This window comes from Neofelis nebulosa, chromosome 6, assembly GCF_028018385.1.
Source record: "Neofelis nebulosa isolate mNeoNeb1 chromosome 6, mNeoNeb1.pri, whole genome shotgun sequence".
NCBI lineage: Eukaryota > Metazoa > Chordata > Mammalia > Carnivora > Felidae > Neofelis > Neofelis nebulosa.
Window position 1 is genome coordinate 108,063,190 of NC_080787.1, and position 121,896 is coordinate 108,185,085.

Genomic DNA, 121,896 nt, shown 5'->3' on the forward strand with positions numbered 1-121,896 from the left:
ATTTTGGTTGTGGAGGTTTGGGTTATCCCATTCTTTTATTTATTCGTGCACACAATATATACTGATTACCTACTAAGTATCAGCACTATGCTAACATTAGGCATTTGCAATGTAGAAGCCAGCTCCCTTGAGACAAGGAAATCCTTGTCAACTGCAGGATGGGGGATGGGCTCTGTTCATGAGCATGAACTAGATGCAGCTTGGATTGTTCAGAATATGCTGTGTGCTGGCCATTTCCATACTCATTATTCCATGTGATACCCATATTTTAGAAAAATTTTAAAATGAGTTAGAGTCATTAATTAGTCAGTTCAAGGTCACAGAGTTAAGGAACAGGCCTCCTCCTCCACATACAGAGTTCTCTGTACCAAACCTGATTATGCGCTGCAGTTACTACCCTAGAACCAGCTCTCCTAAACCAGTGCTTTCTCTTCTATAATATATGCCAGACTTGAAGAAAAATCTGGGGCAAATAAACACATTTTGTAAGGGCCAAGAAATTCCAAAATTGTCCAAAGAAAGAGACTAAATTGTAAGATAGGGATGAAATGCAAAGAATTAGTAGTAATTTGAGAAATATGGCTAATGAAGGTAGATAAAAATAGTTTAAACATAAAACTAATTTTTAAATTTTTGGTGAGATAAAGGCCCCCATAAGAACTAAGCCAAATCTCTGATGGATGAAAAGGGTCAAACGCTAAAGATGTAAAACTAAGTTCTTTCATGTCTTAAGAGAGGGGTTAGAGGTTGAAAACCCTAATTAGAGTTTCTTGGACAAAGATCTCCTGAGCTTGAAGCTCAGACTAGAAGTCTATATGCTGTATACTGTTATGCCCAGAATTCGTGATCTCCAAAGACCGCCAGGGAGCCGAGTCCGATGCAAAAGCAAAAGAGCCTTTATTCGAGCTAGCTCGAGCTCAGTCCCCTACCTGCACCTACGCAGAGGTGAGATACCGGGGAGAGAGAGTGAGTTTCAAAAGGACAAAGGTTTTATTGGGGCTTAGGGGCAGTTGGTGAGGTAATGGCTGTGGCCTCAGCCGATTGGCTGGGAAAGGGTCTGAGTCCTGTTAGGCAGGTGAGGGGGGGGGTTACTCAAGGGGAGGAGGTGTGGTCAAGGTGAAGGACACAGAACAAGATGGAGTCGGCTGGCATAGGCCCGCCCTTTCATATACCAATATTTTTTCAGACTACAGTATAGGTCCTTGGCATGCAATTCCCTTCAAAACCTGGTGTTAACATCCTTTTCCAACTTAGACCAACCATTCAGTCTGATTTTTCTGCATCTCTTGAGGCCTCATAAAGGCCTATGCAAGTCTGGGTTACCACACTATGTTCTAGTGATTCATTACTTACCCATATTCCCCCTCAGATGACTGTTTTAGAGGACAGAGACTGGATCTTCATAGATTACATGTAGCGAGTACATAACCATGTGCCAGATACTGTTCAAATTGCTCTCTTCACTTAATTTTCAAAACAAGTTTGTGACCTGGGTAATATCGCCATTTTGCAGATAAGAAAGGAGATAAGAGAGGTTAAATAACATGCTCAAGGCTTACAACTCTTAACCCAAATTTAGAATTCAAACCCAGTAAGTCTAGCTCCAAAGACTTATCACGTAACAACACGAGGTTTCCTCTATCACTCATATTTTTATTCCCAAACCCTCATGTGGTCCCTAGCTGGAGCAGATGCCCATTAAGTGTTGAAATAATGATTGAATGAAAGCCCAAAGCAGTTCCTCCTCCACTACTCCCCCACCTTTCATAGCGCAAACTTTCATAGCACAAGATTTACTGCCAATACGGAAATTAAATTAGATGGCTTTCCTTAACTACATAGTGACTAACTTGTAAAAGGAGACAAGCTCAGAAATATGTTATGTGGAAAGAAGATATCAGTCCAGAACTAAGTTCTCCACACATAACCCACTAAGTGGTTTCTGAGAGTTGGCTGTATTTGGTAACTATACTCAGATCTAAAAATCTCAAGATCTTCATGAAATATTCATAGCTTTATGTTTATGAAACCCTCTTTGCAATTCATTAATACTAACAATAATACCTTTAAATGAGAAAAAAAAAAGGGTGGGGGCTTATAAAATTAAGTGATTTGATTTGGCAAAGATCTGTCCATAAATCTCTGGCTAAGACCGAAATGGGTACTATAAATCTGACTATATAGTCTCAAGAGGGAAGAGTTAGTTTTCTCCCACTAGCTCACCATCTCAATGCTTCACTACATTATTCCTTCTTTCTAATGCCCTTTTTTCTCCTTTCCCTCTTATCTCATTCCCACCCTCTGCCAAACACAGAGTATGAAGTAGGGAAAGATAGGACAACCCCTGTGAGATGCATAGAGAAGAAAATTCCTAAATTTCTTTGAGAACATCCACCCTTTTCCTTTCTGCTACCCTTGTCTTTTCCCGAAACTAGTTAGTATTTATAAAGGTGTTACTGAACTTGCTCTGTAGGTAAATCAGGTGTTCTCTTAAATGGTCCCAGAGGCAGATTTTCTCTTAGCACAGCAGTCTGTCAGAACCGTACTGGGATTCTAACATTCTATATTTTTTTTCATACATCTTACCCCAGAAACAATAAGACCAACAAGATATGAAGTCAACCTTCCACTGGAGTTTTTGCAGCATTAATAGAGTAATGCTTTCCTTTCCTAAAACCTTCTCACCACATAAGAGACCACCAGAGTTTAACTAAGTAATGTCAAAATGAAAAAGAAGGGGTTCCTGAGTGGCTCAGTCAGTTGAGCATCTGACTTCAGCTCAGGTCATGATGTCACCATTCAGTTCATGAGTTCCGAGTCCCGCATCGGGCTCTGTGCTGACAGCTCAGAGCCTGGAGCCTGTTTCAGATTTTGTGTCTCCCTTTTTCTCTGCCCCTGCTCCCCTCTCAAAAATAAATAAACATTAAAAAAAAAAAAGAATCTTGTTTAAAAAAATTAAAAAGAAAATATAATTGTATCATTTATGCAGAAAAAGTACATGATTCTTTCTAAGTCTTCTTGACAGTATTAGAAATCTGATTATCATAATAGAATGAACCTGAAAGATATAATTCTTCTTTAGTCAACAAATTAACTTAAAATCATAATATTGAGCAGATAATAAAGTACACATCAACTGGCTTTCAGATCCACCAAAAAATGTCAATGTGATTTATGTAGCCTTAAAATGTTAACACAAAATCAATATTTGACATAGTAATATATTTAAATGTTATGCTGAAAGTGCATTAAAGATTTAATGGAAGAAATAAAATTATTCTAAGTTTCCAAATTAAGTGGAGTTAATGCCACAAACAACATATCATTTTCACTGTTTCCTAAACTAAAAGTTCTAAAACACAGTGGGGGGAAAATGTGCAATTTTTCACTTGCATAATAATCACTTAACTCTCCTATGATTGAACAAAAAATGAACTATGATTCGTTGTCAGTTTTGCAAGGTAGTATTGAAAATGTTTTACTTTTCGTATTAGTAACAATATGCCTATAATTTTTTAAAATTAATTTCACAGAAGTCTATTCATACTTCTTTGTCACAAGAGTGAATAAGCAAAGAAAGCAAGCAATGACATGTAAAGAGTATGTCAATGCTTTTGGAATATAGTTGGGCATGTGGGAAGATATTCAGGGTATACCATAAAAATACATATAAAAATAAGAACTGAAATATCAAAATCTATATATCAAAAAAGGAACATTCATGAGGGCTCTTTACTTTGCTATTAAGTCTACTTTGGTGAGCAGTCAAAGTTATTTTGATAATTAGCAGTTTGGGGAGGAGTGAACTGCATAATTGTGCAGTTCTCTGAAACTGTGGGGCACTGTGTTATAATCCACAGTCAATGTCTTCATTGCAGGTCTGAGCCTAGGTACCTATGATCAAGTGAGCTACCTCTACTATTTTTTTCATACAAATTAAATATTAGATGAGAATTTAGACTATTTTTAAGGTTCTTTTCTTTTCTTCCCCTTCCTCCCCAATCATAGCTCTTCGGCAGCAAGCTGGGCCCCCATCTGCTGGTCAGCTTGAGAACTTGTGTACTTCATTTATCCTGTTGCTTTCATTTCTGCTATTACTTGATGTTGGCACCCATTCCCATTTGTGCAACATTGCACATCTTGCAAGCTTTAAAATATTTTTAATATGCAGCCACAAAATCAGATCTTGAATTTTATCTTTGGTTTTTCTCTAAATTAAGAGCTATAAGTTTCTCTAAAATACAGGGGAAAGGCAATTAACTTGAGGCAATTTTATTTATGCCAAGTCTTTTCTTGAAGATTTGCAAATAATTCTGCAAGGATTTAAAGAGTCTAAGAAGCAGTTTCATTTGAAGAAAACTATCTCTCGAATGATTAAATACCCCTTGCTTTTTATTATTTTTGCTTCTGAGTTTTCATTTCAAAAGAAGGAAAGAACTCCTGCGAGACCAGCTATATGATCTCCAAGGTGCCTACCAGCTCTAAAATTCTGCAGTTTTATGAAAATAGGTTGATGAAGATAATGCCTAAAAAAGATTTTATTGCAAAATCACGTCTGTCTGACTCAAGTCCCAAAACTTAGGGTTTGAACTAAGGATATTTTAAAGCCAAATAAGTACATTTCTGCATTATTCATAAGCTGATTAGCAAGATAAATGAAGAAACATTTCTCTTAAGATTTTGATGGCATGTTTTCTTAAAACAGCCTTGGCTTCCTTTATTTTATTTTTCTTTCACTTTTCCTTTTATTCTTTCTTATGATTATATTCTTTGGGGTGGTTCAAATGTCCTCCCCCTGAATATTAAAACTCCAGCTTCTTATCACCTCCTTGACATTATTGTACCGTGCTCTGAAATGGATTTCATAATTCATTTGCAATGAGCCATAGTGTTTCATTTTGAACAATTAGACCAAACATTCATATTCAAGGAAAATGAATAGATATTTTCTTGGGATTACTTGAATTTTTCTTTCTTTCTTTCTTTCTTTTTTGTTTATTTGTTTCTCTAATCCAGTTAAAACTTATGTTTCCAAAGAAAAGCCTTCTATCTACTCACAGAATATTAGCAAACTAAATCAATCTTGGGGAAACAAGTAAGAAAATTTCATCATGAAATCTTCATGAAAACAAAGTTAAGTGGTTCTGGCATAAGAGATGTATCCATTCAAAAATATTTTTACTACATTCCAGAACTTAATTCCCTTAAGGTAAAGATATTTAGCTTAACAACTAAATATCCATATTATATAATGCACACAAATTCAGTGAGCAAGGCCAGAGTTATTCTTTCAGAATTATTTGAGTTGCAACATGTTCCCACACTACGTACTACCCTACTCCTGCTCTTACATACTCCTACTCCTAAAATAACCTCCAAAAACCATCCTAACAGCATTCAAATAAATTAGCCTCTAGAGCTGACTTTTGGAATTGCACACACCCACCTCTGGATTCCACATTCACTTCTCCTGTATGCACACTCCCCTATGGAGAAAAACCATCCAGGCCCTAAATGTCCTCACCCATCTCATGCTTGTGCCTCAGCCCACTACAGTCTCACTTTTGATACCACTTCTCCAGTGAAACTACACTTTCTAAGGACAACTGTGTTTCTAAAACCTAATGGAGGGGCGCCTGGGTGGCGCAGTCGGTTAAGCGTCCGACTTCAGCCAGGTCACGATCTCGCGGTCCGTGAGTTCGAGCCCCGCGTCAGGCTCTGGGCTGATGCCTCGGAGCCTGGAGCCTGTTTCCGATTCTGTGTCTCCCTCTCTCTCTGCCCCTCCCCCGTTCATGCTCTGTCTCTCTCTGTCCCAAAAATAAATAAAAAACGTTGAAAAAAAAAAAAAATTTAAAAAAATAAATAAATAAATAAAATAAAACCTAATGGAAACTTTCACTTTCCCTCTTCTCCGAGCTCTCATAAACATTCAGTAGATTGGCACTCCTTAATTCTTGACTTTCTGTGATAAAACACTCCTGATTTCCCATCCACTTCTCTGGTTCCTTTTTCTTTGCCCAAAAATTTTTTTTATGTTTATTTATTTATTTTTAGAGAGGGGAGGCACAGAGAGAGAGAGGGAGAGAGAGAATCCCAAGCAGGCCTTGTGCTGTCAGTGCAGAGCCCCACACAGCACTCGATACCACGAATCTCGAGATCATGACCTGAGCAGAAATCAAGAGTCGGTCGCCCAACCGCCTGAGCCACCCAGGTGCCCTCCACCCAAATTCAAATGCCCCATCTCCTCTGAACTAGTCCTCTTTTTCTCTCATGCTCTGCTCTCTTCCTGAGTGGGTCCCTACCTTTGCATGGATTCCTTGTAACAAGTCGTCTTCAACTTACGTTTGGCTTCATACGTCACTTCTGAGCTCCAGGTACAAATATTCAACTCTTCAATTAATATCTCAAGTTGGGTGTTTCATGACAACTCATCAGCTCACCAGCTTCTATGATCATTGTTCCCCTAAACTGCTTCTTTTCCACTGTTCCATATATAATTGCTCCTAGAGGACACATGAGGTCATCCTTGAGACCCAGTTATTCTTCACCCGCATAACCAGTTATAAGGAACTGTTGGTTCAACCTCCAAATGTCTCCCATGTGTTCAGTTTTCTAGATCTCCTGCCATCCGCTCATCTGACTCACTATCGTCTCTCTCCTGTACAATCGGACCTCCTAAATTGTCCCTTCATATCCATTCTCCATATGCTGGTGAAAAGAATATTTTAAAAATCAGAATTAGGTCATGCTGTCAATTTAAAAGTTTCAACGTCTGCCCATTAGGATTAATAATAATATTATTAACTTGGACTACACAGCCCCCATTATTGGAACTGAACTTTCCAGGCCAGCCGTAAATTGCATCTTTCCCCCTCATTCCACATACTCCAGGCAAACTTGATTTGTTTTAGTTCTTCAGTTGTCCTGTGCTCTTTGTCTTTGCTGTGCCTACCTTTCCCCTGGAGCTAGCAAACACCTTCTTGTCTTTGAGAGCACAGTAAAACATCATGTTCTGCATTCCCCTCCCCCCCCCAGACCTAGTGATGGGGATCTGTTTTATTCACTGCCACAGCACCCCACATTTCTCCTTAATGATACTCAGCACAACCACAGTTAAGTAATTACTTGTGTAATTTTTGTTGAATTTCCATGTGTGGCAGGATACTACTTTAAGATATTAATTGATGTTTTCCCCAGGTATTTTCTTTTATTTATATACTTTTTTAATGTTTATTTATTTTTGAGAGAGAGACAGACAGAGTATGAGGGAAGAAGGGGCAGAGAGAGAGGAAGACACAAAATCTGAAGCAGTCTACAGGCTCTGAGCTGTCAGCAGAGCCCGAGGCGGGGCCTGAACCCGCAAACCACGAGATCATGACCTGAGCCAAAGTCGGACGCTCAACCGACTGAGCCACCCAGGCGCCCCTTTCTATTATATTTTGGTCCTCCCATATCAGGCAACTAGACCATGAGGCACTTATTATCTAAGAAAAAGATTATTACAGTGGAAAACAAGGTCAAATTCTTTTCTTTTAAAATCCAAGGCTTTTGAAAGCAATCGGCCTTCTGGTCCACCCCATCCAACTCTACTACCTTAAAAGACAAAAGATTCCAAGGACAGGGGAAAAATGGAGCCAAAGGGATGTAAGATATACGTGAGGTTTGTAGGACCCTATTCTGATATGTGAGGAGGGGGAATCCGGGAGAAGTATTCCCAAGTAGAGCCCAGAAAGGAGGAAAGCGGAGTACTTCCTGACACATGTCTTGGCTCAAGAGAGAACAGCTCCCGGAGGTGGAAGCAAATGGAAAGATGGGTCAAATGCTTCTTTTGGACCCAGGAAGAACATGAAAATAGATGAGAAAGAGCTAAGACCAAGACATCACTTCAGATGAAAGACATTACAGGGGATGGCCACGTAGACAAGAGATAACCTGATACCAGCACTAGACAATTCCAACTCCTCCAAAACCTTAACATATCATAAGCACCCAGTACTTAGGAAAAACTCCTAGAAATAGCAGGATGGGCACATGGATGGCTCAGTTGGTTAAGCATCTGACTCTTGATTTTGGCTAGGTCATGATCTCACAGTTTGTGGGATCGAGCCCCTCCTCGGGCTCTGCACTGACAGTGCAGAGCCTGCTTGGGATTCTCTCTTTCCCTCTTTATCTGCCCCTTCCCTACTTGCACTCTCTCTCTCTCCCCCACCCCCTAAAATAAATAAACTGAAAGAAAGAAAGAAAGAAAGAAAGAAAGAAAGAAAGAAAGAAAGGACTAAGAAGTTATTTTCCTTGGGACGCCAGGGTGGCCCAGTCAGTTGAGCATCCGACTGCAGCTAAGGTCATGATCTCGTGGTCTGTAAGTTTGAGTCCCACATCGGGCTCTGTGCTGACAGCTCAGAGCCTGGAGCCTGCTTTAGATTCTGTGTCTCCCTCTCTCTCTGCTCCTCCCCCACTCATGCTCACTCTCTTTCTCTCTGTGTCAAAAATAAATAAAACAGTAAAATTTTTTTTTTAAGTTATTTTCCTGGTAGAATACCTGGTAGAATGGAGGTTTTCAGTAGACAATGTGCCATTCAGAAATTGGCTGTCTCAATATCTAGAAAGAGAAATTGGAAATAAGAATTGCTTAAACAGCATAATGTTGGCTTATTTTTCTCTCCTATAGTAGAATTTCTGAGGTCAGCCATCCAAGGCAGGTATGGCAGCTGCACTCTTATCAAGAACCCAGACCCTACTCAGACCCAACTATAAGGTTTCTTCATGATCTAAGATGGTTACTGAATTTTAGGCCTAAAGTGGTCAAAAGAGGGAAAGACAAGAAAGAGCTCATGGCAGTTGTCTCTCCACTTCTTATGGACTCTTCCTAGAAGTCCTTCTTGAGCAATCTTCTCTTACAGCTCTTGGTAACCCTTAGCTACAGAAAAGTCTAAGAAATGTAATCTTTTAGCTGGCCTCCAAGAAAACAGGTTCTTCTATTAAGGAGCAGTGAGAGAATGGATATGGGATAGGAGCTTTCAGACAATAAGTTTATTCTCAGGGAGAAAATAGGAAGGTAAATTGTGCACATAGATTTGTGAGCTGAGAGTCACATACTCCAATCTGTCTCCCCTGATAGATTGTAACCTTAGAGAAAGCAGGGTCTATTTCTCTCTTGTTCACAGTTTTATTCAGTTATGTGGCCCAATGTCTGTTACTCATTGGCAATCTACATTTGCTTATTGAATGAATAAAATAATTAAGGGAATGGGTAAATAAGAATACATGGCCTTTTACCACTCAGTACCATGTAAAATTTGCTTGATGTTCTTTTGTGGTATGACAGTGATTAGTGCTGCTTACTGAGTATTTCTGGTGTTCTGTCTCTGGATACATGGTAGGATGACACATCCAATATGCCCTGTGTCTCGGTGAAGCCATGTGATTATGGTCAATGAGTTAGTTGTGAACAGAAGTGACAAGTGTATCTTCTGGGTACAAGGATTCGATTGCCAACATGAGACCCACCAGGGCTCTCGTTTCCACTGCCAGTACAGCTGACAGCATCAGAGCTGGGGGCCTCTCCGTCAGCCTGAGTCTCTGACAAAGGTCACATGAAGCAGCTGACCTGCAGTGAGTATGTGGCATAAGCAAGGTCTATTTCCTAGATTCATAGACTTACTTTCCCCATCATATAAACATAAGCTCTTTTAATGCAGCCGACTGAGGAAACATTTTAAATACTATAAAACACATTAAATTTATGTCATGGGTCCACAACCAGCTTGACCTCTGAAACAGTGAAGTCAATTTTTAAAAGTCAAGTTAAAAATAATCAGTTACAGGGGTGCATGGGTGGTTCAGTCGGTAAGCTTCCCACTCTCCATTTTGGCTCAGGTCTTGATCTCACAGTTGGTGAGTTCAAGCCCCACGTGAGGCTCTGCACTGACAGCCTAGAGCCTGCTTGGGATTCTCTCTCACCCTCTCTCTCTGTCCTTTCCCGCTCACACTCTCTCTCTCTCTCAAAAGAAATAAAATAAACATTTTAAAAAAAATAATAGTCATTTCCAGTGTAAATAAAGATAGAACACTTAGATTAAAATATATTTTCAAGAAAAGCCTTTGCCTTAATATTTTAAAGAACACAGAAATAGAAATTTAAAAAAAAGTAGTTGCATTTGAATCAAGATAAGTAACGGCATTGTAACAAGTGGCACAATTAAAAGAAGGGTTTTTTTTTAATTTTTCTTTTCTTTTTAAATAGGTTCCATGCCCAATGTGGGGCTTGAACTCATGACCCTGAGGTCAAGAGTTGCATGCTCTACTGACTCAACCAGTCAGGCACTGCTAAAAGAAGTCTTTTTTATCCTTCTTGTTGCATACATAAATGAATCATGTATAAATACACTCACATGTAATTGTGCAATATAAGTATTATTAAAGGGTATAATATAGAAATACTCATTTCTTTAGAGACAAATACCTCACAGTGGCACCTTCAAAGTATAGAATCGGGCTAATCGGCTTTGTTTCCCACTTTCTGAATCTATTATTAAATGCAGATTTTGAAAAACAATTAAAAGCCATAATATCCTTTGCTCTGAAATTGTGTGGACCATAAAAGTTAAATGCGATTTGGTTAATATCAAACAACTTTACCTTTTACATATAGTACAACATAAGCTCTGTTCTAAAATCTCAGAGAATTATTACAAGACAACGTTTAGCTTCTTCCAAGCCAAGCAATTTTAGTTGCTTTTAACCATTTTTCCCTAACATATGATTTCAGGGCTATTATGTTATATGACTTGAATCCCCTGCACAGAAATATACATAACTAGATCCTTAACGTATGTTTGAGATTTGTTACCCTTTTCTGGAGGAGCCAATTATTTTCCATGAGGATGAAAAAGATGTTACATTGAAGCCTGTTACTTCAGATGACTAACAGATAAACTACCCAGGCAAGAAGAGAAAATGGAAATAATTGGGTGTTTCTTTCCTTATAACTTAATCTTATAACTCCTGTGTAGACAGTACCATCTGAGTGCAGACTGAAGTTAAACTTGTAACAGGCTCTGATATTCAGAATTTGTGTGCTATTTCTATTCTTCAATTTATGACTAAATATAATAAATAATTTAGGAGATTTACCACCACTTCCTTAATATAAAAAAGGAAGAATCTTAAGGAGTTTAATGGGGCAGTGTAGGCAGTAAAAAGATGACACTATGAAAATTAAAATATTGCTGGAGCCACGGATTTAAAAGATTTATAAGTATTCTCTCTTCACCAAGCTTCCCACCAGCTTTTTTTTTTTTTTAATCCTACAACACTACAATTTTGGATCATGTTGGAGACTATAGACCGGAACTTCTCCATAATGATGCCAAGGAAATACAAAAACATCTCCAGATGAGCCCACAGCCAATTCCAATATCCAGGTATAAACCTCACTTATTATTTTTTTTAAGAGTGGACTTTTCCAATGGGAGAACACAATAACACAATTTGAGTAAGTACCTACATTATCACCATTCCAGTTCACATAATGTGTCTTTGCAAAGAGTCCCAAAAAGTCACCACAAACACACTATAAGACAGGCTTTTGGTCCAGAAACCATATGCTCAACCAGACTATGAGAAACCTTATTGCAGATAGGGCATATGCTTGACAAAGCCATGGATCACCATCTGGGCCCTGCTTCCTCAAGGAAGCTCTAGCTGTGTGACATTATGGCATCCTTCCAAGGGCAAGGGTTCCCTCTGGGCCATCAGAGAATCAAAAGAGTGTAGGCCCCTTGTGGTTGAGTTGACCCATGTAGTCCCATGCAGACATGTGTTGTGAGTACATGTTGTGAGTTGGCCTAGCCTGATAACTTCCCCACACTTGTTCTTCAGTGTCCTTTAAGACTCCCCCACAGCCCAGTTTGTAGATTGCTGGTCACTTTGATTTTACTTTTTTTTGATGATACAATATTCAGGTTCCACAACTATTAGGAATCCATTCTGTGCCTCTTTTGACCTAAGGTAATGTAAACCTATTTCCTTTCTAACCTTCTTAAAAGACGTTTAATGGAATTTTGAATTTTTCCTATTGCAAAAATTCTTAGGCTTTTGTCAAAGGAGATTTGAAATACCACATGAAATGATGTACTCACATCCCTCACCACCACCTCCAAATAACTGAATTACATAAATAAAACATTACATAGAAAGTGCTTTGCTACAATTTATGGGAGGTAAATTTAACAAGAACTGGCTCATTGTAGGAAAATTCAACTTATCTTTTCCTGATCTTTTTATTCTATACAGGAAAAGAAATTTATGTCAGCTTAAAAAAAATCTATTACTGCTTCTCATAACTGAATCCATTATTTTTCTCTATGATCCATCAGGCAAAAACAAGAATAATAGATTGCTTTGACAGAACCTTGAACATAAATGTCTCTAAGAATCAAATGTAGTAAGTAAAATGGGTTTCAGGTGTTATTAAAACAAGAGAGGATAACCTTCTTTATATGTTTCAAAATCAGATCTAACTTAGAAATTTATATAAGACAAATTATATAGTAGTTGAATTTTCACAATTAGACTCTGACTTTAAATAAAGTTGTCTTATACATAGTCAATTGATTTAAATAATTAGTGCTGACCTTAGCTTACAACTATTTTCTATTTATAAAAAAGTCAAAAGTCTCTATTATTGTTAGCTCTAAATGACCCATTTTAGTCAGAGAAGTTTGAATGTCTGTATATACACCTACTTAAATCTCAGGGGATTTTCTCCTTAATGGATACCTACCCAGCATCTAATTTTATTCAGATAAGTCAACCTCCCAACTTGTCTCCAGAAAAAATGGTCACATTCCCAGCTTGAGTGGCACAACTTCTGCCAAGCCAATCAGCACATAACATTTACGTTAAGTCTATCATTCATCCAGGGAAGGGCATATGACCCCGATTTGCCTGAACATAAAAAGAATGGTTTTTATGCACGCTAAAAATGCATAGAGAGATATTTCCCATTTTCTGGATGAGGAGAAAAGAGCAGGGAGCCCCAGCTGCTACCAAGCCATCTGTGACTATGAGAATGAGGACAACGCTGGTGACACAGGAGAGGATGGGAATAACATGAGTCCTGTCAACATCGCTAAAGTGCTAGCGGTCAGGTACCTAGAGCCCTCTCTACCTCCAGTCTTCCAGTCGGAGCTCACACATAGTGCTTCATCCACTTTGAATGTGGGTTTCTGTGATGGTTTAAATATGCTCCTCTTCTGCTTTAAAGATGAGAAAATATACTCAAAATCTTCTGTTTCCTCATGGCTTGTTTCATTCATATTACTTTATGGCAGAAGATCTTTGTATATCTCCTTGATTTTGAAACTACCTTTGAGAACCCTCCCTCATCATCTAATGAAGCACAAAATTTGATACACCCATTGCTTAAGAAGACAGTAACATTCTTACAAAGGTTAATGCCATTTAAGATGAGTAAAAACCCTTTTGTCTTACCAGACAAAAATACAGTTTCATAACCAAGGTCAGACATTATTTCTAGCCTCTAGATCTAAAACCAAGCTTGACCTATATTGTAGTCAATTTAAAACTCCAGCCTATATGTCATAGGCCCATTTTTAAAAAATTATTCAGAAACCCAAGCTATAGCAATCCTACTACTCTCTTCTCATTTTCCTAAACTATTTTATACTCATTTCTCGATTTCGCGGGCTATTAGATGTTTCTCACCTATTTCCAGAGATAATAACTCATCTGCCTTGCAATCTGATTCTTAACATTAGGAGATTAAAACTAACGTAGATGATTCTCAGATGACACATACTGAGGTAAAGAAAAATCCCATGATTTCCTTCTACAAAATGTGAGAAATTTTAATTCTTTTTCTCAACAGCTGCTTCATTATTTTATGCATAGGAAAAAAAAATATGTGCAACTACTCCAAGTACAATCAAGTCATCTAACATGGCTTTACCATCATTGTAGTTACAGGATATTTTAAAAGAGAAAAAAAAAAATCTCAAAGCACAGGTCCTGCTGTGCAGCAAAGCAATCAGATTCCTTCATAATAACATCCTGATGGGATTCAGCAAACCGAGGAATAATGAATAACCACTTTAATCAGTAAACAGGAAAATGCTACAACAGTCACTGAGTAAAAATTGACTATCATCTGTTGATCCTCTTGATAGGTGATTCAAACAATAAATACAAATGTAAGTATTTTTAAAAAAGAAAAATAACTGGATTTAGTGTGCTTGATTTTGCCAGACAGTGATAAAATATCATCATAGACTGTCCAGCAGTGTGGGCCAGTCGATAAAATGAACATATAATCTTTTTCATAATACATGGCCAAGTTGACCCTATCACTTGAATGTGTCAAGGTAAGCTCTTTTCACAGTTGATTAATAAGCTTTATTTCTGGACTGATTATTGAACTTTTTTGCTACTTCATTATTTAATGTTCCTTTCCGTGTTCATCTTACGAAGTTATTTGCCTCTGAATATGAAAATTCTGTTTCATAATAGTCTTCAAGTTTCCAGTGCAGTGTCTCAAAGGTTGGCCGTTCTTTAGGCTCTGCATTCCAGCATTCCAACATGATGTTGTAGAATTCTTGTGGACAGTTAGGTGGTTGAGGGAGTCTGTAGTTTTGACCCAACAACTGGATTACCTGAGCACCTGTCATGCCTAAATAATACAGAATGGGACCAACAAAAGACAAGTTAAAGATCAGGGTCTTAAATTCAGAGATAATTATACTCCAGATTACAAAGCAAACTGACTTCCTTGGTGAGACTATGAGGTCTACCATCCCCTTCCCAGACTGCAGAGATTAAACTAAATCTTGCAGCAAATAATGTCTATAAGACTGCAATTTAAGAGCAAAGGATACAGAGGCAATAAACCACCTCATTAATGCAAATCATCATCATCAAATTTTATCTATTATGCTCCCACAGGCACACGGTGTGGTCAGCCTCATAACTCTGCCCGCTAAGCCTGGCCAAAGCAGTTAAAGTCACACCTAAGTAAGTGACCTGCAGCAGAAAGGCCCATTTCAGGATTAATTACTCACCACTATAAGGTATTTTGCCATAAGTAATGATTTCATAAAGAAGGATTCCAAATGACCACACATCGGACTTAATGCTGAATTTATTAGCACGAATGGCTTCAGGTGCAGTCCACTTCACTGGCAGCTTTACTTCGTGTTTGGATTCATAGATGTCTTCATTATCTACCTGTTAATGCATTAAGGAATCAAGCCACATTCCAGTGATATATATATATATATTTTTTTTTTTTTCTACCCTCATTGATCTGTAACCTGCTTCACATTAAAATTTAGCGGGAAAAGATTCAAAATGAGCTTAGGTCAATTGATGATTACAGTAGCAAATTCCAAATCTGGCTTATAAGACTGAGGAATCTATGAGAAGTTATTGATGCAATTTCATATAAGGGCCTACTATGTGCTAAAAATAGCATTGGCAGGAGCACTCTACTACACTTGAGAGAATTCATGTGTGATGGTATTTAGCAACTGGTCTTCAGCAAATAAAAAAAGAACAACAAAAAAATAATGAAAGCAAAGCCTGTCTGTTTTCAAACTTACTGCTGGTATTGAAGAGCCAAGTTTAATAATTACCACATTACCACTTTCTAATACTGAAAAGTAGGATCCAGATGATTTAAATTAATATATCAACTCACTGGGGTTCTAATTAATTTATCAAGAAAAGAGATGATGAATTCATGAAGATCAAAAAAGAATCACTTATATGTTGTGTTTCATGTTCCACATCCATATTTTTAGGGCACAATGTAGAAATTGAAAATGAGGAGAAAAACACCTAATACTATATCTCTTATATAAGTTTCTTTTGGCCTGATGTCATGAAATGAGGGGAGGGGCGGAATTAAAAAGCCAATGATTACTGAAGAATTCTGGCAGCATGAAATTTTAGTTGGCATAAAGTAAGCAAAGGGGGATGGGGTAACTATAGAAAATGTGATGCCTTTTGTAAGGAAAACAGAGAAAGACAACCAGAGGCTTACTGGTACTGAAAAATGGATCATTAATTCAGCCACAAACTTAATCACTTACTTTCCCATCTGGGTGGGCATCATTTTCTCTGTTTTTTTCTCCTTGGTGAAGAAATAGAAACAGCAGGTAGTTTATCTGTAAGGCTTTAGGCTACCACACAACTGTGGACAAAGATTGTGGACCACACAACTTGCACAACGATTATTTTGAAGAATAACAGCAAATCTATTAGACTACTAGTATGTTGTTAGTCTTTTAACCCATGACAAAACCTAAATAGAACAAAACAAAATTCACCTTAAAAACCCTTGCAAGTCCAAAATCTGCAACTTTGTAGATATTATGTTCACCAACAAGGACATTTCTGGCAGCCAGATCTCTATGGATGTAGTTCTGGGACTCCAAATAAGCCATTCCAGAGGCAACCTGTGCTGCCATGTCTACCTGCTGGGTCAGGTGGATTTTTGTTCCAGCATCATCTGAGCAATAAGAGAAAGTCAAAGGTTTACTTTGGAGAACATTTGAATTATTAAAGTGAATTCTGAGAATGACGATGAATGAGCTACCAGTGGGCTTAAGTGCCATAGCACCGATCTGTTGAGCAAGAAACATAACACAAACTATTCATTTCCTGTGAAGGGCAACAATTTTCAAAGTCCAAACACATTCCAAGGCTGTGGCCCTCCCTCCCCTAAAGGAACACTACACTGAGAAAGAAACAGCAGTATCACATGATTCAAACACAGCTATAAATACCTGAAAGAGTCCAGGTATTGTCATTTTCCATAGCACGCACCACTGACTCATCTCTTCATGGAAATTATTTACTTGGTTGCCTCTAAATTTCCTTCAAACATTGCACAGTTTGTTTTAGTCCTTGACGCTATAAAATAATACTAATTTGCATGGCTGAGCCAATGAAAATTTCTCATTCTTCCATCATATTGTTCTTAGAAATCAGTTCAGTAACAAAAATGAAGACTCTATCAGTAGTTATAAAATGTGTGTGTTACATTTGTACTTCATTAAGCTTGATGCACTTTTTTCGTTTCCCTTTTTAAGCCTGTTAATCCTAGAGATGGTTTGCTCATCTCTCCAGGCATGGACACGCCTTTGTTAGACACAGTTTCTCCCACTACTCATAATCAGAAAATTATGCAGGAGAGTCAGTTTGGCCATTAGTAGAGAGGTTAGTTTTACTAGGTGGGGACTTTGTGCAATGCGGTCAGCCATCCTGGATACTGTTTAGCTGCTCTACTGGTTAGTAGATGTCTTCAGATTTCTGGAGAATTAAAAGGTCTCATATAAATCCAAACTATCATCATCCCTGACCGAATAAGCCAAATATTACCAAAAGTGTGTTGGATTCATGGTCAAGAGTCTTAGGCACAACTTCTGACTTGAGAGGCAACTATAGCTCAGGTGTTGGAAAACTGGCTTGAAGTTAGAGTACCAGAATCTGGATCAGGGCTTTCACAGGGCTCACATTTCTTCCTAACCTTAGGCAAGCCGCTTAACACTCCTGTGCCTCAGTGTTTCCATCTATGTTGTGGTAATTGTAATTACCTTGTGGTATTGGTTGTTAAAATGAGTTAATACATGTAAGGCACTTAAAGCAGAGCCTGGCACCTAGAAAGAACCAGGTAAACCCTACCTGTTTTTATTCTCATTGCTGCTGCCTAACTGGAATTAAACAGTTTAAGCTTTGTCACGGTAGAGATACATATGGATTACTCAAACGGAAATGTCTAAATGAAGACATGCACAAGGGTCTGGAGCTCAGGAGAGAGCACGCAGCTAAAGATGTCAACTTAACAATCACAGTTGATGAGTAGGAGTTAAACATTAAAAGTGGGCGAGACTGCTGGGAAGTGACAGAATCATGAGAAACATCAACATTTAGGGTGGGCAGAGGAAGATAAATCTGCACGAAAACTGAGAGGAATCAGTTAAAAGAATGAAAGAAGAACCAGAAGAGAACACCCTAACAGTCAAAGGTTTTGAGAAGGTCACCACCGTTGCCAAATTCCACAAGTAAGTCCAGCAAGGTAAGAACTGAATGCCTTAGTGACAGGATGAACAACTTCACTGGAGATGGGGGACAAGGGGTTGAGGGCAGAACGGAAGCTGAGGACATGGAGACAGCAGGAGGAGATGTCAATTTCCAAACCCTAGTCAAGAAAGGAAGACAACAAAAGAGTTGGCAGTTGGCAGAGGAAAGTGTGAATCATGGGAAAGTGATTATCAAGAAATTCATGACTGTGAACGGCTGTCAATGATATGGGACTTAGGGAGTTTCTGGAGTGCTAGCCATGTTCTCACTCTTGATTTGTGCAGTGGCTATACCATTATTTACTTGCTCACTCTTAAGTAATGATAAATTATGCCCTATGATGTGTGCTCTTTCCATAATGTATGCTATCTTTTCAATAAAAAATGAAATAAACAGAGTTGAGATTTTTTTTAACGGTGAAGACCTAAGCACAGTGTGTGTATGCGTATGTGTCGGTAAATACATGTTTTTTTTTAATGCAAGAGCATATTTTTTATTTATTTTTATTTTATTTTATTTTTTAGAGAGAGAGAGAGAGAGCACGCGCAAATGAGAGAGAGGGGCAGAGGAAGACAGAGAGAGAATCTTAAGCAGGCTCCACACTCAGCATGGAGCCCAACGTGGGGCTCAATTCCACAACCATGAGATCACGACCTGGGCTGAAATCAAGAGTCAGATGCTTAAATAAATAAGCCACCCAGGCACCCCTGCAAGCAGTATATTTAAATAGGATATGCGGTGAAACTAACTTCTCACTGATCCATTTGTCCTCTTCTTCCTGGGCAAACACAGAGGACTATATTCCCCATCTTCCCTAGCAGTTAAATTGGATCATGCCACTAGTTCCGTGCACTGCAATGCGTGCAAGAGAGGATGTCCGTCACTTACAGGCCTAATCCTTAAAATCTCCCGCAGTTTTGTAGCTAGAAGCAATACATTTTGAAATGGCAGAGCCACATGATGAAAGGAGTCTAAATCCCTACGTCACCATCTAAGGAGTGCCACTCAGAAGAGCAGTGTGATGCATATCAAAAATGCATATTTTTACGGCAATGTGCAGAATGAACCTGGACCACTTTCTTACACCACACACACAAATAAACTCAAAATGGATGAAAGACCTAACCATAAGACAGGAAGCCATCAAAACCCTACAGGAGGCAGGCGCCTGGGTGGCTCCATCAGTTTAGTGTCCGACTTTAGTTCAGGTCATGATCTCATGGTTCATGGGCTCAGGCCCTGTGTCAGGTTCTGTGCTGACAGCTCAGAGCCTGGAGCCTGCTTCAGATTCTGTGTCTCCCTCTCTCTCTGCCCCTCCCCCCATGTATGCTCTGTCACTTTCTGTCTCTCTCAAAAAAAGAAAAATTTTTTTTTTAATTTTTTAAATCCTAGAGGACAAAACAGGCAACAACTTCCTTCATCTCGGCCACAGCAACTTCTTACTTGACGTGTCTCCAGAGGCAAGGGAAACAAAAGCAAAAATGAACCATTGGGACCTCATCAAGATAAAAAAAATTCTACACAGCAAAGGAAACAATCAGCAAAACTAAAAGGCAACAACGGAATGGGAGAAGATATTTGCAAATGACATATCAGATTAAGGGCTAGTATCCGAAATCTATAAAGAACTTATCAAGCTCAACACCCAAAAAACAAATGGTGCAGTGAAAAAATGGACAAAAGAGATGAATAGACACTTTTCCAAAGAAGACATCCAGATGGCCAACTGACACATGAAAAAATGCTCAACATCACTCATCATCAGGGAAATACAAATCTAAACCACAATGAGATACCATCTCACACCTGTCAGGATGGCTAAAATTAACAACTCAAGAAACAACAGATGCTGGTGAGGATGCAGAGAAAGAGGAACCCTTTTGCACTGCTGGTGAGAATGTAAACTGGTGCAGCCACTCTGGAAAACAGTATGGACGTTCCTCAAAAAATTAAGAATAGAACTACCCTATGACCCAGCAATTGCACTACTAGGCATTTATCCAAGGGATACAGGTGTGCTGTTTCGAAGGGGCACATGCACCCCCATGTTTATAGCAGCACTATCAACAATAGCCAAATTACAGGGAGAGCCCAAATGTCCATTGACTGATGAATGGATAAAGAAGATGTGGCAGGGGCGCCTGGGTGACGCATTCAGTTAAGCGTCCCACTTCAGCCAGGTCACGATCTCGCGGTCCGTGAGTTCGAGCCCCGCGTCAGGCTATGGGCTGACGGCTCGGAGCCTGGAGCCTGTTTCCGATTCTGTGTCTCCCTCTCTCTCTGCCCCTCCCCCGTTCATGCTCTGTCTCTCTCTGTCCCAAAAATAAATAAAAAACGTTGAAGAAAAAAAAAAAAAAGAAGATGTGGCATATATGCAATGAAATATTAGTTGGTGATCAAAAAGAATGAAATCTTGCCATTTGCAATGACATGGATGGAACTAGAGGGTATTACGCTAAGCAAGTCAGAGCAAGACAAATATAGGATTTCACTCATGTGGAATTTAAGAAACAAAACAGATGAACACAGGGGAAAGGAAGCAAAAACAAGATACAAACAGAGAGGGAGACAAACCATAAGAGAACAAACAGGGTTGCTGGCGGGGTGTTGGGTAGGAGGATGGGCTAAATGGGTAATGGGCATTAAAGATGCCACTTGTTGGGATGAACGCTGGGTGTTATATGTAAATAATGGATCCCTGAATTCTATTCCTGAAACCATTATTATACTATATGTTTACCAACTTGGATTTAAATTTTTTTAAATGCATATCTTTGTCACATCACTAAATTTTTTGAATTGTATGTTATAGCAGCTAACATTGATTCTTCAGTGTAAAATGAGATGTAAGCAAAACAACAAAACATAACTTAGTGTGCAGCATAATGGCAAAGCATTGCTGCCATGACAGCCAAAATAGCTATGCCTTTTGATATCAAATTAACTCGATACGAAAAGAAATGTGAAAAAGCCAAGATAAACTGGTGACTAGTCCTAGGCCAAGTGGTAGACAGTTTCTAAAATGGCCCCTAATATTCTCTGCCTCCTGGTATTTGGGCTTCTGTGACATTCCCTTCCGTTTAATGTGGTCTGGACTACTGAGTCACTTTTAACCAATAAAATATGACCAAAATGATGGGGTATCGCTTCCAAGATAAGTTATAAAAGACTATGGCTTCATCTTGCAAGAACTCTCCTCTCTCTTGCTCTCTCACTTGCTCAGTCTGATGAAGCCAACTGTCATGGCGAAAGTTGCCCTATGGAGAGGTCCATGTACCAAGGAACATAGGGTAGCTTCCTGCCAACAACCAGCAAGGAACTGACTTCCTCAATCCAACAGCCCTGGAGAAGCCAACTCCTGCCAACAATCACCTGAGTGAGCCTGGAAATAGATCAACTTCCCCTAGAGCCTTCAGATAACTGAAGCACCTGCCAAGACCTTGACTGCAGCCTTGTAAGAAACCCCGAGGTAGAAGACCCAGCTCAGCTGCACCTGGATTCCTGACCACAGAAAATGTAAGATAATAAATGCTTGCTGACTTAAGCCACTGAGTTTTGGGTAATTTTTTGTGCACGATAGATAACGAATACAGGTTCATGTTAAGAAAATAATGTCAGTGCTATGCACACGGTTAAAAGCATGGACTACGGAGCCAGATTTCCTGGGTTTGAATTCTGGTTCAACCACCTTGGATAAGTTATAAACTTGTCCATCCTTCAGTTTCTTCCACTATCAAATAGAAATGATAATAATAATAATACTCATTTCATCAGGTCGTTAGAGGAAAGAACTAAGTTAATATTTGTACAACATTTACAAAAATGCCTGGCATATAGTAAGTACTATACAGTGTGGGTTTTTTTTAGAAAAATAAATTGTAAATATATGCACCTCTCCTACCACTGTCTCATTTGGTTTTTTAGTACATCACCTCATTTTATACTCACAGCTACATGAAGTAAGTGTTATTACTATTTGCCCCCTTTCATAGGAGTTTCTGCTACTTAGAAGAACAGGTAATAAGTTGTAGAGTGGCGATTCAAGTTCAGGCATGTTTGAGGTTGAAATCTCATGCTCTTAAAAACTATTCTATACTCCTCCCTAAAACCTACGTTACACATGATTCCTGAGGACCTGAATGTTGGGGCTACAGTTGTAGCCAGCTGAAGGGTATCTTAGTAAAAACGCTCCTGTCTACCTCAGTCCACTTTAGTGAACAGTCCATGAGAATGATGAACAACATGCTGGAGCTTGATTTATTTTAAACAGTATGTATATATGCAAAAAAAAATGCAGGTATTTATTCTCTTTAAATTTCAGCAGGAAATACTGGACATCAATTACCCTCAATGCTAAAGTTTTTTGGTAAGCCTCTTCTATTTTGGAGAAATTTATTACAAAAAAAATATTCAGCCAAGCTTAGGGTCTACAAAGATGGTTCCATAGAAAACTATGTATGTCATTTCAGCTATCAAATTCAACATCTAATTCTATTACAGTGGATATAAAGTTTTCACTGACCAGCACAATAGTGAAGGAAATCGAGTACTAACATATTTTCTACCCTGAAAGAGTAGAATGGCCTAGGAACTGCCCAGGGGAACCTCAGAACACACTTCTAATGCAACAGTCAGCTGTCAAAACTGATATAAAGGTTCACAATTCTGTGACAATTTACATCCGCAACAAGAAAATATTTCCAACTATGTTCCATCACTTGAGTCTTTCAGCTTATAATATGTATCATGATGGGCTGTTTAAACGTGGCAGATTCATTTTAAGATCACTTTGTTGAATTTAAGCCCTCTTGATTGGGAAGGGATTGTCTGTAATGAGCATCTCTTCATTATTTCTCATGGCTACTAAGTATCTTAGCAAATGAAGGCCTTGGTAAACTTGACCCTGATAGCCCAATCCAGAATATGACAGGGTTTGTGCTCACCCCTGAGTAAAACACATTAACAAACCACAAAAATTCTCAGTGCCAGAGGAGTTCATAATTAATAAGTGGATCTTGTCAAGCTGACACCAAGAGTCTCAAGACAAGCTCAACCCCAAGTCCTGATCATATTAGGTTTAGAATAGCCCCAGTTAATCCATCCATTAATTTTTTTTCATTTATTCAGTCAACACATAATCAGAGCACACTTTCTATGTGCCTGACACTCTTCTATCATTAAAATAAAGAAAAATCTCTGTCCTCAGGGAGTTGTATTTGAGAAGATGCTGACAATAAGCCATATTAAAAAGTCATGCATTGGGATGCCTGGGTGACTCAGTTCAGCATCTGGCTCTTTTCTTTTTTAAGTTTATTTATTTTGAGAGAGAGGAGGAGAAAGAAAATCCCAAGCACACTCTGCAGTGCAGAGCCCGATGTGAGGCTCAAACCCATGAATTGTGAGATCATGACCTGAGCTGAAGTTGGATGCTTAATCAATTGAGCCACCCAGGTGCCCCAATCATCTGGCTCTTGACTTCGGCTTAGGTCATGATCTCACAGTTTGTGAGTTCAAACCCCACATTATGCTCTACGCTGGCAGTGAAGAGCCTACTTGGGATTCTCTTTCTCTCCCTCTCTCTCTCTGCCCCTCCCCAACTCGTGCACTGTTTCTCTCTCTCTCAAAATAAATAAATAAACTTCTTTAAAAAAGCAATGCACTATATGATGATTAACAGCTAAGAAAAAGGAAAACAAAAAAGCAGAAAAAAGGAATACAAAGAGACAGAAGAGGGAAATTAAATTTTAGAATTCAGAGGTTGACCATTGAAAGACTCACTGTAATGGGAATGTCTGAGGAAAGACTTTTCAGAAGTGAGGAAATGAGTACATGGGTAAGTAATGGGAGGGGGGTGGAATTCAGACAGAGGATGGAAAAAGCACGAAGGGCCTGAAGCAAAGCGCACCTGGAAGAAATGAAGAGCAGCAAAGGACAGTGCAGCTGACACAGACTGAACAAGGGAGACACTGGGAGAGATGTGGTCAGTGAGGTAATGGAAAGCTGGGCCATGTAGGACTTTATGGGTTATATAGAGAAAACCAGTGAGTCACAGAAGGTTTTGAGCTGAGGGGGGAACACAATCTGATTTACCTTTTAACAGGCTCTCTCCACCTCCTGTTTTGAGTGGAGACTGAAGGGAGCAAGAACTAAACAAGGGAGACCATTTAAGAGACTGTTGCCTAATCCGGGAAGGAGTTGATTCAGCTTAGACCAGGGTAGGAGTGCTGAGAGGTGACAAAATCCTGGATATATTTGGAAAGAAGCCAATGGGGTTTTCAGATTAGTTAGATAGAAACTGTGAGAAGTACAGATGATCAAGAGATTAGGCCTGAGTGTTGACATTGTCAAAGACGGGAAGACCACAAGAGTAGCAGATTACTGGGGATACATAAGATCAGTTTTGGACATGGCTGTTTTGAGACTTTTTAATAGACACCTGGAGTAGAAAATTCCAGCTGTTCACAAACATTTTTTTTCCTCCTTGCAACCACTTTAAAGAATTGTACTTCCCTATTCCTTTTGACTTGATGTGACCAAATGAAAAAGGGCACAGAAGTTATCTCTGCATCTCCTGGTTGGAACTCGAAGAGCCAGAATGGGATTAGTCCCATCCCTTTCCCTGCCAAGGTGATCAAAACACCTGAGCGACCAACCAATCTATTTTGCACACATAGCATGAGCAAGAAATAAGTGCCTCTGGGATTTGGGAGAGGGGAGTGTTGCTGCATCATACCTATGTTATCCAGAGAACGGTTCAAGTAGAGTAGTCAAGAAAGCAGTTGGATTTATGATTCTGAAGTAATGGAGGGATGTAGTTTCAGGAGTCTTTGATACATAAATATTTAACATTGAAACTGATTGTGCTTAGCAAGTAACTGGCGATGTTACAAAATTCCAAGAGGTCTGAGAGATAAGAGAAATCACACAGATGGGAGAAGAACCAACAAAAAAGATAGGAGGAAAAGCCATTGAGTGAAGTGTCCTGGCGGCCAAATGAACAGGTATTTCCAAAGGGAAAGAGTGTCCATTGAAATAAATGCTAACAGGTCTGAAGACTGAGAATTGAGTATTAGACTTGAAACTGTGCCCTTGACAAATCATTTTTGTTAAAGATGGACCCAAGATAATGACTGTACTTTTGTCCCAGGGAATAAGGCAAAGGGGGCAATGGCTGAGGTTAGTTTTTCCACGGTGGCTAACATATTCTGATACTGTTAAATTTGAAATCCTTATGCAAAGGAGCTAGGCATAATTTTTAACAGCATTTAACAGGCCCAGGTCCTTTGTTCTTCCCCAGTTTTGCAATTTAATACTGCCAGCTTCACAAGTCACCCTGAAATCAGAGAATACTCTTATCTTTCTAATATCTTTGTTCCATTATTCTCACCTCCCTTTACCTCTGCACGTTCTATCACTCCCACTCTGACATTTCAGGAAAGCAATAGAAAAAGTCTCTTTTTTTAAGCATGAATTATTCTCTCAGTACTTGATCTCCACTACTTTGAACATCTCATTTTAATACTCATTATATTGTTGCTTATTAAATTATTCATTTGCAATAAACATCAAAATTTCACAATGCCCTTAAGTCTTCTCTGACTACAGGAAGCAGATGTAGAAATAAAGCAATTGTATATTTCTGCTTTTTAGTCTGAAATTTCTAATGCTGCCTAGCAGTGGAAGTATATTAAACACCAACAAGTATGATGTTAACACAGGCAAAGGAAAAAGAATGAGGGTACCTCTCCCTCTCTTTCCCCAAAAGTATCCCATGTTCCCTAATTCTGAGCCATAGAACAAATTGGCCCGTGACTGATAATGTTCCATTAGTTATTGCAGGAAACAAAGCATCACGCCAAACACCTATTCTTCAATTTTCTACATTACATTTACGTACTCTGATATGTCTGTTGCGAACAATTTGTTCTTCACTACATAAATATTTTCCCTCCCTTTGAGCACACGGTATATATCCTATTAAAAACTAGTTGAGCCATTCATTCTCACAGATATACACATAGTAAATATCCTTTGGGTTATAGAAGGCTTGCTAAATTGACATTTATAGGACTAGTTAAACTAAATCCCTCCTTTCTTCCTTTTATTAAGTCTTTAGCTTACTTTGGAGATATTCCTGCAGACTTCCATGTCTCATCAACTCTGTAATAATATAAATTGGATCTTCTAAAGTGCAAACAGCATAAAGCTGGATAAGCTTTGGATGTCTTAGGTTCTTCATTATCTGTGCCTCCCTCAGGAAGTCATTTGGATCCATTGAACCTGAAACAAGAAGAGGAGGAAATCACTTTCTGTTATTGAGGCATTCCTATCCTCACAGCAGTCTGGTGGGAATCACCAAGATTGCTTCCTGCTTCTCAGTAAAATAAGAGCATTGGTGTCACAAATCTTCAGATTTATCAAAGAAGAGAATCAGTCCACCCAGGGCAACCTAATAACTGATGTGTTGGTGCATCAAGGGTGTGTAATTTATGTGTTATGACCTGTAGGTGAGGAGAGGTTGATTCAGGTCCATATGAGAAATGAAGGAAAAAGGAGAGACTGGCAGTCTAACTGATAAAACAAGGCAAGCAAATTAAGAGCATGAAAAGAAGGCATTCTATTAACATGAATGCTGGAGGACACTGAATGGTTAATTACTGCAGCCAGAGCTTTTTGGTCCAGGATCCAGGGAAGACTGATAGCTGCCCTGTCCTTGGTACCCACTGTGGGAACAGCTGGATAACAATCCTGAAGCCATGACATTCTGCCATATTTATGTCCTTAATTCTGTAGGGACATATGGTATAGGCCAAATAGAAAATATTCAAGGGCTACACCCAAAACTGAGTGTTTTTTTGCACTAGTCTTTTATGTCTAACTTGAAATTGATCTTCAACATTTTCTCCTATGTTAATACTTCCATAAGTCAGACTCTTAATAGATTAACCAAATGATAAGGGAGAAGTATTGGGACCTATTTTGAAGACTCACCTACAATTAAATTGTATTTTAACGGTTCAACTCTTACCTTGCAAAATGCCACGTAGTTAATAACAAAATCTAAGAAGAGGAAGGATACCTGGAGTTTACACTTTACTGATAATTTTCAGAAATCTTTCATTATTTTTAAAGATATGATGTATCAGAGGCATTGCTGTAATCGAAGGAATACTGTCATTTCATATCTCAGTATTCACTATGGATAGTGCAAATATCATTTCCACTGATGCTCAAAGAGACTGTCCCATTCATCAGTATCTCATGATGAAGACTTCACAACTGATATTTGAACCCAGGCATGGATAAGCTTTGACATTCTAAAATAGCAGTCTGACTTATTTATTAATACGAAGTCAAGACGAGTTCCATGTGACTTGCAGATCATTTCACATAAACCATTTAGGCAGTCTAGCCTTTGGTATTCCCTTGAGAGTCTAGAAGTTCAGAACACAGGCTTGATTAAACTCCAGATTCTGGTCAAATCCTAGCTCACTGGGTAATCTTCAGCGAGTTACCAAACATCTCCAAACTTCACTTCTTCATCTGTATAACATGGCTAATAACCCTACTGATACCATAAAATCATTATCAGGAAATTGCAATAACAGGAACATATATGTTCAATGACTGTAGGCCATTATTTGTATTATTATTAATAAGCATATTCTAAGAAAAACCAAATAGATCAACTGTATTTTTTTCACAGACTGGGGAGAGGAAGGGGCAAGGACTTACTGAGGAAGAATAAAGAAAAATGACCTATTCTCATTTCCATCATGATCTTCTGTACTTCCTCAATTCCATCCCTATCATTGGAATTGGAATTATCTACATAATCAAAGAGGATTAAAATTTCGAATCATAGTGGCAAAATGGAGCTGAGAATAAAAGAGGCAACCAAACCATAATGAAGGACTTTCTTCTTGTTAAATTTAGTTTGGCCTATGGTCAAATATGGATATAGTGGGATTCTTCCCACCACACTCTCAACATAATCTGATTCATTAAGTTTCCAGTGATAATAGTCGCCATTCAGGCAATTTATATACACAATATGTTTCTACTCTAATGCTTTGGTAGCCATCAGATTTGTGAAATGCAGGACACTCGAATCATTGCCAAATCAGACTACCCACAAGACCTGAAAAACCACGGTACATCAGGAGCCTCTGCAGGTGAAGGATGCTTAGAGCACTCCATGGCTACGCTGGTTGCAGCTGACCAGCTACACAGCAGAGACCCAATTTCAAGTCAGCTAGTAATGCAGCATTAAATATTAATTTTTGCCTGTCAAAGCTACTATGGGAGTTGATTTCAGGCTCGTCTTTATTGCGTGGTAGTCTGCTAAGCAATAAATAGCTGCTAAGATTGATTAATGGCCCCAGTGAAGTGAAGACATTTAACCAATCACCAAAGCTGTTTGCTGCTATTACACTGTAAATCAATAATAATTATTCCTGTTGGAGAGAAAACTATCGTGGCGCTTTTTTTTAATATAAGAAAAGTGATTTTTTTTTTTGTTCTTTTTTGACCTCCAGAAGGCCTTCCTTGGAGAGCAGTGTTAGGATGAATAGCTAGCTACTTCGTTTTGAGAAAAGAATGATTAGATTGAACAATAAAGTTTAGGCTCAAGTGTCAACGAGATTACGATTCAAAATAATATATATGCAGTGATTGTGAAAATCTCGGATGCTGGAATAGATCATTCTCACCTGGAGTGCTCACACGGCATCAGCCACTTAAAAGTGCTTCTCCATCACTTCATGAGGCAGGTGTAAATGCCTGACAGACGTCCTGCACTAGCGAATCTGCACTTCCGTGGACATCTGTCAGCATCCCCATTGAAGCTAACATTCATTAAGAACTCACTGCATATATTTTATGTACGTTGACTCAATTTGTCCTCATAAAACTCTATGAAGTAGGAACTATTATAATCCCCACTTCCAGATGAGGAGATTCAAAAGATTAATACATTGTCCAGTGTCCCAGAGGGCAGAGGCAAGGTTGAACTCAGTTCTATTTTATACTAAACTTTATGCTCTTACTATTACACCAGAGGGGCCCAGACTTTCTTGGTTCATGGCATCCTCATTGTCTCAGTAACTTTTTTCATGATATGCCCTTAAGCCAAAATGAATACCTAAGAGTTCTATTGATTATTTGGTTAAATCAAAGCAACTTTAAAAGTATTTGTGTTCTAACAACTTAATACCCATTTAAAAAAGTAATACAGAGAAATTTTTGTGTGGCTCTTGAATGTGATCCCAGTCACCACCAAAAACCCAGTTTCACAAAGATATGATGTCACCAAAGGAATGGTGCTATCCAGCAGCACCCAGGTGCTCAAGTTCTGCCATCAGGAGGCTTTCAAAACCCTTAAGAATTCTGGTTAAGTAAAGAATGAAGGTCCCCTAAAGAACTAATTTCTAGCCTCTAGTTATTATTCTTACCTATGTTATTAGATGTAGATATGAGGCGACTACAGTAACGCTGTAATTTCTCCCCTGGGGTGTGATGCAATAGTGACAGATGTGAGTTCAGATCCTAGCTCTTCCATTTACTGACCTTATAATAATAATAATAATAATAACAGTAATAATAATAATTAAAATAAAAAGTTTTTCTTGGTCACTTACTATGAACCAGACATTATTCAAAGCATTTCCACTAATGAAATCCACCAGTTTAATCTTCATAATAATCCTTATTATTACTAATAAGGGTTGGCCTTATTAGTATCCCTTTTTTGCAAATGATAGAACTGAGGCACAGAGCAGTTTAAAATTTACTCAAGATCATATGACTAGTACATTTCAGGAAAGTTACTTAATCTTTTTAAATTTTCTTATCTCACTTTTAAAATGGAAGAGATAATGCCTGCCTGAATAAATATTATTTTAGTACACTCACTTTTAATTTCCCTGATAGGAAAAAGGAAGATGGAAGAAAAAATAGTTCCTACATTTCCAAATATGAGGTCTTTTAGATGGACCATTTTACCTTTTAACCATAAACAATTAGTATTTAATAAAATTGTTTCTCCCTGAAGATCTCCAAGGTTCTATTGATTTAAGTATTGTTCTAAGTACTTCCAGTAAAGTCACCTTTTTAAGAGTTTATTTTATTTATTTTAAGAGAGAGAGAGAAACTCGTGTATGCGTGGGGGAGGGGCAGAGAGAGAGGGAGAGAGAATTTTAAGCAGGTTCTGCACTGTCAGCATGAAGCCCGATGCAGGGCTCGAGAACCGTGAGATCATGACCTGAACTAAAATCAAGAGTTGGACACTTAAGCAACTGAGGCACTCAGGCACCCCTAAAGTTAGCATTTTTAACGAAGGCTAGGAAAAACTGTGGAGAGGGACAATCCTAACTCCAGAGAAGAGATGCCTGGTTGGAATCTTGCATTGGGGATATTTTAAGACTTGGCTGATTCCAGGCACATGCTCTTGCCTTTAGAATCTGAAGCATGTTATGCTTTATGGTCACCTGGGCCAGAAAACATGATTACAGTACTTGCTTGGTGCCTGCATTGGCTGTCCTGTGACCTTGCAGACATTCACAGTGGCAAGTGGAGCTTATAAAAATTAACAAATGCTAGGGCATCTGGGTAGCTTAGTCGGTTAAGCATCTGACTCTTGGTTTCGGCTCAGGTCATGATCTCACAGTTTGTGAGTTCGAACCTCACATCAAGCTCTGTGCTGTTAGCACAGAGCCTGGTTGGGATTCTCTCTCCCTCTCTCTCTCCCCCACTCACACTGTCTCTGTCTCTCTCAAAATGAATAAACTTCAAAATAATTTTTTTAATTAACATATGCCATTTAACCTTTGACATTCTCATTCTTATACCTGGTTTTAATGTTTTTACTGCTACTGGAGTGGTGTTGTTCCATAGACCTTCCCATACTTCACCAAACTGACCAGATCCTAATCGCTTCAGAAGCTGTATGGAGTTGCGGTCTATCTCCCACTGGTCCACGGTTTTGTAAGACAAATCAAAAGGCGCTGGTACTTGTACCTGTTTCACAGAATAATTAGAAAAACTATAAGAAAAAGATTTAACAATTTTTTGGTTGAAAATAATAGTCTAGGCACTTTTAAAAAGAGAAACCATTTTTAAAACCAAAATATTGTAAATTTTATTCTAATTACTTTAAAATGGAAAGCAATTATGGAAGAATCTGTATCATTACCTCTTTGAGCTGATCTCCTCCCTAAATCTTGCTACATGAGGCACCTTGCTGTCCATCTGCCCCACCCCACACCCAATGCCATGCCTGCCTGAGTCTGGCATGGTCTTCCTCTGCCTCTTTGCCTTCCTCTGCCAAGCTAAATCCTCCCAATGTTAAGACCCATTTGAAGTTCCACCTCATCCACAATTACTTCCCAAATTCTTTGGCCTATAGCGTTTACCATATGTATCATATATTTTTGCATAATTAAATTTTTCATCTTATTTTGAATTCATTTATTTATTTGTTCGTTCATTCATGTACTTGTTCATTTAATAAATAATAATTTTTCAAGCACCAACAAAGTGCCATTCCGTAAACAAAGTAGGCAAGACCCCTGCCCTCCGAGAGTTCATAATCTACTATCTACCAGAGGAAATTCTTAGCCCCTCCGCCAAGTCATTAGCATTTTGAGTACACAGAAGGTCATTTATGCTTCTTTGTGAACACTTTTCAACAACATTGGTTAAACAGAGTATTTTCTAAGCCATACTTTTGTATCAGGTAAGCTATTCTTAGCATGAGCTTAACCATTCTTTTGGGGTCATTCATACCTATTCCATCCAACATGTAATACTTACACCAAAGTTGCATGTTCACTAGGCAGGATTTAAGTCAATGAATTCCCTACATACTGGACAAAAGTCTTCAGCTTCTAATTGTCCATAATATTTTGGTCAGGCATCACCAGGAAGCTTTCAGTGGTCATCCAGGCATAAACCATAGGGCTGGCTGTCCCATGGACAGTACATGAGACCTGAACTCAGACGAGGAGCTGAGGTTTTGCCCCCCTACCATGTAAGTCCACTACATAACTTTAAATCAACTTAGGTAAAACTTGCAATAATTGAATACTGATAGACTTAATAAACTCTATAAATGTTGCTCGGCCTGGCCAAACTATTATAACAGTTACTTAAATGATATTTCTATATAGATATTTCAGCCAGATAATGAGCCTAGCAATTTCATATTGATATCCTTGAAGACAGAGCTAAATAAGAATTACATTCCAGCACTTTTTTTCCCTCCAGCCATATGAGTAAGTGCTCCAGTGTCAAGATACCAGATTAATTTCTTGGAGCAAAGGATGAATATTTTCTGGCTTCAATGAGTGCCTAAGGTCAGGAGTTGGCAAACTTTTTCTGAAAAGAACGAGATAGTAAATATTTAGGTCTTTGTGGGCCATAAGGTTTCTGTTGCAACTATTAAATGCTGTTCATACAGAGAAAAATCAAAGGCAATTTTTAAGTAAATAAGCATGCTTATGTTCCAATAAAACTTAATATTTAAAATGTAAGTGTGGGACAGTATTGGCTCATAGGTCATGGTTTCTCTATCCATGCCATAGGTAATCAAATGACTTTTTTTTTCCTGAATGGACATATCACATGACTAATACTCCAGTATCTGAAGCGAAAGAGTTAACCTCAAAATCAACACAGCTTGAAAGCATTTTACCTTTAAGCATGGTTTTCCCAGCTGGACACACAGGCCATCCCTTGTCTTGGTGTAATGGCTCACAAATTCATTCAGTGTTGAAAAGATTCTTCTCTGGGTAAGGAAAAAACCCCCTTCATCCAGTCTTCTGATCCTGTAGTGTTTCACAATCCCTTCATCTAAAACTGGAACCCAAAATAAGTCCTATTAATATACTTCTTGCCAAAACCAAGCAAATCTACTTATTTTGTGGTGATAGTTTCAACGCATGGAATAAAATTTTCATAAATTCTGTTCATTTCTCAACTTTGTTTCAGAAAAGACTTCAGAAAGTTTATAAAGGATATATAGCAAAATAAAAAGGGAAAAGAAATGGGAAACCACATTAAAGGAAATAGAAGATAAAAATAACGGAGTGAGGTCACCACTAAAAATCTAGGCTTTGAGGCCTATTGAACTTGATTAAAACAAGCCATAAAATTGACTCTATCATCCTAAGGGTTCCTGCCTGACTCGGTCACTAGAGCATGTGTTTCCTGATCTTGGGGTCGTGAGTTCAAGTCCCACTTATAAAAAAAATTTTGAATCTATCATTCTGGCAATGCAAAGAGGGAAATATTATCAGTTTCAGAAATCACAGCGTTCATAAGATAAAATCACAAAAGTTGTTTAAAAATAGTTCAACTCTTCCTGGCACAGAGACCAGGGAGAATTTTCTCCCATGAGATCCTATGAAGGGGACACTGAAATAGAATAAAACGGTGTCCTCAGGACTATCCGACAATAGCATCAGGAATTCTGCAGGGCCGCTTATTATTCTGTCTCTTAATGCAGGGTGATAACAGAATGTCCAAGCACAGTTCAATAAAAGCTATTCTACAGGGCCCAAAATAATGCAATCCATGTATACAACATCCCAGCACTATTGCTTGATCCAAGGGCAAGTCTCGTAACAGCCAGTGGAATGAACGGATTGCATACCCTTTTTCAAATCATCTGACTATAGCAGATTTCTTGCTTTTGCCTGCCACCAACAATTCTCCCTTCTTCTTGTAATAGCACCCCAATTTTTTTCAGAGAATCGTTGCTCCTCTGAGAGCATGTGGTCCAGAGATTATCATTGCCAACCTTGAGCCAAGGAATGTACAATCAGAGCCAAGAAGACTCAATTCCAGGACTTGTGCTACAGAGCTGCAGGAAAACAGGAAGAAGTTGTTATGATTGTTGTTTTGGTTTTGTTTCTGTTTAACTGCTAGGAGATTGGACCTACAGGCAAAATCTTGCCCCAGGCAGGGAGAAAGCTTTGCCTGGGAAGTTCTTTCTTTGATATGGAAAGTGAAGCTTAGACCCTGGAGCCAATCACACTGGCTTTTCAGCTTGAAGACTCAGTCACCTTTTTTACTTAAACTAGTAAATTTTTTACTTAAACTTTACTTAAAACTTTTTTACTTAAACTAGTTTTTGCACTTGCATTCAAAAATATTGACTAATACATTTCATAAGCTATTCTTTCACTTAGCCAAGTTATTTGGTAAGTATTGAGCAGCATTTACCAGGATACAGATATTCTTAATTCCTTGCTAAATATAAAAATTATACTTTAATAATGGATCATGCTAGAGCAATGCTCTCTTGAAAGAAAAGAAGACTAAGAAAACCGCTCAATCCTAGTTTGGAAGTTTACTGAGGGCATGCCAATGACGAGGGCAAAGTTTTTCTCACAAGAGAATTGGCGCACATCACAATAGCTCAAATAAAAAACAGACAATATCACACGTTGCCAAGGAAGTAGAGTAAATGGAACTCTCACACACAGATGATAGAAGTGTAATTTTTACAATCACGTTAGAAAACCGTCATGCTCTACTAAAACTGAACACAGTCATACCTATAGTTTAGTAATTCCACTCCAACATATAACCAACAAAATGTACAATATATACACCAAAACACATGTATAAGAACGCTTTTAGCAGTATTATTTGTAAGAGTCTAAACCTGGAAACAATCCAAATGTCCATCAACCATAGAATAGACTAATAAATTATTTTATGTTTGTCTAGGGAATCCTATGCAGATTTGTAAATAAACAAACCATAAATACACGCATCTACATGAATGAATCTCACAAACACAAAAATATAGTTCCCTTATTTAAAAACTAGCAAAACTATTGATATTAGGAGTCAGACTGGAATGTTGGTAAGTTCTCTTTCTTGACTGGATGCTGGTTTACATGCATGTGTTCACCTCATAAATGCTCATCAAACCAAACTTTTATAAATTGTGTATTTTTATTACACATGTCATACATCAATTTAAAAGAATTTTTTAGGGGCACCTGGGTGGCTCAGTCGGTTAAGTGTCTGACTTCGGCTCAGGTCATGATCTCAGAGTTCATGAGTTCAAGCCCCACATCGGGCTCTGTGCTGACAGCCCAGAGCCTGGAGCTTGCTTCAGATTGTCTCCCTCTCTTCCTGCTCCTCCCCCACTCATGCTCTCTCTTGCTCTCTCTCGCTCTCTCTCTCTCTCAAAAATTAATAAACACAAAAAAATTTTTTTAAAGAATTTTTTAATGGTTATTTGCTCTAGTTCATGGACAAATAGAACATCAAGTCCCCAAAGTGCTACATCATGGCACATGCTGAATTATTTCAGTCTAGAAAGTTTTTAAGGTAAATGCTACCTAATTCTCATTTTGGATATCAAATTTTCTCAGTAAAGTATTCAAAGAACACTAATTTTAAGCAAAATAACTTTCTGATAAGCATTGTGAAAAACCTGGTTACAAAATGTCCTCCTAAATAACTGAGTTAATTTTTGATATAAGAATATAGGTTATAAGCCAGAAAAATACAGAGGAATATCAAACATAAATGAAAATTTTTTTGAGTGCGTGATGCTGAATTTGAAGGTAGCCTTTCTATTACATCAACAATACTAATAATGTAACCAACACACCACACAAGCACAACTAATAATGTAATAACATCTTTTGTTCAATGCTTTTTGAATAATATTGAATAAGAAAGACAGTTCCCTGCACCTCGATGAAAGCTCCAACAGAGCTTTTCTGATCACACTTAATTATAGGTTCAGCTTTCACTTAAAATCACAAATGCAGTCTCAACTCAAGCTTAGATTGCCCAGTCCAAGATATTAATCAAAACACTCTGCTATTCAGTTTAATAGCTAATCTGTCTGTTCAGGTGTACATCAGGCTGAAAGGCAGCAGTGGGAAAGGTAGGTGTGGGTGGCTATCTTTCTTTCTCTGCCTAGAGGTGTTCTTTCCTCATGCCTTGCCAGCCAGGATTTGAGTATCTAAGGTAAGAGCATAGAGAGGAGGAGATAAAGAATGAGGAAGTTCTTATTGGACTGGCAGAGTCTAAATCAGCTTCAACTCTCAGCCTGGCAGACGTTCAAGCTGATTCTTCTGTCAAGAACACTTATGTAGCCCCCTCCCTCCTAAAATGCAGGTGTCTGCTAAGCCACCTCTGCCCTAATTGCTTTTCAGCTTCTGTTTCTTTAGCAGTTTACCCTCCACTCCAATGCTTACAGGTCCCCCCTCATTTTCTGGCAGAAGTCCTCTTGAGCAGAACCCAAAACTCCTCCAGACCATTTATCTACAGCTCCCTGGCACTTTTGCTCATGTACAAGGTCCACTTATGGTCTAAGATAACACTCACACATCCTTTACCCCGACAGTTGCTGGGGACTGACTGATGCCATGTGGCACCTCCATCCTACTGCTACAGGCTGCTTTAGCCTAGTCAGCCATTGGAGTCAGGCTCGAGTGTTGTATCTGACCAACTGGAGAGAGCAGAGAATAAACTCTCACAGTGGACTTCTCACTAGGTTTGGGGTTCCACTCATCTCCCTGGGAAGATCAGAGGGACTCATAGCTTTTTCCAAAAGCAAAATGCCTTGATCAAAGCATTCCTCCCTCTTACTATTAGCACCCTTTTAAGATCACTAACAAGCTGAAGGATCCAATAGCTGCAATACCTGTCTTTGACCAACTTCTTGGTAAACTCTGGGTACGGTGATTTGGCATTGGATTTTACTTCCATTGTATCTTCACAGCTATAGTCAAAAATTCCATCTAGCATTCTGTAATACTCACATTCATTGAACCAAATGCTATGCTAAGCACTATAGTACATTATCTCTTTTTATCCTCATAATAGCCATACAAGGTAGACATTAATAGGCCTGTTTTGTAACTCGTAAAAGCAAGTAGTGATATTGCCAGGATTCAAACATGGGGACTTGTGATTCTAAGATTCCTTATAACTGGAGAGTTTCAGATAGTAGATCTAGTTGTCAAATAAGACACATCCAGTTCATGACCGTAAAATCATGCCATCTGTTATGTTAGTATTACATATAACAAATCTAAAGACTCCACCAAAAAATTGTTAGAACTAATGAACAACTATAGTACAGATGCAAGATACAAGTCAATATAAAAAAAAAAAACCTGTTGTTTTTCTATACACTGATAATAAACTATCAAAAAGAGAAATTAAAATAAAAATCCCCTGGGGCACCTCGGTAGTTCACTTGGTTAAGTGTCCAACTTCAGCTCAGGTCCATGATCTCACAGTTCATGGGTTCGAGCCCCGCTTCAGACTCTGTGCTGACAGCTCAGAGCCTGAAGCCTGCTTTGGATTCTGTGTCCCTCTTTCTCTGCCCCCTCCCCGCTTGCACTCTGTCTCTCTCTGTCTCTCAACAATAAATAAATGTTAATAAATAAATAAATAACATAAAATAAAAATCCCGTTTACAATGGCATCAGCAAGAATAAACTACTTAGAAATAAATTTAACCAAGAAGGTGAAAGATCTGTACTCCAAAAACTGTAAAATATTGATGACGAAATTTGAACATACACATAAGTGGAAGGATATTTCATGCTCATGGATTGGAAGAATTAATACTATTAAAATGTCCATACTACCCAAAGTCTTCCACAGATTCAATGCAATCCCTATCAAAATTCCAGCTGCATTTTTCAGAAATAGAACACACAATCCTAAAATTTGTAGGGAACCATAAAAAACCCTGAATAGCTGAAGCAATTGAGAAAGAACAAAGCTGGACTCATCACACTTCCTGATTTCTTTTTTTTTTAATATAACATTCTTTTCTATTTTTTTTTATTTTTTATTTTTTAAAATTTACATCCAAGTTAGTTAGCATATAGTGCAACAATGACTTCAGGAGTAGATTCCTTAGTGCCCTTACACATTTAGCCCATTTAGCCCTCCCACGACCCCTCCAGTAACCCTCAGTTTGTTCTCCATATTTATGAGTCTCTTCAGTTTTGTTCCCCTCCCTGTTTTTATATTATTTTTGTTTCCCTTCCCTTATGTTAATCTGTTTTGTCTCTTAAAGTCCTTATATGAGTGAAGTCAAATGATTTTTGTCTTTCTCTGACTGACTAATTTCACTTAGCATAATACCTTCCAGTTCCATCCACGTAGTTGCAAATGGCAAGATTTCATTCTTTTTGATTGCCGACTAATACTCCATTGTATATATATACCACTTCTTCTTTATCCATTCATCTATCGATGGACATTTGGGCTCTTTGCATACTTTGGCTTTTGTTGATAGTGCTGCTATAAACATGGGGGTGCATGTGTCCCTTCGAAACAGCACACTTGTATCCCTTGGATAAATGCCTAGTAGTACAATTGCTGGGTCGTAGGGTAGTTCTATTTCTAATTTTTTGAAGAACCTCCATACTGTTTTCCAGAGTGGCTGCACCAGTTTGCATTCCCACCAACAATGCAAAAGAGACCCTCTTTCTCCACATCCTTGCCAACATCTGTTGTTGCCTGAGTTGTTAATGTTAGCCATTCTGACAGGTGTAAGGTGGTATCTCATTATGGTTTTGATTTGTATTTCCCTGATGATGAGTGAAGTTAAGCATTTTTTCATGTGTCAGTTGGCCACCTGGATGTCTTCTTTGGAGAAGTGTCTATTCGTGTCTTTTGCCCATTTCTTCACTGGATTATTTGTTTTTCGGGTGTTGAGTTTGATAAATTCTTTATAGATTTTGGATACTAACCCTTTATCTCATATGTCATTTGCAAATATCTTCTCCCATTCTGTCAGTTGCCTTTTAGTTTTGCTGATTGTTTCCCTCACTGTGCAGAAGCTTTTTTTGATGAGTAAAATAGTAGTTCATTTTTGCTTTTGTTTCCCTTGCCTTCGGAGACGTGTTGAGTAAGAACTTGCTGTGGCCAAGATCAAAGAGGTTTTTGCCTGCTTTCTCCTCGAGGATTTCGTGGCTTCTTTCATCCATTTTGAGTTTATTTTTGTGTCTGGTGTAAGAAAGTGGTCCAGGTTCATTCTTCTGCATGTCACTGTCCAATTTTGCCAGCACCACTTGCTGAAGAGACTGTCTTTATTCGATTGGATATTCTTTCCTGCTTTGTCAAAGATTAGTTGGCCATACATTTGTGGGTCCACTTCTGGGTTCTCTATTCTGTTCCATTAATCTGAGTGTCTGTTCTTGTGCCAGCACCATACTGTCCTAATGATTACAGCTTTGTAGTATAGCTTGAAGTCTGGGATTATGATGCCTCCTGCTTTGGTTTTCTTTTCAAGATTGCTTTGGCTTCTCAGGGTCTTTTCTGTTTCCATACAAATTTTAGGATTATTTGTTCTAGCTCTGTGAAGAATGCTGGTGTTATTTTGATAGGGATTGCATTGAATATATGTAGATTGCTTTGGGTAGTATCGACATTTTTTTTTAAATCTTTTATTTATTTTTGAGACAGAGAGAGACAGAGCATGAGCAGGGGAGGGACAGAGAGAGAGGGAGACACAGAATCTGAAGCAGCCTCCAGGCTCTGAGCTGCCAGCACTGAGCCCTATATGGGGCTGGAACCCACGAACCGCGAGATCATGACCTGAGCCAAAGCTGGACACCCAACCAACTGAGTGAGCCACCCAGGCGCCCTGGGTAGTATCGACATTTTAACAATATTTGTTCTTCCTATCCAGGAGCATGGAACCTTTTTCCATTTTTTTGTGTGTCTTCTTCAATTTCTTTCATAAGCTTTCTATAGTTTTCAGCATATAGATTTTTCACCTCTTTGGTTAGATTTATTCCTAGTTATTTGATGGGTTTTGGTGCAACTGTAAATGGGATCGATTCCTTGATTTCTCGTTCTGTCGCTTCATTGTTGGTGTATAGGAATGCAACCGATTTCTGTGCATTGATTTTATATCTTGCAACTTTGCTGAATTCATGAATCAATTCTAGCAGTTTTTTGGTGGAATCTTTTGGGTTTTCCATATAGAGTATCATGTCATCTTTGAAGAGTGAAAGTTTGACCTCCTCCTGGCCGATTTGGATGCCTTTTACTTCTTTGTGTTGTCTGATTGCAGAGGCTAAGACTTCCAATACTCTGTTGAATAACAGTGGCAAGAGTGGACATCCCTGTCTTCTTCCTGACCTTAGGGGGAAAGCTCTCAGTTTTTCCCCATTGAGGATGATATTAGCATTGGGTCGTTCATATATGGCTTTTTTTTTTTTTTTTTTTTTTGAATTTTTTTTTTTTCAACATTTTTTATTTATTTTTGGGACAGAGAGAGACAGAGCATGAACGGGGGAGGGGCAGAGAGAGAGGGAGACACAGAATCGGAAACAGGCTCCAGGCTCCGAGCCATCAGCCCAGAGCCCGACGCGGGGCTCGAACTCACGGACCGCGAGATCGTGACCTGGCTGAAGTCGGACGCCCAACCGACTGCGCCACCCAGGCGCCCCCATATATGGCTTTTATGATCTCGAGGTATGATCCTTCTATCCCTACTTTCTTGAGGGTTTTTATCAAGAAAGGATGCTGTATTTTGTCAAATGCTTTCTCTGCATCTATTGAGAGGATCATTTGGTTCTTGTCCTTTCTTTTATTGATGTGATCAATCACGTTAATTGTTTTGCGGATATTGAACCAGCCCTGCATCCCAGGTATAAATCCCACTTGGTCATGGTGAATAATTTTTTTAATGTATTGTTGGAGCTGGTTGGCTAATATCTTGTTGAGGATTTTTGCATCCATGCTCATCAGGGAAATTGGTCTATAGTTTTCCTTTTTTTTTTTTTTTTTAAATGTTTATTTGTTTTTGAGAGAGAGAGAGCCAGAGCATGAACAGGGGAGGAGCAGAGAGAGAGGGAGATACAGAATCCGAAGCAGGCTCCAGGCTCTGAGCTGTCAGCACAGAGCCCAACGCGGGGCTCGAACTCACAAACCATGAGATCATGACCTGAGCCGAAGTCAGACGCTTAACTGACTGAGCCACCCAGGCCCCTATAGTTCTCCTTTTTAGTGGGGTCTCTGTCTGGTTTTGGAATCAAGGTAATGCTGGCTTCATATAAAGAGTTTGGAAGTTTTCCTTCCATTTCTGTTTTTTGGAACACCTTCGAGAGAATAGGTGTGAACGCTTCCTTAAATGTTTGGTAGAATTCCCCTGGAAAGCCATCTGGCCCTGGACTCTTGTTTTTTGGCAGATTGTTGATTACTAATTTGATTTCCTTACTGGTTATGGGTCTGTTCAAATTTTCTATTTCTTCCTGTTTCAGTTTTGGTAGTGTATATGTTTCTAGGAATTTATCCATTTCTTCCAGATTGCCCATTTTATGGGCATATAATTGCTCATAATATTCTCTTATTATTGTTTGTATTTCTGCTGTGTTGGTTGTGATCTCTCCTCTTTCATTCTTGATTTTATTTATTTGGGTCCTTAACTTTTTCTTTTTGATCAAACGGACTACGGGTTTATCAATTTTGTTAATTCTTTCAAAGAACCAGCTTCTGGTTTCATTGATCTGTTCTATTGTTTTTTTGTTTTGTTTTGTTTTGTTTTTGGTTTCAATAGCATTAATTTCTGCTCTGATCTTTATTATTTCCTGTCTTCTGCTGGTTTTGGATTTTATTTGCTGTTCTTTTTCCAGCTCCTTAAGGCGTAGGGTTAGGTTGTGTATCTGAGATCTTTCTTCCTTCTTTAGGAAGGCCTGGATTGCTATATACTTTCCTCTTATGACCACCTTTGCTGTATCCCAGAGGTTTTGGGTTGTGATGTTACCATTTTCATTGACTTCCATATACTTTTTAATTTCCTCTTTAACTGCTTGGTTAGTCCATTCATCCTTTAGTAGGATGTTCTTCAGTCTCCAAGTATTTGTTACCTTTCCAAATTTTTTCTTGTGGCTGATTTTGAGTTTCATAGCATTGTGGTCTGAAAATATGCACGGTAGGATCTCAATCTTTTTGTACTTACTTAGGGCTGATTTGTGTCCCAGTATATGGTCTATTCTGGAGAACATTCCATGTGCACTGGAGCACACTTCCCAATTTCTAACTATACTACAAGGCTATGGCAATCAAAACAGTATGGCATTTGCATAAAAATAGACACAAGGATCCATGAAACAGAAAAGAGAGCCCAGAAGTAAACCCATGCAGAAATGGTCAACTAGCTTATGACAGACAAAGAAGCCAAAAATATACACTGAGGAAAGTTCTCTTTAATAAATGATGCTAGGAAAATGAACAGGCACATGCAAAGAATGAAACTGGACCCCTACCTTACACCATAGCAAAAATTAATTCAAAAATGGCTGAAAGACTTGAATGTAAGACCAGACACCATAAAACTAGAAGAAAACATACAGGGTAGCCTTGTTGGCATCAGTCTTGGTGATGATTTTTTGGATTTGTCACCAAAAGCAAGGCAACAAAAGCATAAATAAACAAGTGGGACTATATCAAACTAAAAAGCTGTAGAGAAAAGGAAATTAATAACAAAATTAAAAGGTACCCTATAAAACAGGAAAAATATTTGCAAACTACATATTCAGAAAGCATAATGAATTCTTACAAAGCCACATCAAAACAAAACAAAGCCAGTTTAAAAATGGGCAAAGGACCTGCACAGACATTTATCCAAAAAAAAAAAAAACAAAAAAAAACAAACCGGGGTCCCTGGTGGCTCAGTTGGTTAAGCCTCTGACTTCAGCTCAGGTCATGATCTCGTGGTCCACGTGTTCAAGCCCTGCATCAGGCTCTGCACTGGCAGCTCAGAGCATGGAGCCTGCTTCAGATTCTGTGTCTCCCTCTCTCTCTGCACCTTCCTTGCTTGCATTCTGTCTCTCTGTCTCTCTCAAAAATAAACAAACATTAAAAAAAAAAAAAACTATTTAAAAAAAAAAATGGCTAACAGGTACCAGAAAAGGTGTTCAGCATCATGAATCATCAGGAAAATACAGATCAAAATGACAATGAGACATCACCTCTCACCTGTTAGAATGCTACTATCCAAAAGATAAGAGATAATAAACACTGGGGGGTGTGGAGAAAGAGAACTCTTGTGTTGTGCACTGTTGGTGGGAATGTTAAATGGTGCAGCCACTATGGAGTTTCCTCAAGAAATTAAAAATAGAACTACCCTATGATCCATCAATCCCACTTCTGGATATATATCCAAAAGAAACACAATCATTATCTCAATGTTCACTGCAGCATTATTCACAATAGACAAGGTATGGAAACAACCTAAATGCATTGACAAATGAATGGATAAAGAAAATGTATACAGCATTAAAAAACAAGGAAATCCTGTCATTTGCAACAACATGGATGAACCTGGAGGGCATGTGCTAAGTGAAATAAGCCAAACAGAGAAAGACAAATACTGAATGGTAACACTTAACATGTGGAAATTTTTTTTAAAAGTTGAACTCATAGAAACAAAGAGGAGAAAAATGGTTGCCAGGAACTGGGGGACAGGGAGAAATAGGGAAGAGGTTGGTAAAGGGTACAGACTTTTAGTTATAAGATAAATAAAGTGTGAGGATCCAAAGTATAACGTGGTCAGTATAATTGATAACACTGCATTGTGTAATTGAAATTTGCTGGGACAGTAGAACTTACATGTTCTCTTACAAAACCAGAAAAGGTAAATATGTGAGGTGATGGATGTATTAATTAACTCAGTGGGAGTAATCCTTTCACAAAGTATATGTATATCAAATCATCATATTGTTCACTTTAATAAATATCTTACAGTTTTGTCAATTTTTCTTCAATAAAACTGAAAAAGAATCCTGTCATCTGCATATACAAAAATCTTGTAGTTTTAGGGGTTTTTTTTGTAATACAGAGTACATTTAGGTCCTCCCAAAGCCACGTAAGTTTTCTTCCATTTCAATTTTTGAAGTTTCTGCAACACATTCTTGTACCCTCTGCTCTGTCAAGTTACCATTCCCACTGAACATGACTCTTGGGACAATGTTAGTTACCCTGTATAATCATCACCAAGTAGAAGGGTTTTATTAGGATATAGAGCAAGGCTCATAACAATTCTTATTAATGGATTAAAAGGTTAACAAAAAAAACTCAAAGAGAGCTGTCAACAATATTTGTCCAATTCATTTCTCCACAAAGTAATAAAAATATTAGAAGTAGAAGGGTAGCTAAATATAAAGCATACCTGAAATTTATATAAATGATTGGCCTCAAAAATTCAAGCTTTGCCATTTATCAAAAAGAAAAGTACACAAATTATAGTTGAGACCTCTAGCAAGCCAATAGGTCTATAACAGGAAATGATTGGAAGCAATAAAAAAATTCCCCTCTTCTGAACAAGACAGACAATATCTAGTTTCAAACTGAAGTGGACTGTGTGGAAATTAAATGTAAACAGGAATTCCTTCTTAATGCACAACAAAAAATCTAAAAGATCTCCAAGCTAGAGGCTAAAGTCAATAAATGACTGAAGAGTTAAAGTACTCCTTGTGATTTTCTTAATAAGGATGCAAATCACAATGATTGCTATGTGTTTGGCAATTGTTATTGATTATAAAGAAAGCCTAAATAAATGTTTGCCAACTCTGTAAAGGTTTCAACTCGAAGCTGTAAAAGCCAATACTTGAGAGATCCAACACAACAAAAGTAATTTTGTTTAATAGAAAAAGCAATAGAGGGGCGCCTGGGTGGCTTAGTTAGTTAAGCATCCGACTTCAACTCAGGTCATGATCTCATGGTTCAGGAGTTCGAGAACCATGTCCGGCTCTCTGCTATCATCACAGAGCCTGCTTCAGATCCTCTGTCTCCCTCTCTCTCTGCCCCTCCCCTATTTTCTCTCTCTCTCTCTCTCTCTCTCAAAAATAAATAAACTTTAAAAAATATTTTGGGGCACCTGGGTGACTCAGTCGGTTGAGCATCCGACTTCGGCTCAGGTCACGATCTCACAGTTTGTGGGTTTGAGCCCCGCGTCGGGCTCTGTGCTGACCGCTTGCTCAGAGCCTGGAGGCTGCTTCTGATTCTGTGTCTCCTTCTCTCTCTGCCCCTCCCCTGCTCACGCTTTGTCTCATTCTGTTTCTCAAAAATAAATAAATGTAAAAAAATAAATAAATTTAAAAAATAATAAAATAAAAATATTTTAAAAAAGAAAAAAGAAAAAGCAATAAATTGGGAGATGGGAGACCCAGGTCACAATTGAACTTGAAAATGACCAAAAACACCTCAATCTTACCTGGCCTCGGTTTTTCCATCATTAAAATTAAAAAGCTGGCTTTAAGAAATCTCCAAATTTCCAATTGTTTCCACCTTAGTGATCAAACATATCTGACTGTTGATTTCCCTCCTTGAATTCCCATTCTCCTTGATTTCTCTCCTTGAATTCCCATTACTTTTTGTAGCCCTTTGATAAAACAAGTAATTCTCACCTCAGAGCCCTTAACACCACCTTGGATGCTTTTCCTACTAATCTTCTTGTAGCCCGCCTCTTCCTTCAGATCTCAGTTTAAATCCTCAGAACCACCTTTGTCCCCCGACCCTATTGAATGTACCTCTCCCAGATCCCTCTTATCACCTTGTTTAATCGTGATAGTATTTATTTAGAATAGATCCATGATGGCAGGGACTCTGCCGTTTTGATCCAAAACCTAACCAGAGCTTGGCACAGAGTAACAACTAACATAAACATCTGCTAAATGAACGAACAATGATTCACTAACTCTTGAATTTGAAGTGAAATATAAGCTTCTGAAATGTCTGCTGCAAAATTAAATAGGTAATTATACAAATATTTCAAGATAAGACTTCCCTGGAATTTTCTTTTTAAAGGGAGGAAAACACACTTGGCCCCAGAATATACATACTGTTAGAGGACAGACATTTATATTTATATCCATTTTTTTTGTACATAACACAGAAATAACTGCTCCATCCCCCATATCCAGAATGGATATTTATATAAGGTTCATTCAAGTTTTCAACCTAAATAACACTAAGAGACCATATATATATGTATATATATATATATATATATATATATATATATGTGTGTGTGTGTGTGTGTGTATATATATGTATATATATATACATATATATACATATATATATATGGTTATGAATATATATATAATACACCTGATTTACAAATTAGACCACAGAAGCTACATCAGAAAAATTCAATACATTTTAGTCTGGATGAAGGCACTTTTCATATTGTATTTTTGAGTAATCAAATCCAAAATATATGATTGTTTTTTAAAAGTGGTTTTAATGTGTTAGGTGAGCCCCAAGTCATCATTTCTAATAAAGATTGAATTCACAGGGTCTCAGAACTAGGGAGAAATGAATTTTCTATTCTTTTTCTGGTTTGCTGTGATCTTTATTATTGAGCCAAACCTATTTCAAATTCCAGAGACTATAAGTGAATGATAATGTCTGTGCCATTCTTACTGTGAATGACGGAGTTCAGACTAGTTAAGCATTCTAAGTAGTTCATCTGCAAAAACCATAAGGCTAACTATAAAATATAATGAAGCCATCAATCAACAAACTCAGGAGCATCATGACTGAATGAATTTAGCTAAAAGGCCAGGCATCCTGAGTTTACATCTTGACTCTCATGTACGCTGTTTGACCTAGGGGAAAATGTTTCACCTGTCAACAGATTAATCTACCAGAACATGTCCAAGAATTAGGATATATTGCAGAGATGTAGGTAAGCATGTAGGAGGAGCAGACTAAAGGATTGTTGAATGTTGAAAGAATTCAACTCTTTCTTCCCACTAACTTCTGTAAGGACTGTGGCATAGGTCACGTGATTATTTGGCTACCTTCACATCCAGAGTAACTAATTGTGGGGGAATATGTGTGATATCGATGGAATCTTATGATTTCAGTCCTGTTTGCCAGACTCAAATGCTTTTCTTTTTTTTTTTTTAAGATGATTTACTTTGAGAGAGAGAGAGAAGGAGAGAGAGAGAGAGAGAGAGAGAGAAAGAGAGAACCAGCGGGGGAGGGGCAGAGAGAGAGGAGAAAGAATCGCAAGCAGGTTCTGTGCTGTCAGTGCAGAGCTGGATGTGGGGCTCGAACTAACAAACCGTGAGATCATGGCCTGAGCTGAAATCAAGAGCGATGCTTAACCAGCTGAGTCACCCAAGCGCCCTAAAATGCTTTTCTAAGTGGTGGATGGCAGATACAGAAGTCCAGCTTTCTCCTAATGGCGAGATCTTAGTTGATAGGGTCTCTGATGGTAGAAAAGTGTTTGCTGCTACACAAAGCAGTGCTGCAAACTTTCATCTAAAAGCACTTTCAAGGAGTTCTGTCCCCGTTCTACCACACCACTAACACATGATTCAGTACATATTACGTCATTATGAAATCCAAGATAGTCCAAAATTAGGTTTTTTAAAAGACACAACCTCCAGAAATGAGCTTCAGAATGCAATATGAACGTGAAGTTAGAGACTGTCTGCAACACACGAAGACAACCTAGAAGCCCAGTGAAAAATACCAGTAAAATGAGTAGTTTGGCATCTTACAGGCAAACAAATGGTTGATTGAGCAGATTTTCATTTTTCAGCTGATCTTCTGGCATCATCTGGGCACAGCCTTATTCTTCTTGACTGATAATAATCTGTTCCCATACTGAGTAAAACAATATGACTTAGTTGATTGAACAAAGGATTGAAAATCAAGAACTCACTGCCCTAATCTTATTCCACCAGTGATTTGTTCTTTGACCTTAGGCAAGGAATTTCATTTCAGTTTCCTTATCTAGAAAATGAGAATAATGATCTTATCTATAGACCCCCACAGGGACCGTTTGAGTGTCATTATTCACAAGGGATGATAGATATATCTAAATGCGCAATGTGTGAGTACTATATTAGAATATCAGTACTATCAAATAGCTTTGTCAACAAAAGAGAGCCACTTAGAAAGTAAAATTTTCCACTCCTTGCACAATAATGATTATGTTACACAGTGACCACCAAACATATTAAGTGAAGAAATTGTTATTAAATCTGTGTGAGAGAGTTCCCGTACTTGCAAACTCCTGCGTATTAGTACTTTTCAAAACTATTATGAAGATAATCACAATAACTCCTCCTATACCATTGCCTCAGAAATCATGCTGACATTGGTCCACACCAAGAAGTAAATAACATTCAATTGACTTATTATATCGTATCCCTATTAAAACAGAATTCAAGACACACACTCATTGTGCACTCTATTTTGTTCTACAGCAGATACAGTGGGATCCCAGTATGAACAGTTTTGAAAGGAGAAAGTACATCTATCTTAAAAGATTTTAAAAAGTATCATGCAGAAGAGTTGTTATCTTCTTTTCTCGGAAAATAAAACACACACAATACAACCAAAGGGAATAAATGGAACTACTTTTTACACATATGACTCAACTAGTGCGTCCCCAAGGACTTTTGCCTTCCAGCCAGGCATATTTCAGAGTGCTGTGGACATTGGTCAGTAAGTCTATTAAACTGGTAGGTTGAGCTAAGTGAAGACCCATGAAGAAAATGTCTTCATTAGCCGACTCAGAAAAATTTACTACAAGTGCTATTTGAAGATACACCCCAATACTAGGTACCTTTGTAAGTCAAAGACGACATAATCCGTTACCCTAAACCGTATGTCTGTCCAAATACTTATGACGTTTTTGAGGAAAATGTTGGTCTTATCCACAAGACCCTTATGATCCTTCTAAAAGTAAGCCAAACTCCCTTTCAAAGCTGGCTCTTAAATTTTCAGAACAGAACACTAATTTTATTGTTTACACATCTTAAGAAGATGAATATCTGGGGGCGCCTGGCTGGCTCAGTTGGTAGAGCATATGGCTCTTGAGCTCAGGGTTGTGTGTTCAAGCCCCACATTGTGCGTGGAGCCTACTTGAAAAACCTAACTAACTAACTAACTAAAATAAAAATTAAAAAAAGATGAGTATCTCTTTAAATTAGTAGTACATAATTGTAACATTGAATATGTTGCCAGATGACTGGGAAGTATCTCCCACAGTTTCACGTGAAAATGGCTTTTTGCAGCATCTGATATTGCAGAGAAAGTCTCCAGGAAACAACTTGACTCTTTATTCCTCTCGGGACTCTAATGTCTCACTCAATATTATATCTGCAATAAATCACCAGAAATTTACATGCTCGGATTATATTATCTCAGTTTCCTACAGAAAATCTTTCACTGGGTAAGATTTAATATGACATGTGAGCCAGTGCTTCCACTTTTCAAAACTTACCCTAAGGAAATAATCCAAATATTGACATGCATGTATTTAACTGTATCCCTGCTTTGTTCCAGAAAGACTCAAAGGCTTGCATAAATTATCAAAATAAAATAAATTTAGAATAAGTGGATGAAGGAAATAGGACAAAAGGTGAAGGAAAGGACGATACTCTAGGAACAAGGTTGGTATGCTTTATGTAAGAGGTGCTTTTTACATTCCAATCCATGTTTGCTAGATACGCACCAAAGATTCAACTCTGCATTTCTGGCAGCTCACAGCCATGAGGGAAACAATTCAGTTACCTGATTCCCTGAAGAAAATAGTAACTGTTACTCAAAAACAAAAACAGAAAAACAAAGCCAAAAAAACCACAACCATTCCTGGAATCGAAATGAGAAATTTCTCATTTGGTCCTCACAAAGAAAACACAGAAGATGAAAAAAACAAACAAACAAAACAAAACAAAACAAGAGAAACAAATAAACAAACAAAACACAGAAACTGTCATGAGTAACAACAGCAGCAGCATTCTTAATATAAATACACCAACACATTGCAAAGGGGTGGCTCTGACAGTGTCCGTTAATGGGGGTCCATTTTCAACCTGAAATTCAACGAAAGCATTTATCTGGGAAACTAAATGCAGTTAATCATCCAAAATAGGAAAAGCTATATGTATAAGGATGCTCACTGCAGCATGTTTATAGCACTAAATGACTACTAAATTGTAATAGCTCTGAAAATTGAGAGTTAAAAATATAATCACAAAAATTATGAAGGAACAAGAAGAAACATAATGTGCGAAGGAAATAAACGGGGTACAAAATTAAGAGAATAGTACAATTGCAAACAGGAGGATACATCTGGCAGCTTACATATCCTGGGGCCTTTAGCGCTAAAGGAACCCTACTGAGGTCCCTGTGAAAACCATAATTGCATATGGGAAAAGATGATTAAATTTGCCAACATGAAAAGATTGCCAGATTTGTGAGTATTTTACACCCTCTGTTTTCCAAACCAACGGAAATAAAGGTACAGTGACTTTAAAATAAAAATGCATACATAATGTTTCCAGCTTTTTTAGAGAGGCAATATAAGAATTAACCCTGTAAGTCAAGACTTAGCTCAAGACTGTCTATTCTGATACTTGATAGTCTTTATATAAAGACCCCCGTGAATTCATTTCTCTTTGAACTTAATGCTTAAAATCATAATGCATTTCTTCCTACATTAAGCCAGTGAGAAACACAATGTGTTCCCCTTTTTGCCTTATCTGCCAGAAAACCCGTGGCTAAACTGACTTCTAAACTGTGATAATTATCTCCCATTAGAGGCTCAGCAAATTCTATTTCTCTGTTCTTTTTCATTGGTTTTGTCTTTTTTATGTTTTGCTGTGTTTGACACTGTGCTTTGGTAGTGTAAGCCAACTTAAAACCTTTTGTAGAAGGAAGCAAACATGCACAAATGAAATGATAATCAAATGAAATGGTGCATCTACTAAACATAAGAAGGAACTTCTAATGGAAAAAAACTGTCCAACAATGGAATAGGCTAATTCTCTAGCTTTCTGATCACGGGAAGTTGGAAGCTCCTTTACAAATTATAAAAAACTCCTCAGGGGCACCTCAGTCGGTTAAATGGTTAAGCATCCGACTTCAGCTCAGGTCATGATCTCACAGCTCATGGGTTCAAGCACCACGTGGGGCTCTGCGCTGACAGCTCGGAGCCTGGAGCCTGCTTTGGATTCTGCCTCTCCCCCTCTCTCTGCCCCTCCCCCACACGCACTCTGTCTCTTTCTCTCTCTCTCAAGACTAAATTTAAATAAATAAATAATAAAAGACTCCTCAGAAAGAACAATATTACTAGTCTGTCAACAAAAAGAGAATGTGATATGGGAAAGACAAGACATTTTAAAATTGATTTAGTCTAAATCCCTTTTGTACTGATTGGGCAAAGTCCAAGGTTCCAAAATAAAATCGCTACTTGTTTGCAGGGCTGGAAGCCAAGTCTAGTCATCTGGGGTGTCGGCAAATGACAGTAGAACAACAAAGCTTTCAACCACTTATTTCCTGTTTCCTGGCTTGTTTGTTTAACAGGGTAATAATTTACTAATTTTTCAGGAGAATGTTTTAGATCTCAAAGGTTTCTGAATGGTATCTTTCCTTCCCTTCCTTGCAAAAATTCTCTCAAAACCCTCAGGAAGCTTTCCCCATGCTGGAGAACTCCTCTTCTCCCTGCTTTCAGTAAGTAGCAGACGTATTAATCTGAGTGAACATCTAAGTCACTGTGGAATGTAGTGAATGATAATTAAAATACCCTGAAATCAATTTGTATCTTCTTGTGAAAATGGGAAGGACTTCCTGTGTATTAGCTGATTTATTTATTCTCATAGCAGAATATGATCTCCTTCCACTTTTTTCATGGTGCTTACATATGCATGACAACTACTGGTAATTTGCTCATTATTCCTTCACATTTCCAAGAGACAATAGCTCTCATTCTTGGAAATTTCTTCATATTGAATGAGGACCCAGGATATAGGATATGTGCCTGCTGTGCACTTCAGATAAGTATTTGATGATAGTTACACAAGGATCTGTCTGGTTACATTGCACTTGTCATCCTTCGGTGCATACATACTTCAGGTCATGTTCAGGTAAACACTCCACAATACAGACACACCATCCCCTAGTCACAGGCTGCACTTGGAAGGCTGGTCAGTCATCTTCCTAATGACTCACCCAGCTCAGGGGTGAAGCAGGTGAACAACTGTGAACACTCAGCATGATCCATCGCTACTCCCAGAAAAAGTTCAAAGCGCATGATCCAGGGCCAGGTGCGCCAACGCCTCCATCTTTCCGTGCAAAAGGCAGCGCTTTTTGTGCATAATAAAAAGAGCAATTGGATTTTTATTGAGCATCTGCCTTAAGCAAGCAGTGTGCTCAGTGCTTTTTTTATGTAATATTTTATTTAATCCTCCTAACAACCCTGTGGGATATGGATATTATTTTCATCACATTGCTGAGGAGAAACTAAAGTGTACGAAGAGATTAAGTAATTTGCCCCTGGATACAAAGCAGGTAAATATTAGTGCCATGATTCAGAAGCAGGTGATAAAACCCTGAACGCCACACTCTTACACCAACTGATCCTTACACCAACTGTCTCCCTTGATGGCCAGGCAGCTCTCGAAAGGCAACGCTCACTTTACTTGCTCTGGAAGCAAGTGAATTTGTTGCTACCTCTTAATCATGAGATGATGATAATGCTGCAGATAAGGCCTATTTCTGCAATTGACATCTTTTAAAGGGAAACATAGCTTGAACATTCCCTCCTTGAAACATTGCACTCCATCTAATACCATGATTATTTCTCATTTTTACTGCTTCTCAGGCTTCTGCCCCTCCATCTGCTCCTTCGGCATTGCTCTGACCCAGGACATTGCATAATCTGTCACAACTTGTTCTTTTAATTTTTTTTTTAACGTTTATTTATTTTTGAGACAGAGAGAGACAGAGCATGAACGGGGGAGGGTCAGAGAGAGGGAGACACAGAATCTGAAACAGGCTCCAGGCTCTGAGCTGTCAGCACAGAGCCCGACGCGGGGCTCAAACTCACGGACCCCGAGATCATGACCTGAGCCGAAGTCGGCCACTTAACCGACTGAGCCACCTAGGCGCCCCTGTCACAACTTGTTCTTGATGTTACTGCAGACATTCAGCTTCCAATGACTATAATGAATATGCAGTGACTCCCAGTCTCTCTCTGCAATGCTGCCTTCACTCTTGCCTTCTAGATCCCTCAGGCACCTCAAATGTACCAAGTCAAAATTTTAACTCCCATTATCTTGCTTCCCAAGTTTCCACCCCAGCTTGAATACTCTGTCTCAGTGAATAGTACTGCCATCCTGAAACCCAGATGGTTAAACTAGAGATGTGGGGGTTACCCTTGTACCCCCTCTCTTCCTGACTTCTCATCTCTGACTGAGCATTGCATCCACCACCACCACCTCGTGGACTGCCCCTCGATTTCTCTCTCCTGGACTATTGGAGCAAGCTCCAACACTGCCCTCCCTGTCTCCAGCCTCACTGTCCATCTGCCACAGTCACCCGAGTAGCCTTCTAAAACCTGAATCTGAACTTGCCATTCTCCTTTTTAAAGCTCTTCAAGTGTTTCCTATTGCTAAGTTCAAATGCCTCAGGAGAGCTTTCTGCTGCACTCTATCTTCAAGGTTTAAATACGTATCTATAGTTTCCTGAATGCACCATACTGTTTCCTTTTTTTCCCTCCCCACCCTCCCCAACCATGCTGGTTCCTTTGTTTGTTTGTTTTTTCCTCCCTGCCCCCCTCCAACCATGTTGGCTCCTGTCTGTGCATTTGCACAAACTGTTAACTCCAACTAGAATGCTATTCTATTTATATATTAGACCTAAATTCATGTTTCAAGGCCCTGCCCAGGCATCTCCTACTCCTTTAAGCCTCTGGCCTAAGCAAGCAGAGCAGCTCCCTTGGTCCTTTGTATCTCACTTCTGTTATTGAATTCATTCCACACTATTGTTCCTATATATTGTTGGGGAGCAAGAATTCCTGTCCCCTCAAATGTCCTTCTAGCTGGACTAAGAATCAAGTTGATATGAGACAGATTAACAGGAGAAAATCAAATTTAAAATAAGCGTGCATATGGGGAGGGGAATCCACACAGACAGGGAAATTCCAAAGACAGTCAAGCGAAATCAAGTACATACGTCATTCTGAACTGAAGAGAAGGGGATTGGGGTCTGGGATTGCAGAGGAAAGAAATGCATTTGACAGGGTGATAAGAAGGGCAGATGTTTGGTAATTAGATGTTTGCCCTGCCATACAGATGGGTCACTCAGATAAAATGTATCTTTGTTAATAACCCTTATTCTGGAAAGGCCCTAATTTAGATTCTTCTGTATGCTTAAAGGAGAGACAAAAGTTTCTCTTGAGCCCACAGGGTCTAAAGTGCCTTCAGCTCAAATAATCCGTATGCCAAAGTGGCACACTCAGTGAGGGGGAGGGAAGCTGTCCTGAATGCCTTCAATATTTACACTGTACCTCTTCTACTGGATCTTGAGCCTTTAGGCTGCATTTATTGATACGAGGCATGTCAATGAATCATTCTCTCTTGGCCCTTGCAATGGCTTCCAATAGGTGCAACATACTTCCCCATCACACTGGCTTAGGATGCAGCTATGTGATTCCTTTGGAGTGGGGGCAAACACAACGTATGGCACTTCCTAGCAGAAGCTTTAAACAGTCTGAATAGTTTGCCCTCCTCTTCTTTGCTTCACCCCATTTTCTGCTCTCCACCCTGAGAGTGTCATACCCAGACTGCCCCTGCTCCCTCTGCCTGAGTCCCAGAATGAAAGATACATGGAGTTGAACCCAGGTCTGGTACCTCTGACAGGGCCTCACCCACCAACAACCCTCTCGCAAATGAGTAAACCACTGAGTTTAGGGACAAAAATGGACTAACAGAAGACATTTTAAAGAAAGCAGCATGATTTGGGAACAATATTTAAAAGATGTCAAAAGATCCAATTTTGCAGCTAGACACCCTCACACCAACTTGTGTTGCCTTGGACAAGTAACTTACCCTATCTGTCGTCTAATCCCTTCAATTGTACAATGCGTATTTTGACTGGATGATCTGAAAATCCTTTCCTGTCCGAATTCTAACTCCACTATTCTAGCAAGGGACTTTACAGAAATACATATAGTCATCACAACATTGGAATGTGGTGGAGAAAAATGATGATTTCTACCTTCTGAAAGAGAAAAACTAAAACCCAAATTTAAACAGATGGAACCTAAGAATTCTGGAAGTTGATCATTGTGACAAAGGCCCATTCAGGGCAACATGGTGGGTTATACGTGGTCATATGTGATGATAAATGTGCTTGACTTTTGAGGCTCTGCCCTGTTCACTGGGCATCCCTCCCACCCTGATAGCAGCTCCATTATCACACTTAATCCTTGCTTTTTACAACCTAAATTACCAAAGCTAACAAAACAAAATGCTGAAACTACACTGCAAATTTCAAAGAGATGAGAGCAAAACTAGTGTCTTCTTAGGTCCATCCCACCTAGCAATTAGCATACTTTCATGGTCCTGTTGTTATATCACAACATGCTAAATAGTCTGAAGGCTCATTATTGCTTAGGTTTGAATGCTGACGACAATGGCAGATATATATATTGCCTGCCTGGTACCAGGCAGTGTCTTAAGTACCTTACGTATATTGTAGTAACTCATCTAATCCAAAGGACACCACCAAGAGGTAGATGCTATTTTTAATTTCCATTTTGCTGAACAAGGAACAGAGGCACAGAGAGGCTGAGTGATTTGCCAAAAGCCACCCGGTATAAGAGGAAGAACCCAAACCAAACAACCAGGCTACCGAGCTCATAATCATAAACCATAATACCTTTAATGGGAGAATCCAACTGAAGCTCTGATGACCTCATCTTCCCAGCCTAGATATTCTTAGTGTAAAATTATGCTTCCATATTTCTTTCAAATTGTCAGTGTCAGAAGGCAATTTTCATTTCTACTCCAATCCATCATTATTCTGTATAGGAAAACAAAGTGTTTTCCTTGATTTCAACCATTTGCTTCCTCTTATAGAAACCAGAGTAACACAACAAATATATAGATATCTTTCCGCATCTCCCTTCCACTGCCAACTAGAATGTATGTTTCATGAGGGCAGAGACAATCTTGTTTGCCATTGTAGCTCAGCCTTCTGAATACTAAATGCACACAGTGGGCATTAAATAAGTATTGAATGAATGAGTGAATGAATGAATGAATGAATGAAAAGTTCCTGAAAGCCTGGGTCATCATTTTGTTCAGGATTATACACAGAAGAGATATACAGAAAATGATGCTTACTAAAATTATATAATAATAGGAATATAATTTTTGTTTTTCTCCCTTTACATTTTTGCCTCTTCCATATTTAACTTCCAGAAAAATATTTTTAACAGCTCTGCAGGTGATAAGGAGCTAACTCTGCAGAGAGAAGGGATTTAAGAAAGTCTCTGCCCCACTAACACAAATAGGAAAATAAATTTAGTACCTGCCATGCATAGGCTTTTAAGACAACAGAATACTTTCTCAGATTGTAGCTCCTGTGCCAAAATTTCTAACAACTTAACGCAAAGCACGTTTCTCAAATGCATTAGAAATGACTTCATGATTGATGTGATGCTGATAAATAGTTATAAAGTAGCTAAAATACATATATCATTTTAAATATGTAGTTTAAAATTAAAGCTACTAACTTATTAAATTGGATTGTATTTATTTCATTCACTTATTACATCATGAACACATTTTGTGTAACTATCACCACATAGTAACCAGATACCTGAATCATTAAGAAAATTTAAACCTTGGTCAATTTTTTGAAATTAATAAAGTAAAATTATTGCCAGTCGGGGGTGTTTTCATTTATAGCATAGATTGCTAAAGATATTTTAAAATTGTAAACTTGTTTTCAACTAAAATCAGGTATTCTTTCCCACCCTATAAATTAATGAGTCTTGAAAACTAAAAACAAAACAAAACAAAAATCTCTTGTATTGTTTCCATAATGACATGTTATTTCCTGATGTGCCACAAGAGGGAGCAAAGCCCCAAAGCAAGGGGCTTTGACTGAAAACCCTCCAATGGCCCAATGTTGTGAAGAGTATAAGCAGACAATAGAAGCCGGCATCGTGTTTTGGTTTTAAAATAAAGGCAGAGGTATAGCATTCAGCACTGTAGACAAAAGTCTTTGTTTGTATAAACACCATATGAAATACATTGGTTGGGCTTAATTCTACAGGATTTTTTCAAATACTTTTTTGTCACTTAAGAGTAACTAGAAGAAATTGATTACATGCTTAATTTGATTTAAGAATCAGGCAGCCTTGAGATGCAAACATTTATTTAGTTATTATTTCCCTGAAGTATAAACTGGAAGCAAATGCTCAAGACAAGTGGAAAAGAGAAAGAATTAGAAGGCCTGTGGGTCACAGACTCATTTCCGAAGCCAAGATTCATTTCCTATTCAATCCAGAACTCAACACCATCTCTTCTCAAATGTTCTTCTCTTTGCTTCCTGCTGTCTTCCACTGCTCGACTTTTCTTTTAATCTTTCTTCTTTTTCCCACTTTGAGATCATTAAGTTTATATGTTATCTGGGCCCAAGATCCAGAGAGACCTAGGTTCAAATCTCAGTTCTGGCACTATCATGCTATTCAAAAATAGAACTCATATTGAATTTATCATGATCAAATTTATAATATATACAGTCTACTACCTTGATAGTTATTCAAGCATATGGGTAGTAATGGATGAATAATTTACAGATCTCTACCTTTTTTGTCAAAGGGTTCAAAATAATTCCTATCTCAATCTAATGAGCATAATCTGATTTTTTTTCAGAGTAGGAAGGTTCTTAACAATGTGCATTATCTGAACAAAAAAATTAATTTTGTGCATAGTATTTTCCATTTACTTCTACTCACTATTAGGTAGTGTTGACTGTTGTCTCATTTCCCTGTAATGCCCTCCCTTATTTATTTATTTATTTATTTATTTATGAGAGAGAGAGAGAGAGCACGCATGCATGTACAAGCAGAAGTGGGGGAGGGAGAGAGGGAGAGAATCTCAAGCAGCCTCCACATTCTGCATGGAGACTTGACTCAGGGTTTGATCCCTCAACCACAGGATCATGACCTGAGCCAAAATCAAGAGTTGGACACTCAACCAACTGAGCCACCCAAGCGTCCCTGCCCTCCTTTATTAATCCAGGAAATAACTGTTCTCTTCTCTCGGTTCTAAAGATATTTTGCATATAACCGCTTTCTATGCATAATAATCAAATGCTTGTGATAGTGTGAGCTAGCTGTCTGTACAATTATGCCACATAGCATACACAAATTAAAGTTTTATGATGAATGAATCAATGAATAAATGATTTTTAAAAATTCAAAATATTCCTCCCAATATTTTTTAAATTTGCTTTTCTACATAAAGAAAAGGTGAGGTGAGAAAAAAATCAGTAGCAAACTATTAAAACAATTCAACCTTTAGTAAACATTTATCAAAAAAATTTTTCTACATGCAAGACACTATGCTAAGTCCGAGTACCTTGCTTACAGAAAGTTAAAAAAAAAAGGGTTAGGAAGAGAGGAAGTATAAGGCATGGTCATGTAATAGCTGCTGTTCATCTTGCAGGAAGCACAGTTTGACTGAAAAGAGTATGAAAGATTAGGCTGGGAGACAGCCTTGAGCAGTAGTATGAAGGGCTGAAATGTCAAGGTAGATAAGAATTTATGGGATATGCAAAGGAGAGTTATCAAAGGCTTTGACTCTGCTAGATAAAAGAAACTAATGAGATACAATAACCAAATGCAATGCATAATCCTTTATTGCATCAAAACGCAAATAAATAAAGACGTAGCAAGGACATTTGGAGAGATTTGAGTATATACACTATAATAGGTGATATTGTTCTATCACTGTGAAATTTCTCAAGTTTAATGGTATTATAGTAATGTAAAAGAGTGTCCTTATTCCTAAGACATACATATTGATACTAAAGTTTTTAAAGGGAAGGGATATGATCTCTGTAATTTCTATATATATGTCTATATAAAGAGACATATGAATGGGCGCCTGGGTGGCTCAGTTGGTTAAGTGTCCAACTTCAGCTCAGGTCATGATCTCATGGTTCATGAGTTCGAGCCCCACATTGGGCTCTCTGCTATCCATGCAGAACCTGCTTTAGATCCTCTCTCTCTCTCTCTCTTTTCTCTCTCAAAAATAAATAAACATTTAAAAAGAAAAAGAGGGATATGAATGATGGGAGAGAAAATAAATGTCACAAAATATTAAAACTGGTGAATTTAGGTAAATGTACACAGTTATCTTTTCAACTTTATTAGTAAAGTTGGTGGGGGAAAGAAGGAATACTTTATATGGTGGAGGTTTTCTTTTTCTTTCTGTCTTTCTTTCTTTATTTCTTTTTTTTTTTTTTTTTTTGGTCTTTTACCACTGGTTAAATTTTGTTTCTTTTTTTCTTTTTAATTTTTATGTTGATTTTTAGTGCAGAGAAAGAATTCTTAACTCAGTTTTCATTCTTTTGAAATTATTTTTTTCCTGGATGCTGGCAGAATTCTTTGTTTATCTTTGATACTAAATTATTTTGAAAAGATACACTAGGTAGACAACAATGTGAGTCTTCTTAATTTACAAGCACAGATTTTTTCTTAACCTCAGGAAAATTTTCTTCTACCACATATTTAACTGTTGCTTGCATTTCATTATCCTTATAAATTTCAAGAAATGTCTCCAGTTTGTGCATTATCGTCCCTCACAAATTTTCATCTGTTTTTCTTCTCTGTCCAAGAGCACCTCAACTTTCTCCTTACATTCCTAAAGTGGCAATTTTGTTGTTTGCTATCTCCGATCTATTACCTTTTCATGCTGCTTTTTATGGCTAATTTCATGGAATTTTTATTTGCTTGAATTTTATAACTGCAAATCAAATGCTTTCAAAAAATTTTTCTGTTCCTTTTAGTGAATATCTCATGAGTATGAGTTTTCTCTACATCTTCTGATTATTGTTTATCATCTCTTATACTATCATTTTTTTCCTAAACCATGTTTTATAGAAAAAGAAATGGTTCTCTAATCAAATGATTTTTGGAAACTCCGGGTTGAAAAGTTAAATTTCTTTGCTGTAGAGCTTCTAAGACTTTTACGTGCTTTGTCGAGTCAGGGCTGAGGGAATGTTTTTCAAATGCATTTAACTCCTAAATCTTCTGTTCTATGGACCACTTCTGGCCTATCAAAGACCTCACATTCTGGAACATAAGTTGGGAAAGGTTGTTATTGCATATACAGAATCTCATTACTTCTATTTATTTTTCCCATTATACTCATCGTTGAAAGAAAAAAAAGCTTGGCATTTCAGAAGAAAACATATGCACTGGTCTTCCTCTCCATCCAATTCAATGAGTGTACATTTCTTTCTCTTAGAGCACACACAGGAAGGCTGCTAAAGCACCAAGCCTGTGAACATATTGCCAGTGTTTATCAATTGTTCAGCCCTCGTGGCTTTGCTGGAAGAAAGGTGGATCTTCTCTTGCCCCCTTGCCATTCCTGCTGACAAAGAACAGAATTCAGTCCTTTGTGATCATTACAGACTGATGCTTGTCTCCTCCTCAAATTCGTACATTGGAGCCCTAATCCCCAATTGTGGTGGTGTTAGGAAATGGGCCTTTGAGAGGTGATTAGGTATAGGTGAGGCCATGAAGGTAGAATCCTCATGAAGAGATAGCTCTCGAGAAGAGACGAGAGCTCACATGCAAAGCCTCTCTCTCTTTCTCTCTCCCCACCATGTGAGAATATAGCAAGAAAGCAGCCGGCTACAAACCAGGAACACTCATCAGACATCGAATCTGCTGGCAGCCTGATCTCGGACGTCCAGCCTCCACAACTGTGAGAAATCAATGCTTGCTGTTTTAAACCACCCAGTCTATGGTAATTTGTGATAGCACACAAAACCGACTAAGACAGTAATGCTGAGTTGTTTGTTTAACCAGAAGAATGCGTGAAAAACACAATTACGAGAGAGCAAAGTTCTTGTTTCTTTCTTTCTATGAGGTTAAATTCACTCAGTTTGCAACACGCTATCATTGTCATCTTCCATCTGTACAACATTTGCTGTGCTGCAAGCAGCTGTCCCATTTGGATGCAGAAAAGGAGGGGACTACACATGGTTGCCAAGGGACAGCCCGAATCCCCTGTCATTCTACTCAGGAGGGCAATGGCTGCCTGGTTTCCTGGTAGCTGCATGTCCTGGCTCTCTAAGACAGAAACACACACTGAGCACAGGTCAAATCATCCCCCCTCCTCCTTCGTCGCTAGCCCTGATCTGATGTGAAAGTCAAAATCTGCTCCTGCCACTTATGTCAGATCATCTACAGTCACACTGAAGTCGGGAGAAGATCTACCCAGAGTCTGACAAATTATCGATTGATAGACTCAGTTTCCAGAGCCGCTCTGATTCTGGCTTATGTATGTTCTTGAATAGAAAACAGGAGGATGCTAACTCAAATAATTCTTACCTAGTCACTACCTCCATCTAGAAGTATAAAAATGGGACAAAATATAAATAAGAATACACTTAATGTGGCAACTAATAAAATGAAAAAAAATAATAATGGAATGGAAGACTTCATGAATTACAAAAAAGAAACAATTTCACCGACCTCCACATGACTTATCAACTTCCTACTTATTTATTTAATATCTGAAATGTATTATTATAAGGTTACATTCAAAAAGCAATAATATGCATCATTTCTTTTATTGTGTTTTCCTCCAAATAGCTCAAAATATTCATACAGAGAGGGTTTTTTTAAATAAATAAAACAAGGTAAGCAAAACCAGAAAAGAAAATGTAGATAAGTTAGTATGTAGTATTCACAGACAAGTGAAAGAAGAATGCTAAAGAACTGTGACTTCTAGAAATGTTAGTCATAGATTTTCAATAGACAAGATTTTTCCATGAGCCAGTGCTCTAGAGAAAAGATTCTTTGTCTATGCATCTCTTTGTGTCTGTATATGTACAGACATAAACACAGATATATGCACTAGATAATAAAATGTTAATTTAACTTTATAGAGTATTTAAAACATTTGAAATATAATTTATCAGTAGTAGTGTTAAGAAAAGGAAATGTTAAGAAATATCATAACTCACAAAAAAAGCCACTTGCTACTACAGGCAATGATATTTGCAATTAAGCTGGATACAACTAAATTATGACTTTAATTAAAAGGCATTTTCTAAGATGGCACCAACATGTTTAAAATTTAATATATTTTATATGAGATACTGGAGTTATTAACATAAAAATTTCTTTCTGCAGCATGTGCACTTTTTAAAAAGCAAAACATCTTTAACCAATATCAAAATGCTCCCAGAATCCATAGAAGTTTTATTGCATAATAAATTCAAGGAGCAATCTTTTCTAACCATTTAATATGGGCTCCTACTTGGGAGATACAATTGTATTTACATTCATGGTTAATAGTAATAGAACTGTTGACACACTCTTGTGGCCACTATGTCCACATTAATTTTAAATGAAGAATGTATGCATAGCTCAGGGGACTGGTAACAAAACACACAGCCTTTTGCCATTGGGCCAGCAACACATTAGAACGAGTCAGCAGATCTCAAAAAGTTTGGGTGCAATAATGGCATCTCAGTGGTCAATGGAAGTGAGTTTGGGTCTGACCCCTATGCCAGCAGAGAGACAGAGGCCACAATAGAAGTGATGTCCTTTTCCAATTTTGTCTGCTCTACAAAAGTCTTATTACCTGGAAACAACTAATCTGTCAAGGTTAGAAATAGTCTGTCTAAAATAAGCCTGAAGCACAGCAAATAAGAGGATTATTTGTGATCTTGCGTGGTCCAGATTTTAGAAGTTTAAGAAAGTGACAATGGTCTTGCTTGTCTTTGTTCCTGGTAGACTATAGGGTAAAGAGGTAAATGTTTGAGCCTCTACTGGCTTTACAAACTATATGGCAACTATGGAGATAGAGGAGAAGAATGTACCAGAAGCAAAAAAAAAAGTGTCTGTCTTCTGCCCAATGAGTTTATAATCTAGTGTGAGAAGCACATATTTACCTACAGTAAAAGAGTTACTCATAAATATAGATGAATCTTTGAATACGTAAGTTCAATGTGAAGGATACACACAAGGTCAACATGAAAGGGTACGCATCTTCCCTAATGATGCCACTGTTGTTCTCATTACCTTTTGAATTACCATCAGAATTAATTTATAAGACATGCAGAAATATTGAAAAAGTTACAGCACTTTGTATCCATGGTATCACTCAGAAAGTTGCTTGAGATAATTCTGGCCACTTTCAAGTATCAAAGTTGCCCTCAGTGAATGAACACAGAGTTGCCCCAGCTAAGGGCCTTTAACAAAAGTGATACCCTTTCTGTAAGACACTTTTACCATCTGTGCAATACTTTAAGCAATGGCATTCTATTACTTTGAAGAGTGGGGCACCTGGGTGGCTTAGCTGGTTAAGCCTCTGACTGTTGATCTCCACTCAGGTCAGAATCTGACTGTTCATGAGTTCAAGACTCCCATCGGGCTCTGCACTGACAATGCAGAGCCTGCTGAAGATTCTTTCTCTCTCTGCCCCATCTTGCTCTCTCTCTCTCTCTCTCTCTCTCAAAATAAGTAAATAAATTCTAAAAAATGTATTACTTTGAAAGGCAAAACATGTATTTGGTCTAAGTATTTCAGTATATTTACTTTAAAATTAAAATATATCCCAGGGTGCCTGGGTGACTCAGTCAGTTGAGAGTCAGACTCTTGATTTCAGATCAGGTCACGATCTCCCAGTTCGTGAGTTTGAACCCTGCATCGGGCTCCACACTGACAGTGCAGAGCCTGCTTGGGATATTTTCTCTCTCTCTTTCTCAAAACAAATAAATACAACTTTAAATAAATAAATAAAATTAAAAATATGTCCCTACAGAGGCCTATTTTATATTCTGAAGAAGGGACTTCATAGTAATCACAAAGTATCATAAAAGTCATGCATATTCCATGGGACTTACATGTTCGCTGTAATGGAAATTTATCCTAGAAGCACTCTGCTCAAATTCAAAAACAAGTCCAAAAAGAGATAGTGGCTACTTGTATGTCCACCATATGTCCATTGCTTCAAACATCTCTAAGCTTTCTTCCCTTGGTCTTCTCCCCTCTCTCCCTGTAAGCCATCTCCTCCTATATACCTCATTTTGACTAAAGTCACATTGTTCCCCCATTACTCAAGTCAGAGGTACAAGAGTCATCCTAATTTTCTGCATCCTGACTGTACCCTACTTCTGATCAACTACCAACTCCCATCGGTTCCATCTTCTAAATATTTCTCACTTCCGTTTCCTACTCTCCATTCGCCATACCTCTGCCCCGCTTCAGGCTGTCATCATTGGAGATAAGCAGGACTCTCTAGTAAAGAACCCTAGGAGCTGTTTCTTGATTGTGTGGTGAGGGCCCAATGAGTCGGTTTCACTATCACCCCCTATGGCCAGCAAGAGGGACTGCACCCGACCACAACTTGCAACAGGCCCCATGGTTTCCTCAGACAAAAAATGAGCTGCAGTTTCCCACAGTGCCCAAAGCCCATACGTGCTGGGATTTCCAAATAGCCCTGCAAGTAGTTGATACCCACACTCAGATTGCTTAGCACCAAAGCAAAGACTGCTGTTGTGAGTCCTCAGTGATTCCCACACTTGCCTCATAAGAAAAGGAGAGCAACAGAGGGGCCCTGTGGTTTCTGGGGATACCCTGTGCCAGGGCAGAACCTTGGTGTGACCAGCTGAGCTTGGGTCCCATCGGTCCTCTGTGTCGAATGCTGATGAACTCTGCTGCCTTGCACCTGTGATTGCAAACAGCTGCAAGGGATGCCACCGTATTTGCCCTTACACTCCTCAGACTATCACCTGCAAACCTCATCCCTGGTCAGAAAGGTCAGACCAGGTCACTTTCTGTCTAAAATTTCCCTCTGTAGAACAAGATCCAAATTCTTCACGTGGTCTACAAGGCCCTGAACAGTCTAGCTCCAACCTCCCTTTCCAGGTTCATTTTCTGCCATTCCTTCTCTCCTCTTCTCCATCCCTGCTACACACACACACACACACACACACACACACACACACACACCAGACATACAACTCCATTCACTTGCCTTGCCAGGAATAATCATTCCCACACTGCTACCTGGTAACAATCATTGGTCCAGAACACAAATGCTTCCTCCTCTGTGCAACCTTCTTGCTCCCCCTCAGAGACTGGGCCCCTGTCTCCACTCCTCTCACTAGACAGCTGTACCTTCCTGAAGACTGGGTCCAGGGACTGTGCCTTGCTGCCTTTGCTGCCTTCACCTAGCAGAGGCCTGGCACATGGTAGGCACTCGAATGTTGTTGAAGAAATAAGCAAATGTATAAATAAATGATATCAACTTCTAAATGCATCTCCCTGAATATTGCTGATGAGCTTTTTTTGCCTCGTGTCCTCAATGTAGTCATTTTTCTTTTTTTTTTTTTTTTTAATTTTTTTTTCAACGTTTTTTATTTATTTTTGGGACAGAGAGAGACAGAGCATGAACGGGGGAGGGGCAGAGAGAGAGGGAGACACAGAATCGGAAGCAGGCTCCAGGCTCCGAGCCATCGGCCCAGAGCCTGACGCGGGGCTCGAACTCACGGACCGCGAGATCGTGACCTGGCTGAAGTCGGACGCTTAACCGACTGCGCCACCCAGGCGCCCCAATGTAGTCATTTTTCAACTATCTCCAATCTGTTATCGTTTGCTCTTAAAAGGGTTTCATTGACAATGAATCTGGAATTCTCTCTACAACTTTAGAGGTTTTTATATGCAGAGTTGCCTAAAGTAAAATTACAATGTGCAATGCAGAATCTCTTCTGAAAAACCCACCTGCAGCTCAATTTTAGCCTTCAAAGTGTATTTTCCTTAAAGTGTACTTTAAACAGTAATATAAATGCTTACAGAACTCCAAACAGCAAATTAATATTAATGGTAATAACAATAATAATTCCTCTGAAGTACTTGATTGAAGTCAAAAGATAGCCCAACAAGTTGACATGCAATCGAAAATTTATATTTTTCATCAGAAAAACAATTCACTACTAATGACAAATAACAGTAGGGCTACTAAAACTACCTGTCATGCATCTAATGAAGACAGATTCTCTGGCTACCACATATAATATGTAATATCCAAAAGTGCAGCTGTAATTCACAGCTAATTAGTGCCTTGCTGTTAGGAGAAGTGTCATGGCCCTAACTCTCTTTCCAGATCTACTCAGACCTCATCAGAGCCGACAGCCATGCAAGGATCACAACAAACCAATTAGCACCCACCCCAACCTTGGGCCGCTGCTTCAAGCCCGCCCCAGCATCAATAAATCATGCTTCTTCATGAAGCTCTTCTCTGACAGCTGCAAGCCATTGCCGCCCAAGGAATAAAGACAATACTTCTAAGGAAAACTCACATAGGAAAGACAGAGATAGAAAAGGGGTATTATTGGCCCTCCTTTGGCAGCATAGCAGTCAGCAAAATTGAAGACCATCAATTCAGGCTGATTAAGGGGACAACTGCACTAGAAAATAAATCTATGACGGGTATATCTGAAGGTCCTTAGTGGTAATCAACAGTCAGTAGTTGGGTTGTTTGTTTGTTTGTTTGTTTGTTTTAATGTAGACATATTGAAGACCTTTTCTTTCCATTTTTCTCTTGGATAGCCCTCCTTCTGGCTAATAAGAAAATTTTCCTTTCAGTAGAATATAATGGCCTGCATTTACTTTGTCCCCCAGTGAATACACAGCAATCAGATAATTCATTTGAAAGACTCTAAATTGTTTGACTTCATTCAAAAAGAATCCATAATGATATGCTGGTTTCCGAGCAAGGCCTACCAAGCTTCCTAAATCCATAAGCAAGCGCTAGAGTATTCTCAGCACATAACAGCCAATATCCTTGTAATTTTGTTCTAAGCCCGTAAAGCTGTTTTGTTCCATAATATTCTACTTAGAAAGTGTTCAGAATAGTCACTGTAGTCTGGGCATTATTCAAAGATATGACTCAGGGAATTCTACTTTTAGTTTGTTTTCCTCATAGAAATATTCTTCTTCTCTGTGTTTAATGCTAATCTAAAACATTTAATCTCGCTTTTAGCCAAATAATGATTACCTAATTTTACATATAAGTATTGGGAAAGCCAAATAAACAAAACATGGATACATTTAAATGAGAAATCCTCTTATATCTCTTCTTATCATTAAGCACAGAGATTTCCAAAAGACATGTTTTTCTTCCTCTGAGTAAATATTCTCATGGAAATTTTCAAATATTTATCTATAAGGATGTCCCCTATATCGTATTTCATAACAGCAAAATAACTAAAAATAATGAAAATATACAAAATATGAAATAGATTAATACCCATTCAATAGATACCCATTCGATGGAAGATTGCAGGGTTTCTAAAAATAATGATATAGACAAATATTAAAGGACATGCAAAAAATATTCAAGGATACTGAAAGAATAAGAAAAATGGAGCCTAGAGCCATTGTGTGTGTTCGTACACATACAAATAGGTGTGTATATACACACACATATTTATATTTATACATATTTTTCTGTACAAGATGATCTCAATTTATTTTCTGAATATGAGTGTGTGTGTTTGTTTAAATAAATATGTTTAAAGGTTAAGCACAGAAAAAAGCTTGCCAGAAAAGCTATTCAAATATTAAAAATATATCTTCAGAAGGTGATATTTTAGATTATGATATCTTAGATTATTTTAGATAGTTCATATAAAAGTGTTTATACTGCTTTCATGATCAGAAAAAAGTTATTATACCTAGGGGCGCCTGGGTGGCTCAGTCGGTTAAGCGGCCGACTTCGGCTCAGGTCATGATCTCACGGTCTGTGAGTTCGAGCCCCGCGTCAGGCTCTGTGCTGACAGCCCAGAACCTGGAGCCTGTTTCAGATTCTGTGTCTCCCTCTCTCTCTGCCCCTCCCCTGTTCACGCTCTGTCTCTCTCTGTCTCAAAAATAAATAAACATTAAAAAAAAAAAAAGAAAAAGAAAAAAGTTATTATACCTAATAAAATATTCACTTATGTCACCTGGGTATATATAGGTGTGCACTGGTAAGAAGTCACAGGCTGATAGGGCATCAATTCTGAGTGGCTAATGCCCAACCTATATCAGTCATTAAATTCTTTGATTATTACCTTAGATATAAGCAAGATTGGAAAGGTCAGAGGCTCATCCTACGTACATTTCAAAAATAGTAACCAGAAGAGCATCCTCTAACTAAATAGGGGTGGAGCTGGAACCAAACGATTTGAGAACACCATATTAACTTGATCCTGGTATAGGCAGGGGCTGAAGGATGGAGCCTCTGAAAAAAAAACTGCCTCAACACCACTGTCCTTAATCCTTTCCAGCTCCAATCCATCTGCCCTAATATTTGGGACTTCCTGGTGTGAGGAAGAAAACTGAGGACCAAACACATATAGTCTGGCCTGAGTTCAGGTCCAATCAAAGTTCCCAGGACACGTGGGCTCAGGGCCTGCTTCACTACTGCACCACGAAGGCCATGCTGACTTCCAGCTCAGTGAGCCAGGCAGACACAATAAGATATGATAAACATTTACCACAGGGCCGACAGGGATAAAGGAAGGCAAAATCTCTTCCCCCAAAAGGTTTATGTCTAGCTGGAGAAACAGAGTACACACTTTAAAGGGGATAATAACATACAATGGGCCCGGACAATACAGAGGTCAGAGCACAGCAAGGAGAGAAAGTCTCATGTGACAGATGAGTCTAAATGGTCTTTAAGAAAGGACATTCAATAGCTTTGCAACCTACACTGAGAGACAGATTCATGAAAGCAGAAACATGCATATTAGCACCTGTAACTATTAAAGATAATTCTCAGGCCTTTCCTCCTTCCTAAGACAATGTAAAGTCAACATGTATTTGACTCTTTAGCTGAAAAACTACATTTGACCAAATTTTACAAGTCAAGGGATTAACCAAATGCATTTGTATCCAACATTTCAATTCATTTTCTATCGACCAGGCAAAGGCAAATGAAATACAAAAATTGAAACTGTATTGTGGAAAGATCAAATCTGACAACAATGTAGTTTCTACTTTTTGCTTATCATTTCCCTAGAAGGAGAAACCCCTAGATAATACAAAAGTGAGAAAATGCAGCCAGACCTATTTAATCTTCATTTCATATGGAAACTTCTAACCATAGTTAGAAACTGTTTGTTAATTTCTATATTGCTCTTGGGTAGTTCAGGCTTAATTTTGGTACTTACTATGAAAATAAGAAATAAGGCAAATTTCAAATTAACCTGTCCATGTTCACACAGCAGGTTCATGACTACAGACTCTCAAACCCATATTTAGATCACACAAACAATGCCCATACCTGAAAGGGCGAAATCTCCTTTCTGGCTTTCACTCTCTCTGATTAGAAAGGCACCAGTCTGGTTTTCTGAATATAACAGTTGTGTTTCTGCATCTGTTCTCTTGATTGCTCCAAAGAACCACCTAAAAAGAAACAGATGGAAACTTTAGTTAACCAGTCAACCATTATTTTTTAAAGAACAGGAAGTTTGGCAAGAAGTATTCTAACATCAGAAATGTTTACTCTTCTTTAGTGAAACTATCACAGGTATAAATGGTAGCTTTTGATACTTGAGATGATTTTTCTGGATGTCTGTAACCCTCACCAGGACTCTTTTAAAAATTATAAAATAGGAATTTGGCTGATGCCTGCTACCACGTCCCTACTCACATCTGCATTCTGTCTGAGAGGTCGTGTGTCCTCCTTCTGTCAAATCCAAAGCCTCCAGGGTGGGCCTGCCATCTGAGCCCGCTGGGTTCCATGCTCTACAATTACTCATCATCACCATCAAACTGTTCGCTGCCTCACCCAACACTTTCTAAGTGTTAGGAGGCAAACATTCCAATCAAAGGATTCATACACTTCATATTAAAGTGTAGACAATTAAAAATGTAGTTTTCTGGACATTAATTCCCTCCCCTCATCCATTACTACCTAAACCTACCATAAGATGCAATGATTTTGCATGTTTAGGAGGAATTTATCAAATATAAAGGAAATTTTCATTGGTGGAGAGATTATGTGAAAAAGATACTTCCATCTGGGAAGTGTCTTCTTAGTGCCACCCCCACTTCTTATCTTTACCCTCCTATCCTGAACATTCCAGAAATATGAGTCCGATACTGAACACACAAATGTGTGAATGTGAGCAACCCTGGCAAAGAATTATGGATTTTAACATGAGAGCCAGTCTAAGATGTATATCAAGTCGGTAGACACCAAGGTGATACTAAGAGGAAGCTGAGAAAATATGCTTTTCACTAATGACCTCCCACTCTAGGGTCAAAAAGTTGAACTTTATCATCTCAGATTTTAGATAAAACATTTATCTGTTCAGGTATCATCTTCTTATTTTTGTTAATGTTTATTTTTGAAAGAGAGAGACAGAGTGCAAGTGGGGGAGGAGCAGAAAGAGAGACACAGAATCCGAAGCAGGCTCCAGGCTCTGAGCTGTCAGCACAGAGCCCAATGCGGGGCTCGAACCCACAGACTGTGAGATCATGACCTGAGCCAAAACCGGACACCCAACCGACTAAGCCACCCGGGCACCCCTTCAGGTACCATCTTCCAAAATGTAGACACTCAAAGAGAGAAAACATAGGCTTGAAGGAAGAAATACAGGCTGTGTGAGGAACTGTAGGCTGTTAGAGGATATACAGGCCATCAGAAATTGGCTCCAATTGGTTTGACATGTCATGGATATTGGGGAGTATGAGTGCACTGAGGGTGATACAATTGGAAGGAAGAGGGGAAAGGAAGTGAAAAGAGAGACCTTAAACTATAATCATTACCTGACAAAGCCAAGGTATTTGTTTACCATTTTGCCAACCAAGTTTCTAATTACACAGTATTAATTATATCAGTCAGGATATACCGGGCTTCATAGGAGTAATGAACAATGCCAAAACATCTCCATGGCTTAAGATGACAAAGATCTGTTTTTCATTCAGCTGCATGTCTACCAAAGGTCACTTGGGGCTCTACTCTGTGTCTATCTCTATGTCTACCAGGGCATTTCCATCTCCATGCTTCCACGATTGCTGAGGCAGGAGATAAAACATGTGGCAAATCACAGGCTGGTTCCTGGAGCTTCTATTTAAAGCTTCTACGTAAGAATGAAGCCATTGCAAACAAGTCATATGTTTGTGCCCAAATGCAAAGAGAGTAGGAAATGCAATCCCACTGTTTCCCAGAAGGCAAGAGAGCTGGAATCATTTGGTAGACTACGCTAATGACTGCCACACTGATTCAACAGCAAGGACCAAATTGATGTCCACAGACTATTGTTTACCTGACTGAAATTATAGAAGGCATGGAAACATTCCAAGGGGCTATGTAATGAATTCATAGAAAAATTAAAAAATGCACGCTTTTCTACAACTGCAGAAATAAGTCAATAGAATAATGGAACAACAACAACAAAATTAATTAATTAATTAGTTTAAAAAAATTTGAACAGACCCAAACACACAAATTAGAGGTAAAAGAATGGATAATTCAGGGGCACCTGGGTGGCTCAGTCGGCTAAGCGTCCGACTTCGGCTCAGGTCATGATCTCACCACTCATGAGTTCAAGCCCCATGTCGAGCTATGTGCTGACAGCTCAGAGCCTGGAGCCTGTTTTGGATTCTGTGTCTCCCTCTCTCTCTGACCCTTCCTGGCTCGCAGTGTCTCTCTCTCAAAAATTAAAATAAACATTAAAAAAAAATTTTTTAAGAATGGATTATTCAATAACAAATGCCAGTGCCACAAATAATCCATATGGAAAAAATTAATTGATGCTACCTACAACATACAACATAGTCCTACATAAAGACCTAGTGTAAAAAGCAATCTTTAAAACTCTCTGAGGACACCAGACTAAGGAAGTTTTCTTAGATAAGAGAAAAAGAAAAAGACATAAAAACCTTAAGGGAAAAGATTGATAATATTTCTTACACTACAAAAACTTCAACAACTGAAAGATTACCGTGAAACAAAATTACAATACAAGCCACAGACCTGGAGATAATATTTGCAAAGTATATAACCAAGAACAGGGATAGTGGTCAGATTACATAGAGACTTATAATCAGTATTTTTAAAAAAAGAGACAAAACAGTAGAAAAATTGGCATAGCATAATTGTACAGTTCACAGAAAAGGAAAACCCAATTACTAATAAAAATAAGAAAAGAAGCACAGTCTCTATCGGTGCCAATAATTAGGAATATTAGGAATATTAAATATTAAAACAATGAAATGTCACACTTCGAGCTGGACAAAATTTAAAACTTTTACATTCAGGTATTGGAAAAAATGTGAAGCAACAACCTTCATATAGTACTAGACGCAATATCATCTGGTACAACTACTCCAGAGAGCAATTTGACAATATCTAATAAGGCTACATATTCATATACTATTCAATTTCACTTCTAGATTACACACCATATGTGCTCAAGGAAATAAATTGTGACAGCATTCACTGAAGAATTCTAGCATTGAAAAATGGGAAACAATCTAAATGTCCACTGTAAGGGAATAGAAAAACAAACTTGGTTATAGATATAAGACAGAATACCACACAGTAATTAAAACAAGTAAATTGTTCAGGGACAAAAGGGAGTTGAAGAATGATACATACTCTTACAATGCCATTTACATAAAGTTTAAGTCAACACATAAAAAACACTACATATTTTTATGGACAGTTGAATGCTTAATGAAAGCTAATAGTTAATAAGTAATAGTATTTTTTTAGTCCATTTCCAGAAATGGCGATGTTTCTTCGCACAAATATCTTAAGCACATTAGCAACATAGGTCAAATATACTGATCAACCCCAATGCATTTTCCTGATTCTGAGTGCATTAATTATGGTGTCAACATTAAAATGTTTGCTCTAAATGTAAATATTGAAACCTTTACAAGAATTATAATTTATCTAGCAGATTAAATTCTTAGAAGTATGATTATGTCTCATATATCTCATTATTTTCAAGAATAAATATTCCATTATATGTTTTAGATACATACATTACATTTGTATTTTGGATAATTAATTCTGTAAATGATGTATTTTCTCTGCCCAATATATGTATAAACATAAGGAATCTACTCCTGAAACCATTGTTTCACTATATGCTAACTAATTTGGATGTAAATTTTTAAAAATAAAAAATAAAAATAAAAAATATATGTACAAATAAGCAGTTTTTGTAAATCAAATGGTTAAAGATATAGTAATTTTACACCATTTATAGAAAGGAACTCTGCAGTAATTTTTTTTGAAAAATCCTTTTATATGTCACCAATTTTAGATTCTTGAATAATAGTTCAGTACACTCATTTTACAAGGCAAATCACACAAGCACTGAATCCACAGTAACAATGAAATGCATGTAAATATTTGATTGGATGCATCAACTCAGTTAATACCTGGAATTTTACTTGGCCGGCTACCATCAGGAAGTGAATATAAATAAAACAATTGTCTTCTGCATGTAGTTGCATTACAATGCCACCTTTCATAGTCAGTGGTGAGGCAACCACTATAAACTGAATCATAAGAGCATGTGCTGCAGCACAGACTAATGGGAAAACGATAGTTCTTTCCACCATCTGCACATGGGAGAATTGTTCCTTAATTTGTGGTTTGAGCCCATGGCAGAACTGTCATTCTCCGTTCTGCACGTTAGAGTCCCTGTTGGCCCCATCCTGGAAGGTCACGCACACCCCAGCCCTGCGTGTCCGCCACAGCCACTTTCAATGCTTCCAGCTGTAGTTCTTGTGTGCAGTAAACAGTGAGTGCAGAGAAGGGATCAGGATACCCTAGGACGGATCAGGGAGAGTCTTACAAATCAGCGATCCTCCAAATGTGGTCCCTGGATCGGGAGCATCAGCATGCAAACTTGTTAGAAAAGGAATTTTGCAAGCACGTCCCGTATCTACTGATTCAGAGACTGTGGGATGTTGCCCAGCAATCTGGGTTTTAATAGATCCCCAGGTGCAGCTGATGCACAGTAAAATTTGAGAACTACTGAGTTACAGGAATAGTAAAAAAAAATTAAAAATTTATATGAGACAGCTGAAAATAATAAGTTAGAGTTTGGTTTACATGGGGAAAATTACCCAATAAAATGACACTACACACAGTCAGGCACACACATTTCATTGATCTTTAATGCAACTAACGTGTATTGCTATGCCATACTTGCCATGAAAGAGACCTTGATTAAGAATAACCAAAAAGGGGAAGGAAATGCTTCAACGAGACGAAAATGGAGCGAAAAGCATGATGTCTATTTTGGATGAAAGGAGTATGTGATTGAAGTCTAAGGTTTATTTTGTAAACATTTATCCAGTGTCTATGGTGTGTAAATTCTGTAGCACAGACACAGAAAGATCTGCAAGGCATACTACTGGGTGAAAAAGGGTAAACTGCAGAGTAATCAAAATATTAGTTTTATTTATATCTTAAAAACCAAAAATTACATGTGCTTACTGCTCTGGAGATGAGTGAACAATAACTAAAGTGATGGCAAAAAAAAAGAAAAAAACTTTCACTTTTTACTCTGCATTCTTCTCCATAATTTGGATATTTGCAACAATATATTGTTTTATATTATTTTGTAATTCACTTAAAAAATTTAAGAAAGTCATTCAGGAACATGCTATAAAAACTACATACTATAAAAGATCTGAAGCAGAAACTTTGGCAGTTAGAACTGATAGCAGAAAAATCTCAAATCGGTATGAGACAAGTGCTTACGGATGAACAGTGAGACCAACGGAGGAGCAAACATGACCCCAGGGTTCCAAATATGGATGGCTGAAGAACAATGCGCCCAGCAACACATTAAAGGCACAAGACGATAATGATTAAGAGCTACAGCATCTCATTGGGAACGTTAATTTCCCTATGCCTGGATTTCGTCATTTGTTAGTGAGAATAATAGTAACTGCCCTGTAGGTTTGTTTTGAAAGTAAGAAAAACGATGTATGTAGAGTGTTTGATGCCTGGACGCATTCTTGCCTGATAAACAGCACCTATTTTAAGAAAACTAATTTAAGGGAGAAACTATTTATTTGGCTTTAGACATGTTAGGTTTGAGGTCATGATGAAACATGAGTAAATATGGAAACGTGATCTCACTTCTCTAGATGTGTTTGTATTGGAAGTTTCCTCCCAAGTGATTTTTCTGTCCTGCTTGTCCTCTCTGGACTAGGCCACGCTGCCACCAGGTGGCAGTAGGCCATTTTACTAAGTCAAAAAGGCTACAGCTATAGTGTGATAACTGGAGGTTCTTTATTTTACAAAAAAAAAAAAAAAAAAGACAAAATTAGGCTTAAAAAAACAGAATTTATGCATTGTTACTTAATATCAACATATTAGATAATGTAGATGTCAATCAAAATTTAAGAAAATCAACACGTAAACAGATGTGGTGCCTCTGTCAATATTTCTTCATTTCCTCTAGTAGTCTTATTCTGTCCACTCTGCTGCCTTAGTGACTAGCACAAAGTAGGTATCTAGCACACTCATAATTCCAATCAAATGGTGATAGTTTCCTCCTACATTTTTTAAGTAAGCTCTATGCCCAGTGTGGGGCTTGAAATCATGACCCCAAGATCCACAGTCACATACTCTACAGACTCAGCCAGTCAGGCACCACTCTTCCTATATTTGGAAAAAGAGAAAACCTATTCCCAATAACTGCTGGCTAACATTTACAAAATTTAACATATAATTTCTTTTCCCAATGCCTCCCTTACAGCCAAGACAGCTGGCCTTACACCACAGTAAACAGACCCTGAAAAAAACAAGTTTGTAAAACCAGCCCCAGACTACTACTGGTATCCTCCCAGACACTGCAGAAAAGGAAATGGGTAGATCAGCTTGGCCTATCCACCCATGAGGAAAGTCACCTGGAAGGACTGCCCAGGTGGGAACTCGTGGTTAGGTCTGTCTTTTTGTTGTCCTCACAGTTACACATGTGACAATGGAGAAAACCACCAATCATCTTCACCAGTGTGGCTTGGGGGACATCAGTGACACTGACATTTTTGCAAAACACCTACAGTTGGCAGGGTATAATCATACTCACATTTATTCATTTATTGTGTCTAGACATAAGGCTTGGATCCATGGTCCCTTGAGTTATGGCAGTTCCATAGGACTCACCTGCCTCTATCTGGGTTTCAGCAACACTGCCAGGAAAGCCTCTGTGTGGTTCCTTCCTCTCCAGGTAGTCACATCCCTCCCCTTCCTTAGGCTCAGCATCCCACTTGGCTCACAGCAAGTGAGCCCTGACACGCTCTTCCCACTCACAAGCATGAGAAGGGCAAAGAAAAACATAAATAATGCTCATATGTATTTTGTTATTCATTCCTTCCTTTTCATTTCCCTCATCACAACCTTTGTCCAATTTGTCATCACCACTTAGATTACGGCAATATTTTATTATTTGTTCTCTTTAATATTAACAGCTTTTGCTTATTGATCAAGTACAGGGAGCCAGGAACTGCTGCTACAGTGTTGCATACATTATCTCAGACTCTTCCCCCTTGCTCACGCCCCCACCACTAGATTAATCATTTGATAATATGACCTGGTACATTTCACCAATGCATACACATTAATAAGTTGTTGGGGCGGGGGGGTGCCTGGGTGGCTCAGTTGGTTGAGTGTCTGACTTTGGCTCAGGTCATGATCTCATGGTTTGTGGGTTCGAGCCCTGTATTGGGCTCCACACTCACGGCGCAGAGCCTGCTTGGGATTCCCTCTCCCTCCTCTCTCTCTGTCCCTCCCCAACTTGCACATGCAGGTGTGCTCTCTCTCTCTTTCTCTCAGAATAAATAAATTTTAAAAATTAAAAAAAATAATAATAAGTTTTAAGGGTTCCCTTTGCTTCTGGAATAAAATCCTTACTGATTTGGAATTTCAGTCTGTCATCAGGACACCAGCCATTTCCTGCACAGTATCTTCCCCACCATCAATTCTTTAGATCTAGCTAAACTTCTACTCTTACGGTTATTTGTACTGGCATCACTTAAATTTGCCTGCCCAGAATCCCCACAGTATTCACTGACTACCCTTCTGGTGGTTTTGCATGTAGCATACAAAAGCTATAGCTCCTTTTTTTTTTTTTTTTTTTTTTTTTTTAAGATTATTCTGTGTTCACTTGAGGCTGACGACCTCCTGGGCGCAAAGCCTAACTGAGAACATCACATATGCCTTTTAGAATAGTTAAATAAATGCCTGTTGATGAAACAATTAATACATTGTACCTCGATGTGGGGATTTTATATGTCTTTCAGTTTATACTGAATGTTGAACTAGATAAAGCCTGTGTGTTCATGTAATCTTTTATTTGTGCTTGCCACATAGTTCTGGTGTGTTAAGTGCTTAGGGGAGAAGCCTTATCTGCTCTGGGCCAGATTCGAATGTTAATTGGCCACACACCACAAATTCCAATCTGATCACAGTCTTCTCCAGAAGAAAACATTTGCCTATGAACCTAAAGATCGAAAATGAAGCTTATTTTTCTGTCCTCCGGAACACAAGCCTATCAGGGCTGCACACATGTAAAGAATGCGTGACAAAGTGATAATGCTGCCTCCAATATCTGAGGTAGGACTTGCGGTCACATGGAAACCAGGAAGCTCCTTGCGTGGATCATATGAGAAAGCTTTGTTGTTGTTGTTGTTGTTGCTATTGTTCACCTGTGTAGTCATCATAAAAGGGGAATTTTGAAGGAACTCTTTAGAGAGGAAGTAAGATGGACTAATTGGTACTTTCACCAGTGGGGAAAGCGTAGTGCTATGTGTTTGTAAGGATATGATTATAACCTGAACCCACTTCCTAGTACTAGTAATCAAAAACTTTTAATGACTCACTTGAATTTTTATAAAGAACATAACAAAGTTCAAATAGGGAGTCAATCTCAAGATACTGCTTTGGTTTCACAACCGTCTTCTATTTGTGTGAAAGGAAATGGAAGCTGACATTGATTTCTCTTTTAAAATAAAAAATAAAGTGTGGGCATATATAATGATATTTCCAATCATCAAGCCTGAAATGTAAGTGTAAATTTTAACCCATCTGCTTTGTTTTTGTACAACATTTGTGATAGTTTGTCCTAGAAACTAGAGAAATATGGATTAGAGTCAAAAAAAAACATTAGTCATGGGGCGCCTGGGTGGCTCACTTGGTTAAGTGTCTGACTCCTGAATTCAGTTCAGGTCATGATCTCCTGGTTGGTGAGTTCAAGCCCCGTGTCAGGCTCCGTGCTGACAGCACAGAGCCTGCTTGGGATTTTTTCTCTTTTTTCTCTCTGTCTCTCTTTCTCTGTCTCTCTCAAAATAAATAAATAAACTTCAAACAAAAAAGCATTAATCATTAAGAAGTTTCCATCTTTGTCACATCCAAAGAAAGTAAATGCAATTGATTTTATAATGCTTAGGAAAATGCCTTACTTCACAAAACACCACAAATGTTCACTGCAATTCTTTATTTGAATAAGCTTTTGGGTAGGAGTATGACTTTTGAATAGTTACAGGGAGGACTGATTTCAGAGGTGACTGCTCCACTTAGTTTCCTACCAAAAAAACCCCACTAGTTATGTCCTCTCATGAAACACTTCCTTTCTCACTTCCAAGATAAAAAAAAAATGAAAGGAACTTTTTAATTCACTTAATTTTAAAGAATTTATTTCCCAGTGTCATGATTGATATTCTCTCATCCCACTTCATTTAAACCACTGAGTATTCTTGACAGAACTACAAAATATGGGGCACCTGGCTGGTTCACATGCCAATACCGTATGTGACTGTTGATCTCGGGGTAGTGTTTTCAAGCCCACGTTGGGCATAGTGCTTATTTTAAAAAATAAAAAATAAAGATCTATAAAATAACTTGCTCTTTGGGATTTTTCATAGAATAAACAAGATCAAATGTTGAGTCTAGTAAGCCAATAGTTCATGTGCCTACCTTGTTCATGATTGGTTAATAATGATATACTCTAGGAACTAGAGGGTATTATGCTAAGTGAAATTAGTCAGAGAAAGACAAATATCTTATGACGTCACTCATAGGACTTTAAGACACAGAACAGATGAACACAAGGGAAGAGAAGCAAAAATAATATAAAAACATGGATGGGGACAAAACATAAGAGACTCTTAAATATGGAGAACAGAGGGTTACTGGAGGGGTTGTGGGAGGGGGGATAGGCTAAATGGGTAAGGGACATTAAGGGGCATTCAGGAATAAATGATCCTGAAATCATTTTTGCACTATATGGTAACTAATTTGGATGTAAATTAAAAAAATAAAATTAAAATTAAAAAAAATTATATACTCTATATCATCATGTACTTCCATTAAATCCTTTACTCCAAATAAGATAGTAAACATCTTGAAGGTATCTTAACCTTCTTATTACCCTACAAAGTGATATTAATATAGTTTTCTAAATGCTTCATATGCTAAAATATGTCATTAACATTCATTTCATACTAACTGTATGGAGAACAGATGAAGAATCATAAAAACAAAAGAAGGGTATATTTCTTTTCCTTTGAAAATTTTAGAGTATCAAGGGAGGGATAAAAGATCATTTCAACTAAGTAATAAATAAAAAAGAAAGTGACAGAAACAAAAGCATTTAAGTGCTAAGGGAACTACAATCCAAGAAATAAACAACCAACAGTGTGTCAATAATGGAAGACATCTTAAAGAAAATAAGGATTCAGAAAAGATGAGAAATCCAAAGAAATGAAGGGCAAGGGTATGTCACAGGTGAAGAACCAGCAACATGTTCGTGAGTAGATTGGCTTGAAGGGCAATGAGGGTGAGGAGGGTCAATTAAATGAAGAAGAAACAAAACCAGTTCTTTAATGTTTATAGGCAATTCCATGTAGAAACAACCAACTCTATGTGGGAATTAGATCTTCAGCAAGATAAGATAGTCCATCGAAGATTTAACAGTAAAGAATTTTGAGTTCTGGGCACACCTGCAAAAATGACAGGAAAATCTGACCTCTTCTTTAAAAAATTGTTTAGTGAACAAATTTAAGAGGTGAAAATGTGGAAGGTGAGGAAGGGAGAGCAAGAAAGAATTATTCTATGGAAGGAACACAAGAGAGGTGATCAGAATTTTAGAGCTAGAAATAAATTTTTATGAGGGTCCCTGGGTAAGCCTCTGAAACTTATTGTAAATGTGTTTTACTGAGCATGTGCATTCTCTGGGAAGAGTCGTGTTTCATTAAATTCTCAGTGACGCCTGTGACAGAAACTACCCATCTCCTTCAATAAGGCTAAGTGGTTTTTTTGCTGGTTCACGAAAGAGCTGGTAACAAAGCTATAACCACAGCCTACCACCGTAAAATCCCTCCACTCATTCATTTTTCATTCAATAATTATTTACTGAACACTTACTATGTGCCAGGCATGGTTCCAGTTAGTAGAAATATAGCAGTGAATGGAACAAACAAAAAGTCCTGTTTTTATGGAGCTCAGATACTAATGAGGAAACATAGACAATGAATTAAAAACATGCATAATTATACAGTGTGTTCGAAGGTGATAAGTGCAAAAGAGAAAAACAATGAAGCAAAGTAAGAAGAAAAGAGACTATATTTTAAAGCTCACTCTTAGTCAGCAGCAATATGTGGCAGGGGGAATTCCAGAGGGTTTTTCTATGTGTTCCTAAAGTCAAAGTAATCAGGATAGATTCAGCTGTGGAGAAAAATTGGATAGAATCTTTGAAAGGAGTAGACAAGTGAGGATAGTAATCCACTCTAGGATTGAGACAATATTCAGATTTCCCAACTGCAGCTTGGCCAATATCTATTAGCATTTTTTTCTAGTTAAGAAATAAACAATATCCATCAATTTCACTGATTATCTCTGATGTTCATGGAAATGCAAAACACCAGAAGCTACAAGTATCCTCCAAGGCTCTCCTTGGGCATGATGGCTCTTTAGCCAAAGAAAAGTGAGCAATCTGTTTAACGGGAAGAGCATTTTTTTCTAAAAAATAACTATACACAGAATAGAAATAATATTTCTGATTATAAAGGAATAGTTGAGGTAGGATTTCTTTATAGATATCTCTTAAGTCCATACAAAAATCAAAATGCTTAAATGAAATTGTCTTCCACGTTTGGCAAACGTACAATGAAAAACAAAATCTCTATTGTCTTAACTCATACATGGCACAGAGACATACACATATATGTGGATGAGGATGTATGGGTATATGTGTGTGTGTGTGTGTGTGTGTGTGTGTCCACAGCTACCATCACAGATGTGCACTAGTCCCACTGACTTTTTAGGGGTTTAAATGAAGCAGGTGCCCCAAGACAGACAAGAGGTGGGACAGGGTCCACAAAGATCAGAATGGGCACACACATTTTCTTTTTCTTTCCTTTTCTTTTTAATAATTTACTCCTGTGCACCCAGCTACCAACTAAACATTGCTATCATTAATAATTACCAATAATAACCCTAGTATTAATAACTGAAGGTTGTTTATAAGCCATATAAATGCCACCCAGTGGACTTAGAAATGGTAGAAGCTGAACATATCCACAAAGCGGCTTGTTCTTAACAAAAGGAGAGCCAGAAATGGTGCCAGAAAAATACACCTTTTGTTTTCAGTGTCAACAAGCTATTTGTCAGGAAACAAGCGGAAGGCTCTGCCAGTACTGGTGGATTTTTCTGAAACCTAAAAATTAGTTTCCGACTTGTTTTTACTTAAAATTAGAGGAAACAGCAATTGCCCAAGTACATCCCCCACTCCTCAGAAGTACATGGGGAAAGGCTGCCCAAGAGAAAGGAAACAGTCCCTCCCCACCCACCCTGCCACACACATCCCATCACTTCTCAACCTCCTCTGGGGCCTGTTTCTCAAACTTTGTTAAGAAAGCACAGGAAGGGGCTCCTGGGTGGCTCAGTTGGTTAAGCATCCGACTTCAGCTCAGGTCACGATCTCACGCTCCGTGAGTTCGAGCCCCGTGTCGGGCTCTGGGCTGATGGCTCAGAGCCTGGAGCCTGCTTCCGATTCTGTGTCTCCCTCTCTCTCTGCCCCTCCCCCATTCATGCTCTGTCTCTCTCTGTCTCAAAAATAAATAAAACATTTTAAAAAATTAAAAAAAAAAAAAAAAAAGAAAGAAAGCACAGGAAGAGTGCGTACAAGGCAATGCTCTCAGGTCTGAGGTGGAACTCTGGGTGCTGTAGCTTTTCAAGTGCCTCATAATTCTCTGGGAACCTGGTACTGTGTTTGAAAAGCACAGCTCTTCTTTGAAAGGAAAGACATTCTCTCATGACTGCCATGTCTCCCACCCAAAACCTTTGTTCTCTCTGGTCCCTTCTGCCCCACACTGGACCCCACTCCCTTATTTTCAACCTGACCAAAATATTATAAATTCAGTCCAAACTTTGTGTAAAATTTGTGAAGTGTAAAGCTTTCAGTACAGAGTGGAAAACAAGTTCAAAAACATCAAAAATCTCTCTTCCTAGAAATTTAGTATCACTTACCCTGAAGAGGGAATTTCCCCAAATCTTCTTTTCCCTCAGGTCCAGAGCTCCCTGTGTTGTTGCCAAGTCTACTTTCCCTTCCTCTCTCCTCTGGACCAGGCTTTTACAACAAAACATCCCTGGTTTTATATGCAAAGCAATTGAGTTCCTTATCCCACTCAGACTCCAAACTAGCATTCTCAGCATCCTTCTGTGTATATACTCTAACAGACATTAAATTGTTCTGCTCCATAAAGGCCCATCCACTCCAAGTCCTGATTCTCAACAGCACAAACAACCAGAGCTTTGAAAATAAAATTTTCTCTAGCAAATTAAATCCTTAGGCAGAGCACCTCTCAAACCACTCCCCACAGCAGAGGGTAGCAAAAGAAATTACGCATATTCTTGCTGTCAAGAACAAGTACACATCTGAGGATAAGGGTGAAGGGGCAGAGTTTTTTTCTTTTTTTTTCAGTTATATTTATGTTTTAAAGAATGCAGTTTTGGGGCACCTGGGTGGCTCAGTCAGTTAAGCGTCCGACTTCGGCTCAGGTCATGATCTCACGGTCTGTGAGTTCGAGCCCAGCGTCGGGCTATGTGCTGACAGCTCAGAGCCTGGAGCCTGCTTCGGATTTTGTGTCCCCCTCTCTCTCTGCCCCTCCCCTGCTCATGCTCTGTCTCTCTCTCTCTCTCTCTCTCTCAAAAATAAATAAACATTAAAAATTTTTTAAAAAAAGAATGCAGTTTTATTAAAATTATGAATTTCTTGAACTAGGTTGAAATATTTGCTCTCTCAAAGTGTCTTCATAAGAGGATAAACTCTAATGATATAAAAGGTAAATATCATTTGTAAATAGCACATAAACTATTTGTATGCAAATTTGTGTTCAAAGAAACTGAAGTAAGTCCTGCCCAGATGGCCACCTTACTAATTAGCAAATTGCAATTAAGTAAGGTTTTGTTCCATAATTTTGGTGATACAAAAAATTATCCAGTTAGGAAAGCACAAAAGCATCATGCTAATTTCTTTGCCTGGGATTAACTGAAGAAAGAACTCAATGAAATACATAGAGTATAGTAAATTCTGACTTGTCAAGTTGTGACTCAGAGATTTTTTTAAATCTTATAGATTTGAAAAGACTGCTTTTGGAATGAGAGCCCAGGACAGGAACACCCTAGAGCCTTGGAATTGGGACCCCCAAGCAGGCCTGAGAAGCAGGTTTTCCTAAGATGAGTGATGATAGATTCATTACATAACAGAGCTTCCCTTCCCTTAGTGGCACCTGGGTGGCTCAGTCTTTTGAGTGTCCGACTTCAGCTCAGATCATGATCTCACGGTTTGTGGGTTCGAGCCCATCGTTGGGTTCTGTGCTGTCAGCGCAGAGCCTGGAGCCTGCTTCCAATTCTGTGTCTCCCTCTCTCGGCCCCTCCCCCACTAGCGTTCTGTCTGTCTGTCTCTCTCTCTTTCTCTCAAAAATAAAAATAAACATTAAACAAAAAGTCTTGTGCCAGGAAATCCTGGTCTGCATAACAGGTGAGATGAACACCCCATTCCTTTCCTTCACATCTCTTTCCTTGGTTTCCTATTTTTGGCATTATTTGATTAATTCCTACTTTCCCACTATACTTGCAAGCTCCAAGAGAGCAAAACCCTATCTTTTTGCTCATTACCGTAATTCTCAGAGTCTAGTATGGTACCTGGTATTAATATGCTCTCAACAAATACCCTTGAATGAATGCATGAATAAATGAACAAATGATTGCTTGGGGATGTGAGTCTTAAACATTAAGGCTGACCAAATAACTTCAAAAAATAGGACAAGATTGTAAAGAGAATCATCTGAAGGTTTGAAACAGAGCAAAAGAATAAGTCAGATTTTATCAGTCATGAATATCCTCATAGCCAATCAAACGATCACAGTCCTATAAGGAAAGTGACAATAACAATCACAGTGAGAATAACATTTGGATTCCACTTTATAATTCACAGGGTCATCATCTACATTATGGCACTCATTCTCACGGCAAATCTTAAGGCAATCAGAGCAGGTGCTTCAATATCTCCATCTCTGGAGTTAGAAACTAGAGCTGAGAGAACAGAACAAGCAGTGCCAGTGTGCAAATGTGCAAAGCAGTTACGTGTGACCTCTCCAAAATTGTGCAGAATATGCAGTGGCAAGTATGGACTTGTCCTCACATTGTAATTCCACTCCACAGAGTGGGTCAGAAATATAAGGAAACCATTGCAGAAAAAGGAACACCAGGGTGAAAACATTATAAACAGGTATCAAAAATAGTTTCACCTAACTTCATAGAAACCACCCCACAATGTGACCATAAGAAAAAAATAGGATTTGGGGGGCATACCCCTTTCACTGTGAGTAGATAAGCTCTCTTTTATAATATCTCTCAGAGAGAATGCTAAACAGAGCAAACCATTGGTTTGCGCTAGTGTAACAAGTCATATATTTTCATTTCTCATTTTTAAATTTCTCTTCAACTTCATTGATTTTCATGAAAAAAAAAGAAAATCACACAGAAGATTTGCCTTTATTCTTTTTAGCATTTTGTCTGAAAAGATTTTATGTAAAACACAAAGGATGGATCGCTTTCAATACATAGTAAGAGCCTAATTTGTTTCTAAAACTGTTCCCATAGAAAAACAAAATATACTTTTATGAAGTTAAACACTAGTTACTGTTTGTTATTTAGATATAGGCTTAGTTGCATAAGGATCAAAATTTGAAAATTAAAAGCAAAATAAGATTCAAATAAATATTTAAATAAGTAAAACAATCCTAGAGTTGTAGATGATATTACAAATAATGCATTATGAAGCTTAAAGTAGTTTTTCTAAACTGCGACAAAAAAATGTGATCAGACATTTCAAAAGTAGATCAAATTATCATTTATTCTTTCTACAGAAAATGGTGTTACTAAATCAGTGTCACATGGGGAGCCAATCAAAGAAAATGAGTCAGAAATATAGGGGACAAATTATAAAAGGTAGTTCTTCAATATTTCACAATTGTGTTTATTTTTTGTCACCTTGTTTAAATAATTGTTAATGATTTCTTCTTCTGTTCTAAGTATTCCCTTTCTTACCAAATTCTGTCCATATAGTTTTGTACTTATTTTCTTAAAGAGAACCTTCTCCTCCAAACCATATTAGCTGTAGACTCATGAAACCTAGATCCATCCATGTTTAGAAATATTTTCTTAGAAAATCTCAATAAGACAGAATTTTTCCATCTGCTTGAGTTTCAATATGAGCACTTGGCAATAGACATGTTGAAACTTTCCATTCATATTCCAAAGTGGAGAGAATAGCATAATGACCAACTTTTGTGCAACACACACTCAACTTCAGTAATTATCCACATTTTTCTGATCTTATTTCTTGGTATATATTTAACTGGTCAGAATTCAAATGATTTCCAAAATTTAGTTGGAAAGGTGGAGTGAAAAAAAAAATAACGACTAAATAGTTTCATGTTCGTTTTTTAAAATACTTTATGCTCAGTTTTTTTGTTCAATTAATTTTTAACCTCAGATCCTCATTCTTTAGAAATTAAAAGGATGGGGGCGCCTGGGTGGCTCAGTCGGTTAAGCGTCCGACTTCAGCTCAGGTCACGATCTCACGGTCCGTGAGTTCGAGCCCCGTGTCGGGCTCTGGGCTGATGGCTCAGAGCCTGGAGCCTGCTCCCGATTCTGTGTCTCCCTCTCTCTCTGCCCCTCCCCCATTCATGCTCTGTCTCTCTCTGTCTCAAAAATAAATAAACGTTAAAAAAAAATTTTTTTTAGAAATTAAAAGGATGGATTTTAAAATGTTTCAAATGTTGAGAAACATCACACCTAAAAGGGAAAACACTAAAATAAACATTTACTGAAGTCTACAATAAGCCATAGGAATAATAATAAAAAAAAGACTATTTGATTAAAGTTTATATTAAAATTGGAAAAACACACATATAGGCTAATATAAAAAGAAAGAAAGCCAAAAGTCAAAAAATATAAGCTACCTATCCCTACCATACATCATTTTGATGTCAGACACCTGAAGAAACATATTTTAAAAGAAATGTGAGGAAATGTTTTATAATTGACATTACGATCAATATGTCAATGGTGCAAACTTTCACATATAATGTCTGACAAGGCAGAAACTATCAAAAAAAAAGGCCTATGCAGTGTAATTACCTGAAATATTTAACTATGCTCCACATTAAAGTGCTAAAGGATTTTCTGCCTCATGATTTCTCTACGCTGACTCAATCTTCATGCCCCTTATATGTAATTAACTGAGATTAAATTTACAACAATTGTCCTTTAACTTTTTTTTAAAAAACTCCCTTCATAATAAAACTAAGATTGCAGAACCTCTATACAATAATGCAAATCTTCCTATTGCTTTCCAAAGCAATTCCCTCTAAGAGGATAGAAAAAAAAAAGAACAAATTAAACCTAAAAGACATGAAGAAAACAAACAATAAAAACAACAGTGGAAATCGCTCAAATAAAACAAAAAATAGAAAAATTCCACAAGGACAAAAAATTGATTTTTTGAAAAGATTAATAAGAGGTATAAGCCTCTAGCAACATTATTTAAGGAAAAAAAAAAACAAGTGATCAATATCTTCAATTAAAGAGGGGACCATCACAGATTCTCATAGACATTAAAGTAACAATAAAGGAATGTTGTTAAAAACTATATGTCAATAATTTTGACAACTTGGATGAAACAGACATGTCCCTTGATAAATACGTCTTACACAAACTAACACAAGGAGAAATAGAAAATCTTAATAACCTTAAAGAAGGTTGTTGAAGAAATTGTATCCACTATTTAAAACCTTCCCAGAAAGAAAACCTCACATCTCTGTGCTTCATCGATGAATTCTACCAACTTTTAAGGAAAAAAAAAAAAAAAAAATCAATCTTATACCCAAGCTTTCCCAGAAAATTCAAGAAAAAGAATATGTTCTAATTTATATTACGCCAGAGTTACTCTGGTATCAAAAGCAAAGACATTTCAAGAAAACTACAGATGAATATCTCTCATGAACACTGATATAAAAATCCTTAAAATGTATTGTAAATCAAATCTAAGGATCCATAAAATAAAAATATATCCTAACCAAATGATGTTTATCCTAGGAAGAAAGTTGATTTATATTTTAAAATGAATGTAATTAACCATGTTAATAGATCAAAAATAAAAACTACATAATCAAATCAATAGATGCAAAAAATGCTCTTGAAAAATTCAACATCTATTTGCTATTAAAAACAAAAACACTTAGCAAATTTGCATTAGAAGAAAAACTTCCTCAATCTGAAAAAGTGCAACAATGAAAAACCTTCACCTAAAGTCACACTCAGAGGCAAAATAAAAATAGAACAAAGATAACTAGCAGTTATATATCCTAAAGGAGACAAAGTTTGCTTTTAGACTCCAGGCTACTATCTACTAAACTATCTACAAAAACAGAAAGCCAGTAATTCTCAGAAGAATGTAATAGAATTGAGGATAGCTACAACAATGCCCTGCACACAACCAAAAATTAGCAGTATTGCAAAGAAACAGGGAGGTATGACCCAAACCCAAGAAAAAATACAGTCAATAGAAAATAACTCCAAATAGGCCCAGATGTTGGATTTTTAAAATGGGCAGAAGACTTGAGCAAACACTTCACAAAAAGAGACCTAGGATTGGCCAATATGCACAGGAAAAGGGGCTGAACATCATCAGTCATTAAGGAAGTGCAGATTAAAATTACAGTGAGATATATCATTCCTAAGAGAATAACTAAAATAAAAGACTGAGAACATTAAGCATTGACAAGTTGTAAAGCTTCTCTCGTATGTTATTTTAAGAGTGCAAGATAGTACAAACCCTTTGGAGAACTATGTGGCAATATTTTACACAGTTAAACACACATTAACCCTATGACAAAACAATTCCACTCGGGTATTTACTTAAGAAAAATGAAAACATATGTCCACAAATAGACTCGCACAAAAATGTTAATAGCAGCTTTACTCATAATGGGCAAAAACATCAAACAGCCCAAATGCCTATCAAGAAGATGCAAAAACAAATTTTTTTTAAATTTTTTTTTTTTTAACGTTTTATTTATTTCTGAAAGACCGAGAAAGACAGAGCACAAGCAGGGGAGGGGCAGAGAGAGGGAGACACAGAGTCAGAAGCAGGCTCCAGGCTCTGAGCTGTCAGCACAGAGCCTGATGCGGGGCTCGAACCCACAAACCGTGAGATCATGACCTGAGCCGAAGTCGGCCGCTTAACCAACTGAGCCACCCAGGTGCCCCAAACAAATTTTGATATGGTCATAAAATAAACTAGTATTCAGCGCTAAAGGGCAAACTAATGATAAGACTCAACAACAAAGCTAAATCTCAAAACCATTACATTGAGCAAAAGCAGCAAGACAGAAAAGTAAATGTTGTAAGACTGCATTTATATTAAGTGTCAGGATAGGCAAAGGTACAGTCCAGGGGCAGGAAAGGGGGTAGTGTCTGGAAAGGGACTATGAGGGAACTTTCTGAGGTGATGGAACGTTTTACATCTTAATTGCTGTGTTCAATATATGGGCATAAATATTTATCAAATTTCATCAAAATGTAAGCTTAAGATCTGCATATTTTACAGTATGTAAACTGTACTTCATAAAATTAATTTTTAAAAAACTATACTGTGTGGCTTTTATAGCCCCACTATCTCCTTAGTTAGACTTGAAAATAACTAGGTTGGCATTTGCAAAAAACATTCAATTGGAAGATCTAACCTCAGAAATCTTCCTTTCATAAAGTTTGTGTCTGTGCTGTCAGGGGGCACCTGAAAATGTACTCCAATCCTTTCCCCTGTTATTAGACTGCTGCATTTGAATATAACTGCTTCCTTTAGGTCCTATTCTCACTTAAGGAGTGGGTGTGGAAATGTGAGTCACCTGAGGATATGAATATTTGCTTCCCAGTAAGATATTTACCTCTTTAGAAAGATCTTCTGAAGAGAAGACTTTCACTCGAAGGACAGCAAAAATTTTACAGGAGAAATTGAAGTTAGTGAGGCCCCAGAACATCTGTCAAATGATACCACACAGACTGCCACTGCTTCATTTTTTTAAAAAGATATAGACTGACATAATTTTCAGATGACTAGCTAAAGCTCAAAGCCTGGAGTAGAGAATGTAAATATCTAATCTGTAATACATTACATAAATTTAACATAATTAACTTATAAGTTTGACCTTTAAAAAGACCAGACTCATTAGAAGACCCCAATACCCAAGGTATGTGGTTACATCTTTCCTTATTATTGTCTATTTCTCAAAAGTGTCCTCATCACCTATTACTAACCTTTCATGTGTTATAATCCTTTGTTAATATGAGTCATCTACCATTGGTTCCATCCAGGATGGTAAACACTGTTATGAGAATAAGCTACAGTTCTGTTTATACTTGACTCCAAAGTATGCCAATTATTCACTGTACATGAGTATGTTTCACATGTCACAAGACCTCTGGCCTCCATTTCCTCCTTGACATTTCTGTTGATGCCCCTCATTCTAGTAATCTACCAATAACGCTCCAAGGCATGGAGAACAGGAGTCCTATCTTTCCATGCTCTGCCTTCCTTCGTGAAAGTACCTACAGAAGAGGCACTTTGTGCTTTTCTATAATGCTAGAGCCATCAAAAATACTTTTTAAAGATCCCAGCTATTGAGACTATGGCTAATTCATCCATGTATTTATTTACATAGTTTTTAACATTGAAATGAAGACAACTGATTTCAGTTGAGAAGTGTGCAGCAAGCAATTCCTAAGTAAAAGGCACTATTGTAAAAAAAAAACAAGGAGAAAATCTTCAGGATCTAGAGCTAGGCAAAGAAATCTAAACTTTTTACCAAAAGTATGATTCATAATAGGAAAACATGTTAAACTGAACATCAGCAAAATTCAAAACTTGTGCTCTGTGAAAAATCCTATTAAGAGGACACAATAAGAGGACACAAAAGCAATCTACAGACAGAGAAAAATACGTCAAGTATCTGGAAACCACATATGTAGGGCTGTTGTCTAAATAAATAAAGAATTTTCAAAAGTCAACAGTAGAAAAACAAATCCATTAAGAAATGAGCAAGGGTGCCTGGGTGGCTCAGTTGGTTAAGCATCTGATTCTTTTTTTTTATTTTATTTTAATGTTTTTAATTATTTTTGAGAGAGACAAAGTGTGAGTGGAGGAGGGGTAGAGAGAGAGGGAGAAACAAAATCTAAAGCAGGCTCCAGGCTAGCAGCAAAGAACCCGATTAAGCTTTTGATTCTTGATTTCTGCTCAGGTCATGATCTCATGAATCGTGAGATCGAGCCCTGCATTGGGCTCTGTGCTGACAGCGTGGAAACTGCGTGAGATTCTCTCTCTCCCTCTCGCTCAGCCCTTCTCCTGCTCATGCTCTCTCTCAAAATAAATCAACTTAAAAAAGAAATAAAATGGGCAAAATACATAAAGAGATTTCAGGGCAGAGGATATGCAAAGGATAAAGAAACACATGAAAAGATGTTCAACATCATGAGCCATTTAGGGAAATGCAAATGAAAATCATGAGATATTATTACCACTTATCAGAATGGCTAAAATAAAAAAGAAGGTCAAAACGAAATGTTGGTGAGGATGCAGAGAAGCTGGATTGCTCATACATTGCTGGTAGGAATATAAAATGGTGTAGCCACTCTGGAGAACAGTTTGGCAGATTTATAAAACTAAACGTGCAGCCACCATATGCTCAGCAGTTGCACTCTTGGGCATTCATCTCAGAGAAATGAAAACTTAGATTGACACAAAAACCTGTATAAGAATGTTCACAGAAGCTTTATTTGTAATAGCCAAAAATACGGAAATGACTCAGAGGCCCTTCAAGGGGAAAATGGTAAAAAAATTGTGTAATCCATATCATGGAATACTATTCCATGCAATAAATAAACAGCAACAACAATAAAAAGGAACATATTGATACATGCACAATTTTAATGAATTGCCAGGAAATTAATTATACTGAGTGGGGGGGGAAAAACAATCCCAAAATGTCTGATTCTATTTAGAACGTTTCTGTATAGAACGTTCTATATAAGGTTCTTGTAAAAAAAAAAAAAATTAAAGTAGCAATTAGTAATTGTCAGGGGTCAGGGCCAGGACTGGAGGGGTTGGGGTAATGGGGTGGTGAGAAGCAGGGTGGTGGTTAACTATAAAAGAGTAAAAGGGAAAAAAAGTAAAAAGAGAGATCCTTGTGGTAATAGACTGCCTACAGTATCTTTACTATTAAGAACAACATACTGGTTCTGATATTGCAGGATAGTTTTAAAAGATGCTATCATAAGGCAAAAGGGTAAAGGGTATTCCAAAACTTTCTGTATTATTTCTATCAACTGCATGTGAATCTACCATTATCTCATAATTAAAAGTTTAATTTTTAAAAAGGCACTAATGTCTACAAATTGCTCACTCTCTTAAAACTCAGAGTGGAATCAGTCATCCCACTTGATTATATTTCAGTGTGCTTTTTTGTTTGAGAAATAAAAGAGGAAGAAAGAAGAAATTAGGTTTATTTTATCTATGCTGCAAGCATTAATGGTTGTAGCGATTACAAATTAGTATGGCACCAGATGCCAAAATGTCAATTGTGGCTTATTTAAAAGTAATCAGGGACACCTGTGTGGCTCAGTCAGTTGAGCTTCTGACTTCAGCTCAGGTCATGATCTCACCATCCATGAGTTTGAGACCTGTGTCAGGCTCTGTGCTGACAGCTCAGAGCCTGGAGCCTGCCTTGGATTCTGTGTCTCCCTCTCTCTCTGCCCCTCCCCTGCTCACATTCTGCCTCTCTCTCTCTCAAAAATAAACATTAAAAAAAATTTTTTAATAAATAAATAAACATTTAAAAACAAGAAATTAAAAGTAATCAAATTATTAGTTGTAACTGAGCTCCTCCTAATCTCAAGGAACATAACCTGAATAGCAAGCAAAAATAACATATATTGGCAAAGTAAAAAAAGAAAGAGAAGATGAGAGGCAATAAGTCTCATGACAATAAGTCATGTGAAATGCATGGTGTCACCACTTTAAATAGGATAGTCAGAGAAGACCCCACAGAGCTGGTGACATTGGAGCAGAGAATTGAAGGAAGGGAAGGAGCAAGCTCAACAGACATCCAGTCAAAGAATATTCCAGGCAGAGGAAAAAGAAAATGCAAAGTCCCTAAGGAAGGAACATGCCCAATGTGCCCCAAAACATGCAGGAGACCATTGCAAAGTCGGTGAAACAGAGAGTAGTAGGGTCCACATCTAAACTTTCAGCTCCATGAGGGCAGGAACTATATCTTTCATCTCTACTTGCAATGATTAGCCTAAGGTTTAACATAGCAGGAATCACTACATAAACGCACTTGCCTAAATTATCAATAAATACTATCAATAAATATATTGATAAGTGAATTACTGAACGTTATGAGTTGAATTCTATCCCCCTAACTTTCATATGTTGAAGTCCTAATTGCCTGTACCTCAGAATGTGACTTTATTTGCAAACAGGGTCATTTCTGATATAATTAAAATGTCATATGGAGCAGGATAATGTTGGTTAATATTAGAAATCCTGTTAACCCCAATCTGATAAGACTATTGTTTTTATAAAAAATGAAAATGTGGAGACTCAGACACACACACAGGGAGAATACCATGTGAATATGAAGATAGAGATGGGGGTGATGATTCTACAAGTCAAACCAAAGATCGCCAGCAAGCCCCCAAAAGCTAGGAGAGGGGCATAAAACATACTCTCCCTGATAACTGTCAGAAGGAACCAACCTGCCAAGATATCCATCTCAGTCTTGGGAACTGTGAGACAATACTACATTTCTGCTGGTTAAACCAACCACTTGGAGGTACTTGGTCACAGCAGCCCTAGCAAGCGAATACACTGAATTAACGTTTTTTTCTGACAGAGCCCGTACACTATGTCAAGGAAAACAAAAGAGATCCAATTTTTAAATGGTCAAAGGACTGAAAATTCATGAGGAAAATATAATTCATAAAAATAAAATAAAAATTTGTTACTGTAGAAAAAAATTTTTTTTAATTGTGATTTCTGGTTACTAGAAAAGATGATACTAAGTAGTGACTATGGTTTTAAGAGAGTATAAGCATTCTGTGTTGTGTCAGTGGAATCCTTTGAATCCTTTTGAAAGAAATTTGGTAGTAAACATGAACAGTCTTAAAACTGTTCATTACCTTTGGCTCCATGATTTGATTCTGGGAATCTATCCAAAAGAAATGACACAAAATCTGGAAAAACCTTTATATAGAAAAATACTTATTGCTATGCTATTCAAAACACTATAAAAATTTAAAATGGAACAAAACCTAAGTGCTATTAAGAGAAGAGTTAAATTGGGATGCCTGGGTGGCTCAGTCAGTTGGGCATCTGACTTTGGCTCAGGTCATGATCCCGTGTTTTGTGAGTTTGAGCCCTGCATCAGGCTCCCTGCTGACAGCTCAGAGCTCAGAGCCTGCTTCAGATTCTGTGTCTCCCTCTCTCTCTGCCTCTCCCCCGCTTCACACTCTGCCTCTCTCTAAAAAAATAAATAAACATTAAAAAAATCTTTTTAAAAAGAGAAGAGTTAAATAAATTATGGTACATTCATTGACAAGAATATTACAGAAATTTGAAAAATTAATATAAAGACTAAATAGTACCTTAAAATGCATAGTACTAAAAAAGCAGAATATATACACTATTACTTTTAAAAACAAAAGACCTGTGCATATGAAAACTTAAAAGATATTTTGATATTTGTTATATATGTATATCACTTGGTAAATGTTTTTAATAATATTCAAGGTTACCAGCATAAGACAAAACATGATTAAGTGCCAAAAATCCTTAGGAGAATTTCCAAGAAGAGAAAAATCACATCTAGCTGTACTGGTTAAGAGGAGATGTAATGTAGCAAGTGGATTTGTATAGATCTATACAGACATAGACTATAGCTAGAGAGAGAGAGAAAGAAGAGAGAGAATTCCTAAAAGACTGATATGGAACAAAGGAAAAATTTCTAAAAGAAGATCCGCATCAAAAATGTGGAGAGTTACTATCTCTGGATGTTTAGGTGAGAGGAAATTTTTCTTCACATTTTTCATTATTGTCTGAAATATTTTGCAGTGAGCATTTATTAGTTCCCATAGGAGAAAAAAAAATCCCACAATCAGAAAAAAAGTAAACCTATGTCCATTTTGAAAAAAAAAACAATACTAACATAACCAAACAAAAACCAGAAGGCAAAAAAACAAAACAAACAAAAACAAAACAAAACAAAATCCCAAAAACCAGAAGGCAGTTTTGCTTCTCCCAGAACCACATCTCTAATCAACCTCTCTCCCTGGGGTGGTACTGTCTCAATCCTGCTGACTCAGACCATGGAGCCAATTCTCAATACCACCATATTTTAAGGAAGAACTAGTATCTACAGAACAAGTACAGCAGAAAACTCGAAATTCAAGGCAGTAGGCATAATAAACTTGTTTAATGATGCAGCATTCAAAAAGAAATCTTTAATAGGCATGAGGTGTATTGATGAATATGCCGAACATACTCAGCATTGTTATTACATCCCATGTTTAAGCACTTTACATTGTTAATTAATGTTGGTTAATATTAGAAATCCTGTTAATTACAACTAAAATGTCAAGTAGCATTACAGCAAACACATATTCATTTATATTTCACGCCTGTGTTTAATTTCTTAGGGGAGGGGGAAACATTGGAGGTGCAGAGGGTAATTTTACATGATGACAATACAGAGTTAACTCATTTGTGCGTGTGTGTGTGTTTAGAGCTATTTTTAGATGTGCATATACTTCATTGAATTCATTAAGAAAAATATTCTTTAAAAATATAAATAAAAGAAACATAAATGCAATGTCAAGGATTTTGAAATGTCTAGAACTGAAATCTAGATACCTGTCTATTAATAATACAGGCTTCTGTTGATGTTATTAGAAGTACCAGAGGCTATTTTGTTCAACTCCCAGATTTTCCCTTCTTGCACTCAACATCCTTGAGCAAGAAAGACTATGTTCTCAAGACCATGCAATGGAACACAGGCTACCACTTACTAATGACAATGCGTTTGAAATGCCAGACACAGATGAAACATCAACACAAGCTAATTAGAAGGCTACTTTTCAATTCCAAAGTCTAAGTGAAAATATTTTTAAAAAGTTCTGTGGCAGAAGTAGAAGCCAAGGAGAGACAATTGAGGAATGAAGTCATTAAAGTAATAATGGAAATAGGGGATCCCTCTCAATGAGATAGGAAGCTGCTGGAGAATTTTGAGCAGAGAAGTAATTTTAATATTTTGGCATTTAAACAAAATGCAGCATTTGCCTGCTGGGTTGAGCACAGACTATATTTAGAGCAATAGTCAAATCAGAAAGGCCAGTTAGAAGACTCTCACACTAACCCAGATTGAAAGATTAAGGTGGGTTGGACTAGGTGGTGGCAAGAGTTGGTGAGTGATGGTTGACTCATGGATATATATTAAAAGTAGAGACAAAATGATGTGCTGATTGACTAGAAGTGAAGTATGAAGGGAAAATGGGAGTCAGGGTAAATCCAAGATATTTGGCCTGAGCAAATGGAGGCAATTGACAGAGCAGGGGAAGGCTTTATGGGGCAGGTTCATCAATGGAATGCAGGAGCTCAGTCTTGGAGGTGTTAGAAATGGCTAGAATTTGGAGAGTCACATTTAGATACAGTGATATCAACTAGACCATTGAATGCATGTCTCTCAAATTGAATGAGATGACTAAGAAAGTCAGGACAGACAGGGAAGAGGAGTAAAGGTTAGAGGACTTGGCATTCTTAGTGTTCAGGGAGAAGAGAAGGAACCAGCAGAAATGTTTCAGTTGAGCTCTTTGATAAGAGCAGCTTCCCAGAGTGGAAAGAGTAAAAGTCTAATTGCAGTCAGTTCAAGAGATGGTCAGCAAAATTCAGATTGTGGGGAACTCTACAGGCAAAGGAAATAAATTTCAAGGAAATAAACACAGAGGAGGGATCCATGTTAAAAGAGATTAAGTAAGACAAATTAACCAACTATAATGGATGGATGTTGTTTGGATTCATAAACAAACCATAAAATAAATCCACAAAAATTTAGATTCAAACAAAGGATCAAAAAAGGTTTATAAGAGTAAGGGAAATTTCACAGTGACTGAATATTTGATGATATTAGGATTTTTTTTTTAGGAGTGATCATTATATTGTAATTAAGTTCATTTGTTAAGAGTTTTTCATGTCATTTACAGGTATCTACAAGAAGAATTTATAGAAATAACTATATGGCGTTTAGGATTTGCTTCAAAACGACCCAGTGGTGGGGTGGGAGTAGGGGTAGGAAAAAGGAATATAAGGATGAGATAAAACTGCCATGTGTTGGTAATTGCTGAAGCTGAGTGATGAGACATGGATGGGAAGAGGGGAAGGGGATACTGTTTTTTTATACTTCTGTAAATGTTTGAAAATTTTCATAGTAAAACCATTAAAGGGGCACCTGGGTGGTTCAGTTGCTTAGGTGTCCAACTTTGGCTCAGGTCATGATCTCATGGTTCATGAGTTCCAGCCCCGATTTGGGCTCTGTGTTGATAGCTCAGAGCCTGGAGCCTGCTTCTGATTCTGTGTCTCCCTCTCTCTCTCTGCCCCTCCACCACTCTGTCTCTCTCCATCTCTCAAAAATGAATAAACACTAAAATTTTTTTTTAATTAAAAAAAATTAAAAATGGGAGATAGAGAAAAGAAAAAAAGAGACCTAAGTACAGGCAACTTTTTCAAAGGTCGGCTGTACAGAAGAGATTAAAGTACAACAGCCAGAGTGGAAGAGGAGTTAAGCATTGTTTTGGGGCACCTGGATGGCTCAGTCAGTTAAGCGTCTGACTTTGGCTCAGGTCATGATTTCGCAATTTATGGGTTCAAGCCCTGCGTAGGCCTCTGTGCTAACGGCTCAGAGCCCGAAGTCTGCTTTGGATTCTGTGTCTCCCTCTCTCTCTGCCTCTCTCTCTCTCTCTCTCTCTCTCAAAAATAACATGAAAAAGTTTTTAAAAAGTTAAAAAAAATTTTTTAAGTTGTTTTCAGGAGTTAAGAATGTTAATTTTGTTTGCTGCTACATAGCTTTCCAAGAAGAAATCATTTAATTCTTTACTAACTAGAATTTAAATTATATTGGTGAATTTAAGAGAGGTCAATAATTTTTATAAGAAATCAATACCCATTATTCAATTTCAGTTGAACCCACAGCATGCTTAAGAATCAGGCACGTTCTTACTGGGACCTTATGAAGATAAAAAGCTTCTGCACAGCAAAGGAAACAACCAACAAAACTAAAAGGCAACCAACGGAATGGGAAAAGATATTTGCAAATGACATATTGGACAAAGGGCTAGTATCCAAAATCTATAAAGAGCTCACCAAACTCCACACCCGAAAAACAAATAACCCAGTGAAGAAATGGGTAGAAAACATGAATAGACACTTCTCTAAAGAAGACATCCGGATGGCCAACAGGCACATGAAAAGATGTTCAACGTCGCTCCTCATCAGGGAAATACAAATCAAAACCACACTCAGATATGACCTCACGCCAGTCAGAGTGGCCAAAATGAACAAATCAGGAGACTATAGATGCTGGAGAGGATGTGGAGAAACGGGAACCCTCTTGCACTGTTGGTGGGAATGCAAACTGGTGCAGCCACTCTGGAAACAGTGTGGAGGTTCCTCAAAAAATTAAAAATAGACCTACCCTATGGCCCAGCAATAGCACTGCTAGGAATTTACCCAAGGGATACAGGAGTACTGATGCATAGGGGCACTTGTACCCCAATGTTTATAGCAGCACTCTCAACAATAGCCAAATTATGGAAAGAGCCCAAATGTCCATCAACTGATGAATGGATAAAGAAATTGTGGTTTATATACACAATGGAGTACTACGTGGCAATGAGAACGAATGAAATCTGGCCCTTTGTAGCAACGTGGATAGAACTGGAGAGTGTGATGCTAAGTGAAATAAGCCATACAGAGAAAGGCAGATACCATGTTTTCACTCTTATGTGGATCCTGAGAAACTTAACAGGAACCCATGGGGAAGGGAAGGAAAAAAAGAAAAGAGGTTAGAGTGGGAGAGAGCCAAAGCATAAGAGACTGTTAAAAACTGAGAACAAACTGAGGGTTGATGGGGGGTGGGAGGGAGGGGAGGGTGGGTGATGGGTATTGAGGAGGGCACCTTTTGGGATGAGCACTGGGTGTTGTATGGAAACCAATTTGACAATAAATTTCATATATTAAAAAAAATAAAAATTAAAAAATTAAAAAAACCTAGGGAAAAAAAAAAGAATCAGGCACGTTCTTGGGAATGCAAGCTGGTGCAGCCACTCTGGAAAACAGTATGGAGGGTCCTCAAAAAAATAAAAATAGAACTACCCTATGACCCAGCAATTGCACTACTAGGTATTTATCCAAGGGATACAGGTGTGCTGTTTCGAAGGGACACATGCACCCCCACGTTTATAGCAACACTATCGACAATAGCCAAAGTATGGAAAGAGCCCAAATGTCCATCGATGGATGAATGGATAAAGAAGATGTGGTATATATATATACAATGGGGTATTCCTCGCCAATCAAAAGGAATGAAATCTTGCCATTTGCAACTACGTGGATGGAACTGGAGGGTATTCTGCTAAGTGAAATTAGTCAGAGAAAGACAAAAATCATATGACTTCACTCATGTGAGGACTTTAAGAGACAAAACAGATGAACATAAGGGAAGGGAAACAATAATAATATAAAAAGGGGGAGGGGGACAAAGCATAAGAGACTCATAAATATGGAAAACAAACAGAGGGCTACTGGAGGGGGTGTGGGAGGGGGGATGGGCTAAATGGGTAAGGGGCATAAAGGAATCTACTCCTGAAATCATTGTTGCATTATATGCTAATTTAGATGTAAATTTTAAAAAATTAAATTAACAAAAAAAAGTTAAAACTTTAAAAAAAATGAGTCTTTTGAAATAAAAGTAAATAAAAATAAAAAACAAAAACAAAACAAAAAAGAAGAATCAGGCATGTTCTACTCTTGCTAATGTTTTCATTCTTTTCTAATATGACCACAGTCATTACTCAGTCCTACACACCCATCAAAAGAACTTACAAAGAACTTCTACCTAATAATATTGATTGAAAATTCTGCTTCAAAGTTATAATCTGATAGTATTTTATTAGCAAACTATTGTGCATAATAGTTAATAAACTTGAATTAAATGTAACAAATGTCTAAATCAAAAAAAGGAAGAAACAAGGAAAACTGTCATATAATTCATGTAGCTACTCCTTAAAATCAAATTTTCTGACTCACCGACCTTTAAATAGAATTATTGTTAAATGTCTTCCTTAATTCTCCACTCTACTGATTATTTTTTTCCAATATTGGTGGTTAAGCTAACCCGTACTGAGTTTTTGTGTTGCAACAACTAGTGAATAAATAGTGAGCAGGTGAATATCTGTTTCTATGGTTTCTGTTTACAGTAGAGAACATTGACATTGATCTTCGACACTTGTTACTTTGCTTTGTAATAGAAATTTAAATATTGTCTTCTCCTCCCTTATTCATATCCTTAGTTTTCTCCATCTTGTCCTCAGTTGAACTATTCTCTTTCCTTTTTTCTGGCTCTCTTTCTCAAGGATCATTACCTCTAAGTTTCATCACACATGATTCCATTTCAGTTTTCCATTCTAGGAAGTGTCTGGATAGAAAAGGAACACGCAGGAGATCTATCTGCTCTTTTTTAATAAGTTTGTCTGAACAAATACTGAGTTTCTGAAAATAGATCAGCAATTTAAGAAGAAATAACAAAGTTTCCTTTTTTGCTGGGACAAAGCCTCTTTCCATGACAAATCCTCGAGGAACAGGGATAGTTTTCTTCCCTCTTTCAGCAGTGGCTGAGATCCCATTAGATAAGGTAAACTCCAGGAATGCAGTGAACCTTGCCAATTCCTTGGGTTGCCCTCTGCAAATATACTTACTTTCTGCTGGATCAAACTAAACCATTCATTACTTATACTCGTACTTCTCTACAATGGCACAAAATTATAGCAACCAAAAGTTGCTAAAATTAATGTCAAATGGATAAAAACATAGGTTTCAAAAACAGGTTGAGATCATTTTTCTCATAATACCCACTGCACTAAACTGAATCATGAAGTGTGCTGACTGATCTCTGTCAGGTATGACAATGTGTTTAAAATGTTAAACCAAAATGCTTATTGACATATTTTATATTCCCAGAACTATTGAGCAAAGATTCCTGGGAGATACTCCTTCTTTGCATTTGAAGATTAATTTTTGTCAAATTACTTTCAAAAATCAAATAAACTGAAAATATTCCTTTGAAAAAGATTTTTTTAAATGGTACTTTGTCCATTAAATAAATGAAATAGTTTCACTAGATAAATACCAGTCTACTTAACTGTAAATGTAAATGTATAGATAAGGTGAACAAAATAAAGTGAGCTCTGTCCTAGGAAAAGTCATCACAGGAACTCTGCAGGAGTTTATGTAAGCCTTCTCAGTATCTGTTCACCTATTTATTTTCTTTAGCTCCTCAAAAGCGATTTCATATTCTGCCTGTGAACACGTCATCAGAAAAAAAAAAAAGTTGTTTTTATTATTATGAACACAGCATTTTTTAAAAACTATTAAACCAGCAAATAACAAAGCAAGCCTTCAGGTTTCCCTAAGGGGGAATGTCAGACACACCCAAATGTGTCAGTACTTTTCTTTGTGAGACTTTCTAAATCACTGGGGGCCAAGGAAGGCTATTAACCTCTTTTAATTCCCTACAAAAGCCTTGTTTTACCACCTTGCCTATACAGTTAATTTTCCATTATTGAATGTTAAAGCCTTCTTATATCACTGTGAAGTTGCTTTAACCCAATTTGTCCACAGTACAGGAGGTCAATTCATTTTTAGGTCCCAGAAGTCATGTACTTGGTTTTATTTTTTGTACAATAAATGTATGTATTTTTGTCAGTTGTTTTCTTTTTGCCTTGTGAAAGGTAATCAACACTGAAGTGTACTATATCACTGGATGGCAAAAAGAGGGTAGAATGAAGAAAAGGGTTTAAGTCACTTTGGTTGACAGTAATTGGCATTTTATTTTTCTCACTGTGGACCCAAAAGTAAAGCCTGAGTTGAAAAACCTCATCTTGTTATATAGTCTCCTCAGTATAAATGTTTATGTAACACAAATGTAAAAGCACAGGGATAATTTTTTAAACACAGTTAAAATAACATAAGCCTAGAATCATGAACTTTCCTACGTGCCCACATTTGTCCAACTTATTTCCATTCTCAGCAAGGTATCTGTATCTAGTCTTCCCTCAGCTACAAACCAGGCCATGCTATTATCGACCAATTTCCTTTCTCCTACTTTCTCACAGTCTCAATTCATTTAATTTCCTTAAACACCAGCTTTATACTGGTGTTTATCTTTGCTCATTTTTGCTCATGGGATCTTCTGTTTGTTCCTTACATCTTCTTTTGCGATGTTTATTAAAAATTCATCTGCTCTTTTTACCCACATTTTAAACCACTGAGTCCCCTCTTTCCCTTTGTTTCAATTCTTCTCTTTGTTCCTTGTGTGTTTCTCCTCAAATGCATGTGGGTCTCACACAGGTTTGAAGCCCCTATTGAGGGCACTTTCCTGCCTCACTCTGCAGATCAAGAGATAACCAGATTGAATTACATGTGCACAAACACACACTGACTACAATTCTGGAAACAAGTAAAAAGGGCGGGGAAATTGTGTGAAATTCTCCAGCAAACAAAGATGTATGCCTGGTTGAAACAGAGAAGGAAACAAACAAGGTAAGAGGCAGGAGAGACACCACCAACTAGTGTTAGAATGAGGGGGGAAAAATTGGGAGCAAGATAAAGGAGTGGCTATTTAGAGTTTCGGCCAATAGTTGTTCATTGTAATCTACCCAACAACCTGTCATGTTGCCTTAGAATTAGTCTCTCAACTAAACTCAGAAAGACCATTTAAAAATGTATTCTTAATTAGTATATAAAGATACAAAATTACTTTTTCTTTATAAGTTAAGGTTTTAAAATATAAAACATGTCTAGAATGATAATTATTATTTATGTAATAAAGTAGGTTATAATAACAGACCCCTACAAAACTCAGTACTTGTTCTATAGTATAAGAACCAAAGGATTCTAAAAAAAAAGGAGAGAGAGAAAAAGAAGGAAGAAAATAAGCCAGACTTAAGGTCAAATATGGTTATTGTGAACAAGCATTTAACTGGACTCTGAGCTTCATGGTACTTAATTAAAAAAAAATGTGATATGTAATAAAATTCTTATCTGCTATAAGGAAGTAAATCAATTTTTCAAGAGGAACAAACAAACTGTGCCTTTGCTAACTTTATAATACAGATTTGTATGCTTTTTTAACATGGTTCCTTTTAGAACATTATAAAACCTATAACCCCTTATCCTAGAAAATGTACAAATATACATCACATAAATTTCTTTTCTTTTTAAGACAGAGAGAGATCATGAACAGGGGGAGGGCCAAAGGGAGAGGGAGAGAAAGAATCTTAAGGAGTCTCCATGCCCAATGTGGAGCCCAATGAAGGATTGATCTCATGACACTGAGATCATGACCTAAGCTGAAATCAAGAGTTGGATGCTTAACCAACTGAGCCATCCGGGTGCCCCTACATCACACAAATATTACACAGCATTTCAGAGGATTCATGATTGTGTTAAGCCTATCTCTAAGAGTCTATAGTCTACAAGTTAAGGATTCTTGTCATTGAAATTTGAGGGAAGAGTATCTTCAAAATCATAGTGTATAATGACAACAGAAATTGCAAAAGCTATGTTTTTATATCTTTCTTATTTATGTTAGGGGGGTAATATTAAAGGATAATTCAGTGAAAGTAGTTTTATGAGGAAGGTAAATCATGAACTATATATGTTCAATCACAATATTTGTATGTGGCCTTTTGGCCAGCATATTTGCTACCCTTTATGTCTCATGACCTAAGTGACTTCTAAGCATTTAAGTGTTTTGCAGAAGTATGGAATTTATAATACTCAGATGAGAAAATCCAATAGCTACTGTTTATCATTCCCTTACTTTATTTTATACTTTACTAACCTGCATGCCTACCCAAACGATATATTATTTGTTTTTCCTTATTTGTAGACTTTATAAAATAGAATCTTATTATATGCAATCTCTTGAAATTTTCTTTTCACTCAACATTATGCTTCCAAAATTCATCCATGCTGTTACATGCCACTTAATTCATTATTTTCCCTATTGTCTAATACTCTACTGAATAAATAAACCACAAATTATCCCCTCTTATTAATACGCATTTGGGGGCACATTGGTGGCTCAGTCAGTAGGTAAAGCGTCCAACTTCAGCTCAGGTCATGATCTCAAGGTTGGTGGGTTCAAGCCCTGCATCAGGCTCTGTGCTGACAGCTCAGAGCCTGGAACCTGCTTTGGATTCTGTGTTTCCCTCTCTATTTGCCCCTCTAGTTGTGCTCTGTCTCTCTGTCTCTCTCAAAATAGAGACGGAGCGCAAACGGGGGAGGGTCAGAGAGAGAAGAAGACACAGAATCCAAAGCAGCCTCCAGGCTCTGAGCTGCCAGCACAGAACCCAACGCGGGACTCAAACTCACAGACTATGAGATCATGACCTGAGCCCAAGTCGGCCGCTCAACCAACTGACCACCCAGGCACCCCTTAAGTTAGGATTGTGATGAGAGAGAGCACAGAGTTCAAAGTGATTCAGGAGCAAACCCAGTATCTACCTGTTTTCCTATAAACTATTGCATAATACAGATAAAAGACATTGAGTCACTTTTGTATTGCTTTTATCTGAAACATCACTGTATTCACTGTACTATAATAGCCTGAAGCTAAACAGAGGACTATCCTACAACTGTAATATACAATAGAAGACAGTCAGGGCTTACCTAACACAATCCCCATCTGTCTTCTAGAAAAATGCAAAGAGGACCACGTATTGCTTTTTGTATATAAAACATTACTGGAATAAATGGATCTGAGTGCATTCTTTTTATTTTGTAAAATAGTACTACTACTATGCCATAGAAAGTATTAAAAATGTAGATGCAAAAATAAAATAAAAATGTAGATGTAAGGTATATAATTAAATATTGAAGCATTTTTAAGGAGCTGTTAAATTGACTCAGTATTTCCAAGTAGGTTCTTCTCATTAGGCCTCCTTAACACACTATTCTGTATCTCTCCTTTCCTTCACAAACTTCTTTAAAAGTTACATATATTTGCTGCCTCTACTTTAAGACCTAGAATTAGTTCAATCTTCCCACATGACCCAAAAACTTTAGGTGTGTGGCACCAAAGAGAAAAACTCATTAATTTTTCCAACAATTTTGAGAAGGCCAAACCAACCACACTAAAGATGAACCCTCAGCCTATGCCGACTCTACCCTACCCTCCAAATGCCAAATATCCAAACCCACCAGAGGATGTTGAAAAGCTACCACTAACTTTGATGCCCTATGGAGGGTGAAACCTTCGGTAAGTCCCAGACAATCAGACACAGTCCTTAGGACCATACATGCTCTGTTCAGAGATGTAGGCAGCTGGGTTCCACTGCTTCTTTTGATTTTGCTTTCCCTTCGCTGAATTTCAGGATGTACCCAAGTCACGTGTGTAGAGCCATATAATATAATACTCTTTCCTATGGCTCAGCCCAGCCTAACCCTCCCAGAGCAGAGTCCTAGACAGAACATGAAGTTCCTCATTAAACTCTCTTTATCTCATGACATCATCCATAATTACTTTATAAAACTTCGTGTTAGTGTTATCAGTAATCTCCAAGCAATTCTAATACTTTTTACCCCTTTCTTGTTACTCTGATCTTTCTTTAGCATTTGGCCGCAAATCTCTTTCTTGACATTCTATCTCCCTGTTTTGAAAAATATGCTCTTTGTTTTTTTTCTACTTTCATGAATTCTTGACTGCTTCTTTCAGGGACTCTTCTTCCTTGGATTAGTTAGGTTTTGCTTCAAAACAACTATATAGTTAACTCACAAATCTAATTGGGGAGTGATTTGGAACAGGCTCGGCTGATCTTAGCTAGGCTTGACCATGAGTCTCCAGTCAGCTGGAAAGTCAGGTGGGACAAATAAGGCCTCTCTTCACCTGGTCTCTCACCCTCCAGGGTTTTTGCCTGGGATTTTCTCAAGGTAGCTGCAGAACTCCAAGGGCAATAAGAAAGCAAGTCCCAACAAGCAAGCACTTTTCAATCTCTGTATTTGTCACATTTCCTATTGTTCTATTGACCAAAACAAGTTAATTGGCCAAATTGAGAGCTTGTGTGGGAGGAGACTTCCCAAGAATGTGGATGCAAGAGGGTGTGAACAAATGGAACCATTACTGTAATCTATACACTCACTGCACTTAACCAAAACCATGAGCATTTCTAAAGAATTGATCTTCAGCCCATTCTCCTGTTAGTTAGATTCTCACTGTATGGTTCTTATAACCCTTGTGAAGTCTATAATACTCTGCGATTCTTATTCCTGTCACATCTATAACACCTCTTATAATGCCTGCAAAATTCCATCTTTACATCCATTATTCTACTAACAAGAAATACAAAATTATAGGAAGAACAAATTATGAATTCTTCCTATGAAGATAGGAAAAATTAGGAAAGGGTCTTATCAGCTAAACCCTAAAAGAATGGTGTGATTTTTTTTTTCCCAAAGCAGTACTAATCCACGTATTTGCTTCTTCATTCCATTAAATAATTATTTTTTGAAGTGCAAGCTACATGACAGTCTGTGCTGCCCTTATGGCATGTATCAGCATCTGTCTTATACTAGCTGAGAAAGAGAAATAAAAGCCCCCTGACATCCAAGAGCCGGGCTGGCACTTATAACTAGGCCTTGGTGTTCTTCTGTTGAACATAAACAGTCTCACAGAACATCAACATCAGACGAGGCCACCCTGTGACCATGATGGATCAAGTCAAAAACAAGATCAGATCACTCTTAATCACATCTGAATACCCACAAAAGCATGGACATTGTCCAACCACAAAAATGACCAAATATCTACCTATCTTGGCTAATACAAATGACTATTGTTTCTTTACCAATTGTAGCCTTAATGTTGAACTAGTCTCCCTCCTTCTCAACAAAATTTATTAAAATACCCAATCATATAGTTATCCTTACCTCCTGACAGCAGTCAATCCAGAGCAAAGCCCTGCTTCTTTAAACTCTCTCCAAAATTACACCCCAGACTCTATAATGTATCCTTCCTAACATGCTCTTACTGAGATGCTCCACTGGTGTCCATGCTGTGTTCTCCTTCCCTGCAATGAGTAATAAACCAGTACAGGTGTATTCCTGGTGGTCTTTGGTGGACGGGCACTATACATTCTTGATTTATTTGTCTTACCTCCAGAGACTGTTAAAATTCTGTGGAGAATGAGCACTGTCTTATCCATTTTGGTATCTCCCACTGTATAAAAAGAATGCCTTTAATAAAATAAATATACACAAAATGTTTATATTTTGTGAATGGATACATGAATCCCATAGACTCCATCTTTCTCAATCACTAGAACTGCTGAGAAGATTTTGGAGAAAATGTTCTGAGTCCTACTTCACAGAAATGACACAGGCATCCCCCAGAGATGACTTCCTGGAAGCGACTTTGCAAGCAGGACAATTCTGGAGCTTGCAGGATGATGTCCCTCTTGCAATGAGAATCTTGGTATGTCGTAATTGATTAATATTCATAAATAGAAAAAAGATATATGTGAGATTGGAAGAGCATTAAAGTGACTTTAAATCTACCAACAATACTGGCTTTCCATAGGAACCATATGGGATTTTTCCGAATCGCCCAAATCATGCTGCCAATGTGGTATGCAACATTTGTGTTAATGGAAATATTTAGTTTGATATAAGATTTTAAATGCCTTTCAAAATAGATACCTAATATAAAGTTTAAAAGCTCTTAGTATTAGGATTTCTTGAATTACAAAAGTTTTTAGTTATAGCACTTCTTGAATTGCATTCTCATTTTACCCTTCAAAAAGCAAATAATTCATAAAAAAATCTCCAACTGAGAAATTTAGTTTGAATTTAAAGGTACTACAAAATATTCCGTATAAATAAAAAAGGAGACATAAGTAAAAACATTAAAGAATTTGGGGCATCTGGGTGGCTCAGTCAGTTAAGTGTCAAACTCTTGATTTCCACTCAGGTCATAATCTCACGGTTTGTGAGATCAAGCCCCACAAGGGGCTCTGTGCTGACAACATGGAGCCGGCTTGGGATTTTCTCTCCCCCTTTCTCTCTGCCCCTCCCTCGCTTGACTCTCTCTGTGTCTTAAAATAAATAAATATTTTTTAAAAACACTAAATAATCTAACACTAAAATTAATTCAATTTTTAAATAGCAAATAAATCTAATTGAGAACCTTTGGAGAAAAAAATGAAATCATGACAAGATCACACACAAGAGACAGTCCATATGGAATCTGAAATTAGTCAAAAAAGCAAGAAGGGGTATAATACAGATCACATGATCTACATTTATATCTATAAGTTTAGCAAAATTCTTGTTAGGTTGATCTTCAAAAAAAAATCCACATAAACTAATACTAAAGTTATGGGCTTCAGGAAAATAGCTCCATAAGGAGTTCTAAAATAGCATTCAAGCTACTATCAATCTGCATAACTATCTTCCCCCAGAAAAATTGGTCCAATCTTTCCAGTACTAACAAGTGTTAAGAACTCCCATTAAAAACAGGAATCAGAAAATGCTGCAGAGAAATCAGCAGTTAATTAGTAAGAAAACCAGTAAAAAGAACATATAATTATTGAGTTTGATAATGTTTTAGAATGTGACAGAGAAAATCTATTAATATTCAGTAAAAGCATCAAACTTTCAGCATGCACAAACTGAAAAATATTTCATATACATAATAATTTGAAATTATGTATGTTAAGCATAAAAACTGAAATTATAAGTCTGGCCCTACAACATTAATTTTGTAAATTGGGTTTTGGTTTTCTATCCATTTAAGAGCTCAGGCCAATAATTCCTTTACTCTAAATATAACCACAGTATAGTTTAATATGCATGTCTGTGATTTTAAAATACCATTTCAATGAGATTCATAATCTGTTTCTGGTTTGATAGTCATTCTACACTATGGACAATATTCAAATCAATTTGTGACCCCTAAGTATTTTTCCCCCAGAAGTAGATTAGAGTCATTAATTTCTGGGACCTGGAAATTATACTCTTATGACTATGAGTCTAACCAAAAATTGAGACGTGAACAATTCATTGAGAAAAGAATGCAAAATGCCCAATGCATGAGTGAGGAAACTCATTAGATATTTCTGGTAGGTAAAAAAACAACTCAGAGAGCACCTGTTAAGAAAAAAATTTGGCTTTGTCAGCTGCTCTTTAAAAGATCTGAGATTTATAGATAAGCAAACATTCATTTAATTATTCATTTACCCAGCCAATGTTCATGAGTGCTTATTGTGCACAGGTACCACACTAAGCTCTGGGACCCAGGGCAATGGCTCCTTTCTCCACCTCCCACACCCAAAGTGCATAGTCTCGCAGAAAATGGATAAGCAATGATGATAAATGTTAAAGGCTCTAAGCAGGAACACCAAACCTAGTTCAACACATCAAGAAAGGCTTCAGGGAGAGAAGGACAAACAGAGTGAGACTGAGGATGAGTGAAAGTTGCTCAGGACAAGAGGAGGGAGAGGTTTGCAGGCAGGACAAGTCTGACCATGTGGATGAAGCCCAAGACTGCAGGTGATAGAAAGTATGGAAAAAAGACTAAAAGATGTTCAGCGTATGAAACCTGTTCTAGGGAAAGAATATTGTGAGCTGAGGCTAGAGTGGAGATGCACAAAGTATGATCTATTTAGACAGAAGTAAATGGGGAGCCATGCAATTCGATAATAGGTAACATTTATGAAGCCCTTATTATATGTCAGGTTCTCTGTGGTGTATGCTTTTTGCACAAATAATCTCATTTATGTTACATAATGACCTTACAAGATAGATGTCATTTTCATTCCTATTTTACAAATCTGAGGCACAGGGGTCAAATAATTTGCTCAAGTCATGACAGAGCCAAACTCCAATCTAGATCAACTGGTTGCACAGCCTGTGTTCTTAAGCACATAAAAAGGGCAATTAACATTATATTTCAGTTGAAACTCTGTGCCACTAACATTTGGACCTAGTTAAAATATCCAGCAGAAAAGTCCAAAGATTGCTCTGATTTTTATTTGTGACATAGTGGTATCTCATTGTGGTACTGAGAGTTGGAAAACCCAAAGGGAATTTTCTGAGCTGATAATCAGGCAGAGTTAGTTGAAGTAAAACCTTGTTTGTTTGTTTGTTTGTTTTCTCTTGGGAGCCTCAAGACCTAGAGGACAAGACATAATAGCAGCTTAACAAAAGTTAGCCCTACTTTACTATATAGAAGTTTGTATCTACCTTGACAATGTCAATTTGGTGAGAAGCTTGACCTTCATTTATCAAAAAAATAATACCAGGAAGGGCGCCTTAGTGGCTCAGTTGGTAAAACACCCTACTTCAGCTCAGGTCATGATCTCATGGTTCGTGGGTTTGAGCCCCACATCAGGCTCTGTGATGACAACTCAGAGCCTGCTTTGAATTCTGTGTCTCCTTCTCTCTCTGCCCCTCCCTCACTCTCTCTCTCTCTCTCTCTCTCTCTCTCTCCCTCTCTCAAAAGTAAATAAACATTAAAAATAAAATAAAATAAAAACAACATCAGGATGTATCTACAGAGACAAACTAAACATTTGAAGAAATTCTCTTGAACAAAAACCAATTTGAAAAACCAATAGAATATTTTTCTTTCAAAAAATGAATTTGATTAAGTTGAAATCTAGGTTCTAATCTTTAGGATTGAAGCATAGCAGCTTATGCGTTATTTCACTCACATAAAATTTTTTCCATCATTATTAACTTGTTGAAAACCTGAAAAGAAAAATCAATACTGTTACTAGAAAAGAGTTTGAATGGCATATTGCAATTGAAACTTTCAAAGTATTATCAATTTTCTTAGAAAGGATTAAGGAGCGCCTGGGTGGCTCAGTAGGTTAAGGGTCCGACTTCAGTTCTGGTAAAGATCTCATGGTTCGTGGGTTCAAGCCTCACATGGGACTCTGTGCTAACAGCTCAGAGCCTGGAGCCTGCTTTGGACTCTGTGTCTCCCTCTCTCTCTGCCCCTCCCCCGCTTGCACTCTGTCTCTCTGTCTCTCAAAAATGAATAAACATTAAAAAAATTTTTAATATATATATTATATAAAAGAAAAGATTAAGAATTGGGTGCCTAGGTGGCTCAGTTAGTTTTAAGCCTCCAACTCAATCTTAGTTCAGGTCTTGATCTCAGGGTCATGAGTCTAAGCCCCACACTGGGCTCCAGGCTGGGCAAAAAGCCTACTTGAAAAAAAAAATAATAATAATAAATAAAATAAAAGAAACTAAAAGATTAAGAATTATTCCTATTAACTTTAATGATTCCATACCATGTCACTTGATTACTTCTCATAACTTGAAATACTGTAATCAAATATTACTATCTATCAATTACTTTAAACTATTAATTACACTTAAATTTTGTGATTTTAATGCAGTTTAGTTGGATCCTCTTTTCCTCACTTCTATAACTTTGCCATTATTCTTATAAAATTTATTTTAATTTAGTAGTTACCTATCATTCGTCCCCAAAATGGTGACAATGTACATAAAAATTTGTTATATAACAAATTATGAGAAACACAGTTATGTTAACATAAACATAATAGTTATACTAACATGAAAAACCATATTATATCTGAGATGTAATGTTTTATAAATTAATTATTTTGGCACCATATTGTTATTTCACAATAAAGGATTAGGAGAGAAAACATCATAATTCTATTGGTAATACAGTCACTTAGTAATACATTTTTCTAATTAACTTAAATTATTTGTCCTAAAATTCTTATTTTGGATTTATCTGAAACATTTACTTTGATAAACAGCTATATGTATTCTTATAATACATTTTACTTTTATATGGAAACCTCTTTTTCACTTAGCTTCTAAAAGGATGGTATTTAAATATATTTTGTCTTAGTGGGGAGAAACTGAAAATGAATAATTTTCATTTTCCACATATATCCATTTAGTCTTCCCTGAAAACTATCACAAAGGGAAAGAAATAAATGATCTGGAAAAAAGAACAATTATAGGATGAATTGCCTGTCAGTGATTTTCTAGTGATTTAAACTACTCAAAGTAGATATGTCAGATTGGTTTGTGAATATTACGATGCCTTTGGTATAGCCACTGTGGAAAATAGTATGGAAGTTCCTCAAAAAATTAAAATATAGGGGCGCCTGGGTGGCGCAGTCGGTTAAGCGTCCGACTTCAGCCAGGTCACGATCTCGCGGTCTGTGAGTTCGAGCCCCGCGTCAGGCTCTGGGCTGATGGCTCGGAGCCTGGAGCCTGTTTCCAATTCTGTGTGTCTCCCTCTCTCTCTGCCCCTTCCCCGTTCATGCTCTGTCTCTCTCTGTCCCAAAAATAAAAAATAAAAAACATTGAAAAAAAAAAAAAAATTAAAATATAAATATTGTATTATCAAAAAATTCCACTAATGGGTATTTACCCAAAGAAAATGAAAACACTAATTTGAAAAGATATGCACCCCTATGTTTATTGCAGTATTATTTATAATAACCAAGATATGGAAGCAATCTAAGTGTCCATCAATAGATGAACAGAGAAGAATTATGGGGTGTGTGTGTGTGTGTGTGTGTGTGTGTGTGTGTGTGTGTGTATATATATATATATATATATATATAATGAAATATTATGCAGTCATAAAAAGATGAGATCCTGCCATCTGAGACAACATGGATGGACCTAGAAGGTATTATGCTAAGTGAAATAAGTCAGACTAAGCAGACAAATACCACATGATTTCACTCATAAATGAAATCTAAACAAAACAAAATGAAAAACAAATGAAAAAATAAAAAAACAGAATCAGACCTATAAGTACAGAAAACACACTGATGGCTGCCAGAGGGGAGGAAGATAGGGGTTGGGCAAAATGGGTGCAGGGGAGTGGGAGATACAGGTTTCCGGTTATGAAATGAATAAATAACGGGGATAAAAGACACAGCATAAAAATATAGTAAATGGTATTAAAATGGGGACATATGGTAGCTACACTTGTGGTCAACAGAACATAATATATAAACTTGTCCAATCACTATCTTGTACACCTGCAACTAATGTTACATTGTATGCCAAATTATACTCAAAATCTATATATTCTGATGCCTTTATGTATGTATGTATGTATATATGTGTGTATGTATGTATGTATTTATAATAATTTTAACTTTTAAACCACATTGTTACTCTACCTTTAACTAACAAGATCAAAAGGTGGCTTCATTTCTCAGCTGAGAAAGAAGTCTACGGACACCTAGTTTGAAAATAACTAGGAACACTATGTACAACTTGTATTGGATAGTTATTAAATTTAGCAGTATTCAAATAACCAAATAATGAGGCTCCAATTCTATTTTTAAATGGTGGGGTAAAAGAATTCTCTTCCTAAGAACATACCATTTTATTTCTTAGTATTTTCTTCAAGCCAAACAATGGCAATGACCGTAAGTTAGATGAAATTTTGACGTAACTCTAGTTGACACATTAAAAAGGAGCACAATTAGGAAAATATGTCCTAAATGGATAGAAAGAAGTTCTCTTACCTTTATACTTCATAAAATTCTAACACTTTTATTTCATAGCATAAACTACCAACAAAATTATAAATTACAAATATTTTTTTTCAAAGCAGTTCATAACATGATGAATAGGAGAGGAACTGGAAATAATCTGCCTTTACATGGCAATAATAGGAGAAGAAACTTTTCACTAAATGCTTTCCCACACTTTTATATACACTTAACAATCAGGCAAACAACTTTTTAAACCCCCTGTAGATAAATGATGCTACGTGTAAATTACACAATTGCTGATTATTTTGCTTTTCATCACTATATTGCATTAGTTAAACTTTTTTACAATAAACTCATTGAACTTAAAGCCATTGTTCTTGGCTTGAAGATTTATGTGTAATTTCCATACCATTATTTTCTGGATGAACTTTGTATCTCTAAAAACACTGCGAATAAAAAATATAAAGGGAGTTCTGAGTAATCAGACACTAAGAGTAAGGGTTTTGAGAAATTCCATGTTGAAATGTTGAAGAAAAACACTCATCTATGAAAGAATATAGGAATTCAAATTGAAGATGAGGTAAATACAATGATTCTTCCTAGAGACAAAATAAGTCATTAAGAACGGGTTTATTATATCACTTAACGTAAGATATTCAGAAAAGGTAAAGCACTTCAAAGTTGAATAACAACCAAGTATTAAATTGGTTTATCTTTTAACAATACTATAGTTCTTTTTTTAACATCTCTACTTCTTAGTATTAAAAAAAAAAAAAAAGCCAAATGCTAAAACTTTCAACTGGTTTGCCCTGACACTAATAACTCCAAAAGTATTTGCATTGATTTCTTATTATGACAACTCAAGAATAAAGACACAAACAAATGAATACTAATAGGCATTGCGTTTAACTAATCTATTTAGAAATTAGATGACTTAATTCTTACTGGTTTCCCATTGCCTCTAATCTCACATATGTAAATGTAAATAATAATCTTAATACTATATTCTGAGCTCATCGTAAAAAAAAAAACAAAAAACAAAAAAACCTACATTAACTTCCACAGTGTTTGAAAGTAAAAAATGAAGTATAACTTTGAAAAACTCAATGAAGAAAGACATTAAAAGACATCTTTGTGTAACTCCCCAAGTATTAAGGCACTGTGTGGGCCACTCGGACACTTTCACTCATAAGACTGTTAACTGCTTAATTGTTAAGTTAAAATCACCACTACCTGAAATGGACTAGAATTCTAGAGGTGACAGCTCCCTGCACTAAAAGTATTGAAGGAATTTAGCCTTTTGGTGGCAAGCACCCTCATTAACAACCTAGGATCATAGATGAAGGCCATGAAAGAAAGAAAAGAAATGAAAGAAATGAAAGAAAGAAAAGAAAGAAAGAAAAGAAATGGCCTGAACTAACCAGGAGGCCCAGTGGCAACATCTGGGCAACAAGTTTTTATTCCAGTGGATGAAGATCCCAAGATATAGGTTGGTAGTGACACATTGGAACACTGCTGAGAACAAATTCCAAGAGGAATGAGGTCAGGAATTATGTGCATCAAAGAAAAGTATTCTTGGTTACAGATAGCCCATAAGAATAAAAAATAGTCACAATATTTTAGTTGTCTTATTTTGTGTTTGTTAGGCAAATAGAATCCAAATAAGCAAGGACACTGTGCTTGAGCCTGTTACCCAGAAAGTTATCACTTTTGAATTGCTTATTTTATTTCAGTTTACTTGCTTTCCTCAGCATTGTCTGTCAAGTATGTAGCTAAACCACTACATATGAAACATTAAAAGCTCATGTTCCACAAAAAAAAAAAAAAAAAAAAAAAGCTCATGTTTCCAGACAATCAGAGAATTTAGAGATCTGTGTGAAATCAGGGACCTTACAGATGAGCAAACAGAGATCCTAAGCATTAATATGAATTGAATGTATGTAAAATTAGTACATTATGGTTTTCAGAGAACGGGTCTCTCACCTCTTTGGTTAAGTTTATTCCTAGATATATTATTGTTTTTGGTGCAATTGTAAATGGGATTGTCTTCTTAATTTCACTTTCTGCTGCTTCATTATTAGTGTATAGGAATGCAACAGACTTCTATGCATTGATTTTGTATCCTGCGACTTTACTGAATTCATTTATCAGTTCTAGTGGGGGTTTTTTGGTGGAGTCTTTAGAGTTTTCTATATATAGTATCATGTCATTTGCAAATATAAAACAATAAAACACTGAGAAAAGAAATTCAAGATGACATGTAGAAATGAAAAGGCATTCCACGCTCATGGGTTGGAAGAACAAATGTTGTTAAAATATCTCTACTGCCCAAAGCAGTCTACACATACAATGCAACCCCTATCAAAATACCAACAGCATTTTTCACAGAACTAGAACAAGCAACCCTAAAATTTGTATGGAACCAAAAAAGACCTCGAATAGCCAAAGAAGTCTTGAAAAAGAAAAACAAAAATTAAAATAATATGGTACTGGCAAAAAGCAGATACATAAATCATTGGAATCAAATAGAAAACCCAAAAATAAACCCACATTTATGTGGTCAATTAACCTTTGACAAAGGAGAAATGAAGATACAATGGGAAAAAGACAGTTTCTTCAACAAATATTGTTGGAAAAACTAGACAGCCACATGCAAAAGAATGAAACTGGACCACTTTCTTTCACCATACACAAAAATAAATTCAAAATGGATTAAAGACCAAAATGTGAAACCTGAAACCATAAAAATCCTAGAAAAGACCACAGGTAGTTATCTCTCTGACACTGGCCCTAGCAACATTTTTCTAGATATGTGTCCTGAAGCAAGGGAAATAAAAGCAAAAATAACCTATTAGGACTACATCAAATAAAAAGTTTCTGCACAGCAAAGGAAAAAATCAACAAAACTAAAAGGCAACTTAGTGAATGGGAGAAGACATTTGCAAATGACATATCTGATAAAAGGTTAGTATCCAAAATATACAAAGAATTGATATAACTCAGTACCCCCCCAAAAAATCATTCAATTAAAAATGGGTAGAAAACATGAACAGACATTTCTCCAAAAAAGACACACAGATGGCCCACAGACACATGAAAAGATGCTCAACATCACTCATCATCAGGAAAATGCAAATCAAAACTACAATGAGATATTACCTCATACCTGTCAGAATGGATAAAACCAAAAACTCAAGAAACAACAAACGTTGGCCTAGTTGTAGAGAAAAAGGAACCTTCTTGCAGAGCTGGTGGGAATGCAAACTGGTGAAGCCACTGTGGAAAACAGTATGGAGCTTCCTCAAATAACTAAAAATAAAACTATCCTACAATGTAGTAATCATACTACTGTGTACTTATCCAAAAAATACAAAAACACTAATTCAAAGGGATACATGCACTCCTTTATTTATTGCAGCATTATTTATAATAGCCAAACTATGGAAGCAGCCCAAGTATCCATCAATAAATGAATGGATAAAGATAAGATATATGTATCTGAGATATATGTGTATATATACATATACATGTATATGCATATATATATATACATTGTACATGTATATACATGTACATATGTATATATACATATATCTCATACATTTATATAATGGCATATTATTCACCCATGAAAAGAATGAAATCTTGCCATTTGCAACATGGATAGAGCTAGAGAGTATAATGTAAGTGCAATCAGTCAGAGGAAGACAGGTACCATATGATTTCATTCATATGAAATTTATGAAACAGAAGAGAAGAGCAAAGAAAAAAAGAGAGAGACAAACCAAGAAACAGACTCTTAACTATAGAGAACAAATTGGTTGTTACCAGAGGGGAGGTGGATGGGGAGATGGGGGAAATAGGAGATGGGAATTAAAGAGTCCGCTTATTATGATGAAAAAAATAAACAAATAGAATGATAAAAATATTAGATTATGAATTCAAGGCTCTAGTATTAATATTCTAGTATTTATTTGTCTAGTATGCATATGTTTTGCTGAATTTAAAACATACATAATACCATACATTATCATACCATATCCATAAATCATATAGTAGTGAAAACATAAATGCACATAAGCAAGCACATAAGCAAGCATTTGGTGAATAAATAAAGATATTTCCTATAGATTATCACAGAAAATACATGTTCAAACAGATGATTTTCTCATTTGAGAATGGATCAATTCCATTCATCAAAAGTCTAGATTTCAATTCATTTCTATTTAGGCATAAAATAAGACTCCCCCTTTTTTTTTTTTAACACATATAGGTTCCTAGTGTTGGAAAGAATCTCAAAAATTACCAACCTTCCTTTTGTATTTGTATTTGAGTTTGGAATGCAGCAATACTGCCTGATTGGCACTTCCTTGCCATTTTATTCCTTAGGCCAGTAAAGGATGCTACAATTCTCATAAAAAAGAGAAACATATGAGAAAATAAGTGAATCCTCAGTGGTTCCTCTACCAAGGTACATTCCATAAAATAAGTCCTGGGAGACATTCCCAGTCTTGGGTTTCACTGGAACCAGGCAGTAACAAAGTTAGGGCCAGTAATAGTCCCCAATTGCTTCTCAACCCACCAAACCTCAAGTATCCATTGTCAAGACTGTGCTTTATCTACTTTATGTTCAACCACCACTAGCATAACCTACGCCTCCTCCACTTACCATGCCTCTGCTGTGCCTGGCACTTGCATGGATGGATGGATGGGTGTATATAAAATTTTCCTCTGTGGGTCCACCATAATCATAGAATTTTTTTTCCAAATATCAGATTAGTCATTATCTCCTCCTCTGGGGAAATACAGCCATTATATATTTTTTGTTGTTGTTAAAACTCACTAAATATCTATAGCTGGTCAGTTTCTAATCATAATAAAACCCCAAACTATCACAATTTGGGTAGCCTAAGTCCATATCTGGATCTCAAAGAAAAATGTCTAGTCATTATTTCACTGGGAAAATGCAGTGAAAAATTAGCATCTTCTAAATGCTACCCTGATGTTAATTGGCTCTGTGTGTGTCTAACAGAATGAAAAGGGATTAAAATTAGAGTTAGAGTTGGGCGTTGATACTTCAAAAGTTTTAAAAGAGAGAGAGCTGAACTTTAGATTTGAAGGTGTGATTTATATATATGATATACCTACAAATGAAATGCAGTTCTCTTTTTAAAGTCAGACATATTTTACAGCCAAAGAAAAGGTAGAGTATTAGATAGATTAGGTAGATAGATTAGATTTGTTAATGTTGATGAACACCCAGGGCCCACGGGTATACATATGGTAATAGAAGTCATTTCAACAACAATTACCTGCCAGTTTCACTCTTAACAGTAGAGGTGTGTTTCAATTAAAAGGTTCTTGCCAGTACTTCCTCATACTTTCTGGGTAGCTCTTTGGAAATTAGGGGGTTGCAGATAAGAAGGAAAACTCATTACCCGCCCTCAGAGAGTTGAGAAATAAAGTATGGGTTTGTACTACTCACGGCTCTGCCTGCAGGCTCCTGTCCTCAGCCACATAGTTAGAAGGAATATAGCCCTGCAGCAGCTGGCCAGAGCTATCTACCCTTTTCTCCAAGTGCCTGGCGAACCACCAGCCCTCCTGGGAAGTGTCCAGGACCTGGAGCTTGTCGCCCGCGCGGAAGCTCAGGTCCTCTGCAGTCCGAGCCTGGTAATCAAACAGAGCCACAAAGTAGTGACCACCGCTTCTCCCGAGCTCCTGACTCTGTGACCTGCAAGCATCAGGGGAGCAGCGGGCCACTGGGTTCTCAATCACCACCGGCTTGTCGGCCTCCTGGAACAGGCATGGGAGACAGGGCTTCAAGTACGTCAAGAACCTCACACAAATGTTGCCCATGGTGCCCTGGGAGGGAGGAGAGGAGAGGGGCTTCTCCCTCTCCTTTCAGTCTCTGCAGATCCACTTTCTCTTCTTCCACGGGGCAACTTGGAAGTCAGCACCAATTCCCCTGGCTGCGGAGAGCGTGCAAAGCCCTGTTTCACAACAATGGGGCAGATCTGCCTGCGGCGAGCCCCGCTTGGGGACACTCACCTGCTTGCTTTTTGTGGCCAGAGCGGCTGCCCTAGAGCAAAACTGAGCAGGAGCTGGGCAGCCGCTCAGGGAAGATGCCTTTTCTTCTGGTCTGCTTAGGAATCCCACAGCAAAAACAAAATTAAGAGGGCTTTATTTAGACAAATGTCTGGGAACAGAAAAGAGTCATCTTGCTTTACGTCCCAAGGAAAAGTTAATACGAGAAAGAGGTTAACACCAGGTAAGATCACATCTTGCCTCTTCCAGGAGCTCTCTCCCTGCTTCAAGTCCGTCTCTGTGGTTTGGCCAGTCCTGACCTCCGCTGCTCTTTCCTTTTTGCTAATGATTAACCAACCAGCTGAGGTTACTGCCTTTAACATCCTGAGCTATGAGCAGACTGAAATAATTTCCCCTTACTTCCTGGTTTCCTTTCGTCTGTGATTTAAAAGAGATTCCCGGCCTCTCTACCTCTCCTTTCCCACACCCAAAAGAGACCAGCGCCCTCATCAGGGAGCCCAACTCTTAAAGCAGCTGCCAAAATCCATACTCTTGGACAAACAGACTAGCCCAGGGAGGTTTTTGTCTTGCTATGTTCCCAGCACAGATTTGTTTCCCCCACGTAGATGAGGAGGATTATTTTGCCGCCATAGGGGAAATAAAAAGGCTAATTAAAGTGTTTAGGTATTTGTTATTGGACAAATAGCAATTGGGAAAGAACCATTGAGTTCCTACCTTTTTTCATCACTATGAATAGATTTTAATAGCTTCAAAATACATTTACAGTCTGGAAAAATATGACAGCAGCTGACTAAAATGCTGAGAACCTGAAACACTGCTTTTTCCCACAGAGACATTTAATTTCCCATTCTCTTATGTACTATTTCTGAAACACACACACACACACACAGACTAGGGGACAAGGAGAGAGAAGGAGAAGAAGGGCCACATGTGTGCTACTGCAGGGGCTCTTTCTGCTCAACCTTGGCCTCCAGGTCTACATGAGTTCTTACTAACTTCTTTGGCAGGACCTCAGGAGCTAGTGAAGCTGAGATCAGGACAGCCATCCTGACAGGCAGTGGGGTTTGCTCTCCTTCCCCTTATCTGGGAGAGCCGTCTCACAGATGTGTGCCCTGGATCCCAAGTACAACTGGGCAAAGAGTTTGAATGGATCAACCCTCCACCATTTTCACTAGTAGAGAGCACTCTCAACTCATTTATGATGTGTCACTTGTTTTCATATAAGGCACTTATTAAAAAGGTACACTCTAGGGGTGCCTGGGTGGCTCAGTGGGATAAGCGTCCGACTTGAGCTCAGGTCATGATCTCACAATTTGTGGGTTTGAGTTCTGCATCAGGCTCTGAGCTGACAGCTCAGAGCCTGGAGCCTGCTTCAGATTCTGTGTCTCCCTCTCTCTCTCTGCCCCTCCTCTGCTTGTTCTCTCTCTCTCTCTCTCTCTCTCTCTCTCAAAAATAAATAAATAAACATTTTTTAAAAAGTTCCATTCTAAAAAACAATCTCTCTAAATGTTGGCAGAGCCTTGAACCTGGCTAACCTAGCCCCAGAGCAATCTCAAAATTCCTGTTCTTTGTCAAACAGCAAGGCATTTTTAGTAATCAGAATAATCAAACTCAAGAAAAAAGGAAAACAACAACAGGGAACCATGGTTTCGGCTCCATCTGCTCTAGGCTTGTACTAAAATCAGGCATTCATGGTGGACAGATCACTTGGTTAAGAACAAGATCTCAGGTCACATTCCCAGGTTCCTCTGTCTTCAGAGTTAAAGTAGAAGTACCATTTTAGCAGGAAAAGAAGAGCCAAAAGCTGAGCCAGTTTTCGTTGTCTGTTTGTGATATGAGACCCAAAATATTATTCTGTATATAAAAAGAAGAGAAAGTGGCAATTACATAATATTGAGAAGCCATAAGAATGTTTGGTTTCAAACACAACATTAATCGTAAAAGTGAAGGATTCTATCAATGCCCCTAAACAGAGGCATAGGATGCTACAGTCTTTCCAGAGACATCTACATGACCCACAAATAAAATGAGATTTTGAGACAACCAGAGAGAGGTATTTAGAACCAATTTGTAAGTGGCATTTGAGACTTCAAAAATTTGAAGTTTTTAAATTTGAATATGCCTCCATTATGGTTATGACAAGGCATTCTGGAAAAAGTCAAAGTGGCAGATGTGCACACACAGTCACTGAGCTAATGAATGAAATTGGAAGAGCGGCTGACCATCCAAAGATGTCAGGTGAGCAATG

The 121,896-nt window shown here is 37.6% G+C and overlaps 1 protein-coding gene across 1 annotated transcript; it reads right to left on the minus strand.

Moving 5' to 3' along the window:
* Window positions 1-11,410: 11,410 nt before the first annotated feature.
* On the minus strand, window positions 11,411-120,042 carry FRK (fyn related Src family tyrosine kinase). The gene is made up of 8 exons (XM_058735025.1): window positions 119,089-120,042; window positions 69,444-69,565; window positions 32,795-32,958; window positions 30,951-31,119; window positions 26,224-26,382; window positions 16,347-16,528; window positions 15,078-15,243; window positions 11,411-14,689 (listed from the first exon to the last, which is right to left on the minus strand). Exons 1-8 carry the CDS (start codon window positions 119,457-119,459, stop codon window positions 14,478-14,480), a joined length of 1,545 nt encoding a protein of 514 aa, XP_058591008.1. The 5' UTR covers window positions 119,460-120,042; the 3' UTR covers window positions 11,411-14,477.
* Between the last annotated feature and the right edge of the window lie 1,854 nt (window positions 120,043-121,896).

Coding starts and splice junctions, on each gene's coding strand:
- FRK (XM_058735025.1), bottom strand. CDS start 119,459: ATGGGCAACATTTGTGTGAGGTTCTTGACGTACTTGAAGCCCTGTCTC. Junction 32,959..69,443: donor AGGAGATTTCGCCCTTTCAG/GTATGGGCATTG, acceptor TTTGGGTTCCAG/TTTTAGATGAAGGGATTGTG. Junction 31,120..32,794: donor TGGGAAAACCATGCTTAAAG/GTAAAATGCTTT, acceptor TCTGTGAAACAG/GTACAAGTACCAGCGCCTTT.